The sequence below is a fragment of the Hylobates moloch genome, unplaced genomic scaffold, assembly GCF_009828535.3.
Source record: "Hylobates moloch isolate HMO894 unplaced genomic scaffold, HMol_V3 SCAFFOLD_8, whole genome shotgun sequence".
Classification (NCBI taxonomy): Eukaryota; Metazoa; Chordata; class Mammalia; order Primates; family Hylobatidae; genus Hylobates; species Hylobates moloch.
In genome coordinates, this window is record NW_026652283.1 from 30,676,748 (window position 1) to 30,813,603 (window position 136,856).

The 136,856-nt window shown below is 41.7% G+C and overlaps 1 protein-coding gene across 2 annotated transcripts; it reads left to right on the forward strand.

Annotated features, from left to right (window-relative positions):
• Nucleotides 1–5,722: 5,722 nt before the first annotated feature.
• PKP2 (plakophilin 2) lies at nt 5,723–112,638 on the forward strand. Of its 2 annotated transcripts, XM_032159953.2 has the most exons (13): nt 5,723–5,991; nt 23,265–23,377; nt 23,754–24,451; nt 33,605–33,740; nt 50,700–50,907; nt 60,767–60,944; nt 80,351–80,468; nt 81,915–82,079; nt 83,021–83,194; nt 101,910–102,063; nt 108,382–108,571; nt 112,001–112,088; nt 112,240–112,638. In XM_032159953.2, the coding sequence occupies exons 1-13, from the start codon at nt 5,769–5,771 to the stop codon at nt 112,306–112,308; spliced, it is 2,514 nt and encodes an 837-aa protein (XP_032015844.1). In that variant the 5' UTR covers nt 5,723–5,768; the 3' UTR covers nt 112,309–112,638. The 2 variants fall into 2 exon arrangements, with proteins under 2 accessions (XP_032015844.1, XP_058299114.1); XM_058443131.1 differs by lacking the exon at nt 108,382–108,571 and having other exon boundaries at nt 5,746–5,991.
• Nucleotides 112,639–136,856: the final 24,218 nt, after the last annotated feature.

A 136,856-nucleotide genomic window follows, 5' to 3' on the forward strand; every position in this document is an offset into this window, starting at 1 on the left:
CCATTAATGTTCTTTCCATTAAAATATTCTTTCTGCTCCAACATTTATACTATATTTAGTCTTCTAGTAACTTCCCGAATTTTTTGCATATTAAAATTTCTCATTTGGGAATTTATGTACGGTTAAAGAAAATAAAGATTACTCTGTGGAACCCCTAACTGTAGATTTTTAAACAATAAATGATTATTGCTTGAGACTATATAGTGTATAAATCAAATAAAAATGCAAGGTTTAAACTCAAGAATTTCTGAATCTTTACTGTAGGTTCAAAGCAAAAGGAACTGCAGCCTCATAATTTGGTTATCTGTTATTTACATTCCAGTTCAACATTCCTGTGGTTTTGTCTTTTTATTTTTCTTTTTTCAGATTCTGGTGGTAAATGAAAACCAAAGAAATGGAAGAGTTTTTAAAACTGAACCTAAATACTAAAAGGTGGCAAATCGTAAAACAGCCAAACACTGCAAAAGGATTCAACAAAAGGAAGCATTTTATTCCATGCTTCGCTTTGTTAGCTAGAAGCTACCTTTCACTGTTATCTCAGGGTTTGCTCACAGTTTAGGAAGTTGGGTAGGCAGCTTTCCCAAGAAATGAGAAGAACATGACAGGGCCTGCTCGCTGTTGGAATATAAGCACATCTAGGCTACATTTAGGAGCACAACACTAGAGTCTGCATACATCCTCACCCTGTGGGTGAGGTTCTCACCTCTAAAAAGATCCTTTTTTCTTTTTTTGAGACGAAGTCTTGCTCTGTCACCCATGCTGAAGTGCAGTGGCGTGATCTTGGCTCGATGCAACCTCCGCCTCCTGGGTTCAAGCGATTCTCCTGCTTCAGCCTCCTGAGTAGCTGGGATTACAGGCACCCGCCAGCATGCCTGGCTAATTTTTGTATTTTTAGTAGAGACAGGGTTTCGCCATATTGGCCAGCCTGGTCTCGAACTCCTGACCTCGTGATCCGTCCGCCTCAGCCTCCCAAAGTGCTGAGATTATAGGCGTGAGCCACCGTGCCCGGCAAAAACATCCTTTTAAGTTGTTTTTCTGATTTCCAAAGGGATTGTTCTACTGAATCATTGCATTCTGTGAGTATTCAAAAATTTTAAACTTTATCTTGGTTTAGTTTGTTTTTTATCTATAAGGACGATTGCATAGCTAATTAGCAGACTACCTAGCATATAATGGTATCTATGTGACTTTTTGTTGTTGTTTTGTGGGTTTTTTGAGACAGGGTCTCATTCTGTCACCCAGGCTAGAGTACAGTAGCAATCAGGACTCCCTGCAGCCTCAACCTCTCAGGCTCAAGTGATCCTCCCACCTCAGTCTCCCAAGTAGCTGGGACCTCAAGCGTGAATTGCTACCAGAAGCAGCTAATTTTTTTTTTTTTTTTGTAGAGACAGAGTCTCCCTATGTTGCCCAGGCTGGTCTCAAACTCCTGGGCTCAAGCATCCTCCTGCCTTGGCCTCCCAAAGTGCTGGGATTGCAGGTGTGAGCCACTACACCCAGTCCTAAGTGACTTTTTAAAAGATAAGAGTTACCAAGAGTTTGAAAGCCTAAATCATTATTACTAACAGTTGTTAAGCACTTATTATATGCCATGTAAGGTACTAAGAGCTTTTACGCATGATTCATTCATTTCATGTATTCCTATTGCCTACCTATTCTAGGTCCTGGAGAACAGCAGTAAGCAAAACAAAATCCCTGCTTTCACAGAGTTTATATTCCAGCAAGGAAACAATCAACAATTAAATAAGTAAAACATAAAGCATGTGTGATTAAAGTAAATGCTACGGAGAAGAATTAAGTGGAGAAGGGAAAGAGTGACTGTATGTGAAAGGGTCTCATCCAGTAAGTTGACAAAAAAGCAGAGACCTGAAAGAAGTGAGGTGGTCTAAAAGTGGATCTCAGCCTGGGCAACACGGCAAAACCCCGTCTCTACAAAAAAAATACCAAAAAATGAGCAGGGGGTGGTGGCACGCGCCTGTGGTCTCAGCTACTTGGTGATGGGGGTGAGGGTGCTGAGGTGGGAGGCTTGCTTGGGAGATGGAAGTTGGAGTAAGCAGAGATTGCACTACCGCACTTCAGCCTGGGTGACAGTAAGACCTTTTTTTTTTTTTTTTTTTTGGAGACAGAGTTTCGCTCTTGTCATCCAGGCTGAGTGTAATGGCGCCATCGTGGCTCACTGCAACCTCTGCCTCCTGGGTTGAAGTGATTCTCCTGACTCAGCCTTCCGAGTAGCTGGGATTACAGGTGTCTGCGACCACGCCCAGCTAATTTTTGTATTTTTAGCAGAGATGGGGTTTCACCACGTTGGCCAGGCTAATCTCGAACTCCTGACCTCAGGTGATCCTCTTGCGTCAGCCTCCCAAAATGCTGGGATTACAGATGCGAGCCACCACACCTGGCATAAGACCCTTTCTCTCTCTCTCTCTCTCTCACACACACACACACACACACACACACAATAAAAAAAGAAAAGAGGATCTCTGGCACCACTAAAGAACTTACTCATGTAACCAAATACCAACTGTTCCCCAAAAACTTATGGAAATAAAAAATTAAAAAAAAAAAAAAAGGAAGTGGATGTCTGGGCTGGGTGCAGTGGCTCATGCCTATAATCCCAGCACTTTGGGAGGCCGAGGTGGATGGATCACCTGAGGTCAGGAGTTCAAGACCAGCCTGGCCAACATGGCAAAACCCAGTCTTAAAATACAAAAATTACCCGGTGTGGTGGTGCATGCCTGTAGTCCCAGCTACTTGGAAGGCTGAGGCAGGAGAATCACTTGAACCCAGGAGGCAGAGGCTGCAGTGAACTGAGATCACACCACTGCACTCCCACCTGGGCAACAGAGCGAGGCCCCGTCTCAAAAAAAAAAAGAAAAGAAAAGGAAGTGGATCTCCGGGGACACTGAACATGTCTAATGTACTACTTACTGTTTAACTTTTACAACAACACTGTTGATATGGTTTGACTGCATCCGCACCCAAATCTCATCTTGAATTGTAGTTCCCGTAATCCCCATGTGTCATGGGAGGGACCCAGTGGGAGGTAATTGACTCATGGGGTGGATGGTTTTATAAGGGGTTTCTGCCCCTTTGCTCAGCTTTCATTCTGGCTCCTGCCACCCTGTGAGGAGGTGCCTTCTTGCCATGATTCTAAGTTTCCTGAGGCCTCCCCAGCCTTGAGGAACTGTGAGTCAGTTAAACCTCTTTATAAATTACCCAGTCTCACGTAGTTCTTCACAGCAGCGTACAAACAGACTAATACAACTATGTAGTAGATGATTTAATTGCTCCCATTTATAGAGAAGAGAATGTACAGAGGTATAAAAATCTAAAGAAACTTGCTTGTGGCCATATACTTACAAGGGGTAAGCTAAAGTTAAAACCTAGATTTTCCTCACTCACAAGCTGTGCTTTTAATCACCTTCCCTCCCCTCAAATCACCTAACAATCCAACAACAAGATTTCTATGTGCCCAATTATTGACACCTACCCAACAGGATAATCAATTCCAACATCACACTTTAAAAAAATTAATTTGGGAGGAAAAAAGTATCTGAGGTTTGGCTCATTAAAATAAATGAGAAAAGGCCGGGCGCGGTGGCTCACGCTTGTAATCCCAGCACTTTGGGAGGCCGAGGCGGGCGGATCACGAGGTCAGGAGATCGAGACCACGGTGAAACCCCGTCTCTACCAAAAATACAAAAAATTAGCCGGGCGTGGTGGCGGGCGCCTGTAGTCCCAGCTACTCGGAGAGGCTGAGGCAGGAGAATGGCGTGAACCCGGGAGGCGGAGGTTGCAGTGAGCCGAGATCGCGCCACTGCACTCCAGCCTGGGCGACAGAGCAAGACTCCGTCTCAAAAAAAAAAATAAATAAATAAATAAATAAATAAATAAATAAATGAGAAAAATTCCTCTCTATTCTCCCGGTAAGTAATCTAATTGGAGGCAGAGCTCACGTTTTAAGTCACGGCTCTTCAGGTACAAAATAACAAGGAATGCCCCAACTGACCCTGTATGGACAGATACTGAAATTGTCTCTCAAAGCAGCAGATTCTAGGCTGCCAGAAGAGGCCATGAAAAAAGAGAGAGAGAGAGAGAGAGAACCAGAACGTTGCTGGACGTTTCCATCATCACTTACCTTCAGTTCACCCCTCTCTTTTCAATTACATCTCAGCATCATGGTTGGATGTTTCCATCTGGCTATATAACCAAGCTTTACACAAGGTGTAATTTGCCTAAATAGTGGTCCATTCTACTGGGGTGGGAGCAATTGCTTCCAGGACTCACATCCATATGGCTCCCACTTAGCCATGTGGCCTGCTGACAAAGGGTGGCAGAACTGTCACTACTCTGTTGTCCACGCTTTCAGTCCTTTGCTTTCCTCTTCACTCCCTAGATGCTCATGTAAAAAGGGAGGCCATATACCTGTGCATTGTGTGTCTAAGCATTCAATGTGTGTCTAAAGGCAGAAGGGTGTGGGTAGGAAAACGAAGACGAGGGAAGCTGCGTTCTCCAAACACTCCAGACTTGAGTAAGTGGGGTTTTGCAGCAATTGAGTGATTTGAGGGAAAGTGAACATACAAACCCAAGCAATCAAAGGGAAGATTATCTTACTTAATACCAGGGATACATGTTTTTCTTTCTGCCTCTTAAGTCCAAAGAGGAAAATCAGGACGAGTGGCTTTGGTTGTAAACTTTAAGGTCAAGGATCCTTTCTGTTGAGCTTAGCTCTCAAGTTCTCAGTAGTCAACTGCGGTGAAACATAATTAATAGCACGATAAATACAAGTTGTGGAAGATTCGATTGAAAGTTGGAGGCCCTCCCCGTGGATCTCTCTACAAAGAGCCTGTAATAAAGAGGACTTAATCAACGTTAGCAGGGCTATTTAAAACGCATCGTCTATTAAAATTCATTTCTTCTCTAGAGCCTCTTGTTGGAGTTTCTCTGTGTGGGTGTGTTCGTAAGAGAGGAATGGGTGAGCAAGAGTACTGGGTACAATTTGTGTATCCAAGAGAAAACAGAAGCTCTCAATGAAGAAGAACATATGTTTCTGGGACTGCAACTGTGCAAAAAGTACATAGTCCTGAAGTTGTCCTAAGAAAAAAACACTCTCTTTAGAAAGTCTTTTATTTCAGACGTTATCTTCTTGGCACATTTCCCTCATATTGCCCTTTCCGCCTGACCAAATAGCCCTTTCTCACCCTCAGGTCCAGGAAAACCAGGAAACGTTTCCAACAGTGCGACAAAGCCTGACTAACCAGACATACTACTCGCTCGGGGATCCCGGAGGCAAGCCTCAGTCCAGGAACAGGAGTGACTCTCGAGGGCTCACCTGCCGGCGGGGCGGCTCCTCCCTGCATCGAGCGGAAATCCATCCTGTCCAGCGCGGGGCGTGGGCAGAGCGGGGCGCGGCCCCGGCAGGCGGTATCCGCTGGGACTCCGACAACGTGCGCGACCCCGGGCGAACCGCGCCCCTCTCGCCACCTCCCCGCGGGCGGGTACAAGTCTCCAGGTGTCCGCGCGCGCAACGGGGCCGGCCCGGCCCCCCGCCCCGCCCCCGAGCCCGACTGCGCGTGCCCGGCCGAGCCGCGCCCCCTCCTCAGGGAAGGCCGAGCTCCCCCTGGCCCGGGCCTCTCACCGGCGCGGGGGGCGGGCCAGGGGCGGGGCCGGACCCAAGCGGGGCGGGGCTCGCGCCAGCGCCCCCAGCTCCGCGGCGGTTTCGCTCGCCAGTCCAGAGGCAGGCGAGCGGCTCGGTCGCCCCCACCGGTCCCATGGCAGCCCCCGGCGCCCCAGCTGAGTACGGCTACATCCGGACCGTCCTGGGCCAGCAGATCCTGGGACAACTGGACAGCTCCAGCCTGGCGCTGCCCTCCGAGGCCAAGCTGAAGCTGGCGGGGAGCAGCGGCCGCGGCGGCCAGACCGTCAAGAGCCTGCGGATCCAGGAGCAGGTGCAGCAGACCCTCGCCCGGAAGGGCCGCAGCTCCGTGGGCAACGGTGAGTGGAGCCCGCCGCTCCCCGGCGCCGCCCCCTGCCCCGCACCCAGTCACCTCCTTCTATCCCGCCCTCACCCCGCGTGCTGGGAGTGCGGGACCCCGTGTTCTGCCCACCTGTTGCTCGCCGTCCTCGGTATGACCTGCTTGCTTGTGGAAAGCACTCTTTTCCATAACCTATTACTCAGCTTTGTCATATAGGTACCTATGTATATTAAATATCGTACATATCTATCAATGTTAAAGAACTCACTTCAAGATTTCACCCCTTTCTTTTTCTACTCCGCCGGTCCGCGCCCCTCACTGGTGCGGACTTAATTTGAAGGTCCAGGGAGTCTATAAACACCTTGAGATGCTGTGCAGAATATGCAGAATTTTTGGTGTGTACGATCTTTTTCTGGGAGAAGGACCCCTTCACTTTTATGAGATTTGTTAAATAGTTCATGACCCCCATAAATATCTTGGGGAAAAAAACCGACAGCACTGGCGCTCCTACAACCTGTAAATTGGGATTGTGCTGTCTTGTGTGAGTACTTCGGGGCGCTCCACCTTGTGTAGGAGGCGAGTGGTGGATCTAGGGAGTGAAGAAAGTGGCTAGGAGGCTTTGGTCCAGGGAACAAACACGCCTAGGAGGAGGTAGGGGACTTTGGCCCTGCCGGCAACAGCCCTGCCCGCCTAGCTGCGCTTCCCACCCCCACCAGTGCGGGCGTGGTGCAAGTCTGATCCCTCCAAAAAATTAAACCCGATGGTGAAAGGGGTGTAAGCACACACACGCACACTATGTTCATGATTGATAGACGGGGGAGGTGGAAGGGAAAGAAGATGGCAAGCCACTTGTGAAAATTAGAGCTCATGATGTATCCTTTTCTCCCCTGCTGAAGTCAGGTGATGGGATCAACTCAGTAACCCTTGTTTTACTTCTCGTTGTTGTGTATGTGAGTTTGCATTATAAAAGCACTATGTTGGCTTATAGCAAAAAGAAGAGGAAAGAAATTGAGCAGTTAAGTTAGAATATCTGTTTCCTGCAACATTCAGTTGTTTCTGTATGAAGTAACTTGGGCATTGACGAATGTAGGCTAACCCATTCTAATTTCTATTAGGAAAACAAAAATTCTAACAGGCCAGACCACAGGTTTCAAACAGCAGAGTCTGGGAGGCTGTACTGTGTGTGTAAAAGAATCCTAAAGGATCAGGTAGTCAATGTTAACATACTTGAAAGGTAAAGAGAAGATGTTCAATGATCGTAGTTAATATAACTGAGTGCCTACTATGTGCCAAGAATTGGGCAATGTGGTTTGCATTCGTTTGAGATAGACAGATATATATGTATGTATTTAAAAACTTGTGAGTTAGGTATTTTAATCCTCATTTTACAGATGAGGAAACTAAGCAGTTAAGTAACACTGAAGCTCTCATAGATGGTAAGTGGCAGAGCTGGTATTTAAACTCCCAAGCCTGAATTTTAAACTTATCAGTTTTATCATTAAGTTTTAAAATGATTAGTACAAAGTGGGATTTGTTAGATGCTAAGCCTCTCCATGGCCCCCTCCCATTTTTCTTTAAATAAAACTGAGGAAGTTCTGAAAGGCTGGGGAGGTCTAGAAAACACAGAACTGCTGCAATACATGGAGGGAAAGACCTTATATTTAGACTTAAGTGAGTGAGGTCAGTCTTTGAAAAGTGGAGCCATTACACGCATTCATTCTCTGCGCCCATAGGTCCAGTGCTAAACTGAAACCAAATCAGCTTCCTCTGCGTAGGAGACACAGGAGGCATATTAGATATTCTTTCTTATCCTCTGAGAATGGCCAGCTAGGAAGAGAGCAAGCAGATACAACTCTTCCATAAATGGAGGGAATGGAGCCATGGACAGAAGAAAAGGGAATGTCGCTGAGCATCTACTATGTACCTATTCCAGAATCTTCATTATATCCTTGAAACAATTGTGTGAGATAGATATGAGAATCCATCTTACATATGAAGTATGTGTCTGTCAGCAATGGTTGGAAATTTAATCCCAACTCCACACATAATCTGTTCTTTCTACAAAATAATGCATCACCTGTGTGGTGAATTCAGCAAGCATCAAATGAGTATGTTCTTCATGCCGGGCACTGTGCAGGTGCTGAATTAAACACAAAGACTCTGCTTGTTTTAAAGCAAAAAGTTTAAAGAAGGAAGCCAACTGCTAGAAAAATACATTACCAGATAAAAAGTAGTAAGTGACCCAAAAGAATGGTTAATATATTACGGAGTTTAGAAGTGTAAATTGGCTGGGCGCGGTGGCTCATGCCCGTAATTGCAGTACTTTGGGAGGCCGAGGTGGGAGGATCACCTGAGGTCGGGAGTTTGAGACCAGCCTGACCAACATGGTAAAACCCCATCGCACTCCAGCCTGGGAGACAGAGCAAGACTCCGTCTCAAAAAAAAAAAAAAAAAAAGCCCCATCTCTACAAAAATACAAAATTAGCCAGGCATGGTGGCACATGCCGTAATCTCAGCTACTCGGAAGGCTGAGGCAGGAGAATCGCTTGAACCCGGGAGGTAGAAGTTGCAGTGAGCGGAGATCTCCCCATTGCACTCCAGCCTGGGCAACAAGAGCGAAACTCCGTCTCAAAAAAAAAAAAAAAAAAAAAAAGTAAGTTACTCCTGGTGGCAGGAAATTTTGAAAAGCTTCCTGGAGGTAGATCTCAAAAATTCAGTAGGACTGGACATAGGGAGGTGACTGGAGAAAGATCATTCTAGGAGGGAACAGAATGAATATTTCACAGTTCACAGAGTTGATATGGTAGAACAAAGGGCACTATCTTGGTCCTTCTGCTATAATGCTTGGGGCAACTACTTGACTGGCTCTTCCAACTAAGGAACAAAGCGTTTGAAATATTTTGATTGCAACAGCAGCTTTCCAGCAAGCTGAAATACACTCTGCAGCCTACACAGAAGTACAAATCAGGCAGAGAGATAAGGCAGCAAACAACACCTACTTACTTTAAAGCCTCAGCTTTCTGAGACTCAAAAAGGAAATCAGCTTCAAAGGAATTTAACATTAGCATGCCGTGAAACAATTACCAGGGGTGGTTCGTATGTATTGTTTAATTAAAGTTCTTTGAAAAGGTCTGGGGGCTTATGGTGGTTCTGAGTATAATTTTTATTTCCATATTACTATCCTGTCTCTCAAGTTGAAACAGACAAGCAATTGTTGAAACAGTGCTGGTCTGGAAAAAATCCTGTATCAACACAAGAAATTCCAGGAAGAAAAGACCCTGATGTTAACTGCTGTTAGCTCCAGGGCCCTGGAGAATTCTGAGTTGTTGACAAACCTATAACGTTGAGACAGTGGATAACCTGCTGAAAGCAGAGATGAGATAAATGTGGCTGATTTGTTGATAACTATCTTGCAAGAGTCTTTAACCCTTTGACTTCTTTCCAATGCCTTAGTACAGCTGGGTGATTTTCATTGTAAATCACTCAGTGACTTTTGGTGTTATTTTTAACTGTGCTGAACATTTTAAAGTTGGCTGTAACTCTTTGGGAAGGGGGCCTTCAGAGGTGTATAGCAGCATTGTGCAGTAAGTCTGTATTGTAGCTAATAGTTAAAATATTTTTCTAAAATAAACAGAAGACATTTAAGAATTGCAAGTATTGGCAAAGGGAAAAATTAAAAGCATCCATATCCTATTTATTACACTTGCCTTAAAAGTACTACTTGTTACACAGTTCTCCCCCCAGGTATCTGAGTGGAGAGAAAGTTACGTTTTAAATTGTATTTACTACTTATAAAGGACAGTGAACAATCTCCGAATGCAATTATATTTACAGCCTCTTTGGAAATCCACCACAAAACTTGAGGCACACTATTATCTTAGGTGATTTCCTTGGTGAAGCTGCTTTTCAATATCTGTGATCAGAGTGAATTCTGGGCTGGGTGCAGTGACTCATGCCTGTAATCCCACCATTTTAGGAGGCCTAGATGGGTGGATTACCTGAAGTCAGGAGTTTGAGATCAGCCTGGCCAACATGGTGAGACCCCGTCTCTACTAAAAATACAAAACAAATTAGCCAGGTGTGGTGGTGCATACCTGTAATCCCAGCTACTAGGGAGGCTGAGGCAGGAGAATTGCTTGAACCTGGGAGTCAGAGTTTGCAGTGAGCCAAGATCATGCCACTGCCTCCAGCCTGGGCGATGGAGTGAGACTCCATCTCAAAAAAAAAAAAAAAAAAAAAGTGAATTCTGGAGAGAGAATTGAAAATTGGCTCAGGGTAGCAAAAGAAAGGTAGTTACTAGGTGCTACTGTTAAAAAAAGTTAGACATTGTTCAAATTCTGCATAAATTCTTCCTTTGACAAAAAGGAATCCCAGAAATGAAGCAATTCTGGGGAGCAAGGTGACTAATCGTTCAGAAAGTAGGAGGGATCAGGAAAGGGAAAAAAATGAGTGAGATGACGGGTGGCAGGGTCATGGCCCTCTGCTCTGAATGTGAGGTGTCAGTAGCACACTGGATTAAATGCACTTCTGTGTCTGTGTAATATGGCCTGTGAGCCACTTTTTGTCCAGGGCCAAGCAGATTGAGTTTGGTAAGTCCAAAAATAATTAAAGAAATCCTTCTGATTCTGGTAAGTGAAGTGAAATAGAATGTTAACAAAATGGTAGTTACAAAAAAAAAAAACTTCACGCCCCTGGAAATGTTGAGAACACATCTCTTAGGGGTGAAGTTTTGTGTGAGGGTAAAGTAAGGATGCTTCAGAATCCATGGAACTGTAAGAAACCACAAGTAGACCCAGAGTAGCAGGGTTTGATTATGAAAGTACATTGTTCTATGTGTGACAGATAAGACGCAGGAAATTACCTTAAAGGGAGGAAGACTGTTCATTTAGGCTTTTAAAAGACTGTTAATGTTATCTGTATGCCCTGTGCTAAGAGTTCCACAGTCATGGGAACAGAGGGTAGCTTTTGTATTAAATATTCTAGGTATTTGTAGTTTACATTTCCTCAAAGTTTTAGATAGCAACTTTACAGTTTTCTCTCATTTATTAAAATAAGGCTATACATAGTTACATTATTTTATCTTCACATGTTAACATTGATTTTACCCTACAATTGAATTCCTAGTCTGATCAATACAAATTATTAAAAGGTTTGATTTTTTTTCTCTGAGAGAACAAGCATATTATTGGCAACCTATCTATGATAGTAATGAAATATAATAAATATGTTGCTAAAACCTGGAGTTTATAAATCAGATGATTAATATGGCCTGTAAGATGATTTATTTCCATCTCAGATGACATTCAACAAGTTTAAATTATACAATTCTGAGACAAATGTTGGACTTCAGGTATTTTGTGCTTGTCTACAAATACATGAAGATAAATACCCTACTTCTCCTGGGGAAGTAAATTAGCAGTAAAAGGCAGCAATGCAAGTGGGAATAGACAGTAAATTAGGAGAAAACTTTATTTTTCTGTTAGAGTGAGCACCTGGCTCCCCTGACTAGTAGAGTAAGACTACTAAACAGACTATCAAGTGCTCTCATAATAAAAACATTAAAAACCTGTTGTGTGTCTTGTCTTTTTTTTTTTTTTTTTTGAGACAGAGTTTCGCTCTTGTTGCCCAGGCTGGAGTGCAGTGGTACGATCTCGGCTCACTGCAACCTCTGCCTCCCGAGTTCAAGCGATTTTCCTGCCTCAGCCTCCTGAGTAGCTGGGATTACAGGCACCCGCCACCAAGCTCAGCTAATTTTTTGTATTTCTAGTAGAGACAGGGTTTCACCATGTTGGCCAGGATGGTCTCGAACTCCTGACCTCAGGTGATCCGCCCGCCTCTGCCTCCCAAAGTGCTGGGATCACAGGCGTGAGCCACCGCACCCGGCCTGTGTATCCTTTCTATAATGCCATTTCTGGTGATTGGATATTGGACATAAAAACAGTTGTAATGTTCTTTAAGTGTTTAAAGACAAAAGCTTGAGAGCTCAATATGTAGATTTAAATAAAAATGGACAGTTGGAAAAAAGAAACTTAAGCATTTGAAAACACAACCTGCCATTACTATTAAAATAATTCACATATTTATATTCTTGGAATAATCAGCTTTAGACTTAATAACATTCGTTAACCAAAGCAGTCATAATCAGAGTTCTGCAATTCCTTGATTTCCAGAATTTGTGGATGAAAACATTCATTAGAAGCTTAATGGATTATTTTTTCTGAATCTCTCAGTAAGCTATTCATGGAGTGGGTGTGGGGGGGCATCAAGCTTATTGGATCTTGATTACTCTTTTTCATTGAAGAATGAAAACATATGGGAACTTTTCTTGACAGATAATATGAACTTATTATAGGCCACTAAAATATTACAGATAAATACACAAGCCATACAGATAAAAGAATGATAGTAAACATATATTATTCAAATGTAGAAACAACCTTGCCAAAATGAACAAAGTCAACTTTTCTTTTTCTTTCTTTTTTGAGACGGAGTCTCGCTCTATGCCCAGGCTAGAGTGCAGTGGCACAATCTCGGCTCACTGCAACCTCCGCCTCCTCGGGTTCAAGCGATTCTCCTGTCTCGAGTAACTGGGATTACAGGTGTGTGCCACCACACCCGGCTAATTTTTGTATTTTTAGTAGAGATGGAGTTTCACTGTGTTAGCCAGGATGGTCTCGATCTCCTGACCGACCCACCCACCTCGGCCTCCCAAAGTGCTGGGATTACAGGCATGAGCCACTGCACCCGGCCCAAAGTCTGCTTTTCTAATAACTTAAGAGGAAAGTCTGCCTACATTTTGGGGAAGCAACTTTTCTTCCTCTCCATATACCCAGAATGACAGAGAACAGTCGAAACGATTTGAGCACCTTCCGTCTACCCCAAAACAAAAGCATATATGTGACTATCATACTCACATTTTAGTTCCATTCTGGTGAGTCACAGAATAGATACCTGCCTGAATGATTAAGCGCAAACTGAATTTGTGTAACTAGGATATTTCTAATGTACAGGTAATCTGACTAATCAACAATTAACTTGTCAAGTACTGATGCAAGACTGTGCTAGAAGTGGTAGTGTAAGATACAGTTCTTTCTGTCACAATCTCCTTGGAAGAGAAAATAACCTCTTTTTGTTTTAACGTGGCCCCGCTCCAATCCATTCTCCACACAGCTGCTAGAGTGAACTTTCTAAAATCTCATTGCATCATTTCACAGTTTAAATTCCTTCCGTTTCTTGCTGTTATCTACAAGAGTAAAATTATTGGACACAGCATTACAAGTTCTTCATGATCTAATGCCTGCAACTTCTCAAACTTCATCCCTGCGGCCGCCACCCTTGCTCCCCACCAAACACACACAGGCAGTTTATCTTGCTTGCTATTTCTACCCCTCCCTGTCTCCCTCCCTTCCTTCTCTTGCCCGGTTAACTTAGTTCAGTTGTGTCCCTTATAGGCCGCCTCCTTCACCCCTCTCCTCTGATCTTGAATGCAAGTTAAAGAATTTGATAATTGTGAGTCACAGATATTTCCACAGGGAAGAAACATGAAAAGTGCAGAAGTTTTGTGAAAATACATTTGACAGATTTGGTGGATTTAAAGTAGGAACAGACCTAGCATGGTGGCTCTTTCCTGTAATCCCAGCACTTTGAGAGGCCGAGACAGGAGAATCGCCTGAGGCCAGGAGTTCAAGGCTGTGGTGAGCTCTGAATGCACCACTGCACGCCAGCCTGGGCAGCAGAGCGACCCTGTCTCAAAAAAAAAAAAAACAGAGGCCAGGCGCAGTGGCTCACGCCTGTAATCCCAGCACTTTGGGAGGCTGAGGCGGGCGGATCATCTGAGGTCGGGAGTTCGAGACTAGCCTGATCAACATGGAGAAACCCTGTCTCTACTAAAAATACAAAAAAAATAAGCTGGGCATGGTGGCGCATGCCTGTAATCCCAGCTACTTGGGAGGCTGAGGCAGGAGACTCACTTGAACCCGGGAAGCGGAGGTTGCGGTGAGCTGAGATCGTGCCATTGCACTCCAGCTTGGGCAACAGGAGCGAAACTCTGTCTCAAAAAAAAGAAAAGTTGGGATAGCAGTTATGAATCAGTTGGGAGGCGTTGGCCCTTGCAAGTGAGAGGCAGAGGAAATAGAATGACTTGAAAGTCATTACAGAGAAAACCTGTAGTAAGTATTTTAAAGCAAAAAATAATTTGTGAGTTCTATAAATTCACCGTTTTTTATATTATTGGGAGTATAATGTGATATTTGCCATGGAAGTTATAAAGTCTTACAAGTCTTAAAGTCTTATGAGATATCTCAGCAAATAATTGGCAGGAATGCCAAAGTAAAGACACAGTTACAGAAATGAACAGTGTATTCATTCATTCATTCATGAGACAGCGTCTGTCTCTGTTGCCCAGGCTGGAGTGCATCTTGGCTCACTGCAACCTCTGCCCCCCGGACTCAAGCCATTCTCTCACCTCAGCCTCCTGAGTAGTTGGGACTACAGGTGTACGCCACCACACCCGGCTAATTTTTGTATTTTTTTTGTACAGATGGGGTTTTGCCTTTTTGCCCAAGCTGGTCTCAAATTGCTGGACTCAAGTGATCTGCCCACCTTGACCTCCCAAAGTGCTGGGATTATAGGCATGAGCCACCACGCCTGGCTGAGATATGAACAGAGTTAGATACTTCCAGAATATTTCTATTTAATACTTCATCAGGATGCTAAATTACCAGTTTATAATAACAAATTCTACAATTACATATTCTAATACCTCAAACAAAATATGACATGGACACCTGTGATATAAAAGGGCCATTTAATGGCTCACGCCTAAAGCGCTGGCACTTTGGGAGCCCGAGGCGGGTGGAACTCTTGAGGCGAGGAGTTTGAGGCCAGCCTGGCCAACATGGCAAAACCCCATCTCTACTAAAAATACAAAAATTAGTCAGGCATGGTGGCACACACCTGTAGTCCAGCTACTCGGGAAGCTGAGGCACAAGAATCGCTTGATCCTCAGAGGAAGAGGTTTCAGTGAGCCAAGATCGCACCACTGTGCTCCAGCCTGGGCGACAGAGCAAGACTCCATCTCAATAAAAAAAGAGGGAGGGGGACATTTAAAATGTATTTTTGTCATTACCTAGAGCAGTGATTTGAGGATTGCCCCCCAAATGTCATAAATTGGTATATCAGAGGATAGCTCTTGAATTGCTTAGGGGGGCTCCTGAAAAATAAGGACTGTAGTGGCTGGTATATTGTGTGAGTGATAACAGCGATGGATTAGTCAGTCGCACACTGGCACGTGGAATGTGTGGCCCACTCTTGCAGGAGAGCTGTTCTGTCCCTGGCATATTCAACTTTGTGAGAACTCATAGCCAGTACTTTCTAGCATATACCTGATACACCAAGTTGTTTCTCATGGTTGATGATGTGAGCTAACTGGTCACAAAATATAGCACTGTACAACTGTGGGTTAAATTTTCAATAGTATAAAATTTTACTAGACTTTCATCTGCTTTGAAACAATTCTTCACCATAGTGTTTCCATTTTTTTTTTTCCTTTTTGAGACAGAGTCTTGCTTTCTGTCACCCAGCCTGGAGTGCAGTGGCCCAACCTCAGCTGACTGCAACTTCTGTCTCCAGGGCTCAAGCAATCCACCCACCTCAACTTCCCAAGTAGCTGGGACTACAGGACCATGCCACCATGCCCAGCTAATTTTTAAATTTTTAAAATTTTGTAGAGACGAGATCTCACTATATTGCCCAGGCTGGTCTCAAACTCTTGGACTCAAGTGGTCCACCCGCCTCAGCTTCCTCAAGTCCTAGGATTGCTAGTGTGAGCCACCCTGCCTGGCCAACTATAGTTTTCTAAACCAACAAATTCTACTTATTTTCCAGCCTAAGCAAATGCTTACTTGGGCTGTTGTGGTTTTCAGCAATATCTGGTTGTTCTTCTTGGAAAGCAAGAATAGAAGATAAAATATAGTTTTAAAAAATATGTAAGTCCAAGGAAATGAATCGTATGTTTGATGCCAACACAGGCAGACAAAAAACAAAAAAAATTCCCTCACCAACTCAGGAGTACGGACACACGTGTGGTCTTTGATGAGTCTCAGTATATTTTATGCTTACTTTCAAGATCCTACTTTTGCTAGTAAATGACTTTAAGGATCCATTCAAATATGAATTGCTATACAAATTCCTCTGAATAAGTGTCAAGATCCCATGTCTTACCTGGAATAACATGTCCTCAACTTTACTGTAATGGAAGAAGTTAAATCTTTTAAGATTTGTGGAGAATGAGAGCTGTTGCAAGCCAGAGATTACTGTAGAAAGACCAAATAACAGTAAGATGATAAGCTTTTAGACTTTCAGGCTCTCTTTCCTTCTAAAAGACCATCGTGAATCCACACTGTGAGGACAACTGCTCATGGTTGTTAGCCCAACTACGTGCAGCATTTAAATCAATACTAATAGTGAACACCTGCTGATTTCTGTGGTTACATTTAACCACACCTGTTTTTGTGGGAACCTCTACACGTATCTTCATCTCCAGAAATCTTCCTTTTAGAGCTCAGCGGGAACCAAATCACTTTTTTTAAACCACACTCAGTGCTAGAAGATTGAAAGAAGAAAAGACGCTTTTCTGAATGTGAGCACACCTCTCTTCTCTCTAATAGAAGCAGGCTATATAAAGGTCTTGCTCGTTTCGCAGTTCTCTGTCACCTGCTTACTGTAAAAGAAACTGCAGTTGGTTTTTTATAAATATGCCCAGAAACAGGTAATGGGACCACAATAGAGACTTGTCAATTTGATTTCGTAAATATATTAAATCTAACCAATTACATAATAAAATTGTTCACAAAACTGATTATGAAAATCAACTTAGTTTTTTGTTTTTTGTTTTTTTTGTTGTTTGTTTTTTTGAGACGGAGTCTTGCTCTGTTGCCCAGGCTGGAGTGCAGTGGCGTGGTCTCACCTCACTGCAACCTCTGCCTCCTGGGTTCAAGCAATTCTCACGCCTCAGCCCCCAAGTAGCTGGAATTACAGGTGCCCAACAGCACACCTGGCTAATTTTTGTATTTTACAGACAGGGTTTGTATTTTATGTTTTAGACACAGGCTTTCCCCATGTTGGCCAGACTGGTCTCAAACTCCTGACCTCAAGGGATCTGCCCACCTTGGCCTCCCAAAGTGCTGGGATTACAGGCATGAGCCACGAGGCCTGGCCTTATTGACTATTTTTAGCCCTGACAATAATTCATTATTTCGAGCAATGTTTGTATTGGTGACCAAACACAAAGCTGCTTTTTCCATAACAGCTGCTTAGGAATCATATCATTCCAATAACATTCAGATTGGGAAAGGGAGAAAATTACATTGTCCTGTGACGACTTCACCTCTGCAATTTTCTGAGGAATTTAGAATCCTACCACCATCCAAACAGACCTCCTTCACCATTACCCGCCCCCGCAATTGGTTTGACCTGAATTGCTTGTTATTTGAGAAGGGTGGAGTTTAAAGTTGCTGTGCAACTACCTACTTTATTTTCCTTAAAATGGGCTCCATAAAATGTGCATGGTGTTTTTAGAAAACACAGTTTAGGTAATGTTGCCTGAGCCCATGTTAATTTGAAATATTTCCTTAGTAAATCATCCCCTTCTTTAGGAAACCTGGAAAGCACATTATGCATCGTGCAAGTGACACGAATGGCTGGAAAACACAGTAATGTCCTCGTGCTCCTCAGTGGCGGGTCAATCAGAAACAACCAGAAAAAGTCCAATTCAAGACCAGTGGTAAACTTAGCAGAAAACAAACAGCTCTACAATGCAGTGTAAAGCACGCACACTAGTTTATCCCTGTTATTAGAATAGACTAATTCATGAAAAAATGTGAAAAACAAATTTTTATGACTCAAATTCTATTTAAAAACCTTATCTCATTTTTGTGTATTGCTTGTGTAGAGGAGAAAAGTTTTCTTACCCGTTGCCAGGTTTATGCCTGAGACCCCATAACAAAAGACAGATTAAAAAGAGAAAAGCATAACAAATTTATTTAATGTAAGTTTTATGTGACATGGGAGTCTTCAGAAATGAAGACCCAAAGAAACAGGGAAGACTGTATTATTTATTTTTTTTCTTGAGATGGAGTCTCACTCTGTTGCCCAGGCTGGAGTGCAATGGCGTGATCTTGACTCACTGCAACTTCTGCCTCCTGGGTTTAAGTAATTCTCCTGCCTCAGCTTCCCATGTACTTGGGATTGTAGGTTCCTGCCACCACGCCCGGCTAATTTTTGTCATTTTAGTAGAGACGGGGTTTCACCATGCCGGCCAGGCTGGTCTTGAACTCCTGACCTCAGGCGATCTGCCCACCTTGGGCCTCCCAAAGTGCTAGGATTACAGGCGTGAGCCACCTTGCCTGGCAGAAGACTGTATTTTTATAGACAGTCATGCAGAAGTCTGATGAGACAAAGGTGGGCCTGATCTAATGGTAATAAACTGAGGGAATTTAGCAAGGCTCGTTTGTTCAGATTCTTCCCTTTGTGACATTCCTTTCCTCCAGGTATACGGAGGATCCTTCTGGAATAAGTCTTTGACCTAATTCAAAGGAAGGTCAGCTTGATTTTATATGGTCTGCTTCAAGGGAGAAGGGGTGAGAGGAAGGCGTAAGGATGCACTTCCTGCGTCTGCTGCTTCCTCAAATGCCAAGTGCCATATTTTGGGATGACATGTACTGAAACCCATCACTTCACAGTTTTGAAAGCGTTTGAGTCTATTCTTTCTCAGGTAAACCTCTCTCTCAGCGGTACTGTTAGTAGCTGGAATTATGGGAAACAGGCATCTAACTGATTTGTCCAGACACATACGAAGCGGTAGAATAGGGGTTCCAGATGAAGCCTACGGATTTCTTCAACGTAGGGAAGATGCCTACTTCTTTTTCGAAATAAACAAATCGTTTGAAATAGAATCACACCTCAATTTTCAGTGGAAGAAAATCTGGATTTTCATGTTGGATTTGTTTAAAGCAGGATGCACCTGTGTGTGTAGTATGTTTTTGTTTGCTTTCTTGCTTCTATTTTCAGAAAAGGACATGGCTGAGTTATTTTATGTGTTCAACAGTCATCACGATATCATCTTATTCTCTGATTGAACAGAAAATGATTTATCTTAAATAAATTCATTTCCATCCTTATTAGTATTTACTTTAAAAAAATTTTACTCAGTCCAAAATTTCTTTAAAATCTTAGAACACAGCTATTAATTCACCTTTAATCCAGCATACTGATCTCAAACTCATGACTGCCTAGGCAAATTAGTCTGTAGTATTTGTTGTTTGAGATTGGCTATTTATCCAGAAAAACCACCGATTGTGCCAACTTGCAGGCTGAATATCTGGAGTCACATCTTTCATGTGTATTCCACAGGAAGAGTGTCTGTGATTTAAAAATTCAATCTCATTTTTTTCCCTGTTTCCAACTACTTTGTAGTTATTTGGGGAACCATTAAACCAGTCTCAGTTCATTCATCTGAAAACTGAAGAAGCAGCTTTCTTCTAAGAACTTATGTTGGCAAATAAAGAATTAATATTTACAGGGTATTTGGAGTTGCGTAAGTGAAGGTTTTAGAGGAAAGAAAAATAATTTTTTTTGTCCTCATATCAAAACTATAATAATAATCCCTCTAAGGCCTTGATAAATGACAATGTCATAATAGCCACCTTGCAGTCAGACAATAGAGACCAGGGGAAAGGAGGAACCCAGGTTGATTTAATAATCAACCCTGACTATTAAATCTCTTTGCAATTTAAAGCAAGTAATTTAAATTTCTCTATTTATAAACAGAGATGATAGTAGCTAGCTCCACATCACAGAATATTATAAAGGAACATAAAATAATTTGAGCTCCTTAAAAGGAAAGTCACATTGAAATGTAAGGAGTTCACACAAGTTGCTTTAAAAAGCCTTAAAACTCACAGCAACAACTTGAATGTCTAATGTCAGTTAAACATGTTAGTTCAATAAACCTGATTATAAAGCTCACTGATTAATTAGCTGTTTGATAGGATCTACTGTTTCACTGGGTCCTGTCCAAAGATTCTTACGCATTTAGAAAATCTTTGTAGGGATCTCAGCTTAAAGATGGAAGAGGCACGCCATTAACTGTTCCTGAATATCTACCTACTCCTGGAATTAGGGCAAGGGTATATTCCAGGTGATGATGGGCTAAAGGGGCTGATTTACAGAATTTTTCTTGAATTCCTAAAATTGCCTGCTTTCATCACCTGCCATTTTATTATAGAGTAACAGGAATTAATGGTTCCAGCTACGGTCCAGAAATGACCATTAGTATTTTGCCATTCTAGATTGTCCCTGACTTTCCTAATTCAGTTTTCATGTGGTCTAAAGGTTTGAACATGGATAGCCCTAAACTAATTTTTATGAAGACAGTAAATTGGATTTCTTATGTATCAGCTAACTAATAATGTTCTGCCTGGCTGTGGCCTTTGTACAAAGGCTTCTTTTATTGGGGGTGGGGGTAGTGTAAGCACTCTCCCCAGCCACTCCCCCTACCCCGAACCCTTCCCCTTTCTGCATATTCCCAGTGCCGAGGGTACCCTGGCCCCCGGACTCTTCAGGATTAGAGCCTTTTTATGTTCTCTGTACCTGGCCTGCTAGCTTCCTTTCGCACACCAGCCGGGCCCTTGCAGGCCTACCTCCCTAGTGGCCTGGGGAGGAGAGAAGGAGTGCAGAGTAGAAGATAAAGGGTTAGCCTAGGTGAGAGCCTCGGCCAACATAAAATAATAATATGAGGCCGGACACGGTGTCTCACAGAGGCTGAGGCAGGAGAATTCCGTGAACCCAGGAGGCGGAGGTTGCAGTGAGCCGAGTTCGTGCCATTGCCCTCCAGCCTGGGCAACAAGAGCGAAACTCCGTCTCAAATAATAATAATAATAATAATAATAATAATAATAATAATAATAATATGAGTTGCTTTCAACTTATTTATAATAATAAATGTCAGTGTCCTTAAGGATCCAAATCTTAATGTGTACTTGATTTCTCTCTTAAATTGGCTGTGGGGTCATGGAAAAGATTGCTTTCAAGTAAGGGAGGCTGAGGCAGAAAGATCACTTGAGCTCAGAGGTTGGATTCAGCCTGGGCCACATAGCGAGACTCCATCTCTAATAAAATTTATGGAAAAAAAATTTTTTTCCTTATTTAAGGTCCAAGTTCCAGCCGTTCTTTGCCATAGAGATTAAAAATTAAGTGGCTGCCTGACCTTTTGCCAGCCCTTGTGGAGAAATCAAGCTCCCTGGAAGCAGGAGATGCCTGGTTTATCTCAACTGCTCTTGTCTCTAGGGTGACAGTTACAAGCCTGCCACTGCCTCCTCACAAGACTCCTTGAGGCCTGAAAATTGTTTATCAGGCTGTTTATTTGGCTGTAGGAAATAAGGACACGGGTACAAACATAATTTGGGATGGATTTAGACTTTTTAGCTCTCCGACAAAAATAATTTCAAATTACAATTCTCCCTCCCCTTGAATGTATCGTCAGTGTTTTGAAAGTTTGTCTTTGTAACAGTTGATTGGAAAAGTTATTGATGTGTTCCCATTGTACTGGAAAGGAGTTCCCTGTGTTGTTGTATTCTCAACATCTTTCATGAGTCTCTGAAGCCTAGAAGAGTTACTTGAGTATATTTTCTCTCTGATTTCTAAAAAATGCTACATAACAAAAAAATTTCAGTTAAACGTAAGAAAGTAGATATTACTTGGCTTTTGGAGATTGTTGATTATTTTGATTAGCCTTTTTTTAAGGCAGTAAGAGAAAACTCAAAAGAAAACAAAAAAAGCTGAGAGAAGGATAGAGGAGGCAGAAGAGGGACACAACATACTGCTTTCCACCACCCCCCCCTCCTCAGAGAGGAGTATGTGAAGTTGTATGAGACAGGCATCAGTTGAATCCCTGCAGGCTTCACAGAGCTGAGCACAAAGGGCTGGCTCCTGTCTGTTTTCATGAGAGTGGGCTGGCTAGTAGACCACCAAACAAAGGAGGGGCCAGGTGATTCCACAAAAGCAGCCATTTGGATGGAGTATAGAGGTTGATTTCCTTTCCTGCCTAACTCCCCTGTTGCCAGATATCTCAACCCCAGCGTTGGCCTGAAGTTGATCCATGTTTCCCTTGATCATGCTGATCTACCCTCTTGTTTTTCTTGTTTTTGTTTTTTTTTTGAGACGGAGTCTTGCTCTGTCGCCCTGGCTGGAGTGCAGGGGCGCTATCATGGCTCACTGCAATCTCGGCTCACTGCAATCTCCGTCTCCCGGGTTCAAGCGATTCTCCTGCCTCAGCCTCCCGAGTAGCTGGGATTACAGGCTCCCACCACCACCCCCGACTAATTTTTGTATTTTTAGGAGAGACAGGTTTCACCATGTTGGCCAGGCTGGTCTCAAACTCCTGACCTCATGATCCGCCCACCTCGGCCTCCCAAAGTGCTGGGATTACAGGTGTGAGCCACCACGCCCAGCCTATCCTGTTGTTTATACAAGCTGTCTTATCTAGTAGTGCTGAGTCACCATTATATTTATTGCCTACACCTGCTTATTACAAGAAGCTTCCGAACTCCTGCCTTGGGAACAGAGTTCTGTGACTTGGGAAACTGAATTTTATAGTCTAGACCACCTAAACCAGACAATGAGTCCCAAATTTTTCAGCACTGTAACAACCAAACATTTTTAGATTTTTGTGAATTTCCTCTCCCTTTTTTTTTTTTTAAATTCAACTTTCATTTTGAAAACTTTTTTTTTTTTTGAGACAGAGGTTCGCTTTTGTTGCCCAGGCTGGAGTGCAATGGTGTGATCTTGGCTCACTGCAACATCTGTCTCCCGAGTTCAAGCAATTCTCCTGCCTCAGCCTCCTGAGTAGCTGGGATTACAGGTGCCCGCCACTATGCCCAGCTAATTTTTGTATTTTTAGTAGAGATGGGTTTCACCATGATGGCCAGGCTGGTCTTGAACTCCTGACCTCAGGTGATCCACCTGGCTCTGCCTCCCAGAGTGCTGGGATAAGAGGCATGCGCCACCATGCCCAGCTGAAAAACTTTTGTAGAGAATGTTTTGATAACCTTTGATCACTTGCCATATCCCAGGGTGGTGTGAAACTAGCATTTAAAAACATTGACGTACATTTAATACTTGTTCTTGGCCTCCATTACGTAAATTTAAAAGTTTAATACATCGTTGTTATACAGTCTGTAAATATTAATTAGCCTACTTGTATTCTGAGTTATTTTAATATTTGCTTGATTGCAGGAAATCTTCACCGAACCAGCAGTGTTCCTGAGTATGTCTACAACCTACACTTGGTTGAAAATGATTTTGTGGGAGGCCGTTCCCCTGTTCCTAAAACCTATGACATGCTAAAGGTAGGATATCAAAGAATGTGACCCTAGTGATCAGTTTACTACCATGAAAATATTTTCAAACTTCCTAAGATTATTTTTGAGTGTTTACTTTTCCCAAGTATTATCATTTCCTAAATGAGTTTTGAGAAAATTGATATTTGTGAGGATACCGTGGAAAACTAGGGATGTGAAACACTCTCACATCCTAGTGCAAATAAATACGACTTAAGTCCACCAAGTCTTATTTTCAAAAGGCCTTTACCCAGAAAGGGGCAAACTTCTCGTCGTCTGATTCAGAGAAACGGACCTGTTGGGTGATAGTTCCAGAGTAATTAGTCTTCGGCAAAGTTGAAATTTGATTTATGCCTCCTTTAAATTTTATTTCTCTCATGTGCAGGCTGGCACATCTGCCACTTACGAAGGTCGCTGGGGAAGAGGAGCAGCACAGTACAGCTCCCAGAAGTCCGTGGAAGAAAGATCCTTGAGGCATCCTCTGAGGAGACTGGAGATTTCTCCTGACAGCAGCCCGGAGAGGGCTCACTACACGCACAGCGATTACCAGTACAGCCAGAGAAGCCAGGCTGGGCACACCCTGCACCACCAAGAAAGCAGGCGGTCTGCCCTCCTAGTGCCACCGAGATATGCTCGTTCCGAGATCGTGGGGGTCAGCCGTGCTGGCACCACAAGCAGGCAGCGCCACTTTGACACATACCACAGACAGTACCAGCATGGCTCTGTTAGCGACAGCGTTTTCGACAGCGTCCCTGCCAACCCGGCCCTGCTCACGTACCCCAGGCCAGGGACCAGCCGCAGCATGGGCAACCTCTTGGAGAAGGAGAACTACCTGACGGCAGGGCTCACCGTCGGCCAGGTCCGGCCGCTGGTGCCCCTGCAGCCTGTCACTCAGAACAGGGCTTCCAGGTCCTCCTGGCATCAGAGCTCCTTCCACAGCACCCGCACGCTGAGGGAAGCTGGGCCCAGTGTCGCCGTGGATTCCAGCGGGAGGAGAGCGCACTTGACCGTGGGCCAGGCAGCAGCAGGGGGAAGTGGGAATCTGCTCACCGAGAGAAGCACTTTCACTGACTCCCAGCTGGGGTAAGTCCCCTCCTGACCCTGCTGCTCAGTCATTGCCAGCACATTCTGTTCCCACAGCCCTGACAGCATGAGCTGGCACTTCTGGGGCTTGAGAGAAAGGCTTCCAGAGATAAGTGATTAAAATAATGACTTTTCAGGCAGCTGCCTAATTGACAGATCAGCATATTTACCTCAGGGACAGGGGCCAAGCTACCTGCTCACATGGCAGCTTTGTGCGGAAATGTGACATTCAGTCCATCTGTTCCAGATTAGATGCTGGCTGAAGGGACCCTACCCCTCAGCCAAATGAAAATCTGCTCTAAACTCCAAAGTAGGCCAAGAAATGGAGAATTGCACGCGTATTTTCTTCATCATCCCATGAAATAAAAGGAAAAAATGCTTATTCTTAGCACTAATGCCATTTGGATAACTGTGACTGTAAAAAGAGCTAAGGAAAGATGGCTGACTTCTAGATGTCTCTTGTCTTCCTTTGGTACTTGGTACCTTTTAGATTTCTAGTGTCAGTGATTTGAAGGGGTATTCTTTTGGCAATATTAAATTATTAAAATAACTGAATTTTAAAGTCATTCCTTTCCGTTCCTATTTACTTTATAGCTTGACTAATGTAGTGTTTGGAACTTAACCCTTATTCGAGTTTAATGCGTGATCACAAATTGTATAAACTGAGCACGTTACTAAGAGAAAGATTGAGAAATGGGTGGCTGATTAGATCAGTAACTCCTGCAATAATGATCTAACATCATTAGGATAAAACATTAGATATGTTATTGTCATTTGATTGCTAAAGTTGTCTAATGATAGTTGTTACCTCTAAACATCCCTTCAAGTGAAATTGTACAGCGTGCTCACTGACCGGGTAGCCATCATTAATAAACTACTTCTCAAAATGATGAGGGCTAATCTAATCTTAAGACAGGAAATATTTTTGATGATGTAAAATTCACCATGAGATTTCTAACATTTCTTGTAGTAAGCAGACCTTTGGCAATATGAGCGTACTTACAAAGAGGAAAAATAAGCCAGGAGCAGTGGCCCAGGCCCATAATCCCAGCACTTTGGGATGCCCAGGCGAGCGAATCACTTGAGTTTAGGAGTTCAAGACCAGCCTGGGCAACATGGTGAAACCCCATCTCTACAAACTATACAAATATTAGCTGGGTGTGGTGGTGTGCACGTGTGGTCCTAACTACTCGAGAGGCTGAGGCAGGAGGATTGCTTGAGCCCAGGAGATGGAGGTTGCAGTGAGCCAAGATTGTGCCACTGCACTCCAGCCTGGGGAACACAGTGAGACCTCATCCCAAAAAAAAAAAAAAAAAAATACGTGAGAGAGAGAAAGTGTATCAGGTCATTGTTTATGGAGGAAAAAGCTGATAAAGGCTTTTAAACAGGTAATTCAAAATTTATGGAATGCGGCCGGGCACAGTGGCTCACGCCTGTAATCCCAGCACTTTGGGAGGCCAAGGTGGGCGGATCATGAGGTCAGGAGATCGAGACTATCCTGGCTAACACGGTGAAACCCCGTCTCTACTAAAAATACAAAAAATTAGCCAGGCATGGTAGCGGGCGCCTGTAGTCCCAGCTACTCAGGAGGCTGAGGCAGGAGAATGGCGTGAACCCAGGAGGTGGAGCTTGCAGTGAGTGGAGATTGCGCCACTGCACTCCAGCCTGGGCGACAGAGCAAGACTCTGTCTCAAAAAAAAAAAAAAAAAAAAAAATTTATGGAATGCCTACCATAGCCTAGGATTTGTGATAGCCACAATTTTAGCAAAATGATTTTAACAAAATTATTATCTGACATCCTCCAACAACTGGCATTCTCTTCCTCCATCTCTGTGTCCCTTGCTTCTTGAACCACCCTGTCACTTCTCAGCCTCTCGTCAACCCACTGCCATATGATATCAGTCCCCTCCATTCCACCTAAACAGTCTCCTGACACATGTAGCAATGACGGCCCTATCTGCTACATCCTAAGCAGACACTGTATTGAGTAATATACGCAGTCCTTATATTACTCAACCTGTGGGTGGTGTTTGAGATACCATGAAATTCTCTCATCCCTTGATTTTCAGGGCGCCAGCTTCCTCTGGTTTTCCACTCACCTCTCCAGCCATTCTTTGTTAGTCTTCTCTGCGTGCTCCCTTTCTGCCTGCTCAAGGAAGGCATCTTCAGTAACCCTTCTATTCCAAGTCTCGATGCTCTTCCAGAGAGGCCCTGTGTACCTCACTTTTATCCTTATGGTTCTCAAAGTTTTGTCTGCAATTCCATCCTTGATGCCGAATTCTGGACCTATATGAAAATGTAACAACCTCCTGGAAATTTCAAACTCAGTATGTCCTAAACTAAATTCATCGTCTCCCTATCCTCAACTTCCACCCATCTCCTCCTGCTGTCTACTATTTTCAAACCTGGAAGTCATTCTTATCTTCCCCTTCTGTAGTCACCTATCACCAAGCCATATTTTTCTTCTATAATGGGTCTTGCATTTTTACCCTTCTTTCCATTCCCATTACACAGGCCTCTCTTGCCTCTGGTGTTGCTCAGTCAGAACCGTTGTCTAGGACTGTCAGAATTATCTTTCCACATCTGATTGTTTATAACCCTTCCATAATTCCACTAAGTGTTCATGCTTTTAGGCATGACCTACAAGCCCCATTGTGTTTTCAGCTCTGCTTATCACTTCAGCCTCTTGTCCTTCTACTCTTCTCTGCCATTCATCACCACCATCCCCAAACATACCCACATACCAATACCCAAACCACCTGGAACCTCTTTACCTTCCTTAATGCAAGATGTTTATCCATATTCATTCTCTCTCTCTCTCCTTCTTTTCCCCCACTCCAGACCTTTACATATGCAACTCTATTTTTGTCTGACTACTTATAATTCTAGGTTTAGCTCAGATACCACCTTTTTTCTGACCACTTCCTTCCCAGTCTAGCTTAGGTGCCCCAGATAGCAGCCTTGTGTGAGTGTCTCTATCGGAATAATATATTGTGGCTATTCATTTGCTTATCTGTTCTCCCTCTGGACTTTGAGCTTTTTGTGAATGCTCAATCATCTTTATATTCTCAGCACCCTAAAATGGAAGTAGGTCTATAGTAGGCATTGTATAAATACATGATGAGGCCAGGCACAGTGGCTCACATCTGTGATCCTAGCACTTTGGGAGGCCCAGGCTGGAGGATTGCTTGAGCCCAGGAGTTTGAGACCAGCTTGGGCAACATAGGGAGACCCCACTTCTATTAAAGATAAACAACTTAGCCTGGCATGATACTGCCCACCTGTGGTCCCAGCTACTCCAGAGGCTGAAGTGGGAGGATTGCTTGAGCCAGGGAGGTTGAGGCTACAGTGAGCTGTGATTGTGCCACTGTACTCTAGCCTGGGCAACAGAATGAGATCTTCTTTCAAAAAATAAGTATATGGTGAAAGAGTGAAGGAATTAAAGAAAGGAGAAATGAAACATAAACTTTACTTTTTGCCATCTAGGTTCTTTTGTTGCTCAAATTCTAGAAGTATTAGTCATACTATTTTTGGATTATTGTTTTAATAGACAGGGTAAATTGTATTAGAATATTTAATCATATTTCAAAGAATAGAAGAAACCCTTGAGGTCAAGAAATTTAAAAGTAATGAGTAAGAAATGTCTTCCTGAGATTTCCCCAAATTCTGGAGAGTAGAAATCATAGAAATCAACTTTTTTCTCTGATCCTGAAAGGAAAATTTGGCTCTCTGTGGAAAGGAGAGGGAGCCAGAAGTATTTTGTGTAATGAGGAAGATAGATGCCCAAGGTAGTGCCTGTGCCTGCCTGACCTCCCCCTTCCCTCTGCTGGGCTCCATGCCTCATTTCAGTTTCCCAGGCTGCTCCCTGGGACACCTGCCCTGAGACCACACACTGTGTTCTCCTTGGTCCCGCATTGTCCAACTTTGTCCAGCCCTTTTTTTGGGGGGGATTTAAGTTTTTATGCCTAGTGAAATTCCCACATGTAAAGGAGTATTCTTTCATATATGTTGAATATTAACTGGATAAAACCATAAGCCTGCATAATGACCTAAGGTATTAAACAATGGACCTGGCTTTCCAAAAGAAGAATGGCTGGTTAAACAGTTACTAATGCAGCTAAAAACTGAGACTTGGAGTAGGAGAGAGACAAACTGATGAAACTGATGTTCTAAATCAAACTGATGAAAAAGGTTTTTAAGAATCACCACAAAAAAATTCTAGATGAATTTTTCTAAAACCATGATTTATGACTGGTTGGAGACTGATGGTTCTGCAAATGAGTATTAGGATCTTCATAGGGCCTTCCCAGTAAGCATCACAAAAGATGGAAATGGGCTGGGCACGGTGGCTCACGCCTGTAATCCCAGCATTTTACAAGACCGAGGTGGGCGGATCACTTGAGGTCAGGAGTTCAAGACCAGCCTGGCCAACATGGTGAAAATCCGTCTCTACTAAAAATACAAAAATTAGCTGGGCATGGTGGTGGATGCCTGTTATCCCAGCTACTCGGGAGGCTGAGGCAGGAGAATTGCTTGAACCCAGGAGGCGGAGGTTGCAATGAGCTGGTATCGTGCCATTGCATTGCAGCCTGGGCGAAGGAGCAAGACTCAATCTCCAAAATAATAATTAAATAAAAATTAAATAATTAAATAAAAAAGATGACAACTGAGTGAGATGTATGATGGTCTAGGAGAGGAGCAATGAAAAATAGGATATGTCATCAAGTGCTAGGTTGTGTGATACATATTAGTGTCTACAGAAATTTAATGAACACAAGAGCAGGGCCGGTCATGGTGGCTCACACTTGTAATCCCAGCACTTTGGGAGGCTGAGGCTGGCAGATTGCTTGAGCCCAGGAATTTGAGACCAGCCTGGGCAACATGGCAAAACCCCACTTCTACAAAGTACAGGAATTAACTGGGCGTGGTGGTGCATGCCTGTAGTCCCAGCTACTCGGGAGGCTGAGGCAACAGAATCACTTGAGCCAGGGAGGTCCAGGCTGCAGTCAGCCATGACCACGACACTGCACTCCAGCCTGGGCAACAGAGTGAGACCCTTTCTCAAAGCAAAACAAACAAACAAACAAAACCCACAACAGCATTGTGCTCTGGGATTAGTTGAGGGAGACTAAGCAGAGAGGGTGGATCTTCTCTAGGACTGACAGTTAAATTTGTGACCAAGAGCACTGCAGAGCAGAAAACAGATCATACTGACTTCCTTCCATGTCCTCTTAATTACTACCTGCTTTAGTTCTTTGATTTTTCATCTCTTTCAGCTCTACCTTTTTTTTCCATTTCCATTTTTAACAGCCCAGTTCAAGGCTTTTTTGCCTCAGCTGAACCTTTTATAGTGCCCTCAACACTGTCTCTTTCTTTCAAGAGACACATATCCATTCCAGAGTCATCTTTCCAAAGCATTGCTTTCATCATACTTCAAAATATTTGTGGGGATTTGCATTTACTGAGCGTCTGACAACACTTGTAGGAGCTATCCATTCATTATTTTATGTTTGCTTTGCCTTCAGAGGTGTAGCCATATTCTAATAGCAGGGGAACCAGCCCAGGCTGGGCTGTGGTGTTAGTTGGCAGGAATGCTGGCTACTGGGGGATTACACACACACACACGCACACACACACACACACACACAAATTACTGGGTTGTTTTATTTTTTCGAGACAGAGTTGCACTCTTGTTGCCCAGGCTGGAGTGCAATGGCACGATCTCGGCTCACTGCAACCTCCATCTCCCAGGTTCAAGCAATTCTCTTGCCTCAGCCTCCTAAGTAGCTGGGATTACAGGTGCCCACCACCATGCCCGGCTAATTTTTTGTATTTTTAGTAGAGATAGGGTTTCACCATGTCGGCCAGGCTGGTCTTAAACTCCTGACCTCAGGTGCTTCGCCCACCTCAGCCTCCCAAAGTGCTGGAATTACAGGTATGAGCCACCACCGCCCGGCCAAGTTACTGGGTTTTTTTTTCCCCCTGTAATGTCTCATATTCTGACCAGTGGTATTTTACACTGCTTTCTCTTACATTTTTAAATTTATACTGATATCATTTTAAAAACTGTTGAAACGACTTACTTCTGGAGAATATGTTCAGGGGTCAGTGGGGCTAGGGAACAACTTCTCTTCCTGATCCTCCAGCCCAGGCCCATCGCCATCTCCCAAGCCACATTTCTGCAGGCTTCAAGAAATGTTTTATAAGCGAGTGGGGAGAGAGAGAAGGAGGGAGGAAGAGAGAGAAAAGGGGCTGGAACAGGGGAATGCTATAGGAGAATACAGGAGGAAAGAATAGCTCTGGCTGGGATAGGGGCACAGAAAAGATTTCACAGAACTGAAGATGTTTGAGCTGAGACAGGAGGATTGCTTAAGACCAGGAGTTGGAGACCAGCCTGGGCAATATAGCAAGGCCTCATCTCTACAAAAAATTAAAAAATTTGGCCGGGCGCGGTGGCCCATGCCTGTAATCCCAGCACTTTGGGAGGCTGAGGTGGGTGGATCACGAGGTCAGGAGTTCGAGACCAGCCTGGCCAACATGGTGAAACCCCATCTCTACAAAAAATACAAAAATTAGCCAGGCGCGGTGGTGGGTGCTTATAATCCCAGCTACTCGGGAGGCTGAGGCAGGAGAATTGCTTGAACCTGGGAGGCAGAGGTTGCAGTGAGCCGAGATCGTGCCGCTGCACTCCAGCCTGGGTGACAGAGCAAGACTCTGTCTCAAAAAAAAAAAAAAAAAATTAAAAAAATTAGCCAGGTGTGGTGGCATGCACCTGTAGTCCCAGCTATTCAGAAGGCTGAAGTGGGAGGATTGCTTGAGCCCAGGAGGTTGAGGTTATGGTGAGCTATGATCACATCGCTGCACTCTCACCTGAAACAGAACAGGACTGTGTCTCTCTAAAAAAAGAAGAACAAGAAGAAATGAAGATACTTGAATTGAGTCTTGAAGAATGGGTAAGAATTAGGTAGTACGATAAGCTTCCTGGAAGAGTCAAAGAAGGTGGCCTGTGAAGAAGGTGGCAGTGTTTAGAGAAGGATTAAAAGCCTGGTGTGATTGGAGGGGTGTAGTAGATTCAAGGAGGGGGAGGAAAAGAGGTTGAGGATGACAGGAAGTGGAGTCAGACTTGGGCCAGAACGTATGCCGTGTTATGGAGTTGGACTTGATAGACAGTCAAACAGAAAGTTGACCCCCTGACAGCTGTAGTAAACCTTGCTGAGGAAGTCTTCACTTCGTTTAGGAATTTTTTTAGTGATAAAGTGAAATCGCATTGGGTTGCCTAAGTGTGAACACAGAGCTTCTATGTGAATCATGTTCAGGAAAATAAAGGATTAGTGTAATGGAATTATTTGTGGGTGTTGGAGATGGGAAATTCAAACTTTCCTGAGTCATGTATGGCTTATGAAACGGATTAATGGCTCAATCTTTTTAAAAAAAAAAAAAGCTGCATAACAGAAGGCTGTTCTCATGAATGATCTTTCATCAGTTAAAACACCCATGATGGCTGGTAAAGACTTTGCCGTTGCGCTTGAGACTAGACTTAGACAGAGTTCTGACTTCTCTGTAAAGGCCTCAGAGCCCATGAATGTAAAATATTCCCATCTCCTTTAAAAGGTGTGTGTATGTTAGATAAAAGTATTAGATAAAAGTGACTCAAATTCTAGTTTTAATGGTAATAGCCTGCATTTTTGTTTACTAATTATAATTGACTCTTGAGGCACATTAAAAATATGAGATCATTATAGAATTCTCAGTATAGATGCCAGAGATTTTCTGCTTCACTTTTAATACCCTTTATACTTATGAGGTAACCCTTCTGTGTTTGAACATGTGTTTCAGAAGCAGGGGGTATTAGTTTTTAGTCATGAGGCGCATTACTCCTTATCATCCCACCTGCACCACACCCACCCACACACAGGCACACCCTTCATAACGCCGCACACACTAACACCTGTACACATGTGCATGTATTCATGGGATAGCCTGATAGAAAAGAGTATTTACTCACTATACCTGCTAGTAGATATTGGAAAACTCCTTCTCAGAATGCCTCCAGTGTCTCTGTTACCTGGAATGAATCAGGTATAACGCTCTTTGAAGCCAAAGAACAGTCCTAAATTACCTTTAAAGCGTGTCTTTAGTCATTTGTTTGTTTGTTTGTTTGTTTGTTTGTTTGTTTGTTTGTTTTTGAAGCAGAGTCTTGCTCTATTGCTCAGGCTGGAGTGCAGTGGCGTGACCAAGGCTCATTGCAGCCTTGACCTCCCAGGCTCAAGCGATCCTCCCACCTCAGCCTTCCAAGTAGCTGGGTCTACAGGCACATGCCACCACACCCAGCTGATTTTGTTTGTTTGTTTTTTGTAAAGACAGGGTCTCACTATGTTGCCAGGGCCGGTCTTGAATTCCTGGACTCAAGCAATCCTCCTGCCTCGCCCTCACAAAGTGCTGGGATTACAGATGTCAGCCACCATGCCCAGCCTAGAAATAATTTTTAATTTCTGTAAACAGATTTCTTTTGGATTCTTTTAAAAGTCTTATGGTGCCTTTAAAGTTGCTTTTAAGGTGTAAGAATCATAGGATACATATTTATCTTTTTTCCTTTTTTTTTTTTTTTTTTTTTTTTGAGATGGAGTCTCATTTTTTCTCCTAGGCTGGAGTGAAGTGGCACTATCTCTCCTCACTGAAACCTCCACCTCCCAGGTTCAAGTGATTCTCCTGCCTCAGCCTCCTGAGTATTACAGTATTACACCTGAGATTACAGGTGTATACCACCACACCCAGCAAATTTTTTGTATTTTTAGTAGAGATGGGGTTTCACCATGTTGGCCAGGCTGGTCTCGAACTCCTGACCTCAAGTGATCCACCCACCTCAGCCTCATATTTATTTTTAAAAGTTCAGCTTCTTTCTTTGGTATATGGTATAATTCAATCGAATGACATCATCCAATGTCTCCTATCTGATCAGAGCTGGAGAATTTCTAGCCAGTAGTCCCTCTGCCTTGTGATCTTGGGTGCTGATTTTTCTTTTGGCTGAAGAAAAGCCAAGGTTCAGATGTTCTAGTGCTTCCCGGTATTCACTGAGTCATCTCTAGAGGACCAGGTTGGTAGGCAGGAGGAGGGAGGTTTGGAATCTGGCTGAATCTGTGCCTGTTTGTCTAGGAATGCAGACACGGAGATGACTCTGGAGCGAGCAGTGAGTATGCTGGAGGCAGACCACATGCCGCCGTCCAGGATTTCTGCTGCAGCCACTTTCATACAGCACGAGTGCTTCCAGAAATCTGAAGCTCGGAAGAGGGTGAGTGTCATCTTCAGTCCGTTACAAAGCGCAACACACTTTCACTTCTGTTATGGTGACTTTGCACACTGAAACCAATAATTTATTTAAATTTTTAAAAATTGGGACGGGGCGCGGTGGTTCATGCCTATATTCCCAGCACTTTGGGCGGCCGAGGCAGGTGGATCACAAGGTCAAGAATTTGAGACCAACCTGGCCAACATGGTGGAACCCCCGTCTCTACTAAAAATACAAAAATTAGCTGGGTGCAGTGGCAGGCACCTGTAATCCCAGCTACTCGAGAGGATGAGGCAGGAGAATCACTTGAACTGGGAGGTGGAGGTTGCAGTGAACTGAGATCGCGCCACTACACTCCAGCCTGGGTGACAGAACAAGACTCCATCTCAGAAAAAAAAGAAAAGAAAATCGACCGAGCGCAGTGGCTCACACCTGTAATCCCAGCACTTTGGGAGGCCAAGGCAGGCAGATCACTTGAGGCAAGGAGTTCAAGACCAGCCTGGCCAACATGATGAAACCCTAACTCTACTAAAAAAAAATACAAAAATTAGCCGTGTGTGGTGGCACATGCCTGTAATCCCAGCTACTCAGGAGGCTGAGGCAGGAGAATCGCTTGAACCCAGGAGGCAGAGGCTGCAGTGAGCCAAGATTGCACCACTGCACTCCAGCCTGGGCGACAGAGCGAGACTCATCCTGAAGAAGAAAAAACAAACAAAAACTTCATTGAGGTCTTTTACTTTAAAAGAAAACAGCCACTCATTACCAAAAATATTTCCTGCAATTCGGAAATGTAGAAAGTAAGTCACTACACAAACTTCCCTCTTCTTTTCCTGTCTCCCCAACCTCTCCATTTAGAACCATCCCCAGAGGCGAGGGTTTTGCAAGTTTTTTTCATTCAGTGATTCCATTAACATTTGTAACAATTGTTCAATGAATTGCTTTGTGCATATGTTTTGGCCCTTCTGTTCCTGTAGGACAGATCCTCAGAGATGGAATCAATATGTTATTTTATATTTGTTTTAAAAAGTGATACATTTGTGAGGGAGCAGGAATCACAGCTCAAAAAGGTGTTCAGTGAAAAGTCTCTTCTACTCCAAACTCCAGCCTATATATTCTCTCTGTTCTGTCTCTTTCACTCTCTCACACACACAAAACACATATATCAATTTTTTATCTTTCCAGAGATATTTTATACATGTAGAAACAATTGTTGAAACAGTTGGTTGAGTATCCTTTTTAAAACATGAAATCATAAATGATAACTTACTACTTACAGTACTTAATTTTTTCACACTGTATCTTGGAAATCTTCAATATATATTAATCTTACCTCATTCTTTTAAGATGCTGCGTAGATTTCTGTTGTCTAAATGTATCAGGTTTTTTTTTTTTTTTTTTTTTTTTGAGACAGAGTCTCGCTCTGTCGCCCAGGCTGGAGTGCAGTGGCGCAATCTCGGCTCATTGCAAGCTCCGCCTCCTGGGTTCACGCCATTCTCCTGCCTCAGCCTCTCCGAGTAGCTGGGACTACAGGCGCCCGCCACCACGCCCGGCTGATTTTTTGTATTTTTAGTAGAGACGGGGTTTCACTGTGGTCTCGATCTCCTGACCTCGTGATCCGCCCGCCTTGGCCTCCCAAAGTGCTGGGATTACAAGCCTGAGCCACCGTGCCCGGCCAATGTATCAGTTTCGTTGGTTCATTTTTTAACTACCTTACTGAGGCACAATCTGACATAGTTTTGACAGGTTTGACACTATAAAACCATCATCACAATCAAGATAACAAATGTATCCATTACCTCCAGCGTTTTCTTGTGCCCTTTTGTAATCCACATAATCCCACCTGCCCTCAACGTACTAACAGCCTCCCAAAACAACCAGTGATCTTCTTTCTTTCTGTGTTTTGAGACAGAGTCTCACTGTGTCGCTTAGGCTGGAGAACAGTGGTGTGATCACAGCTCACTGCAGCCTCAACTTTCTGAGCTCAAGCAATCCTCCCACCCCAGCCTCCTGGGTAGCTGGGACTGTAGGCGCACACAACCATGCCCAGCTAATTTTTGTATTTTTAGTAGAGATGGGGGTCTCACTATGTTACCCAGGCTGATCTGGAACACCTGGCTCAAGCAGTCCTCCTTCCTCGGCCTCCCAAAGTTCTGGGGTTACAAGTGTGAGCCACCATGCCCAGCCATGATCTGGTTTCTGTCACTATAGATTGAATTTTCTCGAATTTTATATAAATGGAATCATATAGAATATAAGCTTTTTTTGGTTTGAATTATTTTACTCAGAGTAAGTCTTTTGAGATTCACCCATTTCGTGTTAATCAGAAGTTTTGGCTATTACAGATAAAGCTACCATGAACATTTGTATACAAGTCTTCATGTAGACGTATGCTTTTATTTCTCTTCAGTAAATACCTAGGAGTAAACGCCTGGATGGTATGATAGGTGTATGTTTGACTTTTTAAGAAACTGCTAAACCATTTTACAAAGCAGCTGTGCCATTTTGCATTCCCACTCACAATTTATGAGAGTTCCAGTTCCTCCTCATCTTAACAGTTGATATAGTGAGCCTTAATGTTAGCCTGTAAGTTTGTACAGGTGTTTTATTGTGGTTTTAATTTGCATTTCCCCAATGACAAAGGGGTTGAACTTTTTTTTGTTGTTTTTGAGACAGGATCTGCCTCTGTTGCCCAGGCTGGAGTGCAGTGGCACAATCTTGGCTCACTGCAACCTGCACCTCTCAGGCTCAAGTGATCTTCCCACCTCAGCCTCCCAAGTAGCTGGGCCTACCGGTGCACTATCACACCTTGCTAATTTTTGTGTTTTTTGTAAAGACGGGGTTTCACCATGTTGCCAAAGCTGGTCTCCAACTCCCGAGTTCAAAGGAGCCAGCTACCTTGGCCTCCCAAAGTGATGGGATTACAGACATGAGCCACCACACCCAGCCAGAACATCTCTTTATGTGCTTATTTGCCACTTATATGTCTTCTTTGGTGAAATGTGTATTCAATTCTTTTGCCCATTTTGTTTTGTTTTGTTTTCTTATTATTGAATTTTGAAAGTTTTTGAATATTTTCTATGCACAAGACCTTTTCTAGATATGTAATATGAAAATATTTTCTCCCAGTTGTGCTTTGTTTTTTCATCTCCTAATAGATTTTCATTTTAATGGGATTTAATTTATTCAGTTTTTTCCCTTTGTGGTTTGTGCTTTTCATGTGTATCCAAGAAATCTTTCCCTATTCAAAGGTTAGAAGATAATCTATATTTTATCCTAGAAGTTTTGTAAATGTTATATATTTTAGTTGTTCTATGGTCCATTTGTGGTTAATTTTTTATATGTTGTAAGATGTGGACTGAAGTTCCTTTTTTTGGTATATGTAAATTTAATTGTTCAGGTATCATTTGTTGCAAAGACTTATTTCACTGCTAAATTGTCTTTGTATCTTTGCTGAAAAGGAATTGATCAAATATGTGAGTCTATTTCTGGACTGTGTATCCTGTTCTATTGATCTATTTGTCTTTTTTTTTTTTTTGAGACGGAGTCACTCTGTTCCAGACAGGAATGCAGTGGTGCAATCTTGGCTCACTGCAGCCTCTGCCTCCCGGGTTCAAGCCATTCTCCTGCCTTAGCCTCCCGAGTAGCTGGGATTATAGGCATGTGTCACCACACATGGCTAATTTTTGTAATTTTTTTTTTTTTTTAGTAAAGTCGAGGTTTTATCATGTTGGCCAGGCTGGTCTTGAACTTCGTGCCTCAAGTGATCTGCCCACCTCGGCCTCCCAAAGTGCTGGGATTACAGGCATAAAGCCACTGCACCCAGCCGATTTTTTTTTTTTTTTTTTTTTAATCTGAGATGGAGTCTTGCTCTGTCACCCATGCTGGAGTGCAGTGGCATGATCTTGGCTCACTACAACCTCCGCCTCCTGGGTTCAAGTGATTCTCCTGCCTCAGCCTCCTGAATAGCTGGGATTACAGGCACCTGCCACCACACCCGGCTAATTTTTGTATTTTTGGTAGAGACAGGATTTCACAATGTTGGCTAGGCTGGTCTCCAACTCCTGACCTCAAGTGATCCGCTCACCTCAGCCTCCCAAAGTGCTGGGATTACAGGTGTGAGCCACCACACCCGGCCTGTAAGATTATTTTTGAATGTTTACTATTCCCAAGTATTATTTCCTAAATGAATTTTGAGAAAATTGATTTTTGTGAGGACACCATGGAAAACTGGGGATGTGAAACATTCTTATATCCTAGCGCAAATAAATATGACTCGAGTCAACCATGTCTTACTTTCAAAAAGCCTTCACCCAGAAAGGGGCCAACTTCTCATCATCTGATTCAGAGAAACAGACATGTTAGGTAGTAATCCCAGAGTAATTAGTCTTCAGCAAAGATGAAGACTATTTGTCTTATTCAAATTCCACAGTCTTGATTACTATAGTTTTATAAGTCTTGAAATTAGGTAATGTCAGTCCTTTCATTTTATTCTTTTTCAAAGTTCTGGCTATTCTGCATCTTCAGCAGTTCCATCTGAAGTTTAGAATCAGCTTGTCAGTTTCTTAAAAAATAATTGCTGGGATTTTGTTAGAGATTGCACTGAATCTGTAGATCAATATGGAGAGAATTGACATCTTAACAATATTGAGTCTTGTGACCCATGACCATGGTACATCTTAACATTTATTTAGGTCTTCAGTTTTTCTCAGCAGAGTTTTATAGTTTTTACTGTAGAGGTCTTTCATGTCTTGTCTTAGATTTATCCCTAAGTTTATCATATTTCCAGATGCTACTATAAATGGTACTTTTTAATTTCTATTTTTGGTTGTTCATTGCTAGTATGTAGAATAGATAATATATATATAATATACATATTTACGTGTGTGTGTGTGTGTGTGTGTGTGTGTGTGTGTGTGTGTAGTACTGGCTAGAACCTCTCCTACAGTCTTGAAAAGAAATGGTGAGCGTGGGCGTATTATCCTGTTTCTCATCTGAGGGCAAAAGTATTCAGTCTTTCTTTCACCCTTAAATATTATGCGACATGTAGGTTTTTTGATAAATGACCATATCAAGTTGAAGAACTTCCCCTTCTACTCCTGCTTTAATGGAGTTTTTGAATCACGAATGGATGTTGGATTTTGTCAGATGCTTTTTATGCATTTATTGAAATATTTTTATGGTTTAAAAATTTCAATTTTGCCATTATGGTAAATTACCTTGATTGATTTTAAAATGTTATTCCATTCATAAACCCCACCTGGTTGTGATGTACTGTCACTTTGTAGGTTTTATGACTAGATTTGCTAAAATCTTGTTAAGAAATTTTATGTCTGTATAAAAGACAAGATCTCTACTTTTAGTGTCTTTGTCTGATTTTGAGTTGAGGGTAATACTAGTCTCATAGAATGAACTGGGAAGTATTCCCTTCTTTTCAGCTTTTTGAAAGAGTTTGGTGAGAAATGGTATTATTTCTTCCTTAAATGTTTGGTAGACTTCAGCAGTGAAGCCATCTCAGCCTGAAGATTCTTATGTGTGAGAAGATTCTTAGCTGCAAATTCAGTTTCTTTAACTGCTGTGGGGCTGTTAGGCTATCAGTTGCTTTTTTAGTGAGCTTTGGTAGTTTGTGTCTTTCAAGGGAGTCTTTCCAGGGATTTGTCCATGTGATCTAAATTGCTCCAGTGCTCTTTATTTGTGTAGATAGTGTGATCATTTACCTTTACCTGAAAATTTTTATTTTGTTTTTTTACAAATCCACTTTTATTTATTATTGTTTCATTAGTTTAAATCCTTGAGGGGTACAGCATCACTCGGACTCTGTCCAATAGCTCTAGCAGGAAGATTGCTTTGGAATTTGGCACAAACCATGCCACTGTTTTCATGGGCCCGAGTTACCTTTCCCCAGATTACTCTGGTTTTGTTTGGTTTGCTGCCAGGAGTCACCGTGGTGTTCTTTGCTTTGTATACATAAGGACATCTCTTACCCAAATAGAATTCTGTTTCATCTCGGGCATAAACACCTTTAATTTTAAGAAGAGATGTGTTCCGTTTCCTTCTGGAGACCCCACTTATAGCCAGCAAAAATGGCCGTGGACTACAGCCTGCTTTCCAGACGTATTTCCATTTAGAAGTCCTGTTCCTAGCAGGTGTCCACAGGATCCAGGATGGTGAGGCAAGAATCTTTATTTATTTATTTATTTATGAGACAGAGTCTCACTCTGTCACCCAGGCTGGAATGCAGTGGCGCGATCTTAGCTCACTGCACCCTCCACCCTTCGTGTTCATGTGATTCTCCTGACTCAACCTCCCGAATAGCTGGAATTACAGGTGCCCACTACTACGCCCGGCTAATTTTTGTATTTTTAGTAGAGGTAGTGTTTTGCCATGTTGGCCAGGCTAGTCTTTCACTCCTGACCTCAAGTGATCCACTCGCCTCTCAAAGTGATCCCCTTGGGTCCTCCTCAAGTGATCTACCTCCCAAAGTGCAGGGATTATAGGTATGAGCCACCATGCCCAGACTACCTGAAGAATTTTCTTTTCTTTTCTTTTCTTTTTTTTTTTTTGAGACAGAGTTTCACTCTTGTTGCCCAGGCTGGAGTGCAGTGGCACGATCTTGGCTCACTGCAACCTCCGCCTCCTGGGTTCAAGCGATTCTCCTGCCTCAGCCTCCCGAGTAGCTGGGATTACAGGCATGAGCTACCATGCCCAGCTAATTTGTATTTTTAGTAGTGATGGGATTTCTCCATGTTGGTCAGGCTGGTCTCAAACTCCCAACTTCAGGTGATCCACCCTCCTTGGCCTCCCAAAGTGCTGGGATTACAGGTGTGAGCCACCATGCCTGACCTACCTGAAGAATTTTTAAAAAATATTTATTTTAGTTCATGACCAGCAAACCTGCATTATTTCATCTTCTGTATGTCTGAAAAAGAATTTCATCTTTGCTTTTGAAAGGTATTTTCACTGGCTAGAATTCCAGGTTAACAGTTTCTAAATATTAGTACTGAAAGTTGGCCACGGCATGGTGGCTCACGCCTGTAATCCTAGCCCTTTGGAGGACTGAGGCGGGCAGATCACTTGAGGCCAGGAGTTCAAGACCGCCCTGGGAAACATGGTAAAACCCTGTCTCTACTGAAAATACAAAATTAGCCAGGTATGCTGGCGGGTGCCTGTAATCCCAGCTACTTAGGAGGCTGAGGCAGGAGAATCGCTTGAACCCAGGAGGCGAAGGTTGCAGTAAGCTGAGATCACACCACTGCACTCCAGCCTGGGCAGCAGAGTGAGCCTCTGTCTCTGTCTCAAAGAAAGAAGGAAAGTTGCTCCACTGTCTTCTCACTTGCCTCACTTGCATTGTTTTAGATAAGAAATCTCCTGTCATCCTTATCTTCCTCCATACATGAGTCTTTTCTTCCCCCATCTGGCTGCTTTTAAGATTTTCTCTTTCTTACTGGTGTTGATCAATTTGGCCACATGTGCCTTAGTGTAGTTTCTCTTGGTTTTTTGTACTTGGGAGTTCACTGAGCTTCATAGATTTGTGAATTTCTACTTTTCATCAAAATTAGAAAATTTTCACATTTTTTCTATTCCTCCTTTGGGAACTACAATTACATACACATTAGGCTTCTTTAGGTCTTTCTTTTTTAGTCTTCTTTCTCTGTGTTTTTAGATAAGCTCAATTCCTATGCTTTACGTTTGCTAATCTCTCAATATGTGTTTAATATGCCATTAATACATTAATATGTGCTTAATATGCCATTAATCTTATTCAGTGTATTTTTTCTTCATACATTGTAGTTTTCATCTCTAAAATTTAGATTTCAGTATTTTTATGTCTTCTATGTTTCTATTTAACGTGTTCCATTTTTGCTCAAGATTTTTGAACGTATGGAAGACAGATAAAATTGCTACCTTAATGTCCTTGTCTGCTAATTCTAACATCTGTGTCCATTCTAGGTAGCTTTTGATTGATTGGTTTTTCTCCACATTATGGGTCATATTTTTCTTCTTCTTTGCATGCCTGGCAGTTTCCATTGGCTCCTAGGCATTGTGAATTTTATCTTGTTGGATGCTGGATATTTTTGTAAATATTCTTGAGCTTTGTTCTGGGTGCAGTTAAGGTACTTGGAAACAGTTTGATCCTTTCAAATTCTGCTTTGTTTGTTTGTTTGTTTGTTTGTTTGTTTGTTTGTTTTGAGACAGAGTCTTGCTCTGTCATCCAGGCTGGAGTGCAGTGGTACGATCTCAGCTCACTGCAACCTCCACCTCCCGTGTTCAAGCGATTCTCTTGTCTCAGCCTCCCAAGTAGCTGGGATTACAGGCGCATGCCACCATGCCTGGCTAATTTTTGTACTTTTAGTAGAGATGGGGTTTCACCATGCTGGCCAGGCTGGTCTCAAACTCCTGACCTCATGATCTGCCCACCTTGGCCTCCCAAAGTGCTGGGATTACAGGCATGAGCCACCGCGCCCAGGCCAAATTCTACTTTTAAAAAAAATTTTACTTGAAGCTCTGGGATACATGTGCAGTGTGCAGGTTTGTTATATAGGTATACATGTGCCATGGTGGTTTGCTGCATCTATCAAGCCGTCACCTAGGTTTTAAGCCCCGCGTGCATTAGGTATTTGTCCCAATGCTTTCCCTCTCCTTGCCCTCAAATTCTACTTTTAAGATTTGTTGAGTGGAACCAGAGGAGCATTTATTCTAGAGATAATTAATCCCTACTTCTTAAGGCAAGACACTTTTGAGAACTCCACCTAATATAGCAGGAATTTTTGAGATTTTTCTGGCTGGCTGATAAGAATAGTCATTGTTCCTACGCCTCTGTGAACATGAGATGCTGTTCCCTGAAATCCTTTTGAATGATTATCTCCCTGGCCTCAGACAGTTTCCTCATACCACATGCACTAATTAATACTCTACTGAATACTAGCAGGCGGGTCCTCTGCAGATCTCAGGAGTTCTCTTGCTGTTCAGCTCTTTTCTCTGTGGCACTCTTTTCTGCAAAAATTAGCCCTTTGGTCTTCTCAAACTCTGAGCTCTGTGCCCTCAACTCTGTTGAGTTTCACTTAAGTTTTCTCTCACTGCCGCGTAGCCTGGGAACTCTCCCAAGGCAGTGATGTCTAAGGGATCGCTATCCATCATTCACTCATTTTCAGTTATTGAAACCATTGTATGTTTTGTCCAATTTTTGTTTCAGGCAGTAGGTAAGTTGAGTTGTTAATTACTATCGAGTCATTTTTAATTTTGATAAATAACTCCCCAATAAGTCCTCGCAAAAATTGTACAAATTTACACTCCCATCAACATTTTATCAGTGTTCATTTCCATGTACCATTACTACCACAAGGTATTATTCTCTTGTTTGTTTTTGTTAATCTGATAAGCAAAAATAAGCATTTCGTTATCATAGAAATTTTCTTATATTTGAAATCAAGACTAATAGTTGTCCAATCAAAGAGTTATTGAGGGCCAGGTGCAGTGGCTCATACCTGTAATCCCAGAACTTTGGGAGGCCAAGGCGGGCAGATCACCTGAGGTCAGGAGTTCAAGATCAGCCTGGCCACCATGGTGAAACCCCATCTGTACTAAAAATACAAGAATTAACTGGTGTGGTGGCACGCACCTTTAGTCCCAGCTACTCAGAAGGCAGAGGCAGGAGGATAGCTTGAACCCAGGAGGCCGAGGTTGCAGTGAGCCAAGATGATGCCAGTGTACTTCAGCCTGGGCAACAGAGAGACTCTGTCTCACACACACACACACACACACACACACACACACACACACAAAAGTTATTGAGAAAAATATTTTTTTAAATGATAAACCCTTTTATAGAATTTGTCACCATCTTGCATGCATAAACTATGCCCATTATATATCATCTGCCATTTTTAGTTTAAGTTTAAAGTGGAATGAGAACTTAATGGAACTAATTCATCTGAGTTCAAATCTTAGTCTCTTACATTAATTCTATCCATCACTAATTACAGAGCTCTCAAGCTTTTCACCTTTCTCTAGTCTTTCCAAAGCATTCAAATTAATTTTCAGAGAAATAAGTACTCTTTCTATACTTATATTTCATCCATTTATAGAATAGGTAAGTAAATTACATAATTATAACAAATACAATTGACATAAATACCCTGGGAAACAAACCTAAATTACTGTTGGTAAACGTGTAACTCAACTGGTAGAAATAGAAGTGCAAAGGCTCCAACAGAGTAACCTACCAGCTTTGATAGTACTCTGAGAATCAAAGAGGTTTCACAGAGGGAAAAGAGAATGTTGTTGGTTAGCCTTGCAGGTCAGTTAAGTAAGGGTCACACAAAAGAGCTTCTGCTGATTTTTTTTTTCATTTGCATTTCATTAATTATTCATGAAGTTGAGCACCTTTCGGTGTGGTTTTTGACTTTGTATTTCTTCAGTGAATTGTCATTTTTAATCCATTGTGTATTTTTTCTACTAAGATATATCTCTTTCTTAATGACTTACAGTTCTTTACCTATTACACATATTAATTTGTTGTCACATATGTGGCAAATAGTTTCTCCTGCTTTATTTTTGTTGTTGTTGTTTTTAACTTTGTTTTTTGTATCTTTCATCATGCAGGATTTTAAAATTCTTGTGAGATCAAACTAAATATTTTTCGTCTCGATGTCTATATTTTAGATATTGCTTTAAAAGACCTATCCCTACATCTAGACTTTGCCATTTCAAAAGCTGTGTAATTATGGAGCATTTCTCACTGACCCTTTGCCTATTTGTTCCATAGGAAGAATGAATAAGGATTTTAGAAGACATTTAGCTAGTGATGAACATTCTTTATACATATAGGTGAAGGGAATGGGGCTGAATATTGATCCTTTAATAGCTAGTCAGAGATAAATCTTTAAATCTTTTTTTATTCCTGGTTTTGTGGGAGGTTTTGTTTGTTTGTTTGAGACAGGGTCTTCTTCTGTTGCCCAGGCTGGAGTGCAGTGGTGTGATCATGGCTCACTGCAGCCTTGACCTCTGGAGGTCATTCCTCCCGCCTGAGTCTCCCAAGTAGCTGGGACCACAGGCACGGACCCGCCTGGCCTATATATATATATATATATGTACAGTGAACGGTAGGAGGGTAGTTCACCTAGGTAATATGACACCAAAACTTGAACACTCTTTGAATCTTCTTCTTTTTTTTTTTTTTTATTATACTTTAAGTTCTAGGGTACATGTGCACAACGTACAGGTTTGTTACATATGTATACATATGCCATGTTGGTGTGCTGCACCGATTAACTCGTCATTTACATTAGGTATATCTCCTAATGCTATCCCTCCTCCTTCCCCCCGCCCCGTGACAGGCCCCGGTGTGTGACGTTCCCCATCCTGTGTCCGAGTGTTCTCATTGTTCAGTTCCCACCTATGAGTGAGAATATGCGGTGAACCTTCTTTTTTCCTTACCTCTCATAGTCACTCAGTCTTCAGGTCCTATTAATGCTACTTCTAAAAGTATTTGGCATCTACCCACATCTTTCCCTCCCTACTCAGAGATACTGTTTGGTCCCAGCACCGTCTTCTGTTAATCCATCTGTCTCCAGATTAATATCCCTGTCTCCATTCTTATCCATTCCTAATAGTCTCGTGCCTCACAGCCCCTAGGGAGACCTTCCCAATAACTCCCCCCATTGGCTGCAGGATAAAAGACAAATCCCTTAATTTAGTCTGTAAGACCCTTCTTAATATGGTCTTATTTTCATGCCTGTTTCATATCTCATCACTGAAGTAGTTACTGCCATAAATATCTTGCAAAAACTTAATTATAAAACAAATTCAAGTTTTTGATAAGAAATTTGAGAAATTAAAAAACAGAAAAGAAAATCACCCATAATCTCACCATTATCATTTTGGTTTTGTTCTCTAATTTTTAATGCATATATTTACATATCTTCAATCAAATTGCATATGTAGCTTTCTTTGTTCCCACAAAAAAATTTTTTTATTTCGATTTTTAAAAGTGTACACAAATACAGGCTCATTATTTGAAAACATAGAAAATGGCAGATCCTATTTATGATTCATACATTTACCACTTCTCCCAAATTCCCTAATCTCATTTCCTGTGTTGATGACTAGAAATGCATAGATATTTTCTTCCTTTTTTTTTTTTTTTTGAGATGGAGTCTCGCTCTGTCGCCCAGGCTGGAGTGCAGAGGCTTGATCTCGGCTCACTGCAACCTCTGTCTCCCGGGTTCAAGCAATTCTTCTGCCTCAGCCTCCCCAGTAGCTGGGATTACAGGCTTGCGCCACCACGCCCAGCTAATTTTTTGTGATTTTAGTAGAGACGGGGTTTCACTATGTTGGCCAGGCTGGTCTCGAACTCCTGACCTCAAGTGATCTGACCTGCCTCGGCCTTCCAAAGTGCTGGGATTACAGGCATGAGCCATCATGCCCAGCCTTATTCCATTTTTTAAATGACATACGAATTTTTATAACATTAATATTTTATAAATTTCAGTTAACATTGTTAAAGGTGATGATAGTTGCTACCTTGTGTTGAGTAACTACTGTGTGCCTGACATGTAACTGCTCCTCTTACACAGTAATTCCCATTTGACTAATGAGGGAACTGTATGGCTAATAAAGTGTCTGTCAGCTCTGCCTCTCCCGTGGATACCTCAACATGTGGGTATGTGACAACCATCAACCAGTCTTCCCCCATTGCTGGATGTTAATGGTTTCTTATTTTCTGCTATTATAAAAGATGTAGTCACTATTTTTGCATGTTAATCTGTGTCTTCATTTCACGTTGGTTCCCAATAAAAGTTACTAGAAGTGAATATTTTAAAAGTTTTGACACATATTGCCACTTGCCTTCCTGAAAGGTTATGCCAGTTTACAGGGAGTGATTAATTCTAATGGGAGGGAAAGCAGAGAAAGGGAGTGACATTTCATAGAGGAGGTGATATTTGAGCTGGATCCCACAGGATGAGTAGGGCTTTGCCAGAAAAGAGGCAGAGTGGACTGAACCTTCCAGACAGGAGGAGGAAGCGAGAGCAAAGGCTCCAGGTCTGGAGAGAGCCTTTGCCTCAGCAGAGGCTGTGTGTTCCCTATGCTTATTTGCAACCAGAAGTCCTCATCATTTACTTATTTTATAATTGACCGGGAAGGTAGTCAGAATAAAGCCACAGAGAGAGTTAAAATTCTCATATGTGACTCTGCCCTTTCATGTCTTTAGAAACCAACTCAAATGGGAAATTTTTGAAGTTCTGAAACATTCATGGTAGTCTATTTCTTTTTCCCTTTTCCCAAAGGAGGGAAAAATACCCCGAGGATTCAGTATAATTGGGAAACTCATCAAACCTCCCTGGTTCCAGCTGCTTCCCTGAATTTAAGGGACAAGAGCAGCATATTTGACATTGGTGCTAATGTGGATAGGATTCATCACCTACCATCTTCTAGTTCCATGCAAGGGGAAGGTCATTAACTTTTTGCATTTAGCAGGATTTATATCCATTTGCTTGATAAAATGGATGAAAGTAACTAAAGTCTATTTTTAGGCTTGGGATAAGTGCCAGACACTAGGGAGTCAAGTTATACAGTAAGTAGAGCTGTAGCCGGATTTCGGCCTTTATCTGAGCACTGGTGTGTCTGTAGTTCTCTCTTTCCGGGCTAGAGCAAGTGCTGAAAGCCAAGGTGATAAAGGTGACAGGGTAAGGGAGCAGGTGTGAGCTGGGGAGGCTTCCGTATGCCACTTCTTACTAATTCTATCATTGCAGCTTGAAATACAATATGGCCAGTAAGCCATTTCCCATCATGTTTTGAAGAAAGCAACTTATAAATTATGAATTAAGTTAATAAAATATTTCTAAAGCTGCCAAAATACCTCAGGACAAATAGGATTTTGTTTTTGCATTTGATGTGTATACTGCTACTGGGAGGATTTGGTATATCTGGCATTCATGAAGCTTATAAAGTGTGAATTTATATTATGAACTTATATTTTCTCAAAAACTTAAAAACAGGCACTGTGGCATGGTAACAGAATAACAGATCTCACCCAGAAGACATGGGTATATATCCCACAGTGCTATTTTGCCAGTCAAGGCCTTTCTTTTCTGTAGTTTAACTTATTAAAAGGAGGAAGCCGGCTGGGCACAGTGGCTCATGCCTGTAATCCTAGCACTTTGGGAGGCCAAGATAGGTGGATCACTTGAGGTCAGGAATTCGAGACCAGCCTGGCCAACGAGGCAAAACCCCATCTCCACTAAGAATACAAAAATTAGCTGGGCGTGGTAGGGCGTGCCTGTAATCCCAGCAATTAGGGAGGCTGAGTGACACAGGAGAATTGCTTGAACCCAGGGGGCGGAGACTGCAGTGAGCCAAGATCCTGTCACTGCACTCCAACCTGGGCGACAGAGCGAGACTCCGTCTCAAAAAAAAAAAAAAAAAAAAGTATGAATTTACCTTAAAACCTTACCATGAAATAAAAATTAGGGAATTAGGGAAACGTGAATTACAGATTGTTTTAACATAAATTGTGTATTTTTTGTTTGTTTGTTTGTTTAAGGAAGTGTAATACAGGTTAACTATCACTTATCCAAAATGCTTGAGACCAGAAGCATTTTGAATTTAGGGTTTTTCAGATTTTGGAATATTTGCATTACGTTGGTTGAGCATTCCTAATCCAAAAATCCAAGATCTGAATTACTCCCTTGGAGCATTATGTCAGCATTCAAAAAGTTTCAGATTTTGAAGTATTTCAGATTTCAGATTTTCAGATAAGGGATACTTAGGCTATAACAGGAATAGATGAAGTGATGAAATAATCTGTTGGACCACATTTACTTGACAGCTAAGAAATCTTTTTTTTTTTTTTTTTTTGAGATGGAGTCTCACACTGTCGCCCGAGCTAGAGTGCAGTGGTGCCATTTCTGCTCACTGCAAGCTCCGCCTCCTGTGTTCAAGCAGTTCTCCTGCCTCAGCCTCCCGAGTAGCTGGGATTACAGGCGCCCACCATGCCTGGCTAATTTTTTTGTATTTTTAGTAGAGATGGGGTTTCACTATGTTGGCCAGGCTGGTCTCGAACTCCTGACCTGGTGATCCGCCCACCTTGACCTCCCAAAGTGCTGGGATTACAGGCATAAGCCACTGTGCCCGGCCAGCTAAGAAATCTGTATCATGCATTTAAATGGCTTTAGACACAGTCGAACAAAATTGCTGTGGCCACTCTCCCGTCTGTCTCTTGTTCTGCAAATGTCTCCTCAGAAGGGAGCCAGCAAGTGGAAGTATTTACTCCTTATTACGTCCAGTGAAGCCTTAAAGGAATCAAGAGTACTTTCTTCTTAAGGTTCTTGCAATCTATTAATTAGATAATGTATATAAAACTCCTAACATTATACTGACACTTCTTAATGTTAGAAGCAGGAGGGAGAGGAGTTGGAATTTTTGCTTTATTATGATGACTGTGGTTGTTATTGTTGTGGCTATTATTTAGATTGTTTTACAATTCTGATATTTCTGCCCTTCTACTCTTTTCTCCAATCCCGTCAAAGGAATATGTAATATTGGAGGGCTGTGTCCTAAATACCATTGACCTGTCTATGATAGGGAGGCTAGAGCTTGATACATAGAAAATATGCAAATCTGCCCCGGGCCAGGCGCGCAGCTCTCCCCTGAGCATAAACTGCTGGCAGTTAGGGTGTCCTTCCTAAGTGACAAACTTCGTCTGAAAGGCAAGCTCATGCTCATTCATGAAAACTTATTTCCTCAAAATTTCTGCATGAAGATAGTGAAAATGAGATCTTTACCAACAGCTCTTGGCAACTTAAAGGTTTCAAAATCAGATGTGAGTGGAAGCCTAAGAGAAGGAAAGCCTTCAGTCTACAACCTAATGTTTTATTTCACCAACGCTGTGTCTACCTTTAACTTCTTTAGATAATATTTTCCGACTAAAACAGAAAATCTCCCTGCTTAGATTAGGATTATTTGGCCCCTTCTTTCATCAATTTGTTTCCCATTCCTGGTTGTGCCCTTTCTCTAATAACATGCGCTTTCTTACGTATTTGGATAGAAGGAATATTTTTTAAATAACACATTTAAAAGTGTAAAATTATTTTATCTGCTTACAGTGCTTGCATAAGTTTTATAAGTCTTTTAAAATACTCCATGCAATTGATTATAAGAATTTAGGATTAGTGGCTGGGCACAGTGGCTCACGCCTGTAGTCCCAGCACTTTGGGAGGCCGAGGCAGGCGGATCACGAGGTCAGGAGATCGAGACCGTCCTGGCTAACACGGTGAAACCCCATCTCTACTAAAAATACAAAAAATTAGCCGGGCGTGGTGGCGGGCGCCTGTAGTCCCAGCTACTAGGGAGGCTGAGGCGGGAGAATGGCGTGAACCCGGGAGGCGGAGCTTGCAGTGAGCTGAGATCCTGCCTCTGCACTCCAGCCTGGGTGACAGAGTGAGACTGCGTCTCAAAAAAAAAAGAATTTAGGGTTAGTTTGCATTACTACTGAGGCTGACATGGTAAATGCATTTTTATTTCTGTTAATGAAAGTGATACTATTCATTTTATATGGACTATAAAGTTTTGTCTTAGGAAAAAACGTACATAATTTTGGATTCTTTAATTAAAAAAACTCTCCTTACTGCCTAGATTCCCAATTCTTTTCATTTTTATTATGCTCCAAGCTTTTCTCATTTAACTTTGTTTAACTAGTACCTATGCACCCTTTATCACTTAATCTTCCCCTTCAGTTATTTCATAGCTTTCAGTCTTAACTTCCCAAATTTACCATAAGTTCCTTGATGACAGATACTGCCTTATAGCCGGGGTATATTCTACAAGAGCCTCAGTTGTGCTACACATAGTTGTTGTTGATGAAAGGTTATAATCAGCATCAGTAAACTTCATCTGTTTGTATTACATTGAATGCCTCGATGCCACATCAAAATTAATATTAGAAATATGCATCTACTTCTTCCCCAGGTTAACCAGCTTCGTGGCATCCCCAAGCTTCTGCAGCTCCTGAAAGTTCAGAATGAAGACGTTCAGCGAGCTGTGTGTGGGGCCTTGAGAAACTTAGTATTTGAAGACAATGACAACAAATTGGAGGTGGCTGAACTAAATGGGGTACCTCGGCTGCTCCAGGTGCTGAAGCAAACCAGAGACTTGGAGACTAAAAAACAAATAACAGGTAGTGCTTGCTGAACACTGAAGAACCTAACACATTTGCACCCCAGCCAGATGCCTTATATCATCTCTTTTTCTTAAGTTTCCTGGAGCAAATGATTGATGGGCTCATTGTTATGCTAGAGATGGCTTTAAAGGAACATTGTTACTTGCTGGCTTAGACTCCAGATTTGAGCCATATTCGAATTCCTTTTTTTTTTTTTTTTGAGACAGAATCTTGCTCTATCACCCAGGCTGAAGTGCAGTGGTGCAATCTCAGCTCGCTGCAACCTCCGCCTCCGGGGTTCAAGCAATTCTGCCTCAGCCTCCCTAGTAGCTGGAATTACAGGCATGTGCTACCACACCCGGCTAATTTTTGTATTTTTAGTAGAGACCATACTTATACTAAAGTTTAGTTTCACCATGTTGGCCAGGCTGGTCTCAAACTCCTGACCTCATGATCCGCCTGCCTTGGCCTCCCAAAGTGCTGGGATTACAGGCATGAGCCATGAGCCACTGCGCCCAGCCTGAATTCCTTTTTTCTAAAGGGGAAAATGTTCTGTGGCTTTTGCTTAATATTCTTAATTAGAAACTCTATGCACTTTTGACTAAATGTCTTTAAAACAACTTGACAGGACTCACCGCAATGAAAATTCTGCTTAAATTCACTAACAGCCCACTTTGTAGTTTAAGAACGTGTAGGATTTCACTGTTATCCTAGGTGTCCCAAACCTTCTAAAGAAAACTGACAAGAACCACACCCAGTTGTTTGTATTATTTACTCAACAACCGGCTTGCTGGATCTATAGAAAAAGAAAATGAAATGGAGTGTCACATAGTTTTCCAATGTGGAGGATCAATTGAATCAAATATTAGAAACTGTTTTTTCCAATCTTTCCATTATCTGGACTCCTCTCAGTACCACCTCCTTAGCTCACTGCAACCTTAAAGAAGAAAAGAGTAACTGGATATGTTTGTTTTTTTAATTCTCTACTTCACATTTTTGTTCAAATACTGATTTGAGCAAAGGTCTCCTTTTTATGCAATGAATTGGAGAGATGGACTAATCAGATAGAATTAAAACAGCAGTGTTGGTAATATGTCCTCTAAGCATGAAGAGAAGGGACGAGTTTCATTTAAATGAACAGTCGTATGATAAAAGAGAAAATGATTTATTGGTGTTCCAGAATAAGCACTCTCCCTGCCATCACCATCAGTTCTCCGCTTGTGTTCCCTGCACACAGTACAAAGAGTACAGGAGGGGCCGGGTGCAGTAGCTCATGCCTGTAATCCCAGCAGTTTGGGAGTCCAAGACAGGAGGATTGCTTGAGCCCAGGAGTTCGAGACCAGCCTGGCCAACATAGTGGGACCCTGTCCCTACGAAAAATAAAGAATTAGCCAGGTGTGTTAGTGGTATGTGCCTGTAGTCTCAGCTATTCGGGAGGCTGAGGTGGGAGGATTGCTTGAGCCTGGGAGGTTGAGGCTGGTGCAGTGAGCCATGATTGCACCACTGTACTCCAGCCTGGGCAACAGAGTGAGACCTTATCTCAAAAAAATTAAAAAAGATTGCAGGAGGCATAAATGGAGTGCAATCATCAGTAAATTTTCGTTAAATATCTTCAATGTCTCAGCGATATATGTACATTTTCTAATTTAATTATCACAAAAACCTTGGGTTTCTAGGTATTATCAGGTGTTATATCTCAATTTTACAGATGAGGAAACCAATGCTCAAAGAATATGTATCATAGAAGAGGTGTTTTTTTTTTTTTAACTATGTGTAATAGTTGACAGTGTTCTGGTAAATACTTTTAAAGGAAGTACTCCACAAATATTGTTTTAAAGTAAATTGAATATATTTTGCTCTTCTACCTGCTTCATTTAGTTATATAATAGGTTTAATTTTTTTTTTTTTTGAGACGGAGTCTTGCTCTGTCACCCAGGCTGGAGTGCAGTGGCGCGATCTCGGCTCACTGCAAGCTCTGCCTCCCGAGTTCAGCCATTCTCCTGCCTCAGCCTCTCCGAGTAGCTGGGACTACAGGTGCCCACCACCATGCCCGGCTAATTTTTTTTTTTTGTATTTTTAGTAGAGACGGGGTTTCACTGTGGTCTCGATCTCCTGACCTCATGATCCACCTGCCTCAGCCTCCCAAAGTGCTGGGATTACAGGCGTGAGCCACCGCGCCCGGCCCCCAGGGTTTAATTTTTCTATAAAGATTTTGTCATTATGTTATCTCTACTCGCTTTATATCTTAAAATATCACATTTAAAAAAAACTCAACATTCATTTTAGATTTGGGGTTACGTGTTCAAGTGTGTCACATGGATATATTGTGTGATGCTGAGGTTTGGGATACGAATGGTCCTGTCACCCAGGTTCTCAGCATAGTACCCAACAGGTAGTTTTTCAGCCCTTGCCCCCATCCTTTCCTCCATCTTTTATTCATCTTTATCATGTATAGCCAATGTTTAGCTCCCATTTGTAAGTGAAAATATGTGGTATTTGATTTTTTGTTTTTGCATTAATTTGCTTAGGATAATGACCTCCAGCTGTATACATGTTGCTAAATATCACATTTTAAATTCTGATATATTTTAATGCTATAAAACTATGTGAGGTACCATGCTACCCTCTCTACTCTCTTTTTCTTTCTGAGACAGAGTCTCACTCTGTTGCCCAGGCTGGAGTGCAGTGGCATGATCTCAGCTCACTGCAACCTCTGCCTCCAGGGTTCAAGCAATTCTCCCTGCCTCAGTCTCCCAAGTAGCTGGGATTACAGGCGCCCACCACCAAGCCCAGCTAATTTTTTGTATTTTTAGTAGAGACGGGGTTTCGCCACGTTGGTCAGGCTGGTCTTGAGCTCCTGACCTCAGGTGATCCGCCTGCCTCCGCCTCCCAAAGTGCTAGGATTACAGGCGTGAGCCACCGCGCCCGACCAGTACCATGCTACCCTCTTGCCAGCATTCTGTCATGTCCCATGAGGGATTTCTTTTCATATCCATGATTTGTGTTAAAATGCCTGTAGAAATTAAAAGTGATTCCATTCATTTAACCAACATTTACAGAGCAGCTTTCAGGGGTCGGGTACTGAGAATCACAGCCTAGGGAGGGTGTGGATTTGGGTTTTTTTTGTTTTTGTTTTTTTTTAAAGGATGGGGCTCTCACTGTGCTGCCTAGGCTGGTCTCCTGGGCTCATAAGATCCTCCTGCCTCAGCCTCCTGAGTAGCTGGGACTACAGGGACATGCCACTGCACCCGCATTGGATTTTGTTTCTCCATCTACTAGTTTTATAGTCAGGAAATACTTCCTGAAGGGTTATGTTTCGTTGTGGACCTTAAAAGAGGAACAGGCTTTGGATTGGTGTTTTGAAGGAGGATGAAAGTCACTCCTGGCAAACTGAGCATCACTAGCAAGGCAAAGAGGCAGAAAGAAACTAGCTGCTGGTCATTTAGAGGAGACGTGGAAAATAGCATGATTTGGAGTTAGGGTGCCTGGTAGTTAGAAAGCTTGGGAAATGTGTGTGTGCTTGCGTGTGTGTGTGTGTGTGTGTGTGTGTGTGTGTGTGTCAAGGGAACAAGCCACTGAATCACGCTTCCTCTTCTCCTGCATAGGCAGTAGGAGACTAACGTCAGAGAACATTCTGTGATGTTGATGCCATATGAAACCATTCAGGCATCATTAGATCATCTATCGAGTTGATAAATGGAAGTTGATTGTGCAGTGCAGCACCCAGGATTTCTATATAAGCCAAACATCCCTACTGGAGGGTGTTCATTACATGCTAATTGAACCGAACAGACATTTGAACATCTGATACAAATCCCTCTAAATTACTCCCTTTGGCTCTACTAATAGAAGAGCTAAATAAGGGCTTTCTGGGCCTCAGAAATAAATTGTTAACCTAATATAGACATGTTTATATCTTTGTTTAGAAACACAAAGAAAGAAAGTATATATGTGAATCTTACTGGTCTATTTCTTCGACCTTTTTTTTTTCTGAACCCCTATTATGTGTTGGTCACTAAGCTAGGGCTTCCTGTTTTTTTATCCCTGTTTCTCCTGACAACTCCGTAAGAGGTGGAAGCATATTTGGTGATTTACATATGATCAGTGTGAGACTCAGATGGGTTAAGTAAATTGCCCAAGGTTGCCTAAATAGTAAAGAACAAAGCCCGGGTTTGAACCTGTTTCTATCTGAGTGTTTTGCTGTCACCCCACCTACTTTTGAGGCATGTGATGACTCATTTGTATAGTCTTTGAGAAGGGGCTTGTCTTTGAGACTGATCAGAGAGCAGAGAGCTCTTCCTCACTCCTCTTTGACACCCTTCCTCTCTCTCTTTTTTTTTTTGAGAAGGAGTTTCACTCTTGTTACCCAGGCTGGAGTGCAATGGCGCGATCTCAGCTCACCACAACCTCTGCCTCCCAGGTTCAAGCGATTCTCTTGCCTCAGCCTCTCAAGTAGCTGGGATTACAGGCATGCGCCACCATGCCTGGCTAATTTTGTATTTTTAGTAGAGACGGGGTTTCTCCATGTTGGTCAGGCTGGTCTCGAACTCCCGACCTCAGGTGATCTGCCGGCCTCTGCCTCCCAAAGTGTTGGGATTACAGGCGTGAGCCACTGCGCCGGCCCCTCTTCTTATCTCCGCCTTGGTTCAAGCTGTCTTCATCTCTCGCTCTACTTCTGCAGTAGTAGCCTAGGATCTTGTCTTCTAATGAAAGAACTTCAGGATCAGAGACACCCCCACTCCCCCCACCCCGGTGAGATTGTTCTTTCTCCCTTACTAAGTGAGTGTGGTAGTGTTCCCGTAATTGAAGTGAGAACGGCACACCTTAGTCTCAGAAGTTCATCTTCAAGGTCACTGAGTAGTGAGCATTGGCTGGAGTGAGCAGGGATATACGTTGGATTAAAACGGACGAGTCATGATAAGAGTGCAGCAGGAGTTCTTATCCCTCTTTCATTACATATGAAAGAGTCAGGGGTGATTGTCAGTGAAATGTGTTGAAACTGCATATTAATCCCTGCATATTTTATAGAAGTACTTAATTGGATTGCTGTATTTTAATAAAATACTCAAAATGTTTTGCTATAAAATATTTATTATGCACTTTCAGTAATTGTATATTATGTTATTCTGCATTCATAATGTGTAACAAGGTACCCTGGGTTTATATATAACTTGGAATACATGGCCGTTTCAATAATCTGATATTCCAGTTAAGATTTGCAAAATTTAGGTGAAAGGAGGGGTATATCTATGCAAGGGAAATTGTAAAAAAAAAAAAAAAAAAAAAAATCCTCCCACTTTTTGACCACTTTGAAAAACATGGTTAAAAAGAACCAGTTTTCTTTCTTGTCCTTGTCCGAGTGGTCGGTGACCTCATCTTTTCCTCCTCATTCTTTTTCACTGAAGATAGGGATTTATTTAATCATAAAATTTGTAAGTTTTGCTGCCTAAGTGTTAAGGCAGATTTGTTAAATTACTATATTTTCTGTCCTAGAGGTCATTATTACTATTTTTTTATTTTTATTTATTTTTTTGAGATGGAGTCTCGCTCTGTCGCCCAGGCTGGAGTGCAGTGGCGCGATCTCGGCTCACTGCAAGCTCCGCCTCCCAGGTTCACGCCGTTCTCCTGCCTCAGCCTCCCGAGTAGATGGGACTACAGGCGCCCGCCACCACACCTGGCTAATTTTTTTTGTATTTTTAGTAGAGACGGGTTTTACCATGTTAGCCAGGATGGTCTCGATCTCCTGACCTCGTGATCCGCCCGCCTCGGCCTCCCAGAGTGCTGCTGGGATTACAGACATGAGCCAGCATGCCCGGCCGAGGTCATTATTATTTAACATGAGCTGTAATATCTAACATCCCTTTACTGGTTAGCTATTTTTTGCAAACATCACAGTTGGCAGTAAATTTCTGGATAATGGAGTTATTGTCTCTTATAATTGGTAATTATTCTAATTGTATCCCTTAACAGAGTCCAGATCCCTTTCTTTTTGGCTAGAATGAGAGCCTCATGGTAGAAAATTACAGGCAGACAGACCATCTGCAACAAAGAACTATACTAGTAGACATTAAGACACTGTGAATCAACTGACCAGAAGTTAAAGATGAGACACATGAAAACCCAAACTGTAAATATTATATTCGGTAATCCAGAATCTGATCGTTGAAGGGACATCTATTCAGAATCATCTAGGCCATTGGTTTCCTCATGCCCAAAACTGGAATCTTTTTTTAAAATATAAGTTCCTGAACTCCATCCTGAGATTCTGGCTCAGCAAATTTGGGGCATGGCCCAAGACTGTGAGTCTGTTTTGTCACTGGGCTCATTTGGAAACTGCTCATCTAGTCCAACGCTTTAATTTCAGGGTAAAAGCCTTCGTCTGCTTTCTAATAAGAGATAAGCTAATTTTTATTCCCTCCAGTGATAGAGCCGGGTCTTACAAGTAGTTCCTTCTGTTTTCTTCAAAGCCCCCTTAGAAGTTTATACTTTCAGTGAGCCAACATCTCCTTCTTTAGAATTTCCACTTATTGGTTCTGGTTTTGCGTCCTCTAGTCATGGAAAATGATACCTAGTTGTTTAAATTTGCATTTCTTTAGTTACTAGAGAACATGGATTCCTGTGTACATTAGCTCCTAATATCAATTGGTTTTGTGTTATGTACCTTCCCAATTTTTCTACTGGTGTTTCACTTTTTAGTGATTTATAAAAATTCTATATATTAAGAGTATTAGCCTTTTATCTCATATTGTACATATTTTCCCAGTTTGTAGTTGGTTACTCACTGATTTTGTGTGAGGGTGTGTGAGTATAAGCATATGTAATCCTGAATCTCTATTGAACATCTTAGTTCTTTCACAGCTTTCATGCCACCCAGAAATTTGACAGACATGACATTTCTATGCAAAATCCTATATTAGAAATTCTAAAATTATGCTGAAACTTCCAAAATCATATACTTTTGTAGAAATAATGGAGCATGCCAAGCTCTAAAGGATATTGACTGTTAAAGGAAAATTCCACTGCCTTTGTTCCAATTAATCCTCTCTGGTTTTTATTGTAAGGTGTACTTTTCCTTTGAGTGCCCTGTGTGGTCCTTTTTAAAAGGAGGAAGTGTCATTATGCTTCACGTTCTTAAGCTTCTGGCAGGCAGAGACTATTAATTTGTTTGCTTATTTAGGACTAAAGAAGCTTTTTTTTTTTTCTTCATTTCTCTCTTCTTTCTAACTTGCTTTTGTAGCTTAGTAACCAAAACTCAACCTCAGACTTGCCTTTTAAATTGTTTTCAACCACCTTCGAGTTTTATCTGTCCCTCTTCCAGGGCCTCTAAAGGAGAAGCAGGAGGAATGAAGTCATTGTATTGCAAAACCTGTGGCTAAGGGACACTGCTCCTTAATCCCCAGTGCGAGTTTGATCAGGAAAATACCTCCTCATAAGCCAGAAATCTAGTCCTCACAAGACACCAGACCCAGTGTCACTGTATCTAATGGAAGCTCTGTGTAGGCTCCAGTGGAAATCTGGTTACAGTTTCAAAAAGTAGTTACCTGTGCACAGCAGAAGCAAACTGTTTAAGCCCAAAAGACTGCATGAAGCCTAATGTGTTCTGATTGGTTGGACTAAATACAAGTATGCTGAGTAATTACCAAGCTTTAACTATGCAGACTGTTATTTCAGGGGAGGCGATGTTTGCCACATAGTTCAGCAAAGTCTGCCACATTTGCTGTGTTCATAAAGGAGCCTGCCCCGAGTACCTATGTGCTTCCTCTTTCCTTTGCACAGACATACAGTCAATTTAAGAAGTAGGAATGGCTGGCCGGGCACAGTGGCTCATGCCTGTAATCCCAGCACTTTGGGAGGCCAAGGCGGGTGGATCACGAGGTCAGGAGTTCGAGACCAGCCTGACCAACATGGTGAGACCCCTGTCTCTATTCAAAATACAAAAAAATTAGCCGGGTGTCGTGGTCTGCGCCTGTAATCCCAGCTACTCAGAAGACCGAGGCAGGAGAATCACTTGAACCCAGGAGGCAGAGGTTGCAGTGAGCCGAGATTGCGCCACTACACTCCAACCTAGGTGACAGAGTGAGACTCTGTCTCAAAAAAGAATAGGAATTGCTGGGCCAGGCACAGTGGCTCACACCTGTAATCCTAGCACTTTGGGAGGTCGAGGTGGGCAGATCACCAGGTCAAGAGTTTGAGACCAGCCTGGCCAACATGGTGAAACCCCGTCTCTACTGAGAATACAAAAACTAGCCAGGCATGGTAGTGTGTGCCTGTAATCCCAGCTACTCGGGAAGCTGAGGCAGGAGAACTGCTTGAACCTGGGAGGCAGAGGTTGCAGGTAGCCGAGATCGCGCCACCGCACTCCAGCCTTGGCAACAAAGCCGTACTCCATCTCGGGGGAAAAAAAAAGAAGTAGGAATTGTTGCCTGGGCAGTGAGAAGGATAGGGTAGAAAGGGAAGAGTCATCCCTTCTCTTTCTGCCCTTCTTCTCCTTTTCCTGGGCATTAGTGAGTTAGTGTAACCTATTACATTATGAAAGATGATGAGGCGGGCCAGGCAGTGGCTCATGCCCGTAATCCCAGCACTTTGGGAGATCGAGGCAGCAGATCATTTGAGGTCAGGAGTTTGAGACCAGCCTGGCCAACATGGTGAAACCTGTCTCTACTGAAAATACAAAAATTAGTCAGGCATGGTGGCGGGCGCCTGTAATTCCAGCTACTTGGTAGGCTGAGGCAGGAGCATCGCTTGAACCTGGGAGGTGGAGATTGCAATGAACCGAGATCAAGCCACCACTGCACTCCAGCATGGGCAATAGAGTGAGACTCAGTCTTAAAAAAAAAGAAAGAAAGATGACAAGGCAACTTTACACCTGCTGGGAGTCCCTGGAACAGCAAGCAATTGGTGTGCAGTCTTCCTTCCACTGAATCAGAAGGATTCGAGCTCCAAATTTCAAAAATAAAACAAATCCTAAATGTATATGCCACTTTCTATTTTCTCTCAGGACCCAGCCTCAGTCTCTGTGTCACAGTATATACCTTATAAAGCACAACATGCTATTATCTCAGTTTCTTCTGGATTGGCCTATATGGTCTTTCTCTTTAATATGGGGGATTCAAGAGGAAAGAGAAAATTTAATGAGTAAATAGAGTACTAATCTTTGAGCAGTGCTTAGGCCATGCAAGTTGGCCGATAGGGAAGATGCCGTTGTCTCTCCTTCACTGCCAAACTATAAAATAAGAATACATGAGGTAGCCAGAATAAATTGCTGGAGGACGTGATTCTGTCATTGGGTACCAGTCAATAACATTAATTGGTGGTGTTGATCAGCTTGTTGACAGGCATGGAGAAAGGCTTTCTGCAGACCTTCCCTGCTCTTACTGGGAGGCACAATGTCAGGTGAAAGTTACAGTTAGTGGGGAAGGAGGCAGGGAAGATATTTTCCCAAGTGTATCTAAGGGAGAAAAAAATACGACTCTTTAAAAATGTTGAAGTTTTAGTTACAATAGGACCATTTTAAACCTGCCTATTGGTGAGCCCAGACTTTATTATCCTGGTCAGGTCAGCTTTGTGGTAGGGCCCTTTAAGAGAAGCAGCAATAAATGCTTAAGTATGTCTGGCCTTTATTTGTATATCTGATTAGTTTAAACCTGCACAGTTTGTAACCTAAGCCATATATTTATTGCTCATGTGGGTCAGCCTCCATCACCGTCTAGTGAGTTCTAATTGCATTCTTCCGGTTGAGAAAGGGGCTGGCTCCCCCACCCCCCAAATTTTTTTATGACTAGTCATGGCCCTGGAGTTGATGGCCTTAACTGAACTTTTCAGCAGTCGTTTTGGTCCCACCCTGCACTGTTTTCATGGTAACTCTGTGCTTTTCTAGGTTTGCTGTGGAATTTGTCATCTAATGACAAACTAAAGAATCTCATGATAACAGAAGCATTGCTTACGCTGACGGAGAATATCATCATCCCCTTTTCTGGGTGGCCTGAAGGAGACTACCCAAAAGCAAATGGTTTGCTCGATTTTGACATATTCTACAACGTCACTGGATGCCTAAGGTAATGCTACCTGCACCCTGCCCTGATAGAAGATGCAATAAAAAATTAGGTAGCCCCAAGGAAGTCAGGATATATTCTGCCTTTGGTTCTTTTCTAGTTACACAGTTTGTTTGATTGTTTGTTTGTTTTATTTATCTTTTTAAAAACAGAGTCTCGCTCTGTTGCCCAGGCTGGAGTACAGTGATCTGCCTGCCTTGGCCTCCCAAAGTGCTGGGATTACAGGCGTGAGCCACTGTGCCCAGCCTACACAGTTTATTTTTGGGGAGACTTTATTTGGATGATAACTGAAAGAATCTTAACATGATAAGATGTTTATTTTATCTCCATAGTTAATCACACAGTAATACATATCAAATACCAATTTTGTGTAAAGCATTATGTTAGCTACTGAAGGCTATACAAAGATGAGTAAGAAAACCCTTGGCTGGGTGTGGTGGCTCACACTTGTAATACCAGCACTTTGGGAGGCTGAGGCAGGAGGATCAGTTGAGGTCAGGAGTTCGAGACCAGCCTAGGCAACATAGCAAGACCCTGTCTCCACAAAAAAGTGAAAAAATTAGCTGGACATGATGGTGTGCACATGTAATCCCACCTACGTGGGAGGCTGGGACAGAGAATCTCTTGAGCACAGGAGGTTGAGCTTCCAGTGAGCCATGACTGCACCACTGCACTCTAGCCTGAGTGACAGAGCAAGACCCTCTCTCAAAAAATACAAAACAAGAATGTCCGTAAGGAATGTTTAGTGGAGCAGGGGACACAGATAAGCAAGTGAACTAGAAGACAGCTACAATGAAATGTGTTAGAGCAGCAGTTCTCAAAGCTGGCCACAGGTCCAGCACCACCTGGAAGTTGTTAGAATTCTCAGGTCCCACCCCAGACCTCCTGAATCCGAAACGCTCAAGGTTGGGCCTAGCAGTCTAGTTTTAACAAGCCTCTAGGTGATTCTGACAGTCACTGAAGTTTGCGAACTAGTATGTCAAAGGTGCAAGTGAAGTGCTGCGGGAATGCAGAACAAAGGACCATTCTTGGCATCTGGTGAGATCAGAAGGGCACTAGAGAAGAGGTGTCAAGTGAGCTGGGCCTTGCTGGACTATTTTGGTAGTCAGAAATTCTCTAAAGATAAAGGACCACATTCTTGAAAGGCATAAGAAGTGCCTAAGTGGCCTTCCTCCAATCCATCTTCTGTACTGCCCATTGAATCTGCCTTTCTAGTGCACTTTGATCCATCACTCACCTGCTTGAACACATTTCACGTCTTAGTTTCTCTCCGGCTCCCATTGCCTTACCACATAAAACAGAGTTCTTAGTATGGCAGATGTATTAGGACTCTTTCCATTGAAAATGGTGGGAACCGAACTTAAACTCACTGAAACAAGTCGGAATTCATTGGCCCATGTGGCTGAGATATTGCAGGTCACTTGAGGAAGTGAAGGAAGTATACCAGGAACCATGGCCATATTCCCTTTTTGGGACAGAATTCAGCATTCCTGGGACTCATTCTTCTTCTGTTTGTATCTCATCTCTGCTTGCTCTTCTTTCTTCATAGTGGGCTCATTTTCTTTTTTTTTTTTTTTTTTTTTTTTTTTTTTTGAGACGGAGTCTTTCTCTGTCCCCCAGGCTGGAGTGCAGTGATGTGATCTTGGCTCACTGCAAGCTCCGCCTCCCGGGTTCACGCCATTCTCCTGCCTCAGCCTCCCGAGTAGCTGGGACTACAGGCGCCCGCCAACACGCCCGGCTAATTTTTTGTATTTTTAGTAGGGATGGGGTTTCACCGTGTTAGCCAGGATGGTCTCGATCTCCTGACCTCGTGATCTGCCCGCCTCGGTCTCCCAAAGTACTGGGATTACCGGCGTGAGCCACCGCGCCCGGCCAGTGGGCTCATTTTCTGCAAATGCAAACAAACCTTCTCTACTGAGCGGATAACTTAATCGTAGGCAGCCTTGCTTAGCCACAAAAAAAAAAAAGTGCACATCTTTCTTAAAATGATTGTGCCAATCACAGGGACAGTTTTTTCCTGGCCTTGATTCAGAAAGGGGCACATCATTTGAGCCACTGTTGGCCTGGATTGTCCAAGCCTGGATCAGATACCTCCTATTACAGCAAGGACAGCAAGATCTGTTACCATAAGAAAAGGGGTGGAAGAACTTACTGGGTGAACCAAACAAAAATGGAAGACACCTTGGTCCATCACAGCATACACAGCCTTTTTCAGTCTATCCACAACCTTCATTACCACCTTTTTTCCCACAAATATACTTCACACCCACCGAAGTGCTTGCTTTTCCTTAGATGTCATAGTACTTTCATATCAATACTTTATTTAATTTTATTTGCCTGGTAAACATTTTCTATTATCTGCCTGTTGAATACTTAATCTCCTAATGATTTAAAATCAAAGATAAAGTTCATAATGTTCATAAATGTTCTATGAAACATTTTCCAGCTTCCCCAGCAAAAGCTAGTGCTTGTTCCTGAGGGTTCAAACGGGCATTCATAGGCAAGTCACCACTGTTACTGATTTTGTCACATTGCTGTTTTATGATAGTTGTTTACATACCTTTTCTACTATTAATAGATTGTGCCATAAAAGCTAAGCCTATGCATTTAAAAAACATTTTTAATGCCTAACACTTAGCAAAGTTTTCAGCATATACTAAGTAAGCAAGGTATTTGAATAACATGAATAAATGAATGAGTGAACAATTGAAAACACATGGTGAATTTGGTGAATAATCAAGTCTGATAAGAGTATGGAGTTTGTGGTAGAAAGTAATCAAACAGAATTTGGAAACATAGGCTGAAGCCAGACAGTGGGGGTCTTGAGGATCACATTAAGGAGTTAATTTTTTTTTTTTTTAATTTTCAATTCAGGAAGTACACGTACAGGTTTGTCACACAGGTACATTGCGTGATGCCAAGGTTTGGCCTTCTCATGTGCCCATCACTCAGATGGTGAACTTAGTACCCAGTAGATGGATTTTCAACCCTTTTTCCTGCTCTGTCCCTCCCTGCTTTTTGAAATCCCCAGTGTTTATTGTTCCCATCTTTGTGTCTATTTGTACCCTGTGTTTAGCTCCAATTTTCAAGTGAGAACATGTGATATTTGGTTTTCTGTTGCTGCATTAATGTGCTTAGAATAATGGCCTCCAGCTGCATCCATGTTGCTGCCAAGGACATGATTTCATTCTTTTTCTTGGCTGTGTAGTATTCCATGGTGCATGTGGACCACATTTTCCTTATCCAGTCCCCTATTGATGGGAACCTAGCCATGTCTTTGTTACTGTGAACAGTGCTGTGATGAACATGCGAGCGCATGTGCCTTTTTGATAGAACAATTTACTTTCCTTTGTATATACACCCAGTAATGGGATTGCTGGATTGAATGGTAATTCTATTTTTAGTTCTTTGAGAAACAGGAGTTAATTTTTTTCTTCTGTAAGCAAAATTAGCTAGTATGGAGGACAAATATATGATAATTTTTGTGGGAAGAAGAAGAATAATAGTATCAACAGGAAAGGTGTATTGTGAAGGTAAAAATCTAAAGGCAACGATGTTAGTTACAAATCTCTTCCTGTAGTCTTCCCCTTATGATTGATGAGTAGAAGATATACATTGGTTGGTAGTAGCAATGCCTTGGTTGGCACACATTTTTCAGAACATATAGTAGCTGAATACACTCCTGTCAGAATAGCACCGTTTTAAACAGTGTTTGCAAAACAGTCCAGACCACTCATTTGAATTTCACATTCCAAAAGCAGAATATAGCCAAAATCTGGGAAGTGAGTGCCATAATATATATGCTTACTAAACTGTCCATTCCGATTTCATCTATATATCTCATTTATAACAATAATAGCTAACATTTATTGTTGTTATGTTCTAGAAACTGCTCTAAATGCTTTATGAGGTTTTTCTCAGTTTATTCTCAGCAGCAGCCCCCACAAGGTAGGTTTTCCTCATTTTATAGATGAGGAAACAGCCTTAGAGAGGTTGAGCGATTTTCCTTAAGTCATATGGCTAGTAGTAGACAGAGTTGAAATTCAAATGCCAGAAGCTTGTCTTCAAAGCCAAAGGTCTTAGTTGGTATGCTAGATACATTAGTATTTGTCACATGTCCACAGATTGTGATTTTGTGGGTAAGGCCCCTGCCCTTCATAGTCTCAAAACATCACAGGGTCAGATACTGCCAATTTACAGACATATTCAGTTGTCATTATGGGCATTGTATCAGCATTTCAGTGTTGTTCTTTTTGAAGTTCTGTGCATGTAGAACTCTGCACTGCATTTCGTATAATCAAAGAAGATACAAAGATGAAGCATATGAAATGGGACACCTTTCCAAGGTAGGAGATGGCATTGTAGATGACTTCAGGGTAAATGTTGTCACAATGAATAGAAAGGCGACCAGGAGAATATTCAGAATATATGTCAGAATGTAAGAAAAGACCTCCTTGGAACCTGCAGTCACATAGCACTGAATTCCAGGACATAGAGCTGTCTGCTCAGTAGCTGCTCATTTATGTCTACAGCTCACTCTTAAAAATTTTAAGACAGATGTTGACTGGTTCTAGTAAGAGTTAATCTTAGCTATATTTTTAAAAATCATGAATGTTACTGAATATCTTAATTGCCGCAAATTCATTGGTGTTATTTTCAGAGCCGAGAGTGTATTCAGAGCCGACAGTGAACTAAATTGAGTAGTATTTTGGGCATTGTGTTTGATTTAGACTACTATGGTAAATTATTTCCGTCCATTTTGGAGAAAAACTTGTGCATACAACAGTGAACTTTCTTCGTTTACTAGACTTGACATTGAGATCATTTCTGGTCTGCATGTGGCCGTGGTGCTGAGTAAATGTGCTCTGCATGTAAAATGTTTGCATAACTAACGAACTTGTGTTAGTGACTTCAGTTCTGCCCACCTGAAGCTTCTATGGTGAGATCACTCATCTAAGAGAACATGCATAACTTATCCTTCAGAAAAGACTAGCACTGTCAGGTCCCCCACCTTGAGGATGTATCGGGTCATTTGTCTTTAGGATGAGCATGTGCCCACAACAGCATTTAACACAGGCATCGGGGCTGTCTTTAGGTCCCTTTGGAAGTACATACTTTTCACAATTGAAGTCACTCACTGAAAGGTGATGCAAATTTTGCAATAGGGATAACCATGTGCCCACGTAAGTTTCCAGTTTTTTCTGAAGTAATACTACACTAGCTTAATGAGTGGTAAAATCCAAGATAGGAGAGGAAAATAAATTGTACACTCCAATGTGTTGGAGCCAGCAAGTGAGAGTGATTCTTGGCATTTCAGCGTAATTCCGTGTTCAGTGACATCATGTTGGTAGCTTGAAACTAGCCATGATGGGAGTATTTTACTAAGAAACTGGCAAACACAAGCCAGGCATGGTGGTGTGTGCCAGTGGTCTCAACAGCTTGGGAGGCTGAGGCAGGAGGATTGCTTGAGCCCAGAGGTCCAGCCTGGGCTACATGGACCCATCTCTAAAAACAAAGAAAGAAAGAAATTGGCAAACACTGCAAGTCTGACATCTCTCCCTACCCCGGCCCCAGAAAGCTGCTTGTTAAACATTTATCAGCACGCTGCTAGCATTGAATTTCCATTAGCTGATTAACATCACAATCTAGATAACTAAGGTATAGGCATATTTCTCTAAAACATTCCTTTTCAAAGAAGAAACAATTCCTTTGTTTTCTTGGACAGTATAATGAAACTTAAGCATGTTTTCTTCTTCTTTCTTTTTTCCTTTCTTTTTTTCCTCTTTCTTTTTTTCTCTTTTTCTTTCTTCTTCAGTGGAGAAAAGCTGCTAAAATATCTCTTTTTTTTTTCCACAGCATCCTTTATTTACTTGGAGTAAGAAGTATAACTTAGTTAAAATATGTATTGCAGTTATCAGATTGCTCTTCCAAATATTTCAAATTCTAAAATATTTATATAATAGGCTTAGAATTTTAAATTACCCAAAAGTAGGCTGGGCACAGTGGCTCATGCCTGTAATCCCAGCACCTTGGGAGGCCGAGGCAGGCAGATCACGAGCTCAGGAGTTTGAGACCAGCCTGCCCAACATGGTGAAACCTCATCTCTACTAAAAATACAAAAAATTAGCTGGGCATAGTGGCGGGCACCTGTAATCCCAGCGGGAGGCTGAGGTAGGACAATCGCTTGAACCGGGGAGGCAGAGCTTGCAGTGAGTCGAAGTCGCGCCACTGCACTCCAGTCCGGGCAACAGAGCAAGACTCCACTTCAAAAAAAAAGAAAAAAAGAAAAAATAAATAAATGGCTGTCTTCTTTGATTCTGTACCCTGCTAGACACACACACACACACACACACACCCCTATTGTGAGTCCCTTTTTGTTTTCTAATTTAGTGTTAATTTATACTGTGGCTCATAGTGTCGGTTCCTAGGGAATTGGTGTGACCTGACTATTAACTCTGTTTTCTACATCACTGATGGGAAAACCTCCGGATGTAGCATAAATAAAACCAGTGGTTATTATTCAGGATAAGTCTGAAATTGCTGCCAAAGTTTTATCATCATTTCTGCATGTTATTCTTATGGCTTCTTTCCTCCTCTTTCTTTCTTTTCTTCTTTCATCCCTCCTCCCACCCCAGTCTTCTTTCTCCTCTTAAAGGACAAGAACTGGAAGCAATTTAGAGGTAATAAATTAAAATGCCTCAGGGTTCAGGTAGGCACTCAAGTGGGCAGGTGTAAGACCATGAGGAATGGTAGGGGCTCCATCAGACTAGAGAAGGGAAGAAACACTTGCCCCAAGAGCAGTGAGAGTCAAGTTTTGGAAAACATTTAGGTCAAAAACAAACACATCTAGGGAGCTTCTGTTAGTGGCCTCATTCTTCAGGTGAAGAAATTACGTCCCCAAGACTCTTCCACAATTGTAGAACCATCTATCAGACATTTGAGAATGACAGCTAGTCCAGCCTTCTTGGTATTCTGCCACTGGTCTGCCTATATTCTCCCTCTTATCCAACCCTATTGTTATTCCTTGAGTACTTCTTGAAGGCTTGCTCTATCCAAACCACTGTTTAAATTTCTGAGATTTCAAAAGGGAATGGGACCTATTTTTGCCCTGGAGGAACTCTGGGTTTAGTGGAGGAAACTGGCACCTAAAGAGATCATGACAATGCATTTGGTAAGAGATTTAAGAGAGGGATGAATAAACTGTTATCGAAGCATTGAGTTGCTTCACTAACTTTGCCTTGGGAGTTGGGAATTTTTTCTGGAGAAAGCCAAACTTAAAGGATGAGTAGGTGCTTAAATGTCCCTCTCAGTCTTTAATTCATCATTCTATCATTAGGTCATCACCAACATTCTTAAATACTATAGTCATATTAAAAATGTGAATTCATAAAGCCCTAAAAAGTCACTTTCCTGAGTTACTTGACCATCTACTTATGAGACAGGCTTATAAAATTGCCACCTTAAGATACAGGTGCACTCTGTTCTGTTCCATTGATCTATGTCTCTGTTGCAGTACCAGTACCATGCTGTTTTGGTTACTGTAGCCTTGTAGTATAGTTTGAAGTCAGGTAGCGTGATGCCTCCAGCTTTGTTCTTTTGGCTTAGGATTGACTTGGCAATGCGGGCTCTTTTTTGGTTCCATATGAACTTTTAAGTAGTTTTTTTCCAATTCTGTGAAGAAAGTCATTGGTAGCTTGATGGGGATGGCATTGAATCTATAAATTACCTTGGGCAGTATGGCCATTTTCACAATATTGATTCTTCCAACCCATGAACATGGAATGTTCTTCCATTTGTTTGTATCCTCTTTTATTTCATTGAGCAGTGGTTTGTAGTTCTCCTTGAAGAGGTCCTTCACATCCCTTGTAAGTTGGATTCCTAGGTATTTTATTCTCTTTGAAGCAATCGTGAATGGGAGTTCACTCATGATTTGGCTCTCTGTTTGTCTGTGATTGGTGTACAAGAATGCTTGTGATTTTTGTACATTGATTTTGTATCCTGAGACTTTGCTGAAGTTGCTAATCAGCTTAAGGAGATTATGGGCTGAGACAATGGGGTTTTCTAGATATATAATCATGTCATCTGCAAACAGGGACAATTTGACTTCCTCTTTTCCTAATTGAATACCCTTTATTTCCTTCTCCTGCCTAATTGCCCTGGCCAGAACTTCTAGCACTATGTTGAATAGGAGTGGTGAGAGAGGGCATCCCTGTCTTGTGCCAGTTTTCAAAGGGAATGCTTCCAGTTTTTGCCCATGCAGTATGATATTGGCTGTGGGTTTGTCATAGATAGCTCTTATTATTTTGAGATACGTCCCATCAATACCTAATTTATTGAGAAATAATGCCGCATATCTACAACTATCTGATCTTTGACAAACCTGACAAAAACAAGAAATGGGGAAAGGATTCCCTATTTAATAAATGGTGCTGGGAAAACTGGCTAGCCATATGTAGAAAGCTGAAACTGGATCCCTTCCTTACACCTTATACAAAAATTAATTCAAGATGGATTAAAGACTTACATGTTAGACCTAAAACCATAAAAACCCTAGAAGAAAACCTAGGCAATACCATTCAGGACATAGGCATGGGCAAGTACTTCATGTCTAAAACACCAAAAGCAATGGCAACAAAAGCCAAAATTGACAAATGGGATCTAATTAAACTAAAGAGCTTCTGCACAGCAAAAGAAACTACCATCAGAGTGAACAGGCAGCCTACAAATTGGGAGAAAATTTTCGCAACCTACTCATCTGACAAAGGGCTAATATCTGGAATCTACAATGAACTCAAACAAATTTAAAAGAAAAAAACAACCCCATCAAAAAGTGGGCAAAGGATACGAACAGACACTTCTCAAAAGAAGACATTTATGCAGCCAAAAAACACATGAAAAAATGCTCATCATCACTGGCCATCAGAGAAATGCAAATCAAAACCACAATGAGATACCATCTCACACCAGTTAGAATGGCCATCATTAAAAAGTCAGGAAACAACAGGTGCTGGAGAGGATGTGGGGAAATAGGAACACTTCTACACTGTTGGTGGGACTGTAAACTAGTTCAACCATTGTGGAAGTCAGTGTGGCGATTCCTCAGGGATCTAGAACTAGAAATACCATTTGACCCAGCCATCCCATTACTGGGTATATACCCAAAGGACTATTAATCATGCTGCTATAAAGACACATGCACACGTATGTTTATTGTGGCACTATTCACAATAGCAAAGACTTGGAACCAACCCAAATGTCCAACAACGATAGACTGGATTAAGAAAATGTGGCACATATACACCATGGAATACTATGCAGCCATAAAAAATGATGAGTTCATATCCTTTGTAGGGACATGGATGAAAGTGGAAACCATCATTCTCAGTAAACTATCGCAAGGACAAAAAACCAAACACCGCATGTTCTCACTCATAGGTGGGAATTGAACAATGAGAACTCATGGACACAGCAAGGGGAACATCACACTCTGGGGACTGTTGTGGGGTGGGGGGAGGGGGGAGGGACAGCATTAGGAGATATACCTAATGCTAAATGACGAGTTAATGGGTGCAGCAAACCAACATGGCACATGGATACATATGTAACAAACCTGCACATTGTGCACATGTACCCTAAAACCTGAAGTATAATTTAAAAAAAAAAAAAGATAAAGGTGCAGTCTGCTTTGTGAAGACTTCCCCAGAATTTGTCATTACGCATTTTAAAACATATTCTTTTTTCTCAGTGCATTTTATGCCTGTGTATGCTGGTTAAAGAAGGAAAGCAATTTGTAATGCATTTCTCCTACAAATGGCATAAACTTCACTTCTTCCCACCTGTCATCATATAGTAAATGTGTTTTGAATGTATAACATCCTTTTATATATTAAATTTTATTACTTAAAATTATTTAAATTCTTAAAAGAAATTTTCATTGTCTCTTACACTGGAAATCTAGCTGGAGTGGGAAGTCGTCAGAGGAAGCAGACTGTACCTTTAGAAAGAAAGGCTGTAACTATCAGTCTTGTTTCTAATTAGTCACAGAGTTAAGGGCAAGTTGTTTTGGAATATCAATATGAGCTACTCTCTGGAAAATGAATGTCTCCATGTACATTTTTAATGCGTTCAGTTACAACTGTCTTCTCCAGCACATACACACCAAAAAAACCACATACCACATATAGTTTTTAATGCATATCTTGGTACCAAACTTTAGAAATTTACTGCATCTACGTTTTCATGATTATGCATTTTCTTTTCTTTCTTTTTTTTTATTATTTATTTATTTATTTATTTTTTGAGACCGAGTCTTGCTCTGTCACCAGGCTGGAGTGCAGTGGCATGATCTCAGGTCACTGCAACCTTTGCCTCCCAGGTTCAAGCGATTCTCCTGTCTCAGCCTCCCGAGTAGCTGGGACTACAGGTGCATGGCACCTCGCCCAGCTGGTTTTTATATTTTTAGTAGAGACGGGGTTTTACCATATTGGCCAGGCTGGTCTCAAACTCCTGACCTCGTGATCTGCCTGCCTGGCCTCCCAAAGTGCTGGGACTACAGGTGTGAGCCAGCGCCCCTGGCCTGTATGCATTTTCATTCTAGTTACCTTTGCTCATCCTTATCTTATTCTGAATACTCATGACTTATTTGATCTAGCCTTATGCATAATCCCAGATAATTAAGAAGATAATTAAATCAGGGTCTAATTTTCTTGACTATCAAATAGCTATTTTTCGTTTTTGTAAGATGTATACCCCAAAAGAGGCCAGAACTTACTGTTGAAAATCAGAATCTAAATTCATTTACTTCTGGAGAAGAATTTACCATAAAACTAGAAGAGTAGTACTAGATGAGATAGTGCAAACAAAATGGAAACTTGATGAAAGTATCTAGATAGTTCAGCCCAGAGATTGGCTTTCCCAGAAATAGAAAGACAACTGAATCATCAACTTCAGCCTCAGTTATTTGGCTAATTTTTTAAACTCTTTATGTTTCATGTGTAAACATAAGCAATATGAAGTTAATAAATAATGGAATTGGCAATATTTCTAATGTTACACTATCATAACAATTCATAACCATATTTTCTGTTGGTTACTTTAGATATACAAACAAGTACCTGGTTTAATTAATTAAATTACTTTGTAAATTTTTCTTTTTTATCTTTTTTTTTTTTTTTTGGGGGGACAGAGTCTCATTCTGTCACCAGGCTGGAGTGCAGTGGCACAATCTTGGCTCGCTGCAACCTCTGCCTCCTGGGTTCAAGCAATTCTCCTGAGTCAGCCTCCTCAGTAGCTGGGACTACAGGCGCGCAGCACCACACCCAGCTAATTTTTTGTATTTTTAGTAAACACGGGGTTTCACCATGTTGGCCAGGATGGTCTCGATCTTCTGACTTCGTGATCCGCCTGCCTCAGCCTCCCAAGATGCTGGGATTACAGGAGCCACCGCACCTGGCCAGCTTTTTCTTTAAGTAAATTTAAAAGGTGGAAGTGGTATTTAAATGGGTAAATAAGATCCTGATTTTTAAAAATGATTGTTTTATGAACTAAGCTTCAGGGTTTTAGGCCATTATTTTGAAATCTCTCAACAGTTCTTAAGTTGTTAAAGCAAACAAAATCAAAAGAAATATGGCTATGCTTACCTGGTCACTCGTGGTCTTCCTGAACCCAGTGTTTTTAAGAGTACATGTCTCACTGAGATCCTGAAGCAGCACATCTACAACCAGTTGACCACCTCACAAAGGTCCCTGTTCTTCAGACTAACATTTTCCACTGTCCTATTCATATCTTTACCAGATTGGTCCAGATTAAAAGTTGTACTTTACAGAAATTATGTAACACTTCTCTTTGCTAAAGAGACTCTTTATTCTTATTAATCAGTGCATAAATATTGACTGCCTGAAAATACATGAATACCAACAATACAGAGGAATAAAAATCAGGAAAGGAAACAAAAGATTAATTTTTACTCATTATATCAAGTGGGCCCTTTTTGCTGGGCTTTCTTAATCGGTTAGCTCATGAGTTGAGTCTTGGGCAGAAAAAAGAATTCACAAGAATGTCTTTATCAGATACTTTTCATACCATCTTCATGTTTAAAGAAAAATATCCGTGTATAGCTCAAATTGGTGTTTTATGAACTGTATTTTGTGACACAAAGTCTTCTTCCCAAAAATTTAAGACTATCATCATAATCGAAGTGACTGCTAACATTTTTTTTATTCATTATTATAAAAAGTGAGTGGGTTGCTACATCTGGATAAAGCAACTGATGATTTTGTCACTATTGTGTGGTTAAAATCTGCCTATCTTGGCGGTATGGCTTGAGCATCATACTATTCTACTCTAGGTCTTAAACGTCTTTATTATTCCTGGTCTGACATTCCAAACATCTCCTTCACGTGTCAAGAATGCTTCTTCAAGTTGCAGTAGCTCTTAGGTATATTTTTAAAATTACACTTTGCTGTTTATAATTAATTTTAAATGGAATTTGGGATTCTGTCCTACATAACATATTCTAGCTAATTGAGAGGAAATTAATGTAGCCTACCAGCCAGATGATTACTGGCTGAATTAACTATTCAGAATGCTTTTGGAAAACCAGAAAATGCAGGAAAGCAGAGCTAAAGGATTTTTTTTTTTTTTTTTTTTTTAGATGCAGTCTCACTCTGTTGCCCAGGCTGGAGTGCAGTGGCACTATCTCGGCTCACTGCAACCTCTGCCTCCCGGGTTCAAGTGATTCTTCTGCCTCAGCCTCCCAAGTAGCTGGGATTACAGGCATGTGCTACTACACCCAGCTAATTTTTTATTTTTAATAGAGACAGGGTTTCACCATGTTGGCCAGGCTGGTCTCGAACTCCTGACCTCAGGTGATCTGCCCACCTCGGCCTCCCAAAGTGCTGGGATTACAGGCGTGAGCTACCGTGCCTGGCCAGAGCTAAAGGATTTTTAAGGTTAGATTTTCTCCTCTACCACCTTCTAATTTCTTGGTGTGGAACAGATGACAACATAGCTTTGTTCCATTAATTTTGCTTGTCCCCGTAGGACCAAGATGTGTAGGTTGTAGGGCCTTGTTCTACTTCCCAGTGTTCTCTCTTTGCAGAATGAACAGCTGACTTTGGCTGATGTTTGCTGATACCTTCAGGAAATAATGTTAACTTCAGAATAACAGACAAGCTTTGTTTTGGCATCGAGTTTTTCTTCCTCTGCCAGTTCAAATGAGGCTCCCCTTTTGTTGTGTGCAACCACAAGCTGACTGTACTGCTTCTCTTAGTTAATCACAGACAAGGCCCAACTGTTTGATATGTATCAGGTGGGAGTTAAACAAAAGCCCAAGCCTAAATCTCAAATAACAAGAGGAAGAAGGATGCCTCCGTATCAGCCGATGTCTTATCAAGTACCTACTTAGTCTTGGAATAGACTCTGACTTTGCCTACCAAGTGTTTATATGACTGGTACCACTTAGGGTCTTACCATACAATTTACATTACACAGTATTAGGAAGCCTATACTTGTTGGTGATGCGTGCATAATTTTTTAAAACCATTGAGGTGATCACTGTCTCAGAGTGCTGATTAGAACTTCAAGACTGGTCCCAGGCCAGGTGCAGTGGTTTACGCCTGTAATCCCAGCACTTTGGGAGGCCGAGGCAGGTGGATCACCTGAGGTCAGGAGTTCGAGAGTAGCCTGGCCAACATGGTGAAACCCCGTCTCTACTAAAAATACAAAAATTAGCTGGGCGCTGTGGCACACACTTGTGATCCCAGCTATTCAGGAGGCTGAGGAAGGAGAACCGGTTGAACTTGGGTGGTGGAGCTTGCAGTGAGCCAAGATTTCACCACTGCACTCCAGCCTGGGCAACACAGTGAGACTCCGTCTCAAAAAAAAAAAAAAAAAAAAAAAGACTGGTCCCACAGCCACCAGGCCTTGTATACAATACATGCACATAAACTGTGTGTTAGTAAAAAAAAAAAAAACCATACCCATTATCGAGTAGCAATAGTCCCATTTAAAAAACAAAATTTTGGCTGGTCACAGTGGCTCACGTCTGTAATCCCAGCACTTTGGGAGGCCAAGGCAGAGGGATTGCTAGAAACCAGGAGTTTGAAACCAGCCTGGGCAATGCCATGAGACCCTGTCTCTACAAAAAATAAATCCACTGAGTGTGGTGGCATGCGCCTGTAGTCCCAGCTCCTCAGGAGGCTGAGGTGGGAGGATCCCTTGAGCCTAGGAGGTTAAGGCTGCAGTGAGCTGTGATTGTGCCACCACACTCCAGCCTGGGCAACAGAGTGAGACTCTGTCTCAAAAAAAAAAAAAAAGAAGAAACAAAAAAATATAAAAAATAAAGAAATTTCTGGGCCAGGCACAGTGGCTTACACCTGTAATCCCAGCACTTTGGGGGCCAGGCGGGAGGATCACATGAGGCCAAGAGTTCAAGACCAGCCTGGGCAACATAGACTCTGTCTGTACAAAAAATAAATTAGCTGGGCTTGGCGGTTCATGCCTATAGTCGCACCTACTCAGATGGCTGAGATAGGTGCACTGCCTGAGCCTGGAAGGTTGAGGCTGCAGTGAGGCATGATCGTGCCACTGCACTATAGCCTGGACGATAGAGTGAGGCTATCTCAAAAAAACAAAACAAAAAAAATGTCTGCCTCCTAACGTTATTTATTTTGTCTGGTGGTGAAGTGTCTTGAAAAGATGCACTCATACGTTATTGTTCCCGGCCATTCTCATGTCCTGGAAACTAACTGTAGCCTTTTACCTCAACCATCTCCTTCAGCTCATTGTTTCCCCAGGCCAGCTGACCACACGCTGTACACTGAGCTTGGATGTTCTGTGTTGTAACAAACTTCCTTTCAGTGCTGGTCAATTAAGCATATTTGACAGCACCCCTGCACATAGCCACAGACAAACTACTTTATATCCTACCTTATATGGAAGAGCCTGTAACAATCCTGTTAGAGCAGTTAATTCTGATTTTAAATGAGAATCACAGGTCAGAATTTCCCAGAATGAAATTCTAGGGTACCCTAATTTCAGGAATTTTGTGAAAATGACAGATCATGCTATTTATAAGTTGCCTACCATAATGTCTAGTGCAAACACTAAATTGCAGCTGTTTTTTTTTCCATTTGTCACTGTCCATTCTTTGGTTTAGCATATGAATCTAAGATTTAGTCACACTGTCATTAATCTCAACCATTAACATACCATTCTTGCTTTTAATTCTATCAGGGTCCAGGGTGTTGTGTTTTCTTTTCTCTTTTTCATTGTGACACTCAGGAATGTGTGAGATAAGAGGTCCTAGAGGGAGTGAAAAGTCGCAGATTTGCTTTCTGATAAAACACCTGAATCCTCCTAAATATGTGAAGCTCTGTGACCATTTCAGAGACACACAGAGGTTCAGATTCTATTTCTTCCCCCCATTACGAGTCACATTGCTGGAGAGATTCTTCCCGATATTAAGCACTGGCCACTAGTCAAGCTGGTGTCTTCCCATTTGGGACCAGTGGAGGCGAAGAACTCCAAATAATTCCTGCCTTTATGTGAAGAGTAGTTTGTCTCCTTCCTCACTCTCCCTCTTCTAAGGCCCTGGCCCCTTGCCTTCAACCCCTAAGGAGCTGTTTTTAAATTTCAGTATATAACAGTTTTAGCTTTCTCAAAGGTGTGCAGATATTTAGTCAGACTTAGGCTTGATTATACCAGGGGAAATAAACCCGTTGTTTAATCAAATGCAAACGACAGGCACTAAATTACACATTTTTAATATATTCTATTGGTAACTTTAATAAGCACTATTTATTGAGTAACTACCATGTTTGTATGCTCATTCTCTTTTAATTTTCAATAAGGTAATTGTTTCAGTGTATTTCACTTACAGTTTTGAGATATTTTTCTATTGAGCCACCATTGGGTAATGTATGGGAAACTAATCAATAAATAGTTCTTATGATTCAAGAGATAACTCTGTAAAAAAGATCAATTCTGCCTGAGGGTAGCCATGTTAATTTTCTGATTCCCACAAGCTTAAATACTAGCTGTTAAAAAAATATATATTTTAAGATGGATATATCATCCTCTATAGTTATTGGTTATTTTCGGAGTGGTGCAATAACAAATTACTTTCTGTCTAATGACTTCTATTCATGGATGCAGTGGCATAAAATAATCTGCCCTTATCATTCATATTTCTGTGTAGTTGAGTAAGGTGGGAACTATTTTTGTTACGGAGGAGAAAATACTAAAGCAATGGGGTTCCATGCACTTTCTGTCAGCAAAAGTATCAACTGCCAGAAACCCCTGATAAGTCCCATTTCAAGCAAGTAGAGTCTGGATAATATCAAACAGCAAGACAACAGTTAGTACTTGTGAACTGGCAGTACTGCCAACTTGACTTACCATTCTAACCCGAAATAAACACCCTGGAGTTAAACAAAGCGAAGTCATCCATCTGCAAGGTGTGTAGTAGGCTTAGCCAGGAAGAAAGACCTTTTGATTTGTCAAAGCAATTTTAAACTACTGCCATTTATCCTGGCCAGAGGTTGAAAAGGCCAAAGGGAAGCTTTTAAACATATGATAACATCATGTAGTTGGGGACATATGGTATTTGCAGACTGAATGAATGCTAGATGGGATTTGCTCTGTTCTGGGCCACCCTGGGTGCAGAATAGAGAACAGCCTTCTTTTCCTGACTTTACCACTAATTTGCTGTCACCAGGAAAAGTAACGGAAACTCTTTTGGCTTCTAGTTTTTCATGTACAAAATAAGGAGACTGGAAAAGATGCTTTTTCAGTTTCTGTCAAGCTTCTGAAGCCCCATGATTCTTAAAGGGCTCACAAAGTAGATAGAGGATCTTGGTTGAAATGATCATTCTTTGAAAAAAGCTAAGTAAAAAATTGTTTTATTTCCAGCTTATGAACCCATTCATTTTTTTTTTTAATGAATAAACTGTCCAAGTTTTTCAGGTACAGTAAAAATTAATAAGGAAGTAGAAGGGTCAAATGAGAATCAGTCACAGAAGAGATTTTGTTAAAAAAATTCATTGTATCAATCAGCAACCATTAAATTGTTAGTATATTCTTAGTTTTAGGTATGTTATCTCCTCAGCTGTCAGGTTGAATCATGAAATTGCCATTTTTGAGGGTTAAAACAGTCGGGTTTTGTCAGTTTCCAGAGTTCAACCTATAGATGTGATCTCCGTGAAAGCAAGGTATAATATTGTGCATCTTCCTCTCATTCCCTTTAGTTCTTTTTTTTTTTTTTTTTTGAGACGGTGTCTAGCTTTGTTGCCCAGGCTGGAGTGCAGTGGCACGATCTCAGCTCACTGCAAACTCCACCTCCCAAGTTCACGTCATTCTCCTGCCTCAGCCTCCTGAGTAGCTGAGACTACAGGCGCCCACCACCACACCTGGCTAATTTTGTTTGGTATTTTTAGTAGAGACGGGGTTTCACCGTGTTAGCCAGATGGTCTTGATCTCCTGACCTCGTGATCCGCCCGCCTCGGCCTCCCAAAGTGCTGGGATTATAGGCGTAAGCCACCACACCCAGCCACCTTTAGTTCTTAATATAATGCTTAGGCACCTTTGTTTCTTTGACAAATATGCACTGAAAGCAGTATTTTGAAGCAGAAGGCCTTTTGGAAATCACTTATATTATATTACTTTATTTTGTTGATTTTTTAGACAAAAATGTGCTCTGTCACCCAGGCCGGAGTGTAGTAACGCAATCTCGGCTCACTGCAGCCTCAACCTCCAGGCTCAAGCAATCTTCTTCCTCAGTCTCCCAGGTAGCTGGGACTACAGGCATATGCCACCATGCCTAGCTAATTTTTTGTATTTTTTCGTAGAGACAGGGTTTAGCCATGTTGTCCAGGCTGGTCTTAAACTCCTGGGCTCAAGCAGTCCTCCTGCCTTGGCCTCCCAGAATGCTGGGATTACAGGCATGAGCCACAGCTTCTGGCCTATATTATTTTAAAGATGAAGAAAATAAGGCTCAAAAATGTCTCAAAGTTGCAGTTCTTTTTGATGTTCAGAATGACACTAACACATTATAAAGAAAAAGTCCCGAACATATTTTGGATATTCTACCTACGAGTAAAATAAACTGATCTCGGTCAGGCGTGGTAGCTCACACCTGTAATCCCAGCACTTTGGGAGGCCGAGACGGGCGGTTCACAAGGTCAAGAGATAGAGACCATCCTGGCCAACCAACATGGTGAAACCCCGTCTCTACTAAAAATACAAAAATGAGCTGGGCGTAGTGACGCACGCCTGTAGTCCCAGCTACTCGGGAGGCTGAGGCAGGAGAATCGCTTGAACCCAGGAGGCGGAAGTTACAGTGAGCCGAGATCGCGCCACTGCACTCCAGGCCTGGTGACAGAGCGAGACTCCGTCTAAAAAAAAAAAAAAAAAACCTGATCTGATACATTTTATAGGGACAGTTCTTAGCAATTAAATTTGGGAATAGAGGTGATTCTCAAGTTCTTAAAACCTGAAGGCCCTATTTTTTGTCATTCTTGTTGACTGAGGTATTGACATTTTTGGAAAAAATATTTTTAAGTAGTTAATGCTAGTAAGAAAAACTTAATCTAAGGGAAGGTAGTAACAATAATACCACACTATAAACACGATCTGAATCTGCGCTGTAATCCCCAAATGCATTACTTTCCTATATTTGGTAAGTTTCATTTCTCTATCACTAAACAACTTCCAATTATAGCTTTAGTTACTGTTTATAGAAAGGTGTCATGACTTAGCAATATTAGAGCTAAGTGTAAAGATGTTTGTAGGTCATACTTTTGACTGAAGCCTTACACACTGCAAACTCTTTCGTGTTTTCTGTGACATCTCTGTGCCATTTGAATGATAAAATGATCACATCTTAGAGCATCTGATTTAATATTTGTCAATAACAGTTCATACTGAAACTTAGAAAACCACAAAGAATGTAGTGCAACATACTGTCTTTACCAGTAAGGAAACTGAGACCCAGAGCAACTTTAAGTTACTTAGAGTTTAAACGTGGGGCAAATTGGGACTTGGCATCCAGTATATTATAATGTCCAATGTGCCATTTGCTCTCGTTCTAGTTGCAAAAACATTTGCCTCATATCCACACTCAAAATGGAGTGAAGATTAAGTAAATAATGTTTTGATCATGGTACTTGGAGTGAAGTAGAAGACTTATGACACGATTACGTGTTGTTTGGAAATATTTAGAAAGTGTGTTCATAGTTGATCCATTAGGCAGTCAATGATTTGTTGACTGGGCAAGTCTGTCACACTTTTACAAATCTGCCAGTTTCCAAACACCTGGAAGAAGCATCAGGTAAAACTTCAAAGCAAAGACGTGTTTTTGGATACACAGCCTAAGACTTACTTTTTTTGTTTATTTTTTTTTTTTCTGATAGAAACATGAGTTCTGCTGGCCCTGATGGGAGAAAAGCGATGAGAAGATGTGACGGACTCATTGACTCACTGGTCCATTATGTCAGAGGAACCATTGCAGATTACCAGCCAGATGACAAGGTAATTCAAGAGATAAATATCCTGTTTTGTCTTACTAAGATGCTTCAGAATATTCTGAAGATAGCCGCTTGGTTTTAGGTTTATTCACTGATTCATTTGCTGAGCCTAAGATTTTCCATACATCCTTAGAAATATTAAAACCTAGGCCAGGCACGGTGGCTCACGCCTGTAATCCCAGCACTTTGGGAGGCAGAGGCGGGCGGATCACGAGGTCAGGAGATTGAGACCATCCTGGCTAACATGGTGAAACCCCGTCTCTACTAAAAATACAAAAAATTAGCCGGGCGTGGTGGCGGGCGCCTGTATTTCCAGCTACTCAGGAGGCTGAGGCAGGAGAATGGCGTGAACCCGGGAGGCAGAGCTTGCAGTGAGCAGAGATCGCGCCACTGCACTCCAGCCTGGGCGACAGAGTGAGACTCTGTCTCAAAAAAAAAAAAAAAAGAAAGAAATATTAAAACCTATTGCCTTATTTTTCTATTTTCCAGGCTCCAATGTCTGTCTGTCTAACCGCACGATGTGGGTATTTGAAAGGATCCCAAATGCTACATGTTCAGCAATGAATTTTAGTGTATCTCCTTTTTCATTCCCAAACTTGCTCCTTCTTTTTCTAATCCTTCTTTTTTTTTTTTTTTTTTTTGGAGACAAAGTCTAGCTTCATCACCCAGCCCAGGCTGGAGTGCAGTGGTGCGATCTTGGCTCACTGCAACCTCTGCCTCCTGGGTTCAAGCAATTCTCCTGCCTCAGCCTCCCAAGTAACTGGGATTACAGGTGTGTGCCACCAAGCCCAGATAATTTTTTTTGTATTTTTAGTAGAGACAGGGTTTTGCCATGTTGGCCAGCCTGGTCTTGAACTCCTGACCTCAGGTGATCCATTGCCTCAGCCTCCCAAAGTGCTGGGATTACAGGCGTGAGCCACAGCACCCGGCCTATAATCCTTCTTAATAATCATCACCATCCACCAAAAGAAGATGGAAATCTGAGTAATCGTGTGCTGTCTACCTCTGAAAAGGCTTTCAGTTCTTCCACTTCCCTCTAATGCTTCTAATGTTTTCCTACATTGTGCATCTTTCATGCCGATTATTGCAATAGCCTCCTAGTTGGTCCCTATAAACAGTATCTCCTCCTCTTCTCCAACTCAACATGGCTAGTAAGTTACATATCTAAGCTATACAGTTGTTCTGGACACACTCTTTAGAAAGTAAACTAAAAAGACTGACCTGTTTTAAGAAATTTAGCCTCTACTTCTTAGCATCGTACTCCTGACTATTCATGATAACCTTAGCTTTTCTAGCCATACTCATTGCATTTCCCCCAGGCAACCCGCAGTTTAAGCACACCCAGTTGCATCTGGTAAACCTTGTAAGAGCTAAACCCTGTGTCCTGTGATATCAGACCTGCAAGGATATCTATATGTATACAATCAGTATTCTTGTCCTGTTTTCTCAGGCCACGGAGAATTGTGTGTGCATTCTTCATAACCTCTCCTACCAGCTGGAGGCAGAGCTCCCGGAGAAATATTCCCAGAATATCTATATTCAAAACCGGAATATCCAGACTGACAACAACAAAAGTATTGGATGTTTTGGCAGTCGAAGCAGGAAAGTAAAAGAGGTATATTGGGAAGTTTTTGAAAGAATGAGAAAGAGAGGGAGAGAATCAGAGAGAGTGAATGTTTGTGTATATGTGTATGTCTAAGTACTTGGTATATATCAGCACTATTTTAAGTTATTTTAATTCTTACATCAACCTTTTGAGGGGTGTATTATTAATACCCTCATTTACCAGTGAGGAAACAGAGACACAGTAAGATTAATTTTCCTGGAATAATTCAGCAAATAAGTGGAAGAGATTGAATACAATCCCAGGCAGTCTGGCTCCAGATTTTCATTGCTACCCATGAACCATACTGCTTTATGCCTTATAGGTTAGGAGATAAGCATAATGCAGCATAGCTAATTGTATATAAATTGTTTTTATTAAAGTCGGCCCTGATATTTGGCCTTGGGTATTCTAAAAACAAACTTTGGACATACTAAAGGCAAACCTCATAGGAAGGAATACATATTTATTTCCATACTGATATGAAAACTGAAAGAATGTAACCTCCCCTCCTTCTCTGAGTATCATGGTATTTGTGGAGACCAGCTGGTAAATTTAGAAGCCTGGTGCTATCCTGGATACTTTCACAAGACTCTGAGGGAACAGGCCTGTTTTTCTTATCTACAGGGTGGTTGTGACTAATTTAGCTTTTAGCTCAACAGCAGCCTGAAAACCATTCTAGAATGGCCTATGCTTAATTCTCTGAATTTTCTCTCACTGGGAGAAATATCAAGTTAGGGGTGTGGAGTGTTATTAGGAAGAAATAAGCATTATGGGCTAAAAGTTAAGTGATTAGAAATTATATGTATTTGCTTTTAAAATTTCTATTTCAAGGGCTTCTTATGCAAATTATGAGCCTTTCTAGACAGTATTTCTGGTCTTCTGGTTTGAGTGTGAAATTGTAGCCATCACCTGACATGCATTAATTCTGGATTCCTTTTGTGTGTGGTCAGCAATACCAGGACATGCCAATGCCGGAGGAAAAGAGCAACCCCAAGGGCGTGGAGTGGCTGTGGCACTCCATCGTGATAAGGATGTATCTGTCCTTGATCGCCAAGAGTGTCCGCAACTACACACAGGAAGCATCCTTAGGAGCTCTGCAGAACCTCACGGCCGGAAGTGGACCAGTGAGTATTGGGCCTGATTTCCTACTTTTTAAAATAATGATATTGTAGACATACCTACATTCAATGCAGAGATGAAACAGTGAGGGAAGAGAAAAAGGTTTCTTATTTTAGTCAAGACAATTCTCGGAAATTACAGAGGGTTTTGGTCTCAGCTTATGCAAAGTCAAGTCAGGCTGCCATTGGTCAGTACCCTTTCAGTTACAGATCTCAGAATCCTGCCTCAAGCTGGTTTAAGCAAAAAAGAGGAAATTTTTGGCTTGTGGCACTGAGAAGTCCAGGGTGGGTCTTCTTTCTGTCATGACTGGACTTAGGTGCACCAGTGATTACAGTTGACTTTCTTCATCTCCGGGCTTGGTTTTCCTCTGCTGGTTTTGTTCTCAAAGGCTCTCTCCATAAGGTAACAAAGACAGCCAAGAATTATTTCAGGCTCACGTTTTATCAGCCCAAGTGTCCCCCACAAGAAACAAACTACCATTTTCCCAATAGTGTTGCTAAGAAGTCAGAGAATGTGTCTCACGGGCTGGCTTGGGCCTCTTGCCCATTTCCGAACCAGTACCTGTGTCTGTGAGGCTGTGATGTTCTGATTGGCCAGCTCTGGATTATATGCCCAGATGTGCACTTCCAGGGGATGGGTTTGATTGGATGAGGGCCACTGCCATTTGTACCACATGGGCTGAAATGGTAAAGGAGTGCTCCCTGATGGAGAATGAGACTGTTACTACCAAATGAAGGAGGAACAAATGCTGGGAAGGCAAAAACAACAGCAGATGTCTACTGCAGTGTGGAGTTGGAAAGGCCATCTGTGCTTTTGTGTCCCAGAAATTCAACTACAAAATAAAGAGCTGATCCTCTTTCCAGATGTACTTACGTTATACCAGCAAAGTCAAAATAATTAAAATAGTAAAAGCTTATTCCCTTCCCCATGTATTTTTTACCCTTCCTATATATTAAGGTATTCTATAAGTATTTAATGATTTAAACTAAGCTTATATTCTTTGCCTTGGTCATGGAACGATTAGAATAAACTCCCCCCAAATAGCTCATTGTCTGTCTAGTCTCCAATTATCTCTATACAGAAAAGTACTGTTGTAAGTAGCAAAAAATATTTATGTTTTACTTGAGAAACCATATTTATTCTTTAATATGTGTGTTTACACAGAAGCTTGTTCTCTGTTTGAATAAAATTGTGAAATGCTAAAACCAATATTTCTCTTGCCTTAGCATTGTGGTTAAGAATGCAACCAAACTTTAATCTGTTTGGCTTTCTGCAAAATGTACATTGAGAAGGAAACTGGGAACTACCAGGGAGCCCTTAATGACACAGGGACACTAATGAATCACGTTATTTCCCATTTTCCTATGCTAGGTTTCCCAAAACCATTTCTCTTACTTTGCTAAATTATAGAAGCCCTCTTATTAATTCCCAGCAAACATAAAAGAAAATTAAATAGAGGTGTGTGTGTGTGTGTGTGTGTGTGTGTGTGTATGTGTGTGTGTGGGTGTGTGTGGGTGTGTGGGTGGGTGTGTGGGTGTGTATCTGTGTGGGTGTGGGGGTGTGGGTGTGTGGGGGGTGTGGGGGTATGTGTGGGTGGGTGTGTGTGGGGGTGGTGGGGGTGGGTGTGTTTGGGGGTGGGGGTGTGGGTGTGTGTGGATGTGTGTGGGGGTGGGTGTTGTGGTGTGTGTGTGTGTGTGTGTGTAAGCTCGCTGTGGTCTGAGTCTAGTTCAATATAAGCTAACCCTTTAAGCTTGGATTTTAGCCTCTTCCATTCCAAGAGCCTCCCACAGAATCCAGACCAGGGGTGCTTTCATTTTTCTGAGGATACAGGGCTATTTATGCCACTTAATCTCTGAATATTAGTGTATTACGTAGTTCCTAAATTCCTACATTCATTTGCTGAACAAACGTTCTTTTGAGCATATTACATAACAGACACTAGCAGTTATGGTGTAGGTTACACAGCAGTAAATAAGACAAATCCCTGTGTTGGGTAATAGTCTTACTGGGATGAGAAAGAGAAATTTAAAGTACTAGGAAAAATTTAAGGTACCAGGTCCATAAAGGGCCCAAGTCATACCTAAGGGGCCTAATAGGCCATCCCTAAAGGGAAGCTTACACTAAACTGATACTGATTCATACCCAAGGTTGTTACAATTGGACTTGATTGGAGATTTAAAAGAGAAAATCATTAGCAGCATGGGACAAATATGGGCCCCTTTATTTTATTTTATTTTATTTTATTTTATTTTATTTTATTTATTTATTTATTTATTTTGAGATGGAATCTCATTCTGTCGCCCAGGCTGGAGTCCAGTGGCACTATCTTGGCTCACTGCAACCTCTGCCTCCCGGGTTCAAGCAATTCTCCCGCTTCAGCCTCCCGAGTAGCTGGGATTACAGGTGCCTGCCACCACGCCCAGCTAATTTTTGTATTTTTAGTAGAGATGAGGTTTCACCATGTTGGCCAGGCTGGTCTCAAACTCCTGACCTCAGGTGATCCACCAGCCTCAGCCTCCCAAAGTGCTGGGATTACAGGTGTGAGCCACCACATTGAGCCTCCCTTTATTCTTTTAAGTTACGGGATGCTTTTTAAAATTTTGACATATGTGTTTCTTTTAATAATTACTTTTCCTACTTTTGTATGCTTAGATGCTGTGATAAAGATCTCTGGCTTTATAATTTCAAACAAGAAATCATTGAATAGGAAAACATGAAAATTAGGTCATACACATAGTACCAGAAAATATCAAGTCCATTGGCCATGTGATCGTAACTGAGATAGCACTGAGCGATTAATGACCGGGTACCTTACGTGGCAAAGAACCCACGCTGAAATAAATAGCTTCCTAAAAGACAGATTATATAATTTACATACAGAATTATGACAGTAATTTCTACTTAGTAAAAGTATGTTAGTTTAAGCTTTATTAGTTCAGATATAATGGTCACTCTAGTAACAAAAGGATGGAATAATAAAATTCACTTATTTAGCAAGCTCTTTAAATATAATATAAATTAAAAGATTAAACATTGCATAGTAAAAGTTAAAAGTCATTGAAATAAAGTTGTGGGTTTTTGGGGGTTTTTTTTGTTTTTGAGACAGAGTCTCATTCTGTTGCTCAGGCTGGAGTGCAGTGGCGCAATCTCGTCTCACTGCAACCTCTGTCTCCTGGGTTTAAGTAATTCTCATGCCTCAGCCTTTCGAGTAGTTATGTGCCACCACTCCCAACTAATTTCTGTATTTATAGTAGAGACAGGTTTCGCCATGTCAGCCAGGCTGGTCTCGAACTCCTGACTTCAAGTGATCTGCCCACTTCAGTCTCCCAAAGTGCTGGGGACAGGCGTGAGCCACTGCACCCAGCCTGAAATAAACAGTTTTAAAAGCCCTTTATTTAATATCGATCGGAAAAAAAATGAAACATATTCCCTCAGCTGCCCCCGACCTTTTTGGCACCAGAGACTGGTTTCATGGAAGATAGTTTTTTCACAGACTAGGCTAGGGAGAGATAGTTTCAGGATGAAACTGTTCCGCCTTAGACCAATTAGATTCTTATAAGGATCACACAGCCTAGATCCCTCACACGTGCAGTTCACAATAGGGTTCGTGCCCCTATGAGAATCTAATGTCACTGCAGATCTGACAGGAAGTGGAGCTCAAGCACTAATAATGCTCGCTCACTGCTCACTTTCTGCTGTGCGGCGGGTTCCTAACAGTCCACGGACTGGTACTGTGACCCGGGGGTTGGGATCTTCCTCCCTACCGCATACCTTACCCAAAAGTAAATACCAACAGGAATGAAACCTAAATATGAAAGGTCAACCAATAAAGGTGCTAAGCAATTACATGGAAGAATATCTTCATGACCTGGAACAGGGAAAGACTTCATTAAAATGGACACAAAAAGGACTAGCCTTAAAGTAAATATTTGATAAATTGACTAAATTAATAACTTATGCTATCAAAAGACATGTTAAGACATTGAAAAGGCAAACCACAGAGTGGGAAAAGATTTTTGCAACATATATAAGTAACAAACGTGGGTGTCCAGAAAATATGGAAGAGTTGAGATAACAATACATAAACAAGACATGGACAGCCCAATAGAAAAATAAATGGACAAGAGACTTAATAGACACTTGATGAAAGATAACAATGAAATAGCCAACAGTTATAAATTCTTTCCCATGGCTAATGTCCAGAATGGTGTTTCGCAGGTTTTCTTCTAGGAGTCTTACATTTTGAGGTCTTAACATTGAACTCTTTAATCCATCTTGAATTAATTTTTATATATAGTGAAAGGTAGCGGTCCAGTTTTGTTCTTCTGCATGTGACTAGCCAGTTATCCCAGCACCATTTATTGAATAGGGAGTCCTTTCTCCATTGCTTATTTTTGTCAACTTTGTCAAAGACCAGATGGCCGTAGGTGTGGAGCTTCATTGCTGGGTTGTCTATTCTGGGACCTAATTAAGCTAAAGAGCTTCTGCACAGCAAAATAAACCATCAACAAAGTAAACAGACAACCTACAGAATGGGAGAAAATGTTCACAAAGTATGTATCTGGTAAAAGTTTAAATCCAGAATCTGTAAGGAACTTAAAAAATTCAGCAAGCAAAAACCAAATAACCCCATTTAAAAAGGAAGCAAAAGACATGAACAGACATTTCTCAAAAAAAGACATTACCAGTGGCCAACAAACATGAAAAAACGCTCATCATCACTAATCATCGTTAATCATCAAATCAAAACTACAGTGAGATGCCATCTCATAGCACTTAGAATGGCTATTATTAAAAAGTCAAAAAACAACAGATGCTGGTGAGGCTTAGGAGAAAAGGGAACACTTACATACTATTGGTGGGAATATAAATTAGTTCAGCCACTGTGGAAGGCAGTTTGGAGGTTTCTCAAAGAACTTAAAACAGAGCTACCATTCCACCCAGCAATCCCATTACTGAGTAGATACCCAAAGGAAAATAAATTATTCTACCAAAAAGACACGTGCGCACTTATATGTTCATCACCATGCTATTCACAACAGCAAAGTCATGGAATCCATCTGGGTGCCCATCCATGGTGGATTGGATAAAGAAAATGTGGTACATATGCACCCTGCAATGATATGCAGCCATAAAAAAGTAAAAATCATGTCCTTTGCAGCAACATGGATGCATCTGGAAGCCATTACCCTAAGTGAATTAATGCAGATACAGAAAAACAAATACCACATGCTCTCACTTATACGTGAGAGTTAAACATTGGTTACTCATGGACATAAAGATGGCAACAAAGACACTGGGGACTACAAGAAGAGGGAGAGAAGGAGGGGGAAAGGGATGAAAAACTAACTCTTGGGTACTATGCTCACTACCTGGGTGATGGGATTATTCATATCACAAACCTTAGCATCACACAGTATACCCATGTCACAAACCTGCACATCTACCCTCTGAATCTAAAAGTTGACATTTTTTTTAAAGGCCAATAAACATTTGAAAAGATTTTTCAACCTCATTAATGATCAAGGCAATATGAATTAGAAGTGTTATTTGCAAACAGTTGACCAGCTAATTAACAGTCATTCTCACATACTTACAAAAGCTAGAATACAGAATCTCTATTTGGTAGCACTCATTGCTTATTTTCCTTATGGAGCAAATTCTAAAGGTGTTCCTACGTCAGGCATTCTCATTTCCCTCAGCGAATCGGAATTAGTGAAATTTTGCCATGCTGTCCCCAAGCTGAGCAAACAGCATTTAAGGAATCAGACCTCATCTAGAGTCACGTTTTCAATGATTGTTCTCACAAATTAACATGAAAACATTAATGCTCTTTATTATATCTCAGCATATATCATTAAATAGTATAGTATGATATATCTATAAAGCGAGATTTTAATTCTCAAGAAATTCTCATGTTTTAAAACAAAAATTTTAAGAAATATTTTGTGACTTTATTTGATTCCTCATCTTGTTTTCAAGTACCTTCTGAGATGATAAATCTTCAGGGAAACTTGATAGCATATTATTTATACAATTCAGGCCAGTAAACATTTGTATAGGACCTATCGTGTGCAAGGTACCATACAAGGCACTGAGGTGGAGAAAAGATGGATAAGATACATTCTTTCAAGAGGCTAATGAATGGTCTAGTAGGAGAGACAGGCAGTTTTAGGAGAGTTGTAATCTAGAGAATTAGGGAGTAGTGGTAAGGAAGGAAATGAAAGAAAATGTCAGGCTACAGAGGACTGTACGAGCCATACTAAGATGTTTGAACATCATTCAGAAGGCGATGGAGAGTCATGAAAGGGTTTAAATCTGAGGTGTGGAACATAATCAGATTAAATTTTACAAGGGTGGTTCTGATGTAAGGCTTTGAAGCCCCCACAGGTGTTTAAGAGACAACAAGTTTACTAGCAACACTGACTTCCTTGTAGAGATTGGAGGCCATAATTTGCAGATTGGTTCTTCTGCGAATGCATTGTTCACCCTAGCAATATTTGGTAGACAAGTATAAAATCAGAAAAGAAAAAAGTTAAATGAACCCTATATTGCAGTTTTGATGGGTGAGAGAAAAATAAACCAAACTGACAAGATTGTTGAAAGTACTGGAATTTTTTTTTTTTTTTTTTAAGACAGAGTCTCACTCTGTCACCCAGGGTGGAGTCCAGTGGCACGATCTCGGCTCACTGCAACCTCCGCCTCTCGGGTTCAAGTGATTCTCCTACCTCAGCCTCCCGAGTAGCTGAGATTACAGGCGCCCACCACCATGCTCAGCTAATTTTTTGTATTTTTAGTAGAGACGGGGTTTCACCATGTTGGCCAGGCTGGTCTCGAACTCCTGACCTCAGGTGATCTGCCTGCCTCAGCCTCCCAAAGTGCTGAGATTACAGGCTTGAGCCATAGTGCCCAGCATGGAAAGATAATACTTAATGTGATGGTTCGTGCACCGTAGTCTAAATAAGAAATTTAAGACGGGAGAGAGTTGATAACTTGAGGTGTAAGGAATGAAGGTTGGGTAAAGGGACTGAAGTTCTTGATGAGGCTGAAGAGAAACATGGTAGGAGGGAGGGAGGGAGGGCAAGGAGCACGGGAAGCTGTGTTCAGAGCCTGACATTGCTGAGTTTGTTTTCAGAGGCAACATGTCTCTGAGTGAACACAGGCTCTGTATTACCATGGAAGTGAGTGGCTGATGTATGGAAGAGATGAAAGTCAGGGACTGTGGGGAAGTCTAGGAACTGCGAGGTAATAATTTTGATGAGGTATATGAATAGGAGGTGGAGAAGGCTGTGAACTGGGCTCCAAAGCCTCCAGCGAATGTTGAGGAAAGAACAATAGGCCTTGTGATAGCAAAGAAAATGCAGTGGGGGATGATAGAGCTGGACGGTGGTGACTCAGAAGAGCAGGACTTACGCATTTGAGGGAACACGGAATAGTGTAGAAGCGCAGCTGGGAAGAGAGAGGAGTACCGAACATCCCTCCTGGCCCAGGATGCAGGAGTGGCATCCAGTGGTCTCCTCCTTGGATGGCTACAGGGGAAGGATTCTTCTCAGAGGAGAGCAAATAGTCTAACAGAATGTTCTGCAAATTAATGAAAGACAAATTTTAATTTGTTTATAATAGAACAAACATTATAAAATAGTAATTAAATTCCTTTGAGTCATGGACACTTTGAGAGTCTAACAAAAGTTATATTTTAATAACTAATAAACAGAGTATTGCAATTGTATCTAACAATTACATGTTTTCTTCCTCCTTATTTTTTTTTTCCCAAGATGAGGTCTTGCTTTGTCACCCAGGCTGGAGTGCAGTGGTGCAATCATGGCTCACTGCAGCCTTGACCACCAGGGTTCAAGTGATTCTCTCCCACCTCAGCCCCCCAAGAAGCTAGACCCACAGGCACATACCACAACACCCAGCTAAATTTTTTTATCATTTGTAGAGACAGGGTCTCACTATGTTGCCCAGGCTGGTCTCAAACTCCTGGCCTCAAGCGATCCTCCTGCCTCAGCCTCCCAAAGTGCTGGAATTACAGGCATGAGCCACCAGGCCCAGCTTCCTACTATTTTTAATACTGAAAAAAAAGATACTGACTAAATTATAAAAACAGTAAGACATGACAGTTATTTGTTTCATTATATATTAAGCAGGCTCAGTTTAAAGTAAGTTGATTAGCATTAAAGTCATATCTGAAGGCCCAAAATGAACTTGAAATGATTCTACTTCCCAATGTTTATACATTTTCTCCCACTGATCTGATAATCCCGTTCCTAAAATCCAGACATCCATATGAGAGTTCACAAGAGGTCCTTATGGCTTAGTCCATTTGTTTGGTTGGTTGGTTGAGGGTTTTGTTTAGTTTAGTTTTTTGCTTTGGTTTTGTTTACGTTTTTGTTTTATGTTTGTTTGTTTGGTCACTATTGGGCTAATACCATTATTTAGACTTATAACCTTCAATCTTGTGATGAATTGGTTTTGAAAACTGCAGGCTACGTTTTTTTATTTCTCTAGTAAGCTCCTGGAAGTCAAGATAGTTTATATTTTCAAAAATAAAATTCTCACCTTCAGACTGACTGTGCCCATGATAGTTTACAGCTACAACCAGGAATAACAAATGTAAGGACTGCAATCAAGTTAACATGGATTTGACCGAATATACATCCAAACTTATAAGTGGGTTACAGAAAGTCAATTGGCAAGTCATTTGTATGGAAATAGTGATGAGTTTTCCCATTTAAAAGTTAATAATGGCCAGGCATGGTGGCTCACGCCTGTAATCCCAACACTTTGGGAGGCCGAAGCAGGTGGATCACTTGAGGTCAGGAGTTCAAGACCAGCCTGGCTAACATGGTGAAACCCCGTCTCTACTAAAAATACAAAAAATTAGCTGGGCATGGTGGTGGGCGCCTGTAGTCCCAGCTACTCAGGAGACTGAGGCAGGAGAATCGCTTGAACCCAGGAGGCAGAGGTTGCAGTGAGCCAAGATCACGCCACTGCACTCCAGCCTGAGTGACAGAGCGAGACTCTGTCTCAAAAAAAAAAAAAAAAAAGAAATGAGTAAATTAATTAGTGTGTGTAAATTGCCAAAACTTGAACAAGAAGAAACAGAAAAGATGACTAATCATCAACCAGTAAATAAACTGAAACAATGAAAGACATCTCCCTTAAAGATTTTTTCTCAGCTCAGTTAGCTTTCTGGGTGAACACAGATTCCATGTCACCGTGGAAGTGAGTGGCAGATATACAGCAATGTGGGTTGAGCATCCCTAATCCAAATTTTCAAAATCTGAAATGCTCCAAAATCCAAAACCTTTGTAGCACCAGCATGACACCATGCGTTGAAAATGTTATACTTACCTTATGTGATGAGTCACAGTCAAAACGCAGGCACACAATACAGTTTACTCAGCATCCCCAAGCAGAAAAAAAAAAAAAAAAAAAAAAAAAAAACCCTCCCAGCTCCCTTCAGCTGTAATATATCTTTTCCACATACACCCAGTTTCCCCCACGCAAGCAAGCACACCTACAAAGGATAGTAAAATGGCATGTGTGCAGGCCAGGCATGCTGATGTTAGGTTTCCCACAATGCCCCACATGGAGCCAAGACCTACCTGCATGACTCACCTGTGTTTGCTTGCTTACTCTCTTTGCTCTGTGGTGTAAAGATACTGTTGAAAATGACAAAATGGCCTGCAGATACCCCTCAGGGTAACTGATAAAAAGAGGAAGCATTTATGTTTACCTCTAGCACAGAAAGCCAAGCTGTTGGAGAAACTGGACAGGAGTATATGAAACATCCATATATGACCTGAAGAAACAGAAGGATACACCGTTGAAGTTCTATGCTGAAACTGATTCACAGAAGTTAGTGAAGATTAGAAAACTGCATAAAGCCAAACATGAAGATCTCGATCGTGTATTGAAAGTGCAGATCTGTCCACGTCACAGTGAACATATGGCACATAATGGTATGCTGACCATGAAACAAGCAAAGGTCAATGATGAACTGAAAATTACAAGGAACTGTGAATAATCAATAGGCTGGTTGCAGAAATTTAAGAAAAGACACAGCATTACATTTTTAAAGATTTGTGATGATAAAGCATCTGCTGATCACAAAGCAGTGAAGAAATTCATTGAGTTTGCCAGAGTCATGGCTAATGAAAATCTGAAGCCAAAACAAGTCTATAATGCTGATGAAACATCACTGTTTTGGCATCATTGCCTCAGAAAGACACTGACTACAGCTGATGAGACGGCACCTACTAGAATTAAAGCTGCCAAGAACAGAATATGCTGGGATGTGCTAATGCATCAGGCACACATAAGTGGGGTGATAGATAAAAGCTTGTGTCCTCACTGATTTCAGGGAGTGAATTTCTTACCAGTCTGTTATTATGCTAACAAAAAGACATGGAGCACCGGGGACATCTTTTTTGACTGGTTTCACAAACATTTGGTACCAAGTGGCTCATGCTTGCTGCAGGGAGACTCAACTGGATGATGACTGCAAAGATTTTGTTATTACATGACAACTGTTCTGCTCATCTCCCAGCTGAAATTCTCATTTAAAAAATGTTTATTCTATGTACTTTCCCCCAAATGTGACTTCATCAATTTAGCCATGTGACCAGAGTATCCTTAGATCAATAAAGAGTAGATTAAAAAAACACTTTTCTTGAATAGCATGCTAGCTACCAGCAGTGTGCAGAGGTGTGGGTGTGAGAAAGTGTTCAAAAGGAGTTTAGCCTGAGGATGCTCTGTATGCTGTTGCCATTGCTTGAAACAGGTGTGCATGACTGGCACAACTCTGGCCTACAACTATGTCCATTGGTAATGAAGTCACCAGATGGTGACTTTGAAGGATTATATATGTCAAGTGAGAAAAAAAATGATGGCTGAACTCCTTACCTTTGCAAAAAAATAGACCTTCACAGTCCATCAGTAAGCTGGAAGAAGTGAATACTAAAGAAGTTTCTAACATTGATAACAAGGCTCTGCTTGTTCATTCGTTGACCAATGGTGAAATGGCCAAAATGATTCTCAATAAGGTAATTGTGGTAATAGTGATATTGTTAACACTGCAGAAAAAGTGCCTGTAGATAACAGGGTGAAATTGTGTGATGGGCTTATTGAAGAACTAGAGCAGCAGGCATTCATAACAGAACAACTCATGTCTATTTATAAAATCAAAGAGAGACTGCTAAAATAAGAGCCATTGTTGAGATGGGGGCCAAGAGGGCCCATTAGAAGCAGCTGCAGTCCACAGCACAGAGAGGAATGAAAGCATCAAGTGAATTCAGCACCTTCAACTGAAATATCCAGGTTCTTGCATTGGGACTGACTGGACAATCATCCTGACCCAGAGAGAATAAAGAAAAGCAGAGTGGGTCAGTGGCCCACCTAGGAGCCTCATGGAGCCAAAGGAACCCCCACCCCCAGCAAAGGGAAGCGGTGACCGATTGTGTGACCCGCCCAGGAAACCATGCTTCTCCCACAGATCTTTGCAACTTGTGGATCAGGAGATCCCCTCATGAGCCCACGCTACCAGGGCCTTGGGTCCAATAAACAGAGCTGTGTGGAGTCTCAGCACAGGTACACACAGAGACAAGAGTTTTACATACTCCGGCCCCAGAATTTCCAGCAAGGTGACAGATCCCTTTGTACATTCCCCTAGGAGGGGGGCTGAATCCAGAGAGCCAAGCAGCATTGTTCTGCGGGCCCCACTTCCACAGCACCTCACAAGTTAAGTCCCACTGTCTTGGAATTCCAGCCAGCCAGTGGCAACACAATGAGCCTGCCTGAAACAGGATGGAGTTCCCTGGGGGAGGGATGGCTACCATTTCTGTGGTTTGGTCAACTGCACATTCCAGCCTGCCAGCTCCAAAGAGTCTGGGTGGTCCAGATGAGGAAGGGATACCCCCAACACAGCACAGCTGCTGTGCCAGATTGTGCCCAAACTGCTTTAAAGTGGGACCCTGATCCATTCCTCCTCACTGGGCAGGGCCTCCCTGTGGGGGGCCTTCAGTCACTCCAGCCAGACTTATATGGACAGAGAGCTCTGATCTCTCCCTGGGATGCAGCTCCTGGCAGGAGGGGAGGCCGCCATCTCTGTGGTTCAGTCAACTGAGCTGTTCCAGCTTGCCCACTCTAGAGAGTCTGGGCAGTCCGGATGAGGAAGGGTCCTCCCTAACACAGCACACCTGCTCTATAGCCAGACTGCTTCTTTAAGCGGGTCCCTAATTCCATTCTTCCTGACTGGGTGAGACTTTTCAATAAGGGTCTCCAGAGCATCTCTGAAAGGAGCATTTGGGCCAGCAGCAGGTCAGTACCCACCCTGGGATGGAGTGTCCAGAGGAAGGAGCAGGCTGCCGTCTTCGCTGCTTCACAGCCTTCACTGTTGATACCTCCAAGTACAGGAAAAGCAGAGGCAACTAAGGTCTGGAGCAGACCCCCAACAAACCACAGCAGCCCTGTGGTTGCTAACAGTCAGTAGCCTGACTGTGAAAAGAAAAAAAACAGAAAACAACAACATCAACAAAAAAGACCCCACAGAAACCCCTTCAGAAGTCAGCAGCCTCAAAGGTCGAAGGTAGATAAGCCCACAAAGATGACAAAGAATCAATGCAAAAACGCTGAAAACTCAAAAAGACAGAGTGCCTCTTCTCCTCCAGGTGAATGCAACACCTCTCCAGCAAGGCCTCGGAACTGCGATGAGGCTGAGATTGCTGAGTTGACAGAAGTAGGCTTCAGAAGGTGGGAAATAACAAACTTCTCTGAGATAAGGAGCATGTCGTAACCCAATGCAAAGAAGCTAAGAATCATGATAAAACAATACAGGAGCTGATAACCAGAATAGCCAGTTTAGAGAGGAACATAACTGACTTGATGGAGCTGAAAAATATAACATGAGAACTTCACAGTGCAATCACAAGTATCAACAGCAGAATAGATCAAGTGGAGGAAAGGATCTCAGAGCTTGAAGACTATCTTTCTGAAATAAGACAGGCAGACAAGAATAGAGAAAAATGAATGAAAAGGAATGAACAAAACCTCCAAGAAATGTGGGATTATGTAAAGAGATGGAACCTACGACTGATTGGGGTACCTGAAAGAGACAGGGAGAACAGAACCAAGTTGGAAAACATACTTTAGGGTATCATCCAGTAGAATTTTCTCAACCTAGCAAGACAGCCCAACATTCAAATTCAGGAAATGGAGAGAACCCCGGTAGGATACTTTATGAGAAGATTATCTCCAAGACACATACTTATCAGATTCTAGGTCAAAATGAAAGAATAAATGTTAAGGGCAGCCAGAGAGAAAGGCCAGGTCACCTACAAAGGTAAGCCCGTCAGACTAACAGCAGACTTCTCAGTAGAAACCCTACAAGCCAGAAGAGATTGGAGGCCAATATTTAAAATTTTTAAAGAAAAGAATTTCCAACCCAGAATTTCATTTTCAGCCAAACTAAGCTTCATAAACAAAAGAGAAATAAGATCCTTTTCAGACAAGCAAATGTTGAGGGAATTCGTCAATACCAGGCCTACCATGCAAAGCTCCTGAAGGAAGCACTAAATATGGAAAGGAAAAACCATTACCAGCCACTATGAAAACACACTGAAGTACACAGACCAGTGACACTATGAAGCAACCACATAAACAGGTCTGCAAAATAACGAGTTAGCATCATGATGACAGGATCAAATTCACACATAACAATACTAGCCTTAAATGTAAATGGGCTAAATGCACCAATTAAAAGACACAAAGTGGCAAACTGGATAAAGAGCCAACCCCCGTTGGTGTGCTGTCTTCAAGAGACCATTTCACATGCAAAGACACACTTAGGCTCAACATAAAGGGATGGTGGAAAATTTACCAAGCAAATGGAAAACAGAAAAAAGCAAGGGTTGCAATCCTAGTTCTGACAAAACAGACTTTACACCAACAAAGATCAAAAAAAGACAAAGAAGGGCATTACATAATGGTAAAGGGTTCAATTCAACAAGAAGAGCTAACTCAGCTCTGGATCAAGCAGACCTGATAGATATCTACAGAACTCTCCACCAAAAAACAACAGAATATTCATTCTTCTTCTCACCCTACGGCACTTACTCAAAACTTGTTCACATAATCAGAAGTAAAACATTCCTTAGCAAATGCAAAAGAACCAAAATCATAAGAAACCATCTCTCAGACAACAGTGCAACCAAATCAGAACTCAAGATTAAGAAATTCACTCAAAACCACACAAGTACGTAGAAATTGAACAGCCTGCTCCTGAATTACTTGTGGATAAATAACGAAATTAAGGCAGAAGTCAAGAAGTTGTTGGAAATTAATGAGAACAAAGAGATAGTGTACCAGAATCTCTGGGACACGGCTAAAGCAGTGTTAAGAGGGAAATTTGTAACACTAAATGCCCAGATCAATAAGCTAGAAAGATCTCAAGGTAACGACCTAACATCACAACTAAAAGAACTAGAGCAAACAAACCCCAAGGCAAGAAATAGCCAAGATCAGAGTGGAACTGAAGGAGATACAGACACACACACACACACACACACACACACACACACACACACACACACACACAGAAAAAAACCCTTCAAAAAATCAACAAATTCAGAAGCTGTTTTTTTTAAAAAAAAAACTAATAAAATGATCTGCTAGCTAGACTAATAGAAAAGAGAGAAGAATCAAATAACACAATCAGAAATGATAAGTGGGATGTCACCACTGACCCCACAGAAATACATACAATCATCAGAGAATACTATGAATACCTCTATGCACATAAACTAGAAAAACATGGATAAACTCCTGGACATATGCACCTTCCCAAGACTGAACCAAGAAGAAATTGAATCCCTTAATAGACCAATAATGAGTTCTAAAATTGAGGTAGTAGTAAATAGCCTACCAACCACAAAAAAACCCAGGACCAGACAGATTTACAGCTGAATTCTGCCAGAGGTACAAAGAAGAGCAGGTACCATTTCTACTGAAACTGTTGGCCAAAAAATTGAAAAGGAGGGACTCCTCCCTAACTCATTGTATGAGACCAGCATCATCCTGATACCAAAACCTGGCAGAGACACAACAAAAAAAGAAAACTTCAGGCCAATATCCCTGGTCAACATAGATACAAAAATCCTCAGTAAAATACTGGCAGATTGAATCTAGCAGCGTACCAAAAAGCTTATCCACCACCATCAAGTGGGTTTCATCCCCGGGATGCAAGGTTGGTTCAACATTCGCAAATCAATAAACGTGATTCATCACATAAACAGAACTACAGACAAAAACCACATGATCTCAATAGACGCAGAAAAGGCCTTTGATAAAATTCGACATCCCTTCATGGTAAAAACTCTCAATAAACTACTGCCCAATGTAATTTATAGATTCAGTGCTATCCCCATTAAACTACCATTGACATTCTTCACAGAATTGGAAAAAACTATTTTAAAATTCATATGGAATTGAAAAAGAGCCGAATAGCCAAGACAGTCCTAAGCAAAAAGATCAAAACTAGAGGCATCATGCTACCTGACTTCAAACTGTATTACAAGGCTACCATAACCAAAACAGCATGACACTGGTACAAAAAGCAGACACATAGATCAATGGAATTGAATAGAGAACTCAGAAATAAGACTGCACACCTACAACAATCTGATCTTCAACAAACCTGACAAAAGCAAGCAATGGGGAAAGAATTCCCTACTTAATAAATGGTGCTGGGAGAACTGGCTAGTCATGTGCAGAAAATTGAAACTGGACTCCTTTCTTATACCTTATACAAAAATTAACTCAAGATGGATTAAAGACTTAAATGTAAAACCCAAAACTATAAAAACCCTAGAAGAAAATCTAGGCAATACCATTCAGGACATAGACACCAGCAAAGATTTCATGACAAAAACACCAAAAGCAATAGCAATGAAAGCAAAAATTGACAAATGGGATACAGTCAAACTAAAGAGCTTCTGCATAGCAAAAGAAACTATCATCAGAGTGAACAGACAACCTACAGAATGGGAGAAAATGTTTACAATCTATCTTCCTGACAAAGGTCTAATATCCAGAGTCTACAAGGAACCTAAACAAATTTACAAGACAAAAAAAACAACCCCATTAAAAAGTGGACAAAGGACATGAACAGACTCTTCTCAAAAGAAGACATACATGTGGTTAACAAACATGTGAAAAAAAGCTCAACATCGCTGATCATTAGAAAAATGCAAATCAAAACCACAGTGAGATACCATCTCATGCCAGTCAGAATGGTGATTATTAAAAAGTCAAAAAAACAACAGATGCTGGCAAGGTTGCAGAGAAAAAAGAACGCTTTTCCACCATTGGTGGGAGTGCAAATTAGTTCAACCGTTGTGGAGAACAGTGTGGTGGTTTCTCAAAGATCTAGAGGCAGAAATACCATTTGACCCAGCAATCCCATTATTGGGTATATACCCAAAGGAATATAACTCATTCTCATATAAAGATACATGCATGTGTATGTTCATTGCAGCACTATTCACAATAGCAAAGACATGGAATCAACCGAAATGCCCATCAGTGATAGACTGAATAAAGAAAATGTCCTACATACACACCATGGAATACTGTGCAGCCATAAAAAGGAACGAGATCATGCCCTTTGCAGGGACATGGATGGAGCTGGAAGCTATTATCCTTGGCAAACTCATGTAGGAACAGAAAGCCAAGCACCACTTGGCCTCACTTGTAAGTGGGAGCTGAACAGTGGGAACACATGGATACTTGGTGGGGAACAACACACACTGGGGCCTGTTGGGGTTTGGGGGATGAGGGAGAGCATCGCCGGAAGAATAGCTAATGGGTGCTGGGCTTAATACCTAGGTGATGGGATGATCTGTGCAGCAAACCACCATGGTACACATTAACCTATCTAACAAACCTACACATCCTACACATGTACCTCTGAGCTTAAAAGTTGAAGGAGAAAAAGCCATTGTTAATGAGGCAGATGACTCTATAGGCGACATTTTGCAAAACCATCCAACAGAATGCCTCCTCATCCTTAAAGGACCCAGTTCCTGATCCCTCAATTGCTTTTCATGTTTCTTCTCACCTGAAAACAAAAAATACAGTGGACAGTAACCTTTCCATCAAAACACAGCATGGTAGAGATGGAAAGCCTGCCGTTGTCTGTTGCCGTCTAACAGCTGAGACAGGTATTCTGGTGATGCTACCGTGCTGCTTAGTTACCTGAACACATTGTTTTTTTTAACTGTATTAATGGCAGATCATATTTTTAACTGTTAAGTACATGTGTAAGAAAATGATTGCTTATCAGTAGTATATGAATTCAGAGTCAGGAATAATGGTGATGCCAAACAACCATAGATTGTCCACATGGGTGGCTGAGTAGTGACACCTTTGCTTTCCAGTGGTTCCTTGTATACAAACTGTTTCATGCACAGAATTATTACAATTGGATAAAATGACCTCTAGGCTATGAGTATAAGGTGCATATGAAAGATAAATGAATTTCATATTTAGACTTGGTTCTCATCCCCAAGATATTTCATTATATATTTGCAAATATTCCAAAATCTGAAAAAAACCAAAACACTTCTGGTCTCAAGCATTTCAGTGAAGGGATATTCAATCTGTATGGCTAAATTCTACCAAAAGAAGAGATTACTTGTATTACACAAATAGCTAAAGGAGATAGAGAAAGATTAAATACTACCCAACTAACTTAATGATGTTAGTATAACCTTGATTCTAAGTGAAAAGGGTAGTACAAGAAAAGGAAAAGGGAAATCTGTTTTATTTATAAACACAGATGGAAAAAAATGTTAATAACCTAATTAAATCCAACATTGCATTGCGTTTGTTTGTTTGTTTGTTTAGACAGAGTGTCGCTCTGTCACCCAGACTGGAGCACAGTGGCATGATCTTGGCTGTCTGCAACCTCTGTCTCCTAGGTTCAAGCGATTCTCCTGCCCCAGCCTCTTGAGTAGCTGGGACTACAGGCATGTGCCACCACACCTGGCTAATATTTTTGTATTTTTTAGTAGAGACATGGTTTCACCATGTTGGCCAGGCTGGTCTTGAACTCCTGGACTCAGGTGATCAGCCAGCTTTGGCCTCCCGAAGTGCTGAGGTTACAGGTGTGGGCCACCACGCCTGGCCCCAAGATTGCATTTAAAAGTACTGAATAAACATTTTTTATCTAGTAATTGACTTGAAAACCTAATAAGAGTTTAAAGAAAATACCTTTAGACTAGTTTCATCACAGTTCTAATTTTTAAAACATCTTCGGCCGGGCATGGTGGTTCATGCCTGTAATCCCAACACTTTAGGAGGCTGAGGCAGGTGGATCACCTTAGTCAGGAGTTCGAGACCAGCCTGGCCAGCATGGTGAAACACCATCTCTACTAAAAGTACAAAAAAATTAGCTGGGCCTGGTGGCACACATCTGTAATCCGAGCTACTCAGGAGGCTGAGGCAGGAGAATCACTTGAACCTGGGAGGTGGAGGTTGTGGTGAGCTGAGATCACACCACTGCACTCCAGCCTGGGTGACAGAGAGAGACTTTGTCTCAAAATAAATAAATAAGATAAAAATAAAACATCTTCATCAACCTCTGGTAATCTACAGAAAACTTAATGTTATCGTGAAATCAAATACAATAGCACTTATAAGATATGTCTCACAAAACAGATGCCGACATCAGTGGCTCAGACAGTTGTCCAGAAGGAAAATGGCCTGCAGCATGCCCGAAAGATGCTGCATGTCAGTGACCCAAGTGTGAAAAAGACAGCCATCTCGCTGCTGAGGAATCTGTCCCGGAATCTTTCTCTGCAGAATGAAATTGGTGAGTCGTTATAAGTATCTATGTGTAGTATGTACATGCTGAAGATACAATGCAATGAATTGTTGTCTTTATCACCTCCCGTTCACAAAGATGCACTGGAAATGGGAGTAAGGAGTAGGTGATAACCCGGCCTGCCTTTCGTGCTGCCAGATATCACAAACAGGCTTTCTCAGTGGATCTCACCAGAGATTTTTAAAAAATATCCAACATTTTAAAAAAAATTACTACAAAAGAGAAATTTTAGAGCATACTAATCATTAACCAGATAAGTAATATTGTTGATATTTTTCACTGGGTGGCACCCTCAGTCACACCGTCCAATGAAGTCTTTCTAATCCATATAGTTGTCTTTCAGAATGTTCTCTCTGTGGCTCTCTTAAGCACCAGAATTCTAGAACATTTGAAGAACACATATAGTGGTGGTTTACTTTAGTAGTTTGGCAGTGTGTTGGACTATTAAAAAAATGGATAAACAGATAATCACAATAAAAAGACAAAAAAGGAGTCACTGAATACAGCAGCAAATTTGGCATCATTTTTTTTTGAGTAACTGTGATGAGACATATTTTGCCTTTGACTATATTATTGACAGAGACGATAATGGTGTTACATTATCAAAGAACAGTTTTTTATTTGTTTGCTTATACCAAGAAGTATGTGATCAATGTTTGTTGCATCTAGTAGAAAATTACAAAATGAGATGATAGAAAGATAATGCTAAAATTAAACATGTTTCATAATGCTCTGTAAATCGGTCGTTTCTAACAGCTCAAATTCAGTTTTTCACAACATTTCACAAAAATTATAAACAATATTTTGCTTGTTTTAATGGATTAGATTTTTAAATATGCACATATATAGCCCCAGAGGTATTAAAGGCTGCAGTTATGTTTTAGTAATGTCATTTTCAAAGCCAGCCAGCAGCACATTTGACAGGAGGTTTTATACAATGGTTTCATGCTCATTATAAGTAAAGATAGCCTGGAACATTCTCAGTGAATCTGAAAGAGACCTTGCCATGGGCACTCTCAGAATTATTAAAATGCTCTCCCCATGGTCTTTTGTGCTGAACTTCAATAGAGGTGTATTATCCTTTCCCTTTTTTGTTCTTTTCCCAAATGAAAAATTGACTCCATCTTTAAAACACCACCAAGGTAAGTAACAGCACTATACACATTAAGCATGTACCTTCAGGGCAGAAACGCTGTTGGCCTCAGGTTCTTCAGTCCCCTAAATGTTGGGAAGGTATAGCTGTAGCCACATGGTTTATATTAGATGATTCTGTTGATAAACTTCACTTTAAGGATAACAGAGAAAAGAGGCTTCAGCAAGATAAATGCTATTTTAAAATTCCAAATTGGCTTCATGTCAAATATATAAGTAAAAGGACTTCTCTTAATTCAGAATTTTAATAGCAAGAAATAAGTGAAAGTCAGCTTGAACACATGCTTTGTGTTTCTCATGAGAGCTTTCTAAGCCAGGTAACTTTGCCTGTTCTCACCTGCAATAAAGTTGTTACGTTTTACTTACATCTAGAGAAATAAACTTGAAACTTACATTTTCTCAAAAACTTAAAGAGAGGCAGTGGAGCATGGTAACAGAATAACAGATTTCACACAGAAGACCTGAGTTTGTATCTCACAGTGCTATTTTGCCAGTCAAGGCCTTTTTTTTTTTTTTTTTTTTTTTTTTTTGAGACGGAGTCTTGCTCTGTCGCCCAGGCTGGAGTGCAGTGGCACGATCTCGGCTCACTGCAGGCTCCACCCCCCGGGGTTCACGCCATTCTCCTGCCTCAGCCTCCCGAGTAGCTGGGACTACAGGCGCCCGCCACCACGCCCGGCTAATTTTTTGTATTTTTAGTAGAGACGGGGTTTCACCGTGTTAGCCAGGATGGTCTCGATCTCCTGACCTTGTGATCCGCCCGCCTCGGCCTCCCAAAGTGCTGGGCTTACAGGCGTGAGCCAGGCCTTTCATTCTGTAGTTTAACTTATTAAAAGGAGGAAGACTTCTGATAATAGCATCCGTCGAGTGCTTACCACATGCACAGTACTGTAATACAATTAACGTGCATTGACTCATTCCCTCAAAACAACCCTGTGACGCAGACATTGTTATCCCACATTGCAACTTAGGGAAAAACAAATAGAAACATTAAGTAGCTTGCTCAGGCCATAGAGCCGTAAAGTAGCAGAACCGGGACTGAAACTACAGCACTCTGGCTTTAGATGAACACTGAGCTCTCCACAGTATGCTGTGTGCCTGAACCACGGCCAAAAGGAAATTGTTCAGGCCTGTGAGCAGAAGGTATGTCTTACCTGTCAGTCAGGTCCAGGTATTATGATGACATATCATTCAGTGCCTTTTATTGAGTACTTGTCCATTTCAGGAATAATAATCAATGCTGGAAACACAGAAGTAAGTAAGATAATTGGCTTCAAGGAACCCACAACCTCATTTGAAGTTGAGACAGTCACACAATTCATTACAATCAGTATCATAGAGAGATAAATGTGCTTCAAGATGCCACATGAACGCAAATGAAGGCACACAATAAAATTAGGCAGTATTTGTTAATTCCTGATAAACACAACACATATTCGGAAGCTGTGGGGATCAGCAAAAGCAAAAGATGCACGCTCTCTATCTTTTAAGAAGAGTCTAAAGTGGTTAGAGGAAAAAGAGGAAAATATACATGAAAATAACTATTACAAAAAGTTAAAGCACAAGTTCGCATTGACCAAAATATGTACCCTAGGACAAGTTCCAGTGGATTTGTCAAATATTAACACCTTTTAAAATTTTTCAATAGATTTTTGGGTACAGGTGGTGTTCAGTTACATGGAAAAGTTATTTAGTGATTATTTCTGAGATGTTGGCACACCTGTCACCTGAGCAGTGTACACTGTACCCAGTGTGTAGTCTTTTATCTCTCACCCCTTCCTACCTTTCCCGCAAGTCCCCAAAATCCATTATATCACTCTTATTCCTTTGCATCGTCATAGCTTAGCTCCCACTTATAAGTGAGAACATACAATATTTGGTTTTCCATTCCTGTGTTATTTCACTTAGAATAATGGTCTCTAATTCCATCCAATTTGCCTCAAAGGCCATTATGTCTTTCTTTTTAATGGCTGAGTAGTATTTCATGGTGTGTATATACTACGTTTTCTGTATCCACTCGTTGGTTGATGGGCATTTAGGTTGGCTCCATATTTTGCAATTGTGAATTGTGCTGCTATAAACATGCATGTACAAGTGTGTTTTTCATATAATGACTTCTTTTCCTTTGGGTAGATACCCAGTAGTGGTATTGCTGGATCAAATGGTAATTCTACTTTTAGTTCTTTAAGGAATCTCCATACTGTTTTCCATAGTGGTTGTACTAGTTTACATTCCCACCAGCAGTCTAGAAGTGTCCCCTTTTCACCATATCCATGCCAACATCTATTATATTTTGATTTTTAAATGATGGTCATTCTTGCAGGAGTAAGGTGGTACCTCATTGTGCTTTTAATTTGCATTTCCATGATAATTAGTGATGTTGAGCATTTTTTCATATGTTTGAGGCATATCAAATAATTTTTCATATGCCAGTTGTATATCTTGTTTTGAGAATTGTCTATTCGTATCCTTAGCCCACTTTTTGATGGAATTATTTGGCTTTTTTCTTGCTTTTTTGAGTTCCTTGTAGATTCCGGATATTAGTCCTTTGTCGAATGCAGTTTGTGAATATTTTCTCCCACTCTGTGGGGTGTCTGTTTACTCTGCTGATTATTTCTTTTGCTGCGCAGAAGCTTTTTAGTTTAATTGGATCCCATTTACTTATTTTTGGTTTTGTTGCATTTGCTTTTGGGTTCTTGGTCATGAACTCTTTGCCTAAGCCAATGTCTAGAAGAGTTTTTCCAGTGTTATCTTCTAGAATTTTTATGGTTTCAGGTCTCGGATTTAATCTTTGATCCATCTTGAGTTGATTTTTGTATAAAGTGAGAGATGAGGATCCAGCTTTATTCTTCTACATGTGGCTTGCCAATTATCCCAGCACCATTTGTTGAATATGTTGAACAGGGTGGCCTTTCCCCACTTAACGTTTTTGTTTGCTTTGTCAAAGATCAGTTGGCTGTAAGTATTTGGCTTTATTTCTGGGTTCTCTATTCTGTTCCATTGGTCTATGTGTCTTTTTTATTTTCTATAGCCTAATTGTGAAAGTGGCGTGTCTATTTTTTTAATACCTTTCTTGTTAGTACAAAAAAAAAAGCCAAACTCAAACTTATAACCAAGAAGTTATATATATATATTAGAAAAGTACATTTAAAATAGTTTATTTCTCTTTTAAAAATAGTAGGCCAGGTGCAGTGGCTCACGCCTGTAATCCCAGCACTTTGGGAGGCTGAGGCGGGCAGATCACCTGAGGTCAGGAGTTCGAGACCAGCCTCAACATGGAGAAACCCCGTCTCTACTAAAAAATATATATATACAAAAAATTAGCCGGGCATGGTGGTGCATACCTGTAATCCCAGCTACTCGGGAGGCTGAGGCAGGAGAATTGCTTGAACCTGGGAGGCGGAGGTTGCGGTGAGACGAGATCGCGCCATTGCACTCCAACCTGGGCAACAAGAGTGAAACTCCGTCTCAAAAGAAAAAAAAAAATAGTAGTATTACTTATGTATTGGAAAAACCTTGGGAAGCAAAGATTATTCATTTATTATTTATTTACTTATTTAATTTTACTTTTTTAAATAGCGACAGGGTCTCATTATATTTTCCAGACTGGTCTCAAACTCCTGGGCTCAAGTGATCCTCCTGCCTCGGCCTTCTAAAGTGCCGGGATTACAGACATGAGCTACCTTGCCTGGCCTTAAAAATGATTTTAGCTCGGCCGGGCGTGGTAGCTCACGCCTGTAGTCCCAGCACTTTGGGAGGCCCAGGCGGGCGGATCACAAGGTCAGGAGATCAAGACCATCCTGGCTAACGAGGTGAAACCCCATCTCTACCAAAAATACAAAAAATTAGCCGGGCGTAGTGGCAGACGCCTGTAGTCCCAGCTACTCGGGAGGCTGAGGCAGGAGAATGGTGTGAACCCGGGAGGCGGAGCTTGCAGTGAGCCAAGATCGCGCCACTGCACTCCAGCCTGGGCGACAGAGCAAGACTCCGTTTCAAAACAAAAAAAAAAGATTTTAGTTCACTATTAATATTGTTGTAGAAAAACAGCTCCTATTAACATTTTTCCTCAGGTTTCTTATGTGGGTTTTTTGGTACTATTATGCATTTTTTTTTTTTTTTTTTTTTTTTTTTGAGGCAGGGTCTCTCTCTGTTTCCCAGGCTGGAGAATAGTAGCATGATCTCTGCCCGCTGCAACTTCTGCCTCCCAAGCTCAAGCAATTCTTGTGCCTCAGCCTCCTGAGAAGCAGGGACTACAGGCACAGGCATGTGCCACTACACCCAGCTAATTTTTTGTATTTTTAATAGAGATGGGGTTTCACCATGTTAGCCAGGCTGGTCTTGAACTCCTGACCTTAAGTGATCCACCCGCCTCCCAAAGTGCTGGGATTACAGGTGTGGGCCACCAAACCTGGCCAATAATATTTTGTATTATTTATATAAATATACTGATTTTTCACATACATTATTAACATAATTATTTTCTTTTTAATATACATGCTTCATAGATAGGTTTTGTGATGAATAGTAGTCTTTGCAGGTGTGTTTTAGTTAATCATATTCCTATTATAGGGATATTCAGGCTTTTTAGTTTTTCATTTACATGTAGTACTGTCATAAAGATCTCTGTAGAAAGCTTTTTTCATTTTCAAAGTGATATTTTTAAGATGTATTCATAGACATGGAATTACCAAATTGAAGAAGATGAAAATGTTTTAAGTTCCTGACATTTCTGCCAAATTACATTCTGAAAAGATTTTCAATGTACTGAGCACAGAGTATCCTCTTTTCAAATATTTTGAAAAATTTGTTATTAGGGAAATTACATCTTTCCGTGTGTTGTTAACCAGCTGTGTTTCTTTTTAAGAATGTTCTTGGCCAGGCACGGTGTCTCACGCCTGTAATCCCAGCACTTTGGGAGGCCGAGGGGGGCGGATCACGAGGTCAGGAGATCGAGACCATCCTGGCTAACACGGTGAAACCCCGTCTCTACTGAAAATACCGGGTTGGTGGGCGGGTCCTGTATCCCAATACCGGAGGTGAGGCAGGAATGTGAACAGGAGGCGAATTGCATGACCAAATGGCCCAAAATGTGTTGGGATCTTGGGATTAAGAAACAATCTTTTTAATCAAGTGTTCTTTTTTTTTTTCATTTTGTAGCCAAAGAAACTCTCCCTGATTTGGTTTCCATCATTCCTGACACAGTCCCAAGTACTGATCTTCTCATTGAAACTACAGCCTCTGCCTGTTACACATTGAACAACGTAATCCAAAACAGTTACCAGAATGCACGGGACCTTCTAAACACCGGGGGCATCCAGAAAATTATGGCCATTAGTGCAGGCGATGCGTAAGTCCTTCAGCTTCTGCCCATCAGCTGCCTCCCTTTGCCCTCACCAGCCTGCGTGTAAATAATCCGGTTGTGAATGTGCAGTCATGACCATCATGTGCAACATGGCGGCAAACAGGACGTAAAGCCAGGCCAGATCATCTGGTCAGCCCTCAGTGATCAGCCAAGGAAAGAACTGAATCCACCACACCACATGCTTGTCCCTTCTCTTCTAAAGTATCAAGAGAGGGTCAGACTCCAGAGCTTCTCTTGGTTGTGCATTCCAGCATTGTATTGGCCTAATGAATTAGTTTCCCAAGCCACAGCTGTGATTTAATAACAGCAGAATGTAGGCAAAGCAGGAGTCCTCTGAATAGGCAAGTGCCCTTTTCCTCACTTCCATCTTAGGAGGGGATGTCACACCAGGTGGCTTAGAAGAAGCAGTGATGGGCTGGGCACAGCGGCTCATGCCTGTAATCCCAGCACTTTGGGAGGCCCAAGCAGGTGGATCACTTGAGGTCAGAAGTTCGAGACCAGCCTGGCCAACATGGCAAAACCCTGTCTCTAGTAAAAATACAAAAATTAGCTGGGTGTGGTGGTGCGTGCCTGTAATTCCAGCTGCTTGGAAGACTGAGGCTTGAGAATCGCTTGAGCCCAGGAGGCAGAGGTTCCAGTGAGCCGTGATCGTGCCGCTGCACTCCAGCCTGGTTGACAGAGTGAGATTCTGTCTCAAAAAAGAAAAAAAAAAAAAAGCAGCAGCAGCAGTGATGGCACCGGAGAAGCAGTGGTGGGGATAGCCTGATGAGAAAGTCTTGCTTTCACAGTTTTTTCTCTATCTTTCTCTTCCGCATCTTATTCCCTTTTGAGAATAGAAGGTCCAATGCATGTCATTCCACATCCATGTTCCTGTTTTCAACTTTTCCCTATTAAAAAAAAAAAGGAGGAGAATGAAAAACCTTGTGTTAACCAAATTATTTACTATTAGTTAATTTAGAGTGATGAGATTGGAAAGGGGCATGAAGATTATCTTTTTCTCTTTATACAATTCTGAATTGTTTGACTTATTACAAATACATATGTTACTTTTGTAAATAACCAAACAAGAAAAGAAAAGGCTATGATATCCTAGTTTTAATGAGTTACAAAACAGATGACTTCACCTGTACTGAAGAAATGTGTGCTTGGCTGTACAGGGATATACATGTTACTTCTACTGCAGTCCCACCCAATCTAGGCCCCTTCTGCTCTGCAGCCCCACTCTGCAGTGCACACAAGGAAGGAAGACTGCGTTCGGAGTCAGATTAAAACAAGCCCTGAGCACTGGCTGGGGGGTCAGTTCCCCAAGAATATTCACCTATCCCCAGAGGCTGGCAGACAGTATTAGAGTTGCTGAGTCTTTGTGGAAAGAGTGAATTACTGCTGCAAAACAGAAATGACGACTCTTCCAAATGGTCATCCAAACTCCCAAGCAAATCACCATAAGATAGTATGATGCTCATTATTTGAGTATTCAGACATGACAATTGGTGCACATGGGAATATGCAATTACTTTTGGAAACTTCTGGTAGCTTAGCAAGATAGGGGGTGAGCTACTCTGTTAACTTGTTTATTGCCCTGAGTGTCCACTTGTGAGTTCTCACATGCCCTGTCTCAAAAACAAAAGTTAACAAGGAGCTTCTTGCCAGTGGTGTCTGCTGCTCTTTCCTTACTAGAGTGTTATATATCTGACCTGGGCTAGCCTGGGAACTAATTATCATTTATAACATTACATCTTTGAATAAAAGAGTACCAAGTATCAAACAACCAACTTATAAACAAACATTATGAATATAACAGCCTTGCAATTTAATAACTTTTTACAGTTTTGAATATTAGAGACCCATCACTTTGATGGATTTATTTGCCCTCCAGTTATTACCAAGTGATTCTGAAAAGTCCAGGGGTACTGACAAGTCTGTGAAGTGCTGATCTGACTGCTCCTCCCTGCCAGGCTAGTGTGGAAGAGAAAGGCTTCTCACTCTTGAAGGAACACACCATGCCCTTCTCCATACATCTTTGCACTCTCTAGTTTTGGTTTTATGTTTATAAATGCCTATGATATGGGGGAAAAAAATCTTTGTTTAAGGAAAACAATCAGCCATGTGCTAATCAGGTGATAGAAGAGAAAGAGATCTAAGGCGGCACTGATCTAAGCCAGAGGTGGGACATTTAGGATAAATTTAAAAGCAGAACATGGGCTGGGCACAGTGGCTCACGTCTGTAATCCCAGCACTATGAGAGGCCGAGGCAGGCGGATAATGAAGTCAGGAGATCGAGACCACCCTGGCTAATACAGCGAAACCTCGTCTCTACTAAAAATACAAAAAATTAGCCTGGCGTGGTGGCATGCGCCTGTAGTCCCAGCTACTTTGGAGGCTGAGGCAGGAGAATCGCTTGAACCTGGGAGGCAGAGGTTGCAGTGAGCTGAGATCGTGCCATTGCACTCCAGCCTGGGTGACAGAGCGAGACTCCATCTCAAAAAAAAAAAAACAAAAAAAAAAGCAGAATATGAAATACTAAGTACAGTTCAAATGTGGTGGTGACTTGGATTTATAGCAGGAACAGGTTTTCCATTTGTTCTATACGGAAACATAAAGAGATTTTGAAACTGCTTTAACAAGGGCTGCCACAAGAATTTCTTTTATTGACTTGAAAAATTACTTTACTCCTACATTCATGATGTCACAAAATCGTATGTATTTTTCAGTCGTGGTTTCATGCATTTTTATTCTATAAACATACATTATAAGTATACAAATATAGACTATATTCTATAAATAATTCAAGGATTTATAACATATCTAAAGATACATTCCTTATAAATATCAGGGATTTTTCTGTGTAAACTACTTGTTTATTTATTATTATTATTATTTTGAGACAGAGTCTAGCTCTATCACCAGGCTGGAGTACAGTGGCGCGATCTCGGCTCACTGCAACCTTTGGCTCACTGCAACCTCCACCTCCCGGGTTCAAATGATTCTTCTGCCTCAGCCTCCCGAGTAGCTGGGATTACAGGCACACGCTGCCACGCCCAGCTAGATTTTGTATTTTTAGTAGAGACGGGGTTTCACCATGTTGGCCAGGATGGTCTCGATCTCCTGACCTCATGATCTACCCACCTCGGCCTCCCAAAAGTGCTGGGATTACAGGCGTGAGCCACCCCGCCTGGCCTATAAACTATTTATTTATTAGCACTGTGCTAGTGGTTTAAAAAGAAAACAAAAACAAATATGGTCCCCGCCTTCCAGGCTTGCTGCCTAATTGTCTGGTCACCGAGTGGCCTGACTTCATGGACGGCTGCTGGGGAGTAGCAGTTGAGGGGCAAAGAGGTCTTACAGAACGCCCACAGGCAGCATCCAGAAGCCTCACTCATTCTCCCTGATCTCAGAATGTCCTTTTCTTTTCAGCTATGCCTCCAACAAAGCAAGTAAAGCTGCCTCCGTCCTCCTGTATTCTCTGTGGGCACACACGGAACTGCATCATGCGTACAAGAAGGTAAGAACATGAACAAGGAATGTGTCATAGTGAACAGAGCCAGGTAATAATGGCCCACTTGACTTGACCCTGGTAAGAAATCACTAAAAGACTCCATTTTCTTCTGTGCCAGTTTTGTTACCTTTCACGTTTCTGTTTGCTTATTCCAAAGGCTCAGTTTAAGAAGACAGATTTTGTCAACAACCGGACTGCCAAAGCCTACCACTCCCTTAAAGACTGAGGAAAACGACAAAGTATTCTCAGCTGCAAAAATCCCCATAGGAAAACACCTATTTTTCTACTACCCAGCCCAAGAAACCTCAAAAGCATGCCTTGTTTCTATCTTTTTCTATTTCCATGGTCCCCTGAATCCAGAAAACAAATAGAACATAATTGTATGCGTCTTCCAGAAGACTTTTGCAAGTTTGCCACCAGTAGATACTGGCCACAGGCGCTACAAATAGTGGTCTTTGATATTAGGGCTTATGGTGCATGGCCTCCTGGAACCAAAATGTGAATTCATGTGGAAGGGACATTAATCCAATAAATAAAGAAAGAAGCTGTTGCATTACTGGGATTTTAAAAGTTTGATTTACATTTATATTCCTTTTCCGATTCCCACGTTTTGTCACTCCTGTGCACATTGCTTCGCCATTGGGCCACCAGTGTATTGTTCTGCAGTGTTGAAACAGAACGGAAATGACAAGAAATATCTGCAGTTATCCAGGAGAAAGTATGATGGCAAAATTATTGGTTTCTTTCTTTACTTTGTGCTTGTTTTTATCCCCTCAGGTTTTTTTTCTCTGATTTTTAAATAAACAAGAAATTTAGATTACAGAGTATGCATGACTGTAAGAAAAAGAAATTGAGAGGAAATGATCATAGCAAATTAAAGAAGTTTTTTCCTCCCAGAACTTAAAATAAAAAATAAATAAATAAATAAAATCTTTTCCACAGAGAAAGGCAACTATGATTATAAAATTTAACGTTCCCCCAAACACTGAGTGAATGAGATTTTTGTCAGGAAATACTTTACCTATAACAACGCCATTAAATCCAAATCTCTTCTAAAAGGATGGCATTCTATGTAATGCCTTTCCTGGACTTTTTTGGCCACTGCCCTGGACTAGTGAAAGAATGGACTCTATCTTTATCTGCAAGAGGAACTAAGGCCTTCTATCAGATTGCCGGGCCAGCCTGGGGCACTGAAAATACAGCTCACGTTAATGAGTTACGTTATCAACCAGCCCAGCCTTGCCCAGCATTTAAGAAATATCACAGAGCCACTAGACTTCATGTGATCTTCTTCAAGCCATTATTTTAACTCAAGAAAACTCTAGAGAAAAAAAAGTGAAGAAGTCGTGTTGAAGAAGATATAAGAATGTGTCAAGACCATCCAGAAATGATATGAGAAATACTGATATTTTAAATGGTGACATCATCCAGCGAAATGAATCTACATTAAATGTTGTTTTAACTGCGCTATGATTAAAACCATTCATATAGAGTTAGTCTTTACAACTACTATTCTGTTGTTGTTGTTGTTTTTTAATCTGACAACATTTGTCCTAAGTAAGATAAGCAAAAAAATTATTCAACTCCTTTTGGCAAGACAAGTGTAATAGAAAATAAATTTTGAATGTGTACTTAAGTCTTTATTATATTCGAAACAATCTTTTTTGAATTTTAAAAGCTGAATGAAGACAAGCTTACTAACCTAGTTCAAAATGAAATTATTTAGATACCAATTTTTAAAATACTGGAGAGAATTTATATGTCTTTTTCCAGAGTTATGATAAGCATTTGGAGTGCATTTATTCCTCCAGATAATAAATGTGTGTTCAGAACTTTTTGTGTTTTTTAAGGCATTAATAAAGCCTTCGATAATATTAAATACAAAATGAGACAAAAGTAGTGTTGCTTGCATTGGCGTCTGTGTATATCTGGTTTATTTGTGTCTCTTGGAATATATGGTATGGTTGACATAAAATTTGAGGATTTAACCGTGTAAACTTCAATTACTAAGGGTTTGATACTTTGTAATTACTTATATTTTCCCCCTAATTAAAATCCTAAATTTTTTACCAAGAGACATTTCCTGTAAGAATGGTGGGACTAGATGATGACCATAAAAATGAAGACACATGCAGACGTGTTAGCTGTGGTTAGATTTTAGTATATTGCTGGGTGATTCTGTGACTGTAAAAAGGCAGACTACGTTTGATTTCCATGTGCTGCTTTGTCCACTCTGTTTGCAAACACCTCACTACTTTACAATTTGTGAACACCTCTCAGGGAGGTTCTTCTGTGAATGAAAAGTTTTGATCACGGGTCTATACATAAATGCGTTTGTTTTCCTGTGTGTCCCAGACAGGGCCCATGCCTTCAGAGAAAGTAATGGGCAAAGCTGGGCCTTTTTGTTTATTTGAGTTTATTTGTTCCAAAGGGCTGCTCTCTGTCAAGAATTCTTAATGGTCTTCTGGAATGAAGGAGGTTGCTGCCCTAGATTTCCATCACTGGAAACGTTTGTGTAGATCTGATGGCAATAACCAAAGGGTTATCTGATAAAATAGAGAGGGGATTAACATGTCAAGTGGGAGAATAAGCAGCAGGACTAGATAAACCACTATAAAACCAATTTAATCACCTTCTGAAGAAGCAATTTCTTAGAAGAAAACAGGAGATGGGAGAGATACATATATATATACACACACACACACATACGTTTATATATAGACACCTATATATATGCGTGTGTGTGCGTGTGTGTGTGTGCCTATATACTATAGTTATAAAATGAGATTTCCCCTAAATAAAATGTCTAATGAACTTACTGCTTTGGAATAAGGAGGACTTCAGTATGTGTGTACATTGAACAAAATTGCAGAAGAAGCTTCAAATCATAGAATCTCAGGATTAAGAGGGAATTTAGAAGGCATTTGGTCAAATCTTCCTCAAAGTATCATCTTGCATGAAAAAGACTCAGTTCTTATTAATGTGACAGAAAAGAAAAACATACAGTCATATACTCAAGTAATGCTCGACATGACCATATAACTGGCTCTTTTCAAGACTCACTGTTGGATTAAAGTATTTCTTGTGGGAGGGAAAATAGACAAAAAAGGGAACAAACTTTTCAAAATGAAATTCTGCTTTAAGTTTCACGTTTTAGTTTATAGTGATACTGACAGTTTCATCACTTATGAAGTAAATGTTAACCTTTGAAGGACTATAAGAAAAACTCTTTGTGATATGATATTCAGGAAAGAGAGATCAAAAGTGCCAAGCATTGGCATAAGAATTGTTGAAAATATGAGCAGAAGGGAAAGTGCCCTGAAGGCCCTAGTCTGGGAGACTCAGTGAAAGGATCCAGCAGTCCTTAGCCTGAGAAGGGTGTTGTGTCACTTCTCTGTGCATATTTGAAAGCCCACTGTAGAGAAGATGATAGGCTTGTTCTGGCATAGCATGGAGGATGAAACCAGGATCACTAGGGGGAGGCTGTTATGAGACCAGCTTTGATAGGGTAATAGTGGACATATATTGAGTACTTCTCACAGCCTCATGAAATCATCCTTTTCTTTTTCTTTTTTTTCTTTTTTTTTTTTTTTTTTGAGACAGAGTCTTGCTCTGTGGCCCAGGCTTGAATGCAGTGGTGCCATCTGGGCTCACTGCAAGCTCCGCCCCCCAGGTTCAAGCAATTCTCCTGCCTCAGCCTCTCAAGTAGCTGGGACTACAGGCGCATGCTACCACACCCAGGTAATTTTTTGTATTTTTAGTAGAGATGAGGTTTCACCTCATCTTGATCTCCTGATCTCGTGATCCACCCCACTCAGGCTCCCAAAGTGCTGGGATTACAGGTGTGAGCCACCACACCCAGCCTCCTTTTTAACATTTTAAAAAGCATGAGAAAGAAAACCTCTAAGCAGACAGAGGTTAAGTCATAGCTGGAAAGTGCAGAGGGGCTTTGTGAACTTAGATGGTCTGGCTCCTCTCTGAGAGTCCCCTGTGAACCAAGAGTGAACAATCCATGTCTCCATGCTGGTGAACAGTGGAGGTCTCTTTGGCTTTGCTATCTTTGGAGAGTAAAGAGTGAAGTATGACATCATGGTTAAGAGGGCTCATTCTAGAACAGCCAGCCTGAGCTCAGATTGTGGTTTCTCCACTTATTAGCTGAGGCACATCTCTTATTCTCACTGAGCCTCAGCTTTCCTTATCTGTAATGGGTGAGTGACAGTAGGATGTACCTCATTGGGTTGTTTTGAGGGTTAACTGTGTTAATAAATACAAAGCATTTGAAACAGTGCCTAATAGTATCTACTCAATAAATGCTGATATGGTTTGGCTGTGTGTCCTCACCCAAATCTCATCTCAAATTATAATCCCCACATGTTGAAGGAGGGACCAGGTGGGAGGTGATTGGATCATATTGGATCATAAGGGTGGTTTCCCTCATCCTGTTCTGCTGATAGTGAGTTCTCATGAGATCTGCTGGTTTTATAAGGCAGTTTTCCTTGCTCTTACTTGCTCTCTCTCGCCTGCCACCGTGTAAGACATGCCTCTTCCCCTTCCGCCGTGATTGTAAGTTTCCTGAGGCTTCCCCAGCCACGTGGAACTGTGAGTCAATCAAAACTCTTTTCTTTATAAATTTCCCAGTCTCAGGTATTTCTTTATAGCAGTGTGAAAACAAACTAATACAAATGCTAACTAAATTACTTGCAATTCCCTGGTTTGGAGGTCTTTGCTTTTCTTTTTAAGTTCATCTCTTGTGAATTTCTCTTTGTAGATATGGCTGGCTCAGTTAAAAGCCCCAATAGAAGGCCAGGTAGAAATGAGGAAAACAAAGATGGCCCAGGCAAGTGATTCTGAATGTCCATTCCTTGGAACATGAGTCCTTTGTGGGTAGTTAAGTGTTACATGAAAAGAAATGTCCCATACTTAAATAAGTATGTTCTTTATGAAAAAAGCATAGTTATACAAAGATCAAAAGATTCTTGACCATGGCATGACTTCTCAGAATGCCACAAGTGCACTGTAGTTGTAAAATCTTCAAGGAGGGACAGCTTATGCTGCATGTCAGAGACCTGTTCTTTGAAGCTGTAAGCCCTTTTTTTCTTAGACAACTCTTGAAGCTATGCCACTGCTGTAAACTCTGACCAACATCCACCTGTGCCATACGCAAGAGGGCAAGGGGTGTTTATCTGGCTCTCAGTACAGTTCATCAAGCTAAGCCTCAGCCACTAATAAGCCATACGCAGTGTTAGTCCTGAACAATCTTAGTAAAATCTGTGATTTCAATAGATTGAGGGTCATTTCCTGAAGATTTTGTTTCATGCCCACCTGGAGTGCTGCAAATCCAGACAGGTGGATAACTCAGAAGGTGGTTATTAGCCCAGAGAAGCAGATGGAAGCAGAGACTGGCATTCTTGCATCTGGCTGATCAGATAAATAAATCTCTTCACTCTCACATCAAGAAACAGTTACATCTCTCAGAAGCCTGAATTTTACCTGTACGCAGCTGACCCACAATAAATCTGGCAAGGAATACAAAACATGTCCAGACTCTTGGGGATTTGCTTTGCAGTAATTGGATGTTCTTCCCAGTGACAATCCTTTGGGTATTTTTTGGTTTGGGGATTTTAAGAAAGAAGTTAAGGGTTTTCATTTTTCATACATCTTTTGACACGTATTGAACACCCCTACTCCTGGAGCTGAGGACCAATGATGTAACTTGATGAAGAAGTGCTCACGGATTCGTGAGATTTACTGCACTGCGACGGACACTTTGATCGCTCACAGTATCCTTCGCTTGAGAAACAAAAAGTTATCAACTGTGTGGTGAGGGCTGAGGAGCCCTAGAGCCATATACGGATCATCTAGAATAGATGTCTTATAAAGTAAGAAATGGTTGGAGTGAGAAGCAGATAATCATTAAAAAGATACCTTCATTTTTAGCCAGGAGTTAAATCAGAATTAATGGTAAGAAGAACAACCTAGAAAACCTATAATTCTAATATTTAGGAAACGGACAAAAATTTTTTCTTAGAAACTTGTTTATTTTGCGCTTTGTTCTAATTGCAGCTTTGTGCAATTCCTAATTTAAAAAATAGAAGTAATCTATTTTAGTGGGGGTGCCTTAACAGCTTTATATAAGAATTATGCATGAATATGTTAAGTAACACGTTCCCATTTCTTTTGGTAGCTCATACCTAGAGTGACCCAATTCTTTATCTTATGTTTTATTTCTCCTTCTTCAGTTTATCACTTGGAATGCTTCAGTTGCATTTCAGTAACAAAAAAGCTCAAAATGGCTTATGCAATTAATGTTTTTATCCCATGAAACAGGAAGGCCAGGTTTAGGCTTGTGCTTGGTTATTACAGCAGCTCATTGAAGACATCACGATCCCAGGGCCCTTCTGTCTTTTTTTTTTTTTTTTTTTTTTTTTTGAGACAGAGTCTTGCTCTGTCACCCAGGTACAGTGGCGCAATCTCAGCTCACTGCAGCCTCCGCCTCCTGGGTTCAAGCGGTTCTCTTGCCTCAGCCTCCCGAGTAGCTGGGATTACAGGCACCCGCCACCACACCTGGCTATTTTTTGTATGTTTAGTAGAGACAGAGTTTCACCATGTTGGCCAGGCTGGTCTCGATCTCCTGACCTCGTGATCCGCCCACCTCAGCCTCCCAAAGTGCTCAGATTACAAGCATGAGCCACCACGCCCGGCCCTTCTGTCTTGCAGCTGTACCATCCTTGACATCTTGGCTTCTGCATTCCAGTTGATCTCTTCATGTTTACAAAATGGTTGCAGCAGCTCCAAACATTCCATCTTCACAGAGCCATGTCCAAAGGCCAGAAGAATAGACCTTTTCTTGAACCCTTTTTTATAAGTAAATTCTTCTAGAAATCTCCATCAAACATCTTTTATTTCTTATTGCCCAGAATTGCATTGCACATCCATTCCTAAGCCAGTTTCTGGTGAGAAAAGTGCAACTACTATGCCTTTAAGCCAATTACATTTCACCGAAGGCTGGGCCTACCTCCCCTGAGGCTCGTGGAGTGTTTTACTGAGCAAGGGGGGACAAAATGGCTGTAGACTAGTCAGCCAACATTGGTAACTGGATGTAGTTCACACAGACACTCAATGAAGGAAGAGTTCAACTTTGTTTAGCAAATTGATTTCACCTGGCCTGTAAGAGCAACTTGGTTCTTCAAACCCTGCAGGAGTGTCTACTGTAAGTTTTTCTACTATGATTGTTGTGTTGCATTTAGGACCCAGTCCATGAAAATCTGTGGGTAAAGAATGATGAGCCAGCTAGGAACTGCAGTTAGCCCCGTGGTTTCAGGGAGAATAATAACACTGACGTTCAGTTTTACAACAGGGAGTGGAAAAGTAATTTCAGAAGCTATGGTGCCTCTTTTTCATTCTCTCCTTTGCCTGACATCCACCATTTGTCACCTTTAAGTTGTAATTATGGACCCGAAGTCGTACCTTCATTGACAGAATCATTCTGAAAGAAAGTCGGCCTGCGCGTGAGGTTGGATAGTCCAGTTTCCCCACTGAGACATCAGCCCTGGCAGTGTAGCCCCGTGGAGAGAACGTGAATTTGAATTCGTCTCTGACTGGCTGTGTGACTCTGCAGAGTAACTTTAACTTTCTGGGTGTCCATTTTACCTCAGTTCTTCCCAGGATTGCTGAGGGAATACAATGAGATGATGTCAAAATGTCTGCCACCTGGGCACTCAAGAAAAGGTAACGATTACTTCCTCTTGTAGATCTGGCTGCCACCCAGGGACCCCCAGGCTTCAACGTCCGCCTCCTGCCTCTTCCCCCTGCCCCTGACCCTACCACCACCACCCGTTTTATTCCCAAGCTTTTCACTGGGTCCCAGGGATCATCTCAGAGCAGAAAGCAAATTCCACAGTGGCAGAACAGGAAATGATGAGGGGCGGGGCAGATGCACCTGCAGAATCTCCTCGTTCCCAGCAGCCTCTCCTCGTGGCTCCAGGTTTCCATCACTTCTCTTGCTGATCTGTTATCCACAACTGCACAGTTCCTTGCCCTACCCATTTCCACACCAAACCCCATCCTGGAGAACTCAAATCAGGGGAGCCTTCCAGGGACACAAAGTGAGAGGACTCCCCTTCTTGCTGCTAGGGTTGCAGCAGAATACAATGTGGTCTCACTAACCCAGGTGGAAATAATATGTTTTCCTAGTTTAAAAAAAGCATCTGTACTACTCAGGGTAAATAATGGATTTTTTCCTAGTTTTAAAAAAGCATCTGTACTACTCAGGGTAAATAATGGATTAGGTCAGCCCAATAGTAATAATTGATTTACTTTTCTGGAAAAAAAAAACAATTTTTTTGGAAGATAACTTGGAGCCAGCACATGTTTTCTGTTCATATGAAAGTCAGATATGTCTCCACCATATCCCGTTTCTCCTTTTTCCAACACAAGAGAAAGTCTAACAGAGTACATGGTACTCAGAATAAAGACTGCATTCCTCGGGCAACTCGCTTGGGGCCCCCTCCACACTGAGGAAGCTTTGTTCTTTCGCTCTTCACAATAAATCTTGCTGCTGCCCCAAAAAAAGAAAAGAAAAAGGAAAGACTGCATTCCCCCGCCTCACTACCGAGTGAGGGCGTGGGACTGAGAGCTGGCCGGCGGGATGTGAGTGAAGGGCAATCCAGCAGCTCCTCCAAGCCTTCCTTCAGAGATGGTGGGCACATGTGTGCCCTTGCCCTCCTTTTTCCCCCTTTCTCCATCCTGCCTGGAAGCTGATGCTGCCTTCCTGAACCACAAGGATGGAGGCCACTCTTGCATGGCATTACAGTGACCTGAGAGGAGCCAGGTCACAGCAGCTCTGGATCCCTTACCTTCAGACATCTGCGCACATGAGAGAGAAATAAACTTTAACTGGGTTTAAGCTACTATTTTGTTTTTTATAAATCACACTCAAACTTAGTTGTAACTATTACTTCTTGACACCACATCTAAAGCAAAATCAAACTTTAAAAAGATAATCCAGGCATGGTGTCTCATGTATGTAATTGCAGCACTTTGGGAGGCCAAGGCAGGTGGATCACTTCAGTTCAGGAGTTTGAGACCAGCCTGGCCAACATGGTGAAACCCCGTCTCTACTAAAAGTACAAAAATTAGCTAGGCATGGTGGCACGCACCTGTAATCCCAGCTAGTGGGGAGGCTGAGACACGAGAATAGCTGGAACTTATGGGGCAGAGGTTGCAGTGAGCTGAGATCACGCCACTGCACTCCAGCCTAGGCAACAGAGCGAGATTCCATCTCAAAAAAAAATAAAATTTCCAAACCCAGAAGATAAATGCCTCTGTCCTAGATTAGAACACCAACTAGAAGATTAAACTGCTAGTGAGAATATACAGATAATTGAATTCAGTGAGTTAATTTTGGACTTTAGATCCCTTTATCCTGTTGATAATGCTCTTTACAAAGCAGTCGCTAGCCATGCTCTGAAATTAATTCTGCTATATAGACAATTCAAGTCCAAGAGAGAACTGAAAGGAACAGAACTGACCTAATGGTGCCAAATTTCCTTTGGGAACCATACCTGTAGGAAAAAGAAAAAGTAATACCTAAAACAATTTGTAAAACTATATTACTAACCAATAGCCAAGATATGGAAACAAACTAAGTGTCTGTCATAGATAAATGGATAAGGAAAATGTGGTATGTATGTGTGTGTATATACACACGATAGAGAGATGATAGATGATAGATGATAGATAGATAGATAGATAGATAGATAGATAGATGATAGATAGATGATAGATAGATAGATAATACTATTCAGCCTTAAAGACAAATAAAGTCCTGTCACACACTACAACGTGGCTGAACCTTGAAGACGTTGAGCTAAGTGAAATAAGCCAGTCACAAAAAGACAAATACTGAATGATCTAAGTTACATGTGGAATCTAAAAAGTCATAGGCTGAGCATGTTGGCTCATGCCTGTCATCCCAGCATTCCCTGCAATCGCAGGAGTCCAAGACCAGCCTGAGCAACACGGGGAGATCCCGTCTCTACAAACAATTAGGCGGACATTGTGGCATGTATGTCCTTAGTCCCAGCTCCTCAGGAGGCTGAGGTGGGAGGATTGCTTGAGCCCAGGAGGTCAAGGCTGCAGTGAGCCACGATCACACCACTGCACTCCAGCCCAGGCAACAGAGTGAGACTCCATTTCAAAAAATAAATAAAAATTAAAAAGTCATACTCAGCCAGGCATGGTGGCTCATGCCTGTAATCCCAGCACTTTTAGGAGACCAAGGCAGGAGGGTCACTTGAGCTCAGGAGTTCGAGACCGGCCTGGGTAACAAAGTGAGACTCCCAGCTCTACAAAAAATAAAAAACCTAGACGGACGTAGTGGTGCACACCTGTAGTCCCAGCTACTCAGGGGGCTGAGGCAGGATAATTGCTTGAGCCCAGAAGGTCAAGGCTGCAGTGAGCCATGTTCGTGCCACTGCACCAGCCTGGGTGATAGAGCAAGACCCTGTCTCAAAAAAAAAAAAAAAAAGTCGTAGAATCACTATAAGAATGGTTATTGGGGACCAGGGGTAAGGAAATGGGGAAATGTTGGCCAACAAACTTGGCAGTTTTAAGGTGAATACCATCTGGAGACCTAATGGACAGCAGGGTAACTAGTTAATGCCGTGTTGTATACTTGAAATTCTCTAAGAAAGTAGACCTTAAATAATCTCTCCAAAAAAAGCTAAGGTAATAGATATGTTAATTAGCTTGATTGTGGTTGTCATTTCACAGTATATACATATATGAAAACATCACATTATACATCTTGAATATCTATCTTTTTTATTTGTCACTTACACCTTAATAAAGATGAGGGGTGGGGGGAATACTATGGAGCAAGCAAAGTGTGCTTTCTACAGTGTATTTGCTGATAGCTGTCAAGAGGAAATCCTTTTCTGCCAAACTTAGGTCATGTTTTTTAAAGACTTGCAGGAAAACCATAGTTGCCTAATAACAATGTATCTGACAGAGGCAATGTTTGACAAAAGGCATCCAGTTTTGCATGTGCATATTATGTTTAGGAAACATGGCCAAGTCATAATCAACAGTGCTATGTGGATTTGTGGGATTTTTGCTTCATGAATCTTGCCTTTGGGCACTCAGCACCCTGTTTGACTTCTGAATTTCCTACTGTATCGTTGGGGCTGGATTTCTCAGCCCCTCACAGTTGGGTTTTGGATGCAGCTTAGGTTCTGCCAGTAGGATCAGTTGGGTAAGAAGGTGGAGGCCATTTTCCAGGAGGCGTTATGGTTGGGGAGCAAGTCCCAGTGTAAGGCATCAGCCTCTAGTCACCAGCTTCCTGAGTGCTGGCATCCTCGGTAGTGGCAGATGTGGTGGCAGTGAGTGCAGCAGCCTGCCCCAACTTCCGCTCCTCCAACCCTTTCCACAGTTGTATCATATAAGCACCCAAATTCCTGTACTAAATATTTTCTGGGTGTTGGGTGCACCAAACTCTCAAATCATCACTAAAGAACTTACTCATGTAACCAACCACCACCTGTTCCCCCATAACCTATAAAATTTAAAAAAAAAATTAAATACTTTCTGCAACTATCTAGAGTGAATTGTGTTTGCTGCACTAAACCCTGGTACATATTCTAACCATTTTTATTTTCTAGGAATTGGAATAATTAATTTACCGGAAAAGCCTAATCTTGCTTGTTAATGGAGTTTTTATAATGTTTATAACATTAAAACAGAGATCCTTGGGCCAGGCACGGTGGCTCACGCCTGTAATTCCAACACTTTGGGAGACCAAGGCGGGTGGATCACTTGAGGCCAGGAGTTCGAGACCAGCCTGGCCAACGTGGTGAAACCCCATCTCTAGTAAAAATACAAAAATTAGCCGGGCATGGTGGCGGGCGCTATAATCCCAGCTACTAGGGAGGCTGAGGCAGGAGAATCGCTTGAACCAAGGAGGCAGAGGTTGCAGTGAGCTGAGATCACGCCACTGCACTCCAGCCTGAGTGACAGAGTGACTCTGTCTCTAAATAAATAAGAGATCTTTGGCCGGGTGCGGTGGCTCACACCTGTAATCCCAGCACTTTGGGAGGCCAAGGCAGGCAGATCACGAGGTCAGGAGATCAAGACCATCCTGGCTAATACAGTGAAACTCCATCTCTACTAAAAATACAAAAAATTTGCAGGGCGTGGTGGTGTGCGCCTGTAGTCCCAGCTACTCAGGAGGCTGAGGCAGGAGAATCAGTTGAACCCAGGAGGTGGAGGTTGCAGTGAGCCGAGATCGTGCCACTGCACTGCAGCTTGGGGGACAGAGTGAGACTCTGTCTCAAAAAATAAAAATAATAAAATAAATAAAGAGATCTTTGGTGTGTCATAAAGATTTTTATTTTTTAAACATTAAGCTTAAATAGCTGGTTATTTCCACGTATAAATCTAGTAGTTTATAAGGCTTTTACTTGATCTTAGATTAATATTTTAATAATGGATATGTTTAACAGAGTACCCCCAAATAATTAACACCTTAATTAATTAAATTTAGTAATAAATAGACTGGCGAATAGTTAAGCATGTTAAACTATAATAACGTGATTTCAGTGTATCTTAGGGCCTTCACACCTAACAGGGTAGACCCAGACATTTAACAAACCAAACTCACCTAAACACTTAAATGGTGCTTACCAACCTGAGAAACCTGAGCATAGAGATATAATACATCTGACGCCTTTAAACATTCAAATACTATTTATAAACCAAATACTTTTCTCATGAAAATCACAAGACAAATATTAATTAAACATTTCAAATTAAAATACCAACTATAAAATGTCAGATTATCTTAAATGGATTAGATGTGTTAAATAACATACAGAGGGCCGGGCGCGGTGGCTCACGCTTGTAATCCCAGCACTTTGGGAGGCCGAGGCGGGCGGATCACGAGGTCAGGAGATCGAGACCACGGTGAAACCCCATCTCTACTAAAAAATACAAAAAATTAGCCGGGCGTGGTGGCGGGCACCTGTAGTCCCAGCTACTCGGAGAGGCTGAGGCAGGAGAATGGCGTGAACCCGGGAGGCGGAGCTTGCAGTGAGCCGAGATTGCGCCACTGCACTCCAGCCTGGGCGACAGAGCAAGACTCCATCTCAAAAAATAAATAAATAAATAAATAAATAACATACAGAGGCAGATTATAATGATGGTTTTAAAACTGAATACTAAGTGTACATAGAAGTATTACAATTATTATTTTTATTTCTGTCCTAATATCTGTTATAGTTTCTGAGTCTTTGTGGGATTATATCGTCACTTATAACTAAGGAAAGCAGATTTATAGTCTCAGGGTAGCTGAGTCCAGTGGGTGTGAAATCAAGGATGAAAAAGCTGCCGCAGATCTAGGTACAGTCAGAGATTGTAGCTCTGGACAAGGGGTCTGGGTGCTGGTCCATTTGATTCTCCCTAAGCCACAGAAGACCTCTCTCTCCCCTTTCCCACAAATTTTTCTTCGTAGAGTGATGGGACTTTTGAAGCATGTGCTTTTTCTTGCTACCTAGTCCCCTTACCCAACCTCTTACACCACTGTATTATACTAGATGGGGTGCGTACCTCATACGCACGCACACACACATACACCCCAAACTGAGGTTGCAACTAATCTCTTTCCTGCCTCGTTAGAGTTCATTGAATCCTGCAAATGCACACACACGTTGTAATTAATCTTTTTTATGCTTTATTACCTATTTAATCAGCCGTTATCTTTCTGAAAACATTATACGGACATTGCTGACTTTTGGCCCTAATTCAAAAAAACCTAAAGAAAATTAAAATTTAGAGAACAATACTCCTTTAAGAAGAAAAGAAAAACTTCCTTTTTTCCTCCTAGGGAAAAATCATTGCCCCTGAGAGCTTAATAGCTTTGAGCTCATGGGAAATTAAGGGCACTTCCAGGTCTAGAATTTACATCCTACTTCAAAGACATGTTTCCTAGATCAAGAATACTTAGCAGTTTGAGATGTTTTAAAATCATTTCTGAACAAGCCCCTACTGGGGCTTTTGCTTTCAAGAGTTTTAGTTAAATTTTGGCAAGCAGATACTTCAAGCTATTGATTTGTTCTGTCTTTAGCTACTGGAACTTATTACTGAAAGCTGAGATTTCTTGCAGGAATTTCTTCTGTATCAGGAAAACAGTAAGAGAAAGGTCATTTCTAGCAATGCTATGCTTAGCAAATTAATCTTTTTTGAAATACTATTCACAACATTAGTACAATACAAAAACCCAAGCAGTTAGCCAAAAATCCTCATTCTTAGAGTTGTGGGCTGAAGTTCAACATTTCTTGACTCACTGCCCATGATTCATTATTTTGAAAAGTTCTGTTTTGGGCTGACCCCACCTTTGATGATCACAGCATTAAAATTCAAAAATGATGGTCAAGGTTATTTATGTGGTGACCATACACAAAATTTATTTCTGTATTCCACAATTCTTTATTGATTCTGGCTTATCCTTTTGACTTTGTAGTTTTAAGAAAACATTCCCTTATACAGTCTTTCAACTATAGAGTTTATCAAACAACTATAATGTGTTTGAATTTTTTAGTGTTACTGTGTCCTGACAAAAAACAACCATTCTTTGGGGATAAATATGTCAGCAGCAGAAAGTATGCATCTGGGTCTGCAGCAAGCGCAATTCTTGCCTCCACAGAAGAAAGAATTCGACCGACGGACATACGGCAGAAGGAGAGACCAAGGCAAGTTTTACAGCAGGCGTGAAAGTTTACTGAAAAGCTTTAGAGCAGGAATGAAAAAAGGAAAGTATACTTGGAAGAGGGCCACCTGGGCGACTTGGAGGACACGTGTCCCGTTTGACATTTTGACTTGGGATTTTGTAAGTTAGCTTGCTTCTGGGTCTTGTGTTACTTCTCCCCACGCGCCCAACTCCTGAGATGGGGAAGCTGCTGCTCACCAGCTTCAGGTGTTTCCTGTCTATTAGGAGCCTGCTGTTCCCTAGTGCCAGCTGTGACCAGTTATTAGAGAGACTGTTGACAACCACTTGACCATCATCTGATAGTCACCTGACATTCCTGATGTGTACGTGGTGTGTGTGGGGCAGGGGGAGCCCTCTCCTGCCCTGCTCATGCCCGACTAGCTGCCTACTGTAATAAAAGGAGTCGGCCGGGCGCGGTGGCTCACGCTTGTAATCCCAGCACTTTGGGAGGCCGAGGCAGGCGGATCACGAGGTCAGGAGATCGAGACCACGGTGAAACCCCGTCTCTACTGAAAAATACAAAAAATTAGCCGGGCGTGGTGGCGGGCGCCTGTAGTCCCAGCTACTCGGAGAGGCTGAGGCAGGAGAATGGCTTGAACCCGGGAGGCGGAGCTTGCAGTGAGCCGAGATTGGGCCACTGCACTCCAGCCTGGGCGACAGAGCGAGATTCCGTCTCAAAAAAAAAAAAAAAAAAAAAAAGGAGTCTAAGGAAGTGATATAATGAAGACATTCCTATCCCCCTAAAAAACATTCCTGCTTGAATGAGATGTTTATATCTGGTTTGTCGTAGTACCTGAAATTCAACAATTCGAGATTAAGGCTTTGAGTAAATAAAACCTCTTTTAAAATACAAATTTCTTTAGACAAGTTACACCAAAAGTTTAACCAGCATCAGAAGACTACGTAGAGCAAATCAATGGCATTAACATAATAAATCATCATACAACAGAATAATATACAGTAAAGAAAAAGAAGGAGCTGTGGCTACAAGCATCAATGAAAATAAATCCAAATTGGAGTATGTTAAGCAAAAGACAAAAGTATAAAGTGAGTGTGATTCCATTTAAAGTTCAAAAACAAAACTACAAAAATTAATAATACATACTTTTGTAGGTTTGGAAAGCTGTAAAGGTACAGAAGAAGGAGCAGGATTGAAATTTTTTTATATAAAAAAGCTATAAAGAGTTGCCAGTAAAAATTAACACCAAACCTAGGTCAGCAGTTGCCTCTACTGGGGAGATTTGCGGGGGGCTTCCAAGGTGTTGAAAATGGTCTACTGCTTACACATAAAGTACAAGTTCTCTAGTGTGATATATGTCATGTTTTAAAAGTGTAAAACTAATTTTATTTTTTAAATAAATTATGTATATTTAAGGTATACAACCCGATGTTATGGGATACGTGGAAATAGTAAAATGGTTACTACAGTGAAGCAAATTAACATGTCCATCATCTCACATAGTTCTCCAATTTTTTGTTTTGTGGCAAGAGTAGCTAGAATCTACTTGTTTAGCAGGAATCCCAAATACAGCACAGTTTAATTCCCTGTAGTCTTCATGTGGGACGGTAGCTCTCTAGACTTATTCATCCCATACATCTGCTACTTTGTAAGCTCTGACTGCATTTCCCCACTTCCTCCTCCTGCCCCAAAACTCATTTAAAAATTAAAGATGGGCTGCCATGATTCAAAAGTGGAGGGGCAGAGCTTGAGACCCAGCCCCTGCACTTGCCCTCGTCTTGTCTCTAGTAGAGGCCATGGTGCGCCATTAAAGATCCTCTGTTCTAGGCCTGAAACACACAGCCCAGCTCCTGGGAGTGTTGGCAGCACCATCTCTCAGCTGAGTCTCTCTCAGGGACTACATTTTGGCTGAAAAGAGCCACAGCCCAGGGCGGGCGTGGTGGCTCGTGCCTGCAATCCCAGCACTTTGGGAGGCCAAGCTGGGCGGATCACTTGAGGTGGGGAGTTCGAGACCAGCCTGACCAACATAGAGAAACCCATCTCTACTAAAAATACAAAATTAGCCAGGTGTGGTGGCAGGCACCTGTAATCCCAGCTACTTGGGAGTCTGAGGCAGGAGAATTGCTCGAACCTGGGAGGCAGAGGTTGGATCAAGCTGAGATTGCACCATTGCACTCCAGCCTGGGCTACAGAGCGAGACTCCGTCTCAAAAAAAAAAAAAAAAAAGCTGCAGACCAAGGGCATGCCCTCTTCCTGGAGAAAGCCCATATACACAGACTGGTGAAAATATAAAGGTTCAGCCCTTGACCCCCAATAGGATACACACGTGATGACATAAACTTGCAAAATATTAGAATACTTAGGGTTGACTAAATGCCAGCTAGATATCACTGAAAACAGATGTCATTCTATACAGCGTGTTCTCAGAAGTGCATACTGTCAAGAACCTCTTGCTGAGATGTTTTTCATCAGCAGTCTCTTATAGTAATAAATATGTTTTAACATTTTAGAATACAAAAATCCACGATGGAATTTTCAGTTTTATTTGTATATGAGGATTTGAGGCATTCTTTCCTAAATGGAATTAAAACAAAATAAAATATACAAGCCTAAAGTTTACTTTTTAAAGCAATATTACCAATGCAAATGATACAACCTCAGTTTATTATGACCAGGCTTCTGGTTAAGGGCTGATATTTAGAGGCAAGGAATTATAAAGTCAAAGGGACAGGACATCTGGAGTGTGATACCAGCATTTATCTTTCAGTCTTGTTTGAAAATCAGGTGGGACCTTCCCAACTATGTTAAATAGAAGATACCACCCTTTGGTCAGTTCTGCTTAACAAGATGAGCTCTGAAGGGGACTCTTAACTTATGCAACAAACGGGGAATTTTGAGAGAGGTGGAAAGCCTCTATTTTGGCTGAGAGTGGAAAACGAGTACAGAAATTATCTGAAGCCTGCTGGGTTTCGAAATGTAAACCCTCACTATCGTTTTGTCTCCTTCCTTCAATCTTTATGAATAACAATGTCCATTCAGACGTGAACTCTGGAAACCTACCCACCCAGAATTTCTAGAAACTCCACTGGCTCGGGAATTTATCTGGCGAAATTTTCCCTCTCTAAAAATGGCACTAAGGGGCCAGGCACGGTGGCTAACACCTGAAATCCTAGCACTTTAGGAGGCCGAGGCAGGCAGATCACCTGAGGTCAGGAGTTCAACACTAGCCTGGCCAACATGGTGAAACACTGTCTCTACAAAAAATACAAAAATTAGCCACCACCCTCAGTCCACTAACTAGAGCCACATGAACTTGTCACATTTCTCCAGACCTTTTATGCAAGTCCTTTCACAATTCTATGTCTTTGCTCAGGCAGAACTGTTCACCTGAAATATATTTTCCCCCATTTATTCACCTGGCAAACTTCCTTTCATCCTTCAAGATGTAAATCAAAAGAAATTTTTGTGATGTCTCAGATACCCAAAGCAGAGTTGGTTGTTCAAATTGTTTTAAAGTTCTAAGGTCCAGCTACTTAACCGTTCACTGTCTGTTTCCCCTGCTGGGCAATAAGTGGATTGAAGTTAGTATTGGTGTCTTGGTCATCTGTGGACACTCAGCTTCTCAAGCAAGGCTGGGCACAGAATAGGCACTCCATAAATGTTAATCATTGAATAGGTGAATCAGTGAAGATACAATCCTTGTGTTTTGAAGTAAATCTTTCCTCTGCAATTACACTGTGTAGGGCCTCCTACTCTCCTTCTTCTCGTCCTGCCTAGTTATCGCTTAAAGATGTATGGAATGTTTAACACCTCAAGCCAGGCCTTGGGAAAACAGTGAGTCCTTTACTCTTTCCTCATAGCATCCCTTGAGTCGGCTGCTCCTTTCAACTTACCTCCTTTACCAATATGATTTCTCATTGTTTCCACACTTTAAAGTGTGACTATTACTTTTGCCCATTGTAAAGCAGGGTAGTGTTATTTTTAATGTCTTAATTTACTAGAAGTATCCTTTGGCCCTTGCTCCCCACGTCTTACCCACATTTTTTTTTTTTTTTTTTGGTAAGGACTGTCAGGTTGGCCTTTCTGTGCCTTTCTCTGACTCCCAGGACCTCTCTCCTGTGCCAGGGTACCATGGCACATTGTAAAATTCTACACAGGGGAAAAGCACAAGCATTAAACCAAGTCTCTTAAACATATGTGTATGTCTGTTGCACTAAAACCACCTAAATCCTTTAGGGAATATGGGCAAAGCAATGGGGTAAATGCAGTCACTCATTATAAACCAACACAGCTAAATCAATGCAAGAAAAGGCCTCATAGATATACGTATATGAGACAGTACAGAGGCTAAAAACTTAGACTTTGAAGCCAACCAAATCTAGGTTCAGATCCCAGCCCTCCCATGTAACATCTGAGTTGCCTCAACTTCATCATCTGTAAATTGGTACTGAAATTATACCTATGTCATAAATACATTATACCTGCCAGTTTCTAGCATCATGGTCTTAGGTCATCACCTATTACGTGAAACATTTTGGCCAGAAGATCAGCACATTTCTTCCAGCTCTAAATTATGCTGTGATTTTGTTACCGTACGTTCCTCTGTTTCTTCTCTTCATTCCCTCCTTAGATTTATAAAAGAAAGGGAATTAACTATCATTGTTTATGACCAGTCTTTTAGGTTTGCCACTGACTGACAGTTCCCTTTCCCTAAACTCTAAATTCCCATGGGCACGTACACGAGTACTAGTGATAGCCCATCTCTCAAAGCTGCTAAACTGCTTTCTTTTGGATAGGGGGGGTACTCCTAGATCAAAGATTGGGTTGAATATTGTTTTCAGTATTTCAGAAACACTGGTTTCTGGTCTTCCAGGTGATAGAGCATCAGACAAGAGAACTGTGACTATCTTCAGCAATGGTTTAAACCCCACAAGAAAACTGTGATTACTTCTAGGTTATTCTCCTTAAAAGTTTGGATATTTTTGAAGAGAACTCAAAATAGAATCAAACAGCTGGGGGGAAAACCATCTAAAAACTTTTTTTTTTTTTTTTTTTTTTTTTAGACAGAGTCTCTCTCTGTCACCAGGCTGGAGAGTAGTGGCGCGATCTTGGCTCACTGCAACCTCCACCTCCCGGGTTCAAGCGATTCTCCTGCCTCCGCCTCCCAAGTAGCTGGGACTACAGGTGTGCACCACCATGCCCAGCTAGTTTTTCTGTATTTTAGTAGAGACAGGGTTTCACCATGTTAGCCAGGATGGTCTCGATCTCCTGACCTCGTGATCTGCCCGCCTCAGCCCCGGCCCATCTAAAAACTTTTTAAAAACTAGGATCGGCCGGGTGCAGTGGCTCACGCCTGTAATCTCAGCACTTTGGGAGGCCAAGACAGGCAGATCACCTGAGGTCAGGAGTTCAAGACCAGCCTGGCCAACATGATGAAACCCCATCTCTACTGAAAATACAAAACTTAGGCTGGGCGCGGTGGCTCACGCTTGTAATCCCAGCACTTTGGGAGGCCGAGGCGGGCGGATCATGAGGTCAGGAGATCGAGACCATCCTGGCTAACACGGTGAAACTCCATCTCTATGAAAAATACAAAAAATTAGCCGGGTGTGGTGGCGGGCACCTGTAGTCACAGCTACTCGGAGAGGCTGAGGCAGGAGAATGGCGTGAACCCGGGAGGTGGAGCTTGCAGTGAGCCGAGATTGCGCCACTGCACTCCAGCCTGGGCGACAGAGCGAGACTCCGTCTCACAAATTAAAAAAAATAAAAATACAAAACTTAGCTAGGCGTGGTGGCACATGCCTGTAGTCCCAGCTATTCAGGAGGCTGAGGCAGGAGAATCACTTGAGCCCAGGAGGCGGAGGTTGCAGTGAGCCGAGATTGTGCCACTGCACTGCAGCCTGAGTGACAAGAGCAAAACTCCATCTCAAAAAAAACAACTAGAATTATTAAGCTTAGTAAGAAGAAGTGGCAGAAGGAAAACTTAATAATGGTCTTCAGACCTAAAAGCTTTTTGCAAAAGAATAGTAACAGTTTTGAGTCTCCCTTGGGTGCAGAACAAGAAAATTCCTTTTGTGATTGCTTGACACTGCTTACAGATGCACTCGTTACTTTTCCTTACGGCCGTTGCACAAAATAGCCTCATTTCCTTGTATCTAGTTTTCTTGGTCTTTAACTAACATTTATTGGCCTTTTAAATGTAGGTATATTCGTTATGACAGAGCAGTTTCTCATCTGCTTCCTCTTACATTGCTATAAAATCCAAAGCGAATGATAAGAAATATGGGTGTGTGAGCTTTTTGCTGGGCTGTCTGCCGAAAGTCTGCATTTTCACAGCCAGCAGGGCCCTAAGTTAAAGGTCGTCGTTAGGAGGAGAGCAGAGACCAGAACATCCATAGGAGTCCTTCCCTCTTGTCTACTGGGAGGATTGACTGGGCCATTCCCTAACCAGGAGCTTAAAAACATGTGCACCGTTTTATTCAGCATCATGCAGAGGAAGAGTCCACACACCTCTCATATGGGAAGAGAAGAAAAAGGAATGCTTCCCCTTCATCTCTTTGAGGACATACAAGTCATCAAGGCCACTACAGTCCTCACTGATTAGAGAAGAAAAGCAGCTCAGGTTAAAAGTGGTTTCAGGACAGAGCTACAATAAATAATAAAGGACAGAAGGTGTGTCTGCCTTTGCCAAAAATGTTACACATGATATGTTTCTTGTTGACAACCTCATAGACATTATTGTCATCATATTTTACATGATGAAGCTGAAACTCAAAATGGCTAAATAAATTGCTGAAAGTCACAGCCAGAGAAAAATGGAGCTGAGATTCAAGGTCACCTCTATTTTACTCCAAAGCCCATTTCTTACCGTCACTATACAGCTCCCCTGATTCAGAGGGACTCTCATCCGAACCCTCTCAGGCCAGTCAAGCTGCAGAGCAGGACAAGGGCTGCAAGGGTTGGCATGGACCAGCTCTCAGAGAAAGGAGATGTGGTTAGCAGGACTTTTCACCAGCAGCGCAGAGATCAAAATGCAAGTGTTGAGCTAACAGTCACCTGAGAATCCCCACAAAATTCAAACCCTGGGTAAGCAGGTCAAAGTGAAGAATTAAAGCCCCTAGCAACAGATCTTGGCTAAGAGGTCAGCATGCAATGACCTCAACTGAGGGGAAGCATTATCAGGCAGTACAAAATCCAGGCTGGATTCAAGGCTTACACCAACGATGAAAAACAAGAGTAGAACTGAGTGTAGACCTGTTTGGATTGGGATTAGCATCACAGAATCTTTAAAAGAAAAGGGTATCCACAGAGCAGGAACACAGAACTGGCTCATTATCCTAGGACAGGGCATTGCTGTCCTCTGTTCTTGCTTTAAGTTGCATTTGATATGTGGATGAGTACCATCAAGGCAGCGTGTTTAGCTCTCAAAGCAAAGCAAGGCTCTGTGTCGTGTTACAGGGCAAAGACTTGGTCCGCTGCAGAGACTTCAAAGTTCTAACAGAACTGATATAACCACAAAGAGAGATGATATTAATAATGATCTGTGCCTTTCCCCAAATGGTTCCCCCATTGGTGTGCTGGCTTTTGGGTATATTTATGCAAATCCCAATTCCAGGCACCAGTGCTTCTGATCAACAGTTGCATCCACTGTCCATTCCTTAGCCTTTGTATGTTTTCAATTCAAACTCTAGGCTTCTTGATGTCATCTTTTCCTGCCAATAGGATTTCATTTATACCGTAAATGCTTCCCACCAGAGATAATGCTGAACAATATCCTCTACTCAGTAGACTAACTTCAATTGAGGCATTAACAATAGTATCCTTTTATCCAAAGAAGCACACCTGGAAGAACAAAGCAAGGTTTTTTTGTTGTTGATGGTGTTGTGTTTTGTTTTGTTTTCTGCAAACTTTACTTGCTGGGTTCAGGCGATTCTGGTGCCTCAGGCTTCCAAGGCTGAAAAAGCAAGCTTTGTTCCTCATCCGAACAAACAGTTCCTGTGAAAATAATTTATTCTTGCTTTTTGGTTTATAAAATATAACATTACTATTCTTGATTCCTTTATCTCCCTCTCTTTCTTTCTTCCTTTCTTTCCTTTCCTTCCTGTTTCTTTCTTTCCTTTCTCTTTCCCTTTCCCTTCCCTCCAAGCCTTCCTCCCCCCTTCCTTCCTTCCTTCTTCCTTCCTTCCTTCCTTTTTGTAACAGGGTCTTGCTCTATCACCCAGGCTTGAGTGCAGTGACACAACCATAGTTCACTGCAGCCTCAACCTCCTGGGCTCAAGCAGTCCTCCCGCCCCAGACTCAAGAGTAGCTGGGAACACAAGCATAAGCCACCAATGCCACCACGCCCCCCTAATAGAAATGGAGTCTTGCCATGTTCTCTAGGCTGGTCTCAAACTCCTTGGCTCAAGCGATCAGCCCGCCTCGACCTCCCAAAATGAAAAAAAGTAAAAAACAAAAAACATTACCCTTCTTTCTTTAGGCTTGTTTTGTTTTTTGTTTTTTTTTTTCAGATGGAGCCTCACTCTGTCACCCAGGCTGGAGTGCAGTGGTGTGATCTTGGCTCACTGCAACCTCAGCCTCCTAGGTTCAGGCAATTCTCCTGCCTCAGCGTCCTGAGTAGCTAGGATCACAGGCCGTACCACCACACCCAGCTAATTTTTTGTATTTTTAGTAGAGACGGGGTTTCACCATATTGGCCAGGCTGGTCTTGAACTCTGGACCTCAAGTGATCCTCCCACCTTGGCCTCCCAAAGTGTTCAGATTACAGGTGTGAGCCACCATGCCCACCCACCCTTCTTTCTTAAAGCAAACGTTTTTTAAAGTCAGAGCCACTGCAGATGTATGATGCAAAGTTTATAGGCTTAGGGTGGAGTTTAGAAGCAGGGCTTACCTCTGGGTTATCTCTCTGTGCCCAACTCAGGACAAGGAAGTGATAAACCCAGAAACTCATTTATCTAACATGAGTTGCTTTTGAATTTATTATTGAGAATAATCATCATGTTTTGTGTTAAAGATTACATACTAACCGTATCTTTCACCTTTCTTCCTATATTTGACTGTTACAACAGTTAATTGGGTCAATATATGAATATGTGAGCTCTCTCTACCAATAAAGCATTATGCCTGGCATTGTAAAGGACATATTACTCAGTCTCATTTATTGCTGGCAATAATTGCTATTGCCTATTAAAAGTAAAAAGTCACATACGCTTTGATCAAAAGTGGAATTTTTAGGAATTAATTCTACAGGTGCATTAGTACCTATGTACACTGGCGCAAGAGTATTCAAACAGCATTGTTTGTAACAGCTAAAGACTAGTGCTATTGATTATCAATAGTATTGGTTAAATAAATAAAGTTACAATTTTTATGAGATTATTAAAAAGAATGCAGGTGTTCTTCCTGTACTGGTTGGAAACTTTGCCGAGATATGTTAAATGGAAAAGAGAAAGATGCAGAAGTGTCTATATGGGATGTTATTATTAGTCTTATGTGTGCTATATTTCAAAAGATGCAAAAGAAGCTGGTAACAGTGGTTGTCTTCGGAAAGAAAACCGGACCTGTCTTTAAATGCCTCATATTTGTCTCATAGGCTTTTGATATTAATCCCAGGATATGATGGTTAAATGGCTAAAATCACAGCTCTTATTACGTATTAAAGAGTCATTTTTATAATGAAAAGTAGTACAGGTTTTATGTATTTTTGCATGTGGGAAATCCCAATTTACTTTCCAGTTTTCTACCCAATTAGCAACTTACCCAGTCTTTGAACAGCTTCCAGGTCCTTTCCATCTTGGGCAGAATCCAAGTGGACTCTGAAAGAAATGACTCCCTCCTTGTTTTTTTGTGTATCATTTCAATATTGCCAAGAACACTGTCTTGTAAAGTCAGCATGAACGCATCTGTTCTTACGTGTTAAACTATCATAGGAAATAGATTGCCTGGGAGAAAACAAGACCACAAATAAGGGAAAGCAAAAGGAAAGAAATATGATGGAAATCCAAAGAGAACAAGAAAAATCAAGGATTAAGTTAGCTGGGGTCTGAAGTAAGAA

Excerpts from the sequence above, each read along its gene's own strand:
- PKP2 (XM_032159953.2), top strand. The coding sequence starts at position 5,769 with ATGGCAGCCCCCGGCGCCCCAGCTGAGTACGGCTACATCCGGACCGTC. Across the intron at positions 23,378-23,753 it reads AAACCTATGACATGCTAAAG|GCTGGCACATCTGCCACTTA; the intron begins GTAGGATATCAA and ends TCTCATGTGCAG. Across the intron at positions 102,064-108,381 it reads TTCTCTGCAGAATGAAATTG|CCAAAGAAACTCTCCCTGAT; the intron begins GTGAGTCGTTAT and ends TTCATTTTGTAG.